Genomic DNA, 144,179 nt, shown 5'->3' with positions numbered 1-144,179 from the left:
ATGCAGATAGAAAAAATAACCTGAGTAAATACAAAGTCCCGTGTGAGTTTTACAACACATCTAACGAGACGCAGATTGACAAGAAAGTTTAATTTTTGTCTTTGGACAAGCCTTTGTGTTGCTTTTGGTCAACAGTGGTTTTCTCCTTGGATCTCTCCCATGGATGCCATTTTTTAATTCATTCAATTAAATTGTATTTGTACAGCATCCTCTTTGCTTAGGCTGCTGCCCCCGCGACCCGGCCCCGGACAAAGCGGATGAAGATGGATGGATGGATGTACAGCATCAAATCACAACAACAGTCGCCTCAAGGTGCTTTATATTGTAAGGTAGACCCTACAATAATACATACAGAGACAATCCCAACAATGATATGACTTCCTATGAGCAGCACTTTGGCGACAGTTGGAAGGAAATACTCCCTTTTAACAGGAAGAAACCTCTGGCAGAATCAGTCTCAGGGAGGGGCGGAGCCATCTGCTGCGACCAGTTGGGGAAAGAGAAGGAAGACATTTTTGCCTGGTATCTTTCTTACTGTTGAATCATGAACTCTGACCTTACTGAGACAAGTGAGGCCTGCAGTTTTTTAAATGCTGTTCTGCATTCTTTTGTGATCTCCTGGATCCATTGTCTGTGTGCTCTTGGAGTACTTTTTGGTATGTTCACTTTTCCTGGGAAGATTCACCATTGTTCCAGGTTTTTTCAATTTGTGGGTAATTTTAAGACAGATACCTAATACCAATATTTGGTCATTTTTAAATCCAGTATTCCAATATAATATTCCAATCCAGTCGATATTTTTTTCTTTCCAACACATAAAACATGAAGTGATTTCTTTCAAATTTGCTCTGTTCAATTATTTATTTATTAGTGTACTGCACAGTAAGCAAGCATTTGGCATCCTGGTCAACAACAAAAAGGACAGGTTTAGCACCCCCCCCCCCCCCCCCCCAAAAAAAACCCATAACAATCGTCAAATGTCAAAATAAAAATGACAGAAGAGTGCACATGCTAAAAACAGTCAGCTGCCAAGAGACTGAAATACACACAGATCCTCAGAAGTACTGCTGCATCCCACACACAACACGTGTACGGAAACATAAAAATACACACAGAAAATATGTTCATTCTTCTCTCCTAGGCAAACATCAAAGTAAAAAGTACTTGCGCTGTAGTTAAACTCTGGGGTCCACAGTAATGGAGACCTACTGCTGACCAAATGCAGTACTTAAGGCATAAAAAATAATTATTCTTGTATAAAAGGTTTCAGTGGCATTTTGCAAAGCTTAATGGGTTGTTTTTAATCATGATGCCAACATCATCCCCCATGACAATGTCTGTCTGTTTGACTTTTCATTCTGTTCACGTTTGTGAATTCGCATATGTCTAGTCTCAAGAAATGTGAAAAAAGATACGAGTCACACAGGTCTACGGACCCGTCAGTGACTATATACAAACATTAGCATATTCTGGAACTTTTTAAACTGGAGTAGTAGCAGGAAGTTGCTATAACTAGAATGAAATGGATGCTGCACAAAAAATCCTACTTGTCTTTGCTTTGCAGCATGTGCAGCATGTGCAGCCTGTGCAGACAGCGTTGTTTCTCTTTTTAAATAGAACTGTCCGAACAATCTGCAGTATGAAAATGAAGAAATTAGAGCTTGTATTGCAGCACATCATTTAGTGAAATGGTAAGTTCAAGCATACTTTGCTAACACATTAATACTACAGTCACACCAAAGACTGCAGCATGACAAAAGCAGTGGCGTGTCTAGAAAATTTTTTTGGGGGGGGCCAGGTAGGGGCACAGATTTGTAGAAGGGTGGCACATGTAATTGGCAGATAATGTTAAAAAAAAATTCTACCAACCGTTAACCATAATTCAATAATCCTATAAACCTAATAACCGGATGCGCTTTTAACTTTTATTAAAATGAGATTTTCACCACTATAGTGAAAAGTGTTTAGATACTGTGTTGATAAAGTACAAGAGATACAATCAGTGCTTTGTCAGTTTATTCAGCATTCAAGGACAAGTATTTTTACTGACAAATAGTGCACATATGTTTTGGGCTAAAACATTTTTGAACATTAAACTACAAACATTTTTAACATACAATTGGCAAATTAGCCAATGCAATGCAAAACTTATTTAAACTTATTAAAATATACTGAACTTTTAATAAGACTCTGTTACATGTTAAGAAGACAAGAAGTACAAAAACATTTGTGAACAGCAGCACTTGTAGTTGCAAAATATTTATTTTTTGATAGAGAACATTTACTCAAGTACCTACTCTATGCTTCATTAAATATTATCAATGACTTAGAATAGGTAGATCCGCCTGTTACAGTGACGGGTGGCGAAACGTGTTACAAAGTCATCCAGGCTTAATGATCTTGCCCTTTTCCTCTCAATACTCAAAACTCCAGTATTGCTAAGCCTCTCATCAGTCATAGTTGTTCGTAGATGATTTTTTTATAAGCTTTAGCACTGAAAAGCTACGTTCACAAGTAGCACTGCTGACAGGTAAAGCTAAAGCTATTCGACATAAACGAAAAAGCTGATGAAACACCTCTTTGTAAGACTCTAGGAAGGTAGTAAACCCCAAAATACTGGAGAGTTCATTCCCACACCCTGCTCTCCTTTGAACAACCTTTCTAGCTTGATACAGCTCATGTTTGAGGTCTTCAATATCACAGTCATACAGACCAGCCAAGCTTACAACTATTTCCTCTGACAAAAAGCTCTTACTCTTGGGGTTTAGTGCCTGTATACCCCTCATAATATCACAATTGGTCTTGTTGAAGCGCTTCTCCATCTCTGCATGTACATGGTCAAGAATGGGGTAAAATACTTCCCTCTTAAACTTGTCCTTGTCATCCTCCTTACACCTGTGTTGCCCGATTGGAGAATCTACAAAATAACCCTTTAGCCTGAGGCTCTCTCTCTGCACCCTTCTCTTAACTGTCTCAGAGGCAACAGTACACTGTTCTGCAATATCCATTGCGTCTTGCCACAGCTCATCAAAACAGGATTCACTTCTATATTGGTCCAAGGTGTCTTGAAGTGCATGAATTAGGTCTACAGCCTTTGCTAGATCAAGAGATGGAGACTGAAGTACATCAGAAAGCAACTTAATTTCCCCTAGAATTTTTCTAAATGTGGATAAATTGCCAATAAATGTGAGGTCAATTTGTGCCAACAGACCCCGTGCCTCCACTGATCTGTCACCGCTGTTCTCTAAATCTATCTCATGTAGCACTCTTAATATAGCTGGTAATCTGTCCATTACAGTTTTGCATGCACTGTAACGACATGCCCACCTGGTATCACTGAGTCTCTGAAGCTCTCTAGGAGCCTCTGGATACATGTCTTTTTGAACTGTGATCCATTTTTGGTGAACATATGAACCTGACATGTAGACATACAATTTCTGCAACAATGAAAAAAAGCAGTGTGCTTCAGGGACTGATTTCACTGCATCAACGATAACAAGGTTAAGGCAATGTGCATTGCAATGTACATAAAATGCATGTTTTGCCTCTGTTTTGATCCTGGCTGCAACACCCCTGCATTTCCCTGCCATTACTGACGCCCCATCATATCCTTGGCCTACAAGATTGGATCTATATTCAAGGCCATACCTTTCCAGACACTGTATGATATTTTGAGTGAGCCCTGCTGCATCTAGCTGACTTGCTCTCTGGAACTCTAAAAAACTCTCTTGAACAGCCCCATTGTAGTAATACCTTAGTACTAATGACAGTTGCTCTGTTTTCTTTAGGTCTTTTGTTTCATCTGCAATCACAGAGAAGTACTCACTCTCCTTTACTTCTCTGATAATGTCTTCACGTACCATCTCTGACAGACATTCGATTACTTCATTCTGAATGGTGTTACTGGTATATTTTGCATTTCCTGCAGCTTGTGGATTATGCTTAGAAAGAAGTTCCATTAACTCTAAAAAGTTCCCCTTGTTTTGTGATGTATCTGTCTCAAGATGCCCCCTTTGGGAGAGGTTTTGCATAGCTGTAAGGAGAACTACTTCAGCAACAGTTTTGATATATATGCGATTTTCCTCTACTTTTTTTTTATATGCCTTGTCCAAAGCATCACGCACAGATGAATCTGTCAAAATGTTTTTCTGATGTTCACTCCAAGCATACATGGCATTCGTATGACCTTCAGATTTCTCATGCCCCTTAAAACCTCCATCTTTATACATTGCCTTCTTCCAGTTTGAGTACCCTTCATGTGATGTAAAAGGAGTTTCAGAAGCATTTGGAATGGAAAAGTATCTACATGCAAAACAATAGACAGAGTCCCGACTTTGAGAATATTCCAGCCATTTGTGTTGTGAATACCATGTCTTGCTGAAGGCCCTCCTCTTTTCACCATGTACTGTTCGAGGAAATATCTTCAAGTGTGGCTGTCTAGGTCCCTCCGCTGGATTTTGAGATATATCTAAGTGTGGGAGGATTCAATTAAAAAAATCAATGAAGAATTGTTTTTGATCTAGAACAACATCTCTTGCAAAAGTGACAGTATCAATATTATAAAATGTTTAATGCACAATTAAAGGCTTTCAATATTAATCTATGAAGTAAGATTGGAGGTTAAATACCATGTGGATGGCCCAGTGTCGTACATGATGTTGAAGGAGAAGATGTTTCAAAAGGCACCACATCCTGGTTATCTGGTGGATCATGAACAGGTGAAAAAGTGCCTGGGATAATATAAAAATATTACATTTCATTAAATAAAAAAAACATGTTATTTAAAGCAGGATTTTGTTTTAATTTCCAATTATGTACCACAATACATATATTCACTTATTTAATTATTTATTCCCAAATATTAGGATTTGTCCCCTATGGATCGGTTGAACACTTGACAATATAAACATCCCTTCCTTGCATTTTCCTTATTCATTCTCACATACCTTCATTTGTAGAAATCACAGGTGACAATGATGACTGCTGCTCAGTCCACCTTTCCCTGACATTGCTCTCTGCTTCTGGCGTTATTTTAGCCTTCTTAAGGAAGAAATTCTCAATATTTTGAGATCTTTTCATTCTCCACTCCTATTCTTCTATCTATACTAGTTGGCCCTGAAGTAATAAAGCAAAAACTTATGTCACAAACAACAACTTTCTTGATGTATGACCTTGACTGGAAGTCAGGGATGTCAAATTCTTGCCCTTATTGACCCCTATCATGCATGTTTTAGATGTTACCTATACCAACATAGCCAATTCAAATCAAATAATCCCCAAACACCTAGTTGTGCACAAGTCTGTAAATGATTCTTTAAATCAGCTGTATTGAAGTATGGAAACATCTGAAACCAGGAGGACCAGAACTGCACATCCCTGCATTGAACATGGCACAAACTTTGGTAATATTGATGTATAAAGAACAACACTGGCTGATGATGAAGTACAGTCAGCTGGCATGGCGACACTGCCAGTATTAACCTGCAACTTGGATTATATCTTATAACTAATAACTCTTATGCTAGCTCCGCGGCCGCCCAGTAGCCTACTGAAATATTCGGCGGTTGCAATAATTCTTTAAGTGTTATTTTTTCCTTGGTATTCTAATTTCACCGAAGTTTACTAAACTCAACAAACTTAATATTACTTACCAGGACATTTATTCTCTCATCATTTTCTTTTGCCGGAAAATAGCTTTCTGTGGTGCCGTCTTTCTCCTTCCTTTGCCGATGCTGCATTCACTTACACTCGGATATCTGAGCTTCACTACGAAAACGTAATCGTACATTTGATATTTAATTGAATTTTATTGTTTTAGCTTCGGGGTGGCACCTGGGGTGGCCAGTCTGGTTTGGGGGGTGGCCTGTGCCCCCCCAGGCCACCCCGCTGGACACGCCACAGGACAAAAGTTCCTATCAATGAACTTGAGATCTTGTTGCTGTTAAAACAGTTGCTTCAGTGATGGAGATCAGCTCAACTTCAACAACTTATTTAGAGACAGGTTGCCTCCCACGAAGTCACCTGTGGATTCACCTTCAGTCAAAGTGCCTGTCCAGAGGCTGAGAGGATTGTATGCTCAATCTCAATTTCAAAAAGTTGGTTGGCACAAAAATTTTTTCATTTCACATTTGCCAAAAAAACATCTTGTGGTGCTCCTGTGCTGCTGACCACAGTGTAAGACGTGATGTCCTTCAGCCTGACGTACTGTGGCCTGTCGGTGAGGTAGTCGGAGATCCAAGCCACCAGGCAGGGGTCCACCTCCATCCTGTTCAGTTTTTCCTGAAGCATACATGGCCGGATGGTATTAAAGGCACTGGAAAAGTCAAGAAACAGGATCCTGACCGTGCCTTTTCCCCCATCCAGGTGTGAGTGGGCTCTGTGTAGGAGGTACAGGATGGCATCCTCCACTCCGACACCCACCTTGTATGCAAACTGTAGTGGGTCCTGGGCATGTTGTACCTGTGGTCGGAGGAGGTTGAGAAAGAGCCGCTCTAGAGTCTTCATAAGATGTGACGTCAGTGCCACCGGTCGGAAGTCATTCAGCTCATTGGGCCGGTTCCTTTTGGGGACCGGGACGATGCAGGATGTCGCAGACTGAGATTGAAGACTCGTTGTAGCGGCTCCCCAAGTTCAGCAGCACACGCCTTTAGCATCCTAGGACACACCTTGTCTGGGCCTGCTGCCTTTCTGGGGCGAAGCTTCCTCAGTTGTCTCCTGACCTGATCCACTGTGACACTGGGAGATGTTTGGGAGGAGGGGAGGGGGGGAGATGTCTTGCTGCTGAGAGAGGGATTGGAGGAAGGGGGTGTCATGGTGTCAGGAAGGGGGGGAAGCGAGGGAGGTAGGAGAGTGGGGAGAGGACTCTGTAGTGAAGGTGAGGGTGGGGGGGGTTACTAAAACCGTGATTTTTTGCGAGAATGCCTCATGACAGTGACGTAAGCGAGTGCGCCGTTAATGACAACAGCTGTGTGCAGATCAACAATGAATCACATATCGATTGTGGGAGAGAGTATGAGCGTGCAGCGTTTAAAGCATGGAAGTACTGACCTTACTTTGAGTTTGATTCCATAAAAAGTGACAAAAACATTAGTGTCCATCGTGCGTGGGAAGAAAACTTCTTTTTACAGCGAAAAAAACCCCTAAACTTCCAAGCAAGCACCGAGTGCGCAACGACGTAATGGGAAATTCACAGAGACACTAGCGGATTCTTCAACTGACCGCGGCACACCTGCACCAGGGTAAACCTCCGCCTACCGCAGTCCTGCTTTACAGGTGAAAATAGAGCAACAGGACCGCTGAGTCTTTGACTTTATTTATTTTCTGCTGTGTTTTACTTGCATATATTTGAAAGACTGAGTGTAAACACAAAAAATATTTTATTTTATGAGCTGGAATGTGCAGAAAATAGGTTTAAATGTTAAACTAATTTATTCAAGTCAGAGAATGTTGCATATAATTAAATTTTTGCTTGATGCATAAAGTTAAAAGATTAAAACTGATAAAACAAGTTAAAAAAAGAGACTTTTCCATTTGATTACATTTTGTATGATGGATTATGTAGAAAAAGTAGAATTGGGCTGAAAGACCTATCGCTTTATTACCTCTTCAGGTTGTAAATCGTGGTTTTAAAAAGTAACTAAGTAACTAAGTAGTTAATTACTTTTGAAAATAAATAATCAGTAAAGTAACGGGATTACTTTTTGGGGGAAGTAATCAGTAATTAGTTACTGATTACTTTTTTCAAGTAACTTGACCAACACTGCTTATGAGCCACTGAAACAATGATGTGAGCATAACCTGTATTTTTCATGGTCCTTTTTCTTCTCCTTTTCTTTTTGGTAATAGAAGGTGACCATGGCCTCCTTCGATTCTAAAGCTGTACTGCAAACTCGCATAACCATTATGCCACTGAGGATAAATGCAGAGTAAAATGCTAAGGTTTTCCTACAATGTTGTCCTTCTTTGTTCCTAATAGTCCACTAACTCATACTCTGTTCATAATCATGTTTAACTATCAGCAAACTGAAGACAACAGGTTAAAAATAAAGCTGATATTTTATTGCCTGGATTGATTCAGAAAAATCGGAAATCAAAAGTATTACCTTGAGCCACGGATCATGAGTTTAGCTGAGCCCATGTGTAACTGTTGTTCTACTTGGAAGAAGTTGTTATAAGGCAATTTGGCCCCTGTGCTGAGAATGGTGCAGACCACTATTTGCTCTGGGATTTTCTATCTTTGGTATATGCAAGCTTCACATCCATCTGTTCAGTGTTCTTAGATGTACAGAAACATACAAATGGGCACAACAAAGAAGCTTTTAAGGCGCTATATCTATATGTCATGGTCCGTGGTCCTGTGTCTGTGGAATGCGTGATGCTCGGGTAGCCACACCCCCGGGCTGGGCCATCACCAGCACACCTGCTCTCCATCATGGTGATTACACGGAGATCCACTTAATCTGGCGCTGACGGATGCGCCACGCCAGTCCGTTAGTCATCCCCACAGTGGTAACCAGACTTCCACGAAAAGTGTGCATTCTCTTCTGCTTGGAACTTTGTTTAACCTGCCTACTTCTGTCCAGGTTTCTACTCGGCGTCTGCTACCTGCCTGTCCTCCGGCTCAACTGGATCTCGCGGTGCTCACCTGGCCCACTCGCCATTCCCACGGACTTCCTGCCCCCCACGGACTGCCACACTTCCCTCCCGAGCTCCCACGGTCCCGTTCTATCGTAAGCCCCTACTCTAACTCAGTCCTGATATGTTTTCCCCGCTTCCTGGCTCCCTAGTAATCATCTCCCCTTTCTATTGCAGCCCCCCGCCGTCCCGATCCCGGCTTCCTCGTGTCATTGTTTCCCCGGGTTTTTAGTTTCTGTTTTGCTCTCTAAATTCCCCGGGTCGCCTTTCGTTGTTTCAATAAAGTGTCTTTCTGTTAGCTCGGAGTCTGCGCCTGGATCCTTTCGTGCCCGCGCACCACGGCCCATGACACTATATGTGATATGTTTCAAGAGGCTGTTGAGCTCTAGTCAGCATTCATAGAGCTCCAAAGACAGACTTCACACCACCATCTCTTCCAGCTTTACAAAAGTAATGCTGTAATAAAAACACTGCTATTTTGCTGTAGTCTTATTGTCATTTGAACTCAATTTTTAAAGCACGTTTCTAGTCTTATTGATCAAAGCACTTCACAATAAAAGCCACATCTAGACTGGATTGTTATTGTATACATAGTTTGGAACTTCAAGTATCGAAGACTCTCACATATAGACACAAACACCAAGGAGCGTTCAGGACCTCACTAAAGAAAGAGCTAAGATAGACCCACTAATCTTCTGATTAGTGGGTCTATCTTGACCTCTGATGCCTTTGCAGTAGTAAAAAAAAAAAATGCTTAGCAACTGCTAGTTGTCCATCTATATACATAGGTATACACATTCACTGGTCAATTTATTAAGTAAACCTGTTCCCCTGCTTGTTAATGCAAATAATAATAATAACAGCTCTCTGGGCTGATAAGGCCAGAGAGTGGATCTGGGAAGATAAGCCAACTGCAAACCACTGAAAAGGAATGACATTAATACTGGTGTATAAGAGAGAACTACAGTCAGGAGAGGATATGATTTACATGTGGATGTTAAACCGGCTAGGACATAAAGAAAAATTGATGCAATAGGGTCTAATGCGATGGGGATTGTAATTAGGAACAACAGGATGTTAAAGATCCAAAGATTCAGAAAATATTCTGTCTCAGTATACTTCATTAGTTTAAACTAAGCATCACAAGGAGTACGAGTTAATTCACTGTCACCTTAAAATGATTTTGAAGGTGACAAGGTTGTCACTGAGCTTCCTTTTAATGCCACACCCTCATTCCAATATAGCACCTTCAGGATGTGGTGGAGCAGAGATTTACTGCTAACAAAACTGCAGCAGATGCATGATTCATGTCAATTCAATTCAATTCAATTTTATTTATATAGCGCCAAATCACAACAAAAGTCGCCTCAAGGCGCTTTATATTATACAGTAGATACAGAGAATAGCCCAACGATCATATGACCCCCTATGAGCAAGCACTTTGGCGACAGTGGGAAGGAAAAACTCCCTTTTAACAGGAAGAAACCCACGGCAGAACCAGGCTCAGGGAGGGGCGGGGCCATCTGCTGCGACCGGTTGGGGTGAGAAAAGGAGGACAGGATAAAAGACCTGCTGTGGAAGAGAGACAGAGACTAATAACAGATATGATTCGATGCAGAGAGGTCTATTAACACATAGTGAGTGAGAAAGGTGACTGGAAAGGAAAAACTCAATGCATCATGGGAATCCCCCGGCAGCCTACGTCTATTGCAGCATAACTAAGGGAGGATTCAGGGTCACCTGGTCCAGCCCTAACTATATGCTTTAGCAAAAAGGAAAGTTTTAAGCCTAATCTTAAAAGTAGAGATAGTGTCTGTCTCCTGAATCCAAACTGGAAGCTGGTTCCACAGAAGAGGGGCCTGAAAACTGAAGGCTCTCCCTCCCATTCTACTTTTAAATACTCTAGGAACAACAAGTAGGCCTGCAGAGCGAGAGCGAAGTGCTCTAATAGGGTGATATGGTACTACAAGGTCATTAAGATAAGATGGGGCCTGATTATTTAAGACCTTGTATGTGAGGAGCAGGATTTTGAATTCAATTCTGGATTTAACAGGAAGCCAATGAAGGGAAGCCAAAACAGGAGAAATCTGCTCTCTCTTTCTAGTCCCTGTCAGGACTCTTGCTGCAGCATTTTGGATTAGCTGAAGGCTTTTCAGCGAGTTTTTTGGACATCCTGATAATAATGAATTACAGTCGTCCAGCCTGGAAGTAATAAATTCATGAACTAGTTTTTCAGCGTCACTCTAAGACAGGATATTTCTAACTTTCAGTCAATGCGCCACAAAGAATTAAGATAGTTCTGAAAGGCCAGTGTGTACCTAATAACGGGGCCTGCAAGTGCTGAGAGATGCAAATACCATCTGCAAATGAACGTGACACAAAACGAAAAAAAAAGAGCAAAATTTCTACATGAATGCTTAGAATTTTTATTAAATACAAAAAAATGATAACTTCAAAGTTTTCTTAGTTTAACATAAAGAAGAGTAGAAAAGCGCTATATAAGAACCAGTCCATTTACCATTTAATATGCTAGATTGTTATGTATTTCTGTTCTGTTGTTCTGCCTGATAAAAAAAAAAAGTATCATTGCACAGTGTTTACCCTTTTTTTCTTAGTCTTACAGATTATAAACAAATGAATTCACTTGTTTTACCCCATCCATGGTGTTCACAGCAGGCTGAATGCCAAACTGTCGGCTCAGTTGATTACTGAAGACATCAGTAATTAGTGGCTGTTATCTGAAGTAAAGCTTTATTAAAGAGAAACATGTATTGCCCTCAATAACCGACATACAGCCCAGTTATTTATTTGCAGAACCTACTAATTGCTTGTCTGTTTTTGAGCTGTATAAAAAAAAGAAAAAGAGAAAAGAAAAATACTCTCAACCCACCACAGAAAAATGAGATTCCTGCTGCAGAGGAAATGAGAGATCACAGGGCCTGATTATTAAAAATGTTTTCCCGAATTACTAAAATAATGAAGAGGGAGAAGCTAAATAAATTCAGCAGATGACACAGCATACCAAATATTGCATGCATGAACACCAGCGTTTAAATTACAGCAGAGATTTTCTGCCGTTAGCGGTTATCAAAACATAAAATCTGATTTACTTGCAGAGATGTGTTTCATTAGTTGTAAGCAACAGGAAATGGCCTTGTTACTGCTATGCATCAGAATTTCAATAAGATTTAAATGCGTCATTTCCCGGTTCAATTAACCATAAAATGCAAATACAACACAGTTTAAAAATGTGTAATAATGATACAAAGTCATTCATTTATAGTATTTGAAAAAGCAATAAGTTAGTACTGTATGTTTGCATTAACCGATATGCTAAAAGATCAACAGATGGAGAGGAAACACTATTTTTAGGCCTAATAATTCATGATTAAGAATTAGATATTTTTCTCAGCAACTTCTGGTTTACTATTAATTACAGTATCACCTTTTCACATTTGCAAATGAGCCACAATAAGGGTCCGTTTTGGTCCTAACCTCCTTTAATTAAACATGGAGCAGTTAATGAAAAACAAAGGAGTGGTATCAAACAGATGGTAAATGGTTTAGATAGACAGATGGATTTACTTCTCATCTTTACACTGGGTAAAAACAATTCTATTTTAGTTTTCAATATAGGCAAAAAAGGACCAGAACATAAAGCTCGTATGCAGCCCTGTTAGATAACAGCTGATACCTTTTTACACAACCATCTGTCAAATCTTACACTGAACATGGCATTGGCAGAATTGGTAGAGTTAATATAAATTAGTTGGTTTCCTGAACCCGGCATTTATGTGCAGACCCGGCTTTTAAGCATACAGCCCAAGTTTGGGGTCAGGGATTTGGGAAGAAGCTTAATGTTAGCCTGCTTTAACATTGCAAAACCAGTTTTAATGTGTGTTTGGGGTCACTGTCCTGTTGGTGGAACACCCAAGTCGTGTCCAGGTTTCCACCATCTAGCTGTTGATCTGAGGTGAAGTTTGAGTTTGGAAGCTGTCCTTTGACATCCACTTTGTGCAGTGTACCAGGATCAATTGCAACAAAACAACTGCAGAGCATGACGCTACCACCGCCATGCTTGACAGTTGTTACAGTTTTGCGGGCTTGAAAGCGTCAACTGTAGTCCTCCCAACATACGTCGTCATTGTGGCCAAATTGCTCAATCTCCGTCTTTTAAGTGGTAAATGGACTGGTACTTATGTAGAGCACACAAAGCACTTTAAAGCTCATCTGACTATAAAACTTTTCTCCAGGAGGAATTTGGTTTGTCCATGTGGCCAGCTGCAAATTTTAGTTCAGCTTGAAGGTGTTGATTTTGGGGCTGGCGATTCAGTCCATCACAATCGAAAACTCACTTCACTGTCGACAGTAATACTGTTGTTCCAGCACTTTCAAGTTCAAGTAAACATCAAATAGCACTTATTAGTTCCTTGGTAATATCCAAGTAACATGTTACACTGATAATCCTGAAATCAGTAGACCTTCCCAACTTGTGTAAATATCCTTCTTAGATCTTCACTTACTTACTTGGACTTTCTCATTGTTCTAAGCAGAGTTGACTAAACTACTGGCCCAACAAATCCAGTATAGTAGCATTTGAATTGAAAAAAAAACCTTTACTGCACTTTTAAAACTTTGTAACTAATCTTTCTTTCTTTGTTTTCATAAGACATTGACCATATGAGAGCACAATTGCTGCCATACACCTGTTCTTGTGCAACAACTTATGCCCCCAATTGTCATGACATGAGCACATCTCTTCAAGGTCTAATGCCGTAAGGTTTTTCTTGCCTTTCAGACAGCTTTTAAGCACTCAACATGATGGATATTGTCTCATGACAGGTTACATAAAAACACTTTTTCCTCGTTTCTTCTCTTTTCTCTTTCACTGACATCGTATTGATCCACAAACCTAACTTTTGTGGCTTTTGTTCACTCAGACTTGACCACACTGTGGTCCTGATTGCCAATCAAGTTATTCTGTGTCCAATCAAACCACAAGAGAAAGACTGATAAAAGGACAAATAGTTGAGTATTCTTGATTGTAATAAAATAAATGCATTTCAGATCTCCACTTTTCTGAAATGGCAAACTGCAGCTCCAGCTTTGAGAATGGAGAAAGAATAATCCTAATAATCTTAAATAATTAGAATCTTTACCGTTTTCTCTCTAAAAGCAGCTCACACTGCTGCAAGAAATTTAAAAGGTGTTTTAAAAAAAAAAAACAACAGCCGCACATTTTTACTGGATTTTCCAGTTGGTCGATGTATAATTCCCAGATCCAGGATTTTGTGTTAACCACATATTATTTGAAGATAAAAACAGCAGAAACAGTAATATGTTCATTTTAGATGTATCAGGATATTCTAAGGCCTTTTTTTATATGTAAAGAGGAAAATTGTTTGGTATTTATTTAACTCATTCACTGCCATTGACGTCTATAGCCGTCAATTGCAGTGCATGAGTCAATGGGTTTAACATATTCACTGCCAATGGCTGGCAGTGAATGAGTTAAGTGCCAATCCAGCCAAATAATTTCAAAGTTCTTTTGTAGTCCGTTGCCTTCTACAGTATTTACTTTTTCCCTGGGAAAGCTCTGGTAGCAATGATCTGGAACTGGCTTGCTATACTTAAAATCTTTTTATCATACATAACATAAAACATTTAAGTGATTTAAGTGAACATTTAAGTATTTATTTGCTACGTTTATATTATAATCTGCAGTTAAAAGTAATATATATATAAATATAAGCTCAGTCCAAAAGGTCCAGTTGTACAAGTTGTGAGACAGATAAAGGTGCTGCAGGGAGTATGCCAAGTACTCAAAAAAATAAAGCAAGCAATGAAAACAAAATAAAACAGAAAATCTATGTGGAACTAAGCACAAAGGCAAGTTGACAAACTGCGTAAACAGACATTCCACAAAGGAGAGACAAGAGTACATGACATATACTCAGGAGACTGATGGAAACATCGAGCAAGACATACAACTGGGAAAGTAAAGGAAAGAAACAGAAGCAGTGAAATGAAACAGGAAGTTAGCCCTATGATAGACTGGTGGACCCGTCTCCCACCCTATGACAGCCAGGTTAAGCCCCAGCCCTCCAGGATGGAATGGATGGATGCAGTGGGCATTTCAGAGTCTTTTGGGGCACTGGGCAAAAGTTCCCAAGGGACAGTCAACCAACATTCATCAGCCTTAGGTTATTAACCCAAGGCTGATGCAGACATAGGCAATGGAGCTCAAGTGGCAACTAAAAAACAACGTCTGGAAATCCAAGCTGAAGAAACGCTTTAGTGATGAACACTCACAGGGAGGTCCACAGTCAGTATAACAAAAAAAACCAAAACAAAAAACTAAAGAGAGGCAAAGGCTATAAAAACACAAGTTAACAAGAGAAATGGAAACACCAGGGAAATCAGCTGAAACTAGTCATTGCAGGCTGAGACAAGGGAAGCAAAACTAAACACAGTACACAAGAGATGATGTGTGTGGCCTTCCAAAATAAAACAGGAAGTAACTAAACATGGGAACATCTAACACATAAATGCAAGCTTAAAATACACACTGAACACAACATGGAGGAATAATGACAACTCAGGGAATTAACTAAAAACAATAACTATGATTACAAATTACAAAGGAAAAGTCAGCCAAACGGAGAATAAAATTGTGGAAAAGAAAAGAAAACAGGAACTATAAGGTAGGCTGAAACTCCAAATAACCTAAAACAGGAACAACCTAAGGAGAATATTACATTATCTAAGCATCTTCCATACAATTAATGCTAGAGTAGCAACATTTAGCTATCTAGCATTACATTGACTAAAGGCTAATTTGCAAAATGGGGCCCTACTCAAAAAAAACTGTCATAGAGTTAGCACTCTCTTGAAATTGGATTTAAAAATAAGTTGTTAAAGCTAAAGTTCTTAGAGCATGTGTAGCGGATCTTGTGGCAGTTCAGAACATGACAATACTGGGTTATTTGTTGGTTGGCTAACAGACTTACATTAGTTTGCGTTAGTTAAGTGAATTGATGATAATACATTAAATGAAATGAACTAATGATATGTCAAATGGCAAGAGGCTATTGTCTGCAGATGTGAACACAGATGTGAACTAAAACTGACCTTTGGATTATTTATGGGCACAAAACTGATTTGAAAACCACTGGTTTAGATGTTCGTAACAAATGTGTAATTGATCCTTTGAGAGTTTGCGCTTTGGGATGGATTTCAGCTTGTTCCTCTTACCTCCATTCTTGAAAAGGTCTTCATACTGAGAAGCTGAAAAAGTCTTCAGAAATGCAAGCCAAATTGTGCCAAAGGCTCCGCCACAGGTTTCAACAGATGCCGATTTCAAGTAGCACCCATCAAAGCAGAAAATCAAAAGGGACGAAATGGGCAAAAATGAGTATTATGTGTCTGGTAATTTGTGCCAGTTATTTTATAGTCCATGAAACAAATAAGCTTGTAGATGCCGGAAAATAGACATGATCACACTGACCCCTTTATCACTAGAGAAAGCACTGATTGAATTTTCCAGTTCTGATAGGAAAATAAAATTTTAGGTTTGGGATTTTCTCCATATCAAGTATTGATCTGATATCACTGGTGTCTTTCTCATTTTGAGAGGGAGACTGTGCGTAATTCCTTTATCTCAACTTAAACTAAGAAATTAATACATCTAAGAAAATTTATTACACAAATTGGCCTTATTTGGTAGATAAATTCACAGAATAAGAGCCTATCCCAGCTATCCCAGCTTGTGAAGGGTGCACACAAGCACGGGCAGGATGCCAGTCTGTCACAAGGCTAACACAAAGAGACAGGCAACCATTGATACTTACAGTCAGCTAAGGCAAATTTGAAATCACCAGTTAACCTAACCCATGCATGTCTTTTGGACTGTGGGGTGAAACCAGAGTAGCCATAGAGAGCTTGTACAAAAACATAGAAACTTCACACAGAATGGCCTTATTCAGGATTTCTTGCTGTGGGGCAAAACCCCTACGATCACCGATGTCTTTAGTGCTGGTCCTTTGTTTGGTCTCTTTTTGTTCTCCCTGTGCTCCCCTTCAGCTCTTCCCTTTTATTCATCTTCTCTTTCTCTCTCTCTCTGCATGGGTATATGTGCATTTAGCCTTTTCTCACATTTCTAATTTTTACCCCCTCATCTCCTTAAATCCCCCAAATCAATCTCAGTACACCATGGGTATGAAAAACGCCATGAACACTGTTACATTTGTGATACCCCCTTTGTCCAAAACACATTGTTTGTTTGTTTTTTAGAAGGAACTTTGCAAACCTTAGCTCTGCTGCCATGTTCTTTATAGAGAAAAAAGGCTTTATCCTTGCAACCAGTTTAAAGAAGCCATAAGTGTTTTTTATATTTGTATTGTCATAAACTTTAACATTTAACGTACTGTCAGAAATCAACACGCTTTCTGCTGGTTAAATGCTGGAGGAGATATCGGCTCACTATGAAATGTGAGTGAATTCACTCACAGGGAAGTGTACAATGCTTTATACACCCTCTGCACATCATTTAAATGCTCAACCCCCCAGTATTGAAGTGTATCAGTTTACTTTTCAAAGTACTGTCACATGCACCTCACACTGCTCAGATGTCAGCATATTACGTAGAAATGCCGCTGTCAGTGGTGGAATATTTGTGTCAATAAATCAGTAAATTGGTGAAGAGGTCAGCAACTGAATTACAATGACTGACATTGTAAATGACCACATAAGTAACCTAGAGAGTGAAAAAGTCAGCCTTAAAGCAAAGAAATTAAAGCATGATGTAGCTTCCACTCTGTGCTCTTATGACTCATTCTCAGACTATATGAGCCAGAATTAAAGGCCACTTTGCAGCCATCTTCTGTCATTGCTACAGAGGCCTCTCGTTGACAGACTCATAAAATTACTATGATCGAATTAGAAAACTGCGTTAATCTGTTTCCCTTGGAGACTGAAGAGCGCTTCCCACAGAGAGGTGACGCATGTTTCCTAGTAAGAATACAGGCGAAAACGTAGGAAGACTACTGCACTGACTTTCTGCTCATATATGATGGAAATGGGCCCTTCAGCCTCAGTCTGTAGGTGACGTATTTGTGCATCAATTAACAGTCCCACGAGCCACATTGTCATTTCCAATCAATCTACTGCTGTAGTCACGCGGCAGCCGTCTCTATCGATCCAGTGACAAGGATGACTTGTTTACATACATAGTTACATTTTGGCTCGCCTCATTTAAACTCTAATGACATGATAGAAAGTAAGGATGGCGGGAAACTGTAATGTTTATAGAGGGAAGGAAGGGCAGGGAAGGAAGAACCAATACTACAATAATTAACAACTTAAGAATAGTAACCTCTTTAACAATATCGCATGATGTACTATGGGATTATAACTGTCCGTGCATTAATGTCATATTCAGTTCCATTTTATAAATAGCACCAAATCACAACAATAAATGCTTCAAGGCACTTTATATTGTAAAGTAAAGACCCTACAATTTTACAGAGAAACCCCCAAGAATCAAACAACCCCTGTGAACAAGCACTTAGCAAAAGGCTTAAAACTTTCCTTTTTGCTAAAGCACATAGTTAGGGCTGGACCAGGTGACCCTGAATCCTCCCTTAGTTATGCTGCAATAGACGTAGGCTGCCGGGTGATTCCCATGATGCATTGAGTTTTTCCTTTTCAGTCACCTTTCTCACTCACTATGTATTAACAGACCTCTCTGCATTGAATCATATCTGTTATTAACCTCTGTCTCTCTTCCACAGCATGTCTTTTATCCTGTCTTCCTTCTCTCACCCCAACCGGTCACAGCAGATGGCCCCGCCCCTCCCTGAGCCTGGTTCTGCCGGAGGTTTCTTCCTGTTAAAAGGGAGTTTTTCCTTCCCACTGTTGCCAAAGTGCTTGCTCATAGGGGGTCATATGATTGTTGGGTTTTTCTCTGTATCTATGAAGCACCGAGAGGCGACTTATGTTGTTATTTGGTGCTATATAAATAAAATTGAATTGAATTGAATTGGATTGAACAGTGGGAAGGAAAAACTCCCTTTTAACAGGAAGAAACCTCCAGTGGAACGAGGGTGAGGGAGGGGCAGCCATCTGCCACAAACCAGTTGGGGGTGAGAGGAGGAAGACAGGACAAAGGACACACTGTGGAAGAGAGCTAGTGATTAATAATAACTAATAATATAACTTAACCATCCATCAATCCATCTTTGAGGTGTAAACTGGTCTTGGTTCTGCCCTGGAGCCTCCTCCCAGTAGAAAATGATGGAACCACCTCATCTAGGATGTGCCCATAAAACATCCTGGTCAGATGGCAGAACTACCTCTACTTGCTCTTTGAGGCTCATTCCAGTTTCAGTCATTATGCAAATGTGCTGTTTATAAGTTTGTGGAAACCTGCAGTCAGGTGAGACTGAAGAAGTCGCTTGGACGAGTGACGAAACGTTTCTCCCACAAAACGCTACGTCCAGATGAACAGAATCAACTTTCAAATTCAAATTCAAATTTTATTTGTCACGTACACAGTCATACACAGTACGATATGTAGTGAAATGCTTGGACAACTGCTCGTGACCTAAAGAAAACAAAAAAGGAAAGGCTATGAATAAGATAGGAAATAAATATGAAAAATTAAAAAGGGTAAATTTAACTAGGAAGGAATAAAATATAAATTAAGGTTAAAAATGAAATAACTGTACAACACAAATTAGAATGAAGGGTAAATTTAACTGGGAAGAATAAGATAAAATATATAAATTAAAGTTGAAAATAAAATAACTGTACAACAAAATACACAATACACAATATAGAACTATATAAGAATGTATGAAGAAATCTAAATCTAAATAAATATATACACAATAACAGCAGCTGTACAAGTATTAACTGGAAATGAAGAATATAGTGACCAGTGTTGTGCAAAAACAAAGTCCAGAAAGTCCAGTGTGTGTGTAAGAACTGTATGTGTGGGTCAGTACTGTGTGGTGGTGTGATTGAGAGACCGTATCGCCTGCGGGAAGAAGCTCCTCCTCAGTCTCTCTGTGTTGGTCTTCAGGGAGCGGAATCGCTTTCCTGACCTCAACAGAGAGAACAGTCTGTTGTTGGGATGGCTGAGGTCCTTCACGATCTTCCTGGCCTTGGTCCAGCACCGCCTGCTGTAGATTGAGTGCAGGTCAGGGAGCTCGGAGCGGATGGTGCGCTCAGCTGACCGCACAACCCTCTGTAGAGCTCGTCTGTCCTGCATGGTGCTGTTCCCGAACCAGGTTAAGATGTTTCCCGCCAGGATGCTCTCTATGGTGCACGAGTAAAAGTTCCTGAGCACCTTGGAGGGCAGTTGGAAGTCTCTCAAGCGTCTGAGGTGGTAGAGACGCTGTCGGGCCTTTTTCACCACAGTGTTGATGTGACAGGACCATGACAGGTCCTGCGTGATGTGAACTCCGAGGTATTTGAAGCTGTCCACTCTCTCCACTGGGCACTCGTTGATGACGGGGGTCTGGTAGTTCCTCTCCTGCTTAGTGCTGAAGTCCACTATCAGCTCCTTTGTCTTAGAAGGAGGTTGTTCCTCTGGCACCAGTTCTCCAGATTCCTAATCTCCTTCACGTAGGCCGTCTCGTTGTTATCAGAGATCAGGCCCACCACGACGGTGTCGTCAGCAAACTTGATGATGGTGGTGGAGCTGGTAGTGGCCACACAGTCATATGTGTACAAAGTACTTTTGGAGATTTACTTACCTGGATGATTGAGCATACATCAAGACCTCATTCCAGTACATTTAGCTTTTTACTCAGTGTTTGTGAGCATATAAGGCAGCTTAACTGTTGAATAGATGGCTTTGATAAGCCCTTTCATTGTGATGACTGACCAGTATAGTGCTGGCATCACTGCAGACACTGCACCAGTCTCCTGCTCCTTTCTCCCCTAACTCCTAAACAGTGTTGCAGTACATAAAAACTGTGCCCAAAAAAGGGGGATCTACGCATCCTTAATGTTCTAGAAGGTCTTAAATTTAAATGTTGTTTTATAAAACTGCTGGCTAATGCAAGCCCTTGATGAAATATTCAGTTTGATTTCCACTAACGAATCTACTACTTAAGTAAATTTGCACAACTGCTTTTCACTTCTGACTGTCAGTGTCACAGATGTCGTACTAGTTTTAGTCTTTGGTTTTTGATGCAAGCCAAGCTATATGTACCTGTTGCGTGTAGCTGCAAAGGGATTCAGTAGCTCTTTTTTCAGTGGTACTGCCATGGCTCTCCCATAGAACTCTCCAGTGTTGTCCAGCTACATTCAAGCAGCAAGATTAAGCTTAAAAATCGTACATATGTTTTATTCTCATGGGTAGAAATAAAAACAAACAAAGACAAAGTCTGAGATATCCTTTTACTGTATTTTCACATACACAAAGTAAAGGAGTTGGGGAGGGGACCAAACTAAAGGGGATTCTGTTTTTTTGAAGTGTGAAATATGACATGAAAAAATAAGAGAAAAGATTCTACCACTTAAGATATTCGACGACTGTTTGTTTCTTGTGAGCAAATTACCCTGCATCAAATCAAATAAAGCATGGTCCCAAATTCTGCTTACCTGAAAACACAAGCGTGTGCACACACACACTGTAGTGGCGGCACTCCGTCTCTATTTCACTCTTCTGTACCACCTTTAGGAGTCAGTCCGGCAACATGTATTTGAAACGCGAGCAAGTCCAGGTACTTTTCTTGCAAAAAAGATGTTTATTGAAACTTTTAATTTACATGGCAATACTCGGTCAAAAAACTGTGTTGCTTCCAGCTTATCCGACTCCCCAACTACGTAATTACAGTGTGCCGGAAGCCCAAAATACTAAAAAGCGCATTAGAATGTCGGACTTCTATATTCTATACCTTTAATAAAACAGTATTTTGAAATCAACTAGAAATTATATCCTTAACATCAAACATGTATATTTCTCCTCTAATCATTTTACCAGTACCAATAAAATTAACCTTTAATTGGCTCTTACACACACCAAAACAGATCTTCTAATCAATCCTAACCCTCTATTTGGCATCTTTGGTTTGGAAGAAACTATTTTGCATGTCTATCAGTTTTGGTCTTAGAATTACAGCATCTGCACAAATATTTGCTATACAGGAGACAAATTTGTTATCAGTGCTCTCTTTTTATGCTTGAAGTACATATTGCCCATTTTAACTGCACTTGACAAATTGCTTTGTGCTGCGCAACTTTCTGGTAGAGGCCATTCATTTTCCAGGGCTCCCTGCACACCATGTGCAACTGAATGTTCTGACATGTCATTGCCGGATCATTCTGACCGTCTCACCTGACTCAGCTGTAAAACATCATGCTCGCTTCTACCACAGGGACTACTTGAAGTTCCCCAACAAAAGCATACAAGCGTCCTGTCTGTCAGTTCAATTCAATTCAATTCAATTTTATTTATATAGCGCCAAATCACAACAAAAGTCGCCTCAAGGCGCTTCATTATACAGTATCAGACACAACACATTCATTTATCGATTGCTCTTTGATTAAAAACATTAGAGTACTGAGTTGCTAAGTTTCTGTGTAAATGTGGACTTGCTCAGGGCTAAAGCAAAGGTTTTTCTTAGAATAAACCAAGTATGATGATATTTGCAGAGGAAACATCGAGTACTTCTCGCTTCATAAAGCGATATAGAAGATGGATGGAATGTGACAATCTAAATGAAAGCTTTGCCCTGGAGTATATTATGCTTCTTTCCAATTTCACAGTAACTGTGTCATGGTTTCCAGACCCTACAGGGAGGCGGTTTTAGCATAAAACTCACTTTTAATGATGGAAAAAAACAACACCCCAAATATTCAGAGAAACAGAATACACAACAGACTCCAAATTGAGTGAACACATAGGAATGAAAAACACGTAAATGTGGACTTGCTCAGGACAGAGGGGAGTTCGAAGAGTTTGGTGCACATTGGTGGAAAGAAACATGGAGATAAGTAGACATTGGAAGAAAGACTAAAGGGCTCTGAAGGTATAAATACACAAAGGCCTCATTTGGAGGGTAGGGGACAGCTGGAAATACATGTGGAATAATGTATGGAGACACAAAGAGCAAAAGACTACCAATAACAGGAATTGTATGGTGTTAATTACCTTAGGGTTAGGGTTAAGGTTAGGCTAACCCTAACCCTGGCTCTGCATACAAAACACTTGTGGTTCAAATGTTTTATGTAGAGTAAGCCATTATAGAATCAAATAGTGTTGGGACTTTTGGAAGCCAGCAGTTTTTCGATTTCTTTGTATATTCCCTCATATCCATTCTGAAAGCTTTGGCAGTCTCCATTCAGGAATTTGCTGACATGTGTGATTCTGTACTGTATATTCAGGCTATGATTCTTATTCCTGACATTGGGGTGATACTTAATATTCTCTCATGAAAACTAAAGATAAAGTAAAAGTAAACATAAAGTAGCAGGACCAACATAGGAAGAATCAGTGGTACTGAACATGCCAATGACAATACGTTATTGGACTAGTTACGCTTCCGGAGAGGTGCACGTCAGGTTATGACCTACAGAATTTTAGCAGGTTTTGTGGTTTTGACGTACCTATGGTATACATTTAACAGCATAAAGCCCTTTACCCAGCCTTCTGCAGTCGTGTTTTATTTAGACCAGTAGTGAGGTGCTGCTTGGACTCTTGGACTTCCTGGACTTGGAAAACAAAGGGCAAACTTCATCACTTCAAGCCAATGATTCAAGATTCAAAGCGGTATAAAGAAAAGCATTTCTCTGTGCAATGAAATTCTTTCTCTGCTGTCCACACACAGATGCCGGTTAATATGTACAATAGAACTAGAACAGATAAAATACTAAGAGGATAAATAAATGGAGACAAGAAATTGAAGGATTAAATAGATTTGTGTGTAAAAGAGCTATGAGCTTAATATGCTGGTTTGATATGTAAGATAACCTGATGTGCAAAAATTCTGATTTATGTTAAAGTAGGTCAGCTGTTGAAGAGTCTGAAAGCAGTGGGGAAGAAGGAGTTGGTGAGTTGGGATGTTCTGGACTTCACACTTGTAAACCTTCGTCCTGAGGACAGAAGTGTGAACAGTCTATGTTGGGGATGTGTGGACGCAGCTCTCCTCTGGACTCTGTGATGGTAGATGCTCTGCAGAGAGGGCAGCGGGTCCTGGTGATCTTCTCTGCGGTTGTTATCACTCTCTGCAGGCGTTTGCGGTTCATAGCTGTAGCACTGCCGTACCATGCAGCGATGCAGCTGGTCAGTGTGCTCACCACAATGTAGCTGCAGAATCTGCTGTATACATAATTTCCTCAGCCTCCTCAGGAAATACAGCCGCTCAGCTGTATTACAGCCGGGGTTCAGTGTGCAGGTGAGGTCTTCAGTGATGTCGCCCAGGTACCTAAAGCTGCTCACCCTCCCCACTTCAAGACCCCAGATAAACACTATCATCATGATTCCTACAAAGCAGTAGAAAAAATTCATCGTACTTGATCACTGACCATCAGACTTATTATTATCACTCTTACTGCAGGTGCACAGTCAAACCATTTTTGTGGGAGTTGGAGGATTTTCTGTTTTCCACTAAGGGACTTCACTCTTTAAAGATTTTTGCAATGTGTGAAGGACACAGCACAGCCCATCAAATTCCCAATTATCACTTGGCATGTCTACTGAGAGAGAGCAGGGCACTCAGGCGTACAGTAGCTCCTTTGTGCCTAGTTGACATAGAGAGAATTTAACTGCAAACATGTACACCACTTTCCTGTGTGTCAGGCAATTTTGCAGGAATTTCAGGTGGTTCTTGTTACTGTACGAGAACTTGTCCAAGCACAAACCCACATTAGATACAGTACATGGCCTATTTATACATGGACAGCATACAGTACACATGGACAGCTTCCCACAGGAAAGCGAATGATTCAGTGCAGGTAAACACTATTTATCAAAACAGCCGCTGGGTGACATCATTTTCTTCCAGCTTTCTCTCGTGTTTACGGTCAAAGGTCGACGGAACGACAACAAGCGGAAGGCTCTGCATTTATTTTCCCACAATTCCCTCACCCAAAGTGAAAGCACTGAAACACCAAAGAAAAATAAGTAAATCTGACGTTATTCCAAATCACAAATGGAGGCAACAGAAAGTGGTTACAACACACTCCTTTAGAGCGTTTCCAGACACACATTTAGCACCGAATGTAATTTTTTACATGCAAATTGTCAGTGACAGTTATATACTTTATTTGGTTTAATGTTGGTGTAATTTCAGTAGAATCTCCTGTTGAATCCTGTTCATTAATGAATAATCTCCTTAATGGTTCTAATGTAATGATTTTTTTCCCCCATGGCTATTACAAGCTTTAGCCTGCTGAGTTTTAGCCGGCAGTCCATTGCACAGTGTTAGATCACCAGAATAATAGATGTCAATAGTAAGGGATCAGATAGCACAAGACAGGAAATTGATAAGAATTACAAATCTGCTAAAGGAAACAGTGGCAGTCCATCCTGCTGTTTATGTTTCGGGCTCTCCTCCTAATGCTTTTAGCAGCTTTACTGAATTAATAGAGTACGTAATGCTGAAAGTCATCAGCAGTTCAGTTTAGTACCGAACACCTCATCTCTGATTTGTAACAACCATGAGTTATTACGCTAATTTCGACTTACGCAAAAGAGCTCACTTATGCAAAGAACATATCGATCCCTATGAAATGCAACTTACAGTAACATTCGCAAACAAGATGTACTGATAGCACGAGGGTTCAGCAGTTTCTTGTAATCCAGAAGGAAGTGCATCTTCCATTTAAGGATATCAGACTCATCGTGTATAGTAACGGATGTTGTTGTTTGAGTGCAGGAGGTGTATTCATTCTCTACACACTTTTCCTCTTTCCTGTTGGCAAGCAAACAAACAGAGAAAGTTTTATTAGACTCAAGTTGCTACCCGCTGCTGTGCGGTGACAATTTATTAATTTATTTATTTATACAGTGATTAATCAGCTCTAAGACGCACCTCTTCCCATAAAACAAAGAGCAAATACATATGGAAACTAGCGCAGGACATTTCCAGGAGAGTCATGACAACAAAGCAATCATTTACATATACAACATGTTAGTGGGCCAGTGAAAAAACTAACAACAATATCATAAAAAGGAAATAATTAATCAGGTAAAGCATGTCGGCCCATGCAGCCATTCACCTCAGCAATAGTTAATAATAATAATAATAATAAATTTTATTTATGAGCGCCTTACAAGTCACCCAAGGACACTTTACAATAGGATAAAACACTTAGTAAAACAATGGCAGAATAAGAACAATAAAATAAAGCACAAGATAAAATGAACAAACAGTGGATTCACAGTGAATATGCAGATTTGAACAGATGAGTTTTGAGTTGGGATTTAAACTGGGGGAAAGAACCAATATTTCTTATTTCAGGGGGCAGAGAATTCCACAGCCTGGGAGCAGAGCAGCTGAAAGCTCTGCTTCCCATGGTGGTGAGGCAGAAGGAAGGTACAGTAAGCTGGACAGAAGAAGAAGAACGAAGTGAACGGGCAGAACAAGTGGTGGTTAACAGGTCAGAAAGGTAAGAAGGAGCGAGGTTATGAAGGGCCTTGAAGGTGAGCAGAAGAAGTTTGAAAATTATCCGGAATTTCACAGGGAGCCAGTGAAGTTCCTGAAGAACAGGGGTGATGTGCTGGTAGGAGGGGGTTCTGGTGATAATGCGAGCAGCAGAGTTCTGAACCAGTTGAAGCTTATGGAGGGATTTTTGGGGGAGACCATGCAGAAGAGAATTGCAGTAGTCAATACGGGAGGTAACAAGACTATGTACAAGAATGGACGTAGACTGGGTGGAAAGAGAAGGAAGCAATCTGTTAATGTTACGTAGATGGAAGTAGGCAGAACGGGTGAGGTTATTGATGTGTGATTTATAAGAAAGTGTACTGTCTAGGATGACACCAAGGCTCTTAACCTGAGGAGAAGGGAAAACTGTTTGCCTTCAAAAGGTTGGATTTGGTGCCAATAAGGAGGATCTCAGTTTTATCCTCATTGAGCTTTAGAAAATTAGAGGTAAACCAGGATTTTAACTCGGATAGACATTCTGTAAGGGAAGAAGGTGGGAGGGAGGAATCAGGTTTGAAAGAGAGATATAACTGGGTGTCATCAGCAAAACAGTGAAACTGAAGATCAAATTTGCGGAAGATGGTACCTAGAGGGAGGATGTATATTATAAAGAGAAGAGGGCCTAAAACTGAGCCTGAGTTAAACAAAGATTAAACAAATTAACTGCATGATTTTTACTGCTTTAATGGGAGGGTGTGTGTCAAACATATATATTCTTCAATGAATGAATGAATAGGTAGTAGAAATATGAAAAGGAACAAATAAAGGGAAAGGTGTTGTTATCATTACCTAGTATTCTATTCATGAATATAATGTAGCCAATAAATTGGGTTAATGCCATGACCTAAGGGCCAGAACTGGCTCAAACGGTCCAATCTCTCCACTGGATGACTTTGCAAGTGTCAAATTTGAAAAATAAAATAATATCTTGCTGTGGAAAGCAACAGTATTTTTAGTGCTGGAATCGTAAAATATGAACTGAAAAGTGTAACGTTGTGAAAGTTTTGTACCTTTGTAGATCCACTGTGTAGTCACGGTGCTGAATTTTTATTTTAAAGATATCTAATAGGCTAATATGTGTCATAAATGGATGCTTCACCATTTGTAAACATTTACCAATTAACTATATAATACATAATGTGGTTGATTAATCTCACGGGTGCCGTAAAATGATTTGTAACTTTCAAAAAATATAATTAAATACAATTACAAAATATAAATAATCATTAATAATATGAATTAACAACATTCATTTGTTAACTTGGGCGATAAAAGTGTCAGTTTAATTGCTTATTTTATTTATTTTCATAGTGCAAACTGCTCAGACTGTTATTGAATGACCTGTGGAAGGTCTAGATTGAATGCTGGAGTTTTATATTGGGCAGTACAAGGAAGAGAAACCAGTGAATGCAAGGAAACTTTAAAATGGAAGCAATTTTATATGTATGGGAGTGAAAAAAATGAGCAAGCTGATGCCAGAAACAGGTGGGCAATATATATCAGCCAGTAGGCGTGAACCATGTCAGGCCCTGGTGCTGTCCAACTCTTCATACTGGAGACCCTTTCTTGGATGGATATATATATATATATATATATATATATATATATATATATATATATGTATGTATACACATACACCCAGCACGCCCCTGCGAGCGGTTTATCCTTCAAGCTCGGGTCCTCCACCAGAGGCCTGGGAGCTTGAGGGGGTCCTGTGCAGTATCTTAGCTGTTCCCAGGACTGCGCTCTTCTGGACAGAGATCTCCGATGTTGTTCCCGGGATCTGCTGGAGCCACTCGCCTAGCTTGGGAGTCACCGCACCTAGTGCTCCGATTACCACGGGGACCACCGTTACCTTCACCCTCCACATCCTCTCGAGCTCTTCTCTGAGCCCTTGGTATTTCTCCAGCTTCTCGTGTTCCTTCTTCCTGATATTGCTGTCATTCGGAACCGCTACATCGATCACTACGGCCGTCTTCTTCTGTTTGTCTACCACCACTATGTCCGGTTGGTTAGCCACCACCATTTTGTCCGTCTGTATCTGGAAGTCCCACAGGATCTTAGCTCGGTCATTCTCCACCACCCTTGGGGGCATCTCCCATTTTGACCTCGGGACTTCCAGGTTATACTCGGCACAGATGTTCCTGTACACTATGCCGGCCACTTGGTTATGGCGTTCCATGTATGCCTTGCCTGCTAGCATCTTGCACCCTGCTGTTATGTGCTGGATTGTCTCTGGGGCATCTTTACACAGCCTGCACCTGGGGTCTTGCCTGGTGTGATAGACCCCAGCCTCTATGGATCTTGTGCTCAGAGCTTGTTCTTGTGCTACCATGATTAGTGCCTCTGTGCTGTCTTTCAGTCCAGCTTTGTCCAGCCACTGGTAGGATTTCTGGATATCAGCCACCTCCTCTATCTGCCGGTGGTACATACCGTGCAGGGGCCTGTCCTTCCATGATGGTTCCTCGTCTCCCTCCTCTTTCTTGGGTTTCTGCTGCCTGAGGTATTCACTGAGCACTCGGTCAGTTGGGGCCATCTTCCCAATGTATTCTTGGATGTTCCTTGTCTCATCCTGGACTGTGGTGCTGACACTCACCAGTCCCCGGCCCCCTTCCTTCCGCTTAGCGTACAGCCTCAGGGTGCTGGACTTGGGGTGAAACCCTCCATGCATGGTAAGGAGCTTTCTTGTCTTTATGTCAGTGGCTTCTATCTCCTCCTTTGGCCAGCCTATTACCCCAGCAGGGTACCTGATCACGGGCAGGGCGTACGTGTTGATGGCCCGGATCTTGTTCTTACCATTCAGCTGACTCCTCAGGACTTGCCTGACCCTCTGCAGGTACTTGGTGGTTGCAGCCTTTCTAGCGGCCTCTTCATGGTTCCCATTCGCCTGTGGGATCCCCAAGTACTTGTAACTGTCCTCTATGTCTGCAATGTTGCCTTCTGGTAGTTCAATCCCCTCAGTTCTGACTACCTTCCCTCTCTTTGTTACCATCCGACTACACTTCTCCAGTCCGAACGACATTCCAATGTCATTGCTGTATAGCCTGGTAGTGTGGATCAGTGAATCGATGTCTCGTTCACTCTTGGCATACAGCTTGATGTCATCCATGTACAGGAGGTGGCTGACAACTGCTCCGTTCCGTAGTCGGTATCCGTAGCCAGTCTTGTTAATGATCTCACTGAGGGGGTTCAGGCCTATGCAGAACAGCAGTGGGGACAGAGCATCTCCTTGGTAGATCCCGCACTTGATGGTGACTTGTGCTATGGGCTTGGAGTTGGCCTCTAGTGTTGTACGCCACATCCCCATTGAGTTCCTGATGAAGGCTCTTAGGGTCCCATTGATCTTGTACAATTCTAGGCATTCCAGTATCCAGCTGTGGGGCATTGAGTCATAGGCCTTCTTGTAATCAATCCAGGCAGCGCACAGGTTGGTCAGTCTGGTCTTGCAGTCTCGGCTGATTGTTCTGTCTACCAGTAGCTGGTGTTTTGCGCCTCTGGTATTCTTGCCAATTCCTTTCTGTGTCCCGCTCATGTATTGACCCATGTGCCTGTTCATCTTAGCCGATATGATGCCTGACAGGAGCTTCCATGTAGTACTGAGGCAGGTTATTGGTCGGTAGTTGGAGGGGACCGGTCCCTTCTTGGGGTCCTTGGGGATCAGGACCGTCCGGCCTTCAGTTAGCCATTCCGGGTGTCTCTCGTTAACTAGCAGCTGGTTCATTTGTGCTGCTAGACGCTCGTGGAGTGCAGTCAGCTTCTTCAGCCAGTAGGCGTGAACCATGTCAGGCCCTGGTGCTGTCCAACTCTTCATACTGGAGACCCTTTCTTGGATATATTGGATATATTCTTGGATGAGACAAGGAACATCCAAGAATACATTGGGAAGATGGCCCCAACTGACCGAGTGCTCAGTGAATACCTCAGGCAGCAGAAACCCAAGAAAGAGGAGGGAGACGAGGAACCATCATGGAAGGACAGGCCCCTGCACGGTATGTACCACCGGCAGATAGAGGAGGTGGCTGATATCCAGAAATCCTACCAGTGGCTGGACAAAGCTGGACTGAAAGACAGCACAGAGGCACTAATCATGGCAGCACAAGAACAAGCTCTGAGTACAAGATCCATAGAGGCTGGGGTCTATCACACCAGGCAAGACCCCAGGTGCAGGCTGTGTAAAGATGCCCCAGAGACAATCCAGCACATAACAGCAGGGTGCAAGATGCTAGCAGGCAAGGCATACATGGAACGCCATAACCAAGTGGCCGGCATAGTGTACAGGAACATCTGTGCCGAGTATAACCTAGAAGTCCCGAGGTCAAAATGGGAGATGCCCCCAAGGGTGGTGGAGAATGACCGAGCTAAGATCCTGTGGGACTTCCAGATACAGACGGACAAAATGGTGGTGGCTAACCAACCGGACATAGTGGTGGTAGACAAACAGAAGAAGACGGCCGTAGTGATCGATGTAGCGGTTCCGAATGACAGCAATATCAGGAAGAAGGAACACGAGAAGCTGGAGAAATACCAAGGGCTCAGAGAAGAGCTCGAGAGGATGTGGAGGGTGAAGGTAACGGTGGTCCCCGTGGTAATCGGAGCACTAGGTGCGGTGACTCCCAAGCTAGGCGAGTGGCTCCAGCAGATCCCGGGAATAACATCGGAGATCTCTGTCCAGAAGAGCGCAGTCCTGGGAACAGCTAAGATACTGCGCAGGACCCTCAAGCTCCCAGGCCTCTGGTAGAGGACCCGAGCTTGAAGGATAAACCGCCTGCAGGGGCGTGCTGGGTGTTTTTTTTTAAATATATATATATATATGTATACACATACACCCAGCACGCCCCTGCGAGCGGTTTATCCTTCAAGCTCGGGTCCTCCACCAGAGGCCTGGGAGCTTGAGGGGGTCCTGTGCAGTATCTTAGCTGTTCCCAGGACTGCGCTCTTCTGGACAGAGATCTCCGATGTTGTTCCCGGGATCTGCTGGAGCCACTCGCTTAGCTTGGGTGTCACCGCACCTAGTGCTCCGATTACCACGGGGACCACTGTTACCTTCATATATATACATATATATATATTTATATGTATGTATTGCTGTAGTGAGAAAGACTGCCCTTTGATACCAAAGTTGTAGCTAGTTTTTATATTTGTGGATATTTCAAGAAAAGACTGACTATCTTACCTTTTTTTCTGTAGGTACTCTTTCAAATGTTCACTTGTCTAAATGCATCAAAGGTCCAACAACTTGCCACGGCCCCTTCAGCTATGAAAGGAACAGTTAATATATGCATGGTTTTACCTGCACTTACTCTTGTATAGACTGTATAAATGCACTTGAATACTGATTTACTCACCTACATACATACTTCAGTGAATTTGAATGGTGGTGTATCTCCTTAGCGTAGGATAAAAGCTACGACTGATTAATGCGCACGAACAGTAACACTGCAAGCAGGAAGAACCACATCTCACTGATACAGTTATCCAATGATTTGCAGATCCTTTCATGTGGAAACAAATATATAATACAAACATGTTCCACTGAGTAACTGATGTTGACATAGCATTTTGACAGCTTTACTCTGTATGCACCTTCTGCCTGAGGGACCTGGGTCTTGAGCAATGAATGCAGTCAATTAAACCTCATAGCAACATGTGTTAATAGATATATCAGTGAGAGAAGAAGGTGAAGGAAATAAAGAGTTCCTGCAGGCTGTAAGACTGAAGCATGAGATAGAGAAACAGCATAAGAAGGGAAGACCCGCAAAATGTGTTTTTTTTTCTTTTAGTGATATTTCAGTGGTACTTGACCCTCTTGTATGTGTATGTATATTGCATGTGAATTTACAAGAAGTGGTTTTTATGTGAATAGCTGGATTAATGTTTAACTATACATGGAAATAGCTACAATTATTTGTCCTGCAAACCGAACAGGCCTTTCAAAACTTTGACCAGATGTGTCTATGCCATTATTCAGCCAGCTATGTAATCAAAGGTGCACCGTCGTTTTTTGACAGGTGTGTGTAATAAATGCAGCCGAAATAAAGCCAACAAACTCTCCTCAGCTGTGCAGTGAGGACCTCGTGGTGGATAAATGGGTCAAAAAACACAGGGGGGATGGCGTAACGGCCTGTTACCATACTCATTGAAGTCATCTATTTTTTCTCAAGCTAAACCCCCCAAAATTGTTTTTGTGCATTTACATAAGCAAAAAGTACTGCACAAATTTTATGAGCAATCCCTCATTTCTTTTCATTCTGCTTCCGAGGACCAAGATCTTTTCTTATGGTATTGTTGCTTTTTCACTCATTTTCAGTAGAGTGCTTGTATACAACCATTTGCAGGGGAATATGTTAAGCCATTTAACAATGACCTAAGGCTTATTCAAACATATTAAAGTCACCTAAATCTACCTGTAACAGACAACTTAGAAAACATTTACATTTTGCATTTCTTTAGATATCACAGTTTGATAATCATAATGTCGTATTTTTGCAGCAATAAGGTGATTGGCATAGAGCTATTAACTGAAAAAAGTGGCCTATCTTGGCAAAATGTAACTGGACAAGAGGAAATAAAAGAAGTTGCAGTCATAAAACTGTCCACAGCAAATAAGAAGTATCTGGAAGTCAGGTCCATAAGAAATAGAAATACAAGACCTGACAGGACCTGACAGATGCATCTAGCCATTCAGCTGATCGATCTATTGTTTGCCAAACCCTCATCAGAAAGTCTCAGCTGAAAGGTGGCTATCAAGAAGCCATTCTTATGAAAGAGGGAGAAAAGGTATACCAAATTGAATCCATCTATCCATCCATCCATTCGCTTCCACTTATTATTTTCAGGGTCGAGGGGGGCGCTGGAGCCTATCCCAGCTGTCTTAGGGTGAGAGGCGGGGTACACCTTGGACAGGTTGCCAGTCTGTCGCAGGGCCAAATTGAGTCCAATGAATCCATAGATCAAAATTTGAAATCTTTGGATCAAATTGTTGTCGATGTGTGCTAAGGAGAGAGGTGTTAAAGTGTCAAAGCCAAATGTAAAACAGTAAATATGGTAGAGGAATTGTCCTAATTTTGTTTTGAAGCACACACCGAAATATGGTTCTGAGAAGAACTATATTAAAACATACATCATGTTCGTGAGCAGAGAAATAGAGACATGTGATATTGTTACTTTTTCATGATCCTTAGCAATGAAGGAGGAAAGTTAGAATCAAACATTTGCTATGCAAGTCACTCTCTTTGGGGAAAAAACCATCATTTGTACAGTCACAGTGATGCAAGCAGCTACTGCCATTGCTTAAGAACACATGACTTAAATCTCTGCTGGTCCTGCATACTCAATTTCAATAACCACAGCAGCAATTTTGTCCAATAAGAATGAGTAAATAAGGTAACAGATTATATTATTGAAAAAGACAGTTTAGTCGTGTAGGAAATTCAGCTGCAAAATGTAAGATTTGTTATTGGAATGAATAATTAATTATTTATTTTATGAACTGAATGAGTTTATCATTTTATCATCTCAATTGCTATAAAGTATCTTCAACACAGCATGATGTTTATTTTGTAAATGATGTTGCTACTTAGAGCATAAAAGATAAAGCAGGGCATTAAAGTGACGAAGAAAATGTATTATTATCCTACGATTGACAAGTCGCTTAGGAATAGTGTTGTTATCTTTAGTCACTTTAGTGTCTCTCAATCAGTTCCACATATTGCTTATTCACAGATGCTTGCAATAAAAGACTATTCATAGAGCCATATTTACGCACTTGAGCATATTTTGCACCAGGTAAAATATTTCAGTTAATGTCAGTGTGAATGGCTGATTAATTTGATCATCTCCCACTCTTACTTACAGTGTTACTTCAGTTCATTGAAATTTGCAGGCATACCTTTATGCGCAGCTATCTTAAAGTCCCAGCACAGCATCTTAATCCAACTGAGGTCTTGAATGTGACTGGGTCATTGTTGCACCTCAGTTCTTTTCTTCTTCGGCCATTCTGTTGTAGATTTGCTGTTTTACTTGGAATATTTGTCCCACTGGAAAACTCAGTCTGGACCAAGCTTTAGCTGTTGGACAGATGGCCTCATATTTGAATCTAGAATACAGAAGAGCTCACGGTCAGCTTAATGGCTGCAGGGTGCCCAGATCCTGTGGCTTCATCACTTCTTCATGTCAGTGTTTGATATTTGACATGAGGTGTTTCTGTTAATATGCTGTGCCAAACGTGCACTATGGGCAATCATCTCTATCTGAAGGACATTGTCCCAGAATGGCCTGGCCCTAAGGGTGTAATTAAATGGAATTTAACTGTATTTTAGCTGAAATTCTCTTTCACATTGTACGTATGCTGTACTTTTTGGGGCGTGGGCTGTATTATGGAGTGGCTCCATCTTGTCTAATTTCCAGCTATACTTTAAGTATACTGTAAAAGCCTGAAAAGCCCCTGTATCTAAGATGGGGAAATATTGTCTGTTTTTCTGCTAAATTACCAGGATATTATGCAGTAGGTTACTTTAAAATTAATTACGCACTACTTAAATTTACTTACATTTAGGGATGTCAAAGAAAACCGATACTCAGATATTGTTTGACACTAAAGTTATTTTCGAATTTGATATTAATTTGCAAGAATATCAATATAAACAGTGTCCTTGTCACCTCCTCCACCTGGCACAGTACTTCAGAGTGCACCATTGCATACAAACAGGCACACAGCTCTTCTCCCCGCTAACACTTGAAGAAATTAACATTCATAACACTGAAGAAAACTTTAAAATAATTTTAAAGAGGTCACCACGGCTCTCATTTCAATGACACTGAAGTATTAGACAGTCATTATAAATGTCACCTTGAAGTCGCACACGTTAACGTTAGGCGTTCAACTGTTAGCAGCTACCCGATAGCCACATTAACCACCTGTTATCATTAACTTAGCGGCTAGCAGACTGCAAATCAAGGATAGAATATTGAGTCATTCCTTCTGTTGTTGCAGGATGAGGTCAAAATCGTCCCAATGGTATCAAAAATGTTATTGGGTATGGAGTATTTTCCTGGGTTCTTTTTGTAGTAGTTTGAAATTCTAGTATCATTATAACCTTACTTACAGTTGTAACTATAATTACATTGTAATTTCAAATAAAATACACTGATATTCAATTTAATTACAGCTGTATTATCGAGTGTTACTTTCTTGTGATTTTTTTCAGATGCACTTCCTCTATTTCTCCCTCTACATGGGGTGTCTTCTGCTTAATGACTGACTCCAAACAAACACTGGCAGTTGGAGGAGGAGAGGAGGAAGAGTAAAGGAAAAGGTGCAGAAAAATAGAGAGGACAAAGTATGGACATAGATTAAATGAGAATAAATGAGAATGAGGAAGGAAGGGAAATAAGATTATGATGTTGAACAGGAACAGGAAAAAAGATGATAAAGGGATGCAAATGAAGAGGTCATGGGAAGACAATACAACAAGGAAGTATGTAAAATGTAAGGGGACAAAAAGCAGAGAATAGGATGATAAAAGCAAGGTGGAAGGATGAGTAAGAAGAAAGCAGAAAGGAAAGAAGAAGAGCTGTAGGAACTTTTTTTAAAAAGATTAGAAAATGACGAGGTTAAAAGGAATCAGGGATGGAAGTAGGTCGGGAGGAAGAGGTCAATGAAAAGACAGTGAGTCAGGAAAAGAGAACTGTAAATACACAAAGGAGTTGGAAACAGTGGAAGAGGAAAAAATGATAGAAGGAGAGAAGATGCTTACAGAAATGAGGCAAAAGCAGAACGAAACTCAGTGCAAGAAAGGACATAAAAGTTAAAGAAGAAAAAGACAACAAGAGAAGTGAGGGAAGAAACGAAAGAGGAATTATTAACTTCAGCCAACTGGGAAACAAAGCTGAATAGGTCTGCTTCAGTTGTTATTACCCTTTAATTTAGACTTCTAAAAAAAGGAAAAAACACTTACAAAAAAATCTGTTTCAATCTTCATCTTGCATTTAAACTGATATGTTTTACAACTGAACGGTTTATAGAGGTTATAGCTGGGAGGGAGTCCTACAGGTTATTTTTTTCAAGCCAGCAGATGTCACTCTAGAGCGACAGGCGATCCTTTTTACTACAGAAGAGGAAAAAAAAGGACATAAAAAAATCAAATATTAAATGTTCAGGTGTATTTTACAGAACATATTCAAATAAATATTAAAACATTATTTTGTTATTATTTTCTTCATCTGCAAAATTAAAATAAAATAAAATAAATAAATTGAACCGCATTTCCCACAATGCACTGCAAGGTTGGAGGTTATCTGGACATGTGTAGATACCCACAACTGCCGCCTCTTTTTAGTGATAAATTAGAACTTTGCTCTGTTTATTGTGCAACACTTATCTTCCGCGCCGGTGTGTGAGTGCTGCGTGTCCGTTAGCGTCCACTCTGCGTGTATATGAGTGACAGCAACGCAGACGCTGAGCGGAACGACAGTCCTGCTACAGACAACCACCCCGCGCTGCTCGACTGCTGCGGAGGGCTCAACAACGTCGATTATTCCAAGGTAAAAGTGAAGCCGTGTCACAGGAAGTTGTTCCGCGTAACGTAGCTCTGCTTCCCTGAGAAGCTACATTTGTCTCTTGACAGACCGACTGAACTATTGAGCGCTGACCGCCGGAAAACACAGTCGGTACAGTTGGTAATTTCAAAATAAATGCACGACTTTCTTCATTCGGAGAACACGTGTTTACTATGACCAGTACAATGCAGTTTCAGCATAAAACACAGACGTAACAATTCTTGTCTGTTTAATTGAGCCATAACATGTATATTTTGTGACATGCAGGGTATTGTTATGCTCTTATTTTGATTAAAACAGAAGAGGTTATGTAACCGGCGCAGGTTGAAAAATGGAGCAGGGAAAGTGCCATGTTTGCTAGCTATTAAATTGTGCATTTCAAAGATAAGTTCATTATTATTGAAGTAATAATACAAATACCAAGCAGAACATTTTAACATTACATTTTCCATATCCATAAACGAAATATGTCTTAGTAAATTAAAAAAATGATTAAAGGTTAGGTGTTATTTATTTATATATTATATTTATCTAACTCAGCCCATCATATTTTTATTTACATTTTTAAATGTAATTTTTTTTTAAATTTATTTTCATATTTTAATTTGTGTATGTATCTGTTGATGGCTGGCAACTTTGTGCAGACGTTTAGCTTCATTTCCACACATGACAAATATAAATATATGTAAAGACGAAAAATGCAAAAATGTAATTGTGTAAGCTGTTAGCCTACAGAATCTTGTGAGCATGTAATATCTTATCTGCTGCATATATCTCAACAAAGTAATGCTAACCTGTTCAATTTCCCTTTTCACTTTTCTTATCCTTCCAGATAAAAGATTAGCTGTGATTAGCCTTTTTAATGAAAACACACGGTAGTGTTAAGTGTTTTTGCCACCCTTTTGTCCTGCTCCATTAAATCTTGGCAGATATTTACTTACCATTTGCCAGTTTTATTCAGTTTTACCCCTGTAATGTAAGAACCCCTCTTCAAGAGAGGGGTTTGCAAACCCCTCCAAGCTCTTGTAATCCAGACCATTCCTTTAGCAAAGCCTTCAGGCTGAAAAGAAGTAAATTTTATGTAGTCACGATGCTGTCATGAAGTCTGCAGATCTTTCCTGTTGACTAACTGCAAAATGGCTCACAGTACTTTTGGCTATAATTCCCTTTTGGTGCTGACACTGTGAAGAACACAGAAGACACCCAAAGTAAACAGAGGGCATTAGCCTAAGGACGGATTTTATTGCTTTCCATCACTGGCGCCAGTGGATATAAAGTGGAAAACCACACAGAGGAGCCTACTGTTTTTGAAAGAAATCTTATCGCTGTTGCTGCACTTCATAAAAATTAATTAAGTAATCTTTACACCCTTCAGCGTGTTTCACTGTGTGATCTGTGATTATTTTGCTCCTGCTTATTCAATATCAAAGCGCTGTACGAAAGCTTTTGATATAGCATGACTACGCGGTAACTGGCCAGTTCAAACCATAAGTCAAGGACACTTTGGTCAGATTAGGGAAGATGGTTGTATAATGTGTAATAGACTGTATATGAAAGATGAGCTGAAAATTGTTTTGTAGACTTTGCTTGGAATTGGCCGGTAGAGCCAGGGCCTTGTCATCTAATGCTAGTTCTGGCTAGTTAGCTTGGTTAACAAGGTGCATCTGCTATTTATTGTCATGTTATATGGAATGGATGTGACCTTAATTGACAAGTCAATTTTTTGTTTCTCTTATTTTCCCGTGGTTATTTCTTTCAGATGGACTTGACGCTGTTGGAAGCCTTCCTAAAACACATTCATGTTTACGACTCCCGCTTGTGTATTGCTGTGATTGCCATCCTTTTTAACCCTTTATTTTGGAATGTGGTAAGTGCTGCTCTAGATTGTATTAGAGCTTTTTTTTTTAGCTACTAAAAAAGAGTGTATATTAGTTTTAATGTGTGTACTTCTCATCCTGTGCAAATTTTTGTTAGACTTTTCGATTTGAAACCTGTGACGGTTACCTTCAAACAGCAAAAGTCAATACTTAAAAAAAATAAAATAAAAATCGAACCAAACAGTTGGATTGGAGGCCTGTTATTGCAAATAGGATTTGTAGCTTCCAAGATGGCTTCAGTGTTAATTCTGCGTTTTTTAGCATAACAAATGTAGGTCATCAGCATACGAGTTATCAGGTTGAGATCTGAACTTTAACAGGGTCATTAACACTGCCTCAAACCATGACACAGCCTCCATTGTTTTACAGATACCTTTAGACACTCACTGTTGTCTCTCTTTTTTGTCTTCTTCCAAGTCAAAAGAAGCCACAGATTTTGTTTTGTAATTTGGCGTACTTCAGCCTTTTCTCCATGTTTCCCTTTCTTAAAAATGGTTCCTTAACAGCCACTCTGATGACCATTTCTGATGAGCCTTTAGTGAACAGTAGGTGGAGGGGCAGATGCAGCCCTCAGGTCTTGTGTCATATCTTTGCTGTTTATTTTCCTATTTGTTAATGATAGGACTTTTATGTATTATTAATCTGCTGTAAATGGTTTTCTTTTGCCCTCCCTGTTCTTCCTTTGCCCTCCACATGTCCACTTTCTTCACGTTTTTAAGGACTAACTGCACAGCATGCTGAGATATGTCATGTTTTTGGCTAATAGCAGTATGGGAGTCAACGTGTTGGAGATTAGTAACTAAGGAAGAGTCTGCATTCATATTTTTAGTCCTTTACATCATCAGAGGGTAAAGACTCATTACATAAACTTTTACGTGACGCTCCACAGATGCTCCAGGTATCAAGTGCAGGCATAAGTGCGCACGTATTTCCCACTGATGGTAGTTATTGAGACAATTAAGTCAACACTGTGGTCTAATTATATCTGCAAGTCTACATAATACTGTAAATACAACATTATGTTACATAAAGCCAACTCAACATATTAATATCTAAAGTACGTAAGCATTAGTTAGATTAAAAAACATGCATATATATCTATACATCTTTAATTAAAACTTCACAAGAGGTCAAACAGATATATTGCATTTTCATATGTCTCATTGGCTCCAGCAGCCTTCATTTACTCTATGATGCTGCTGCTTAACTTTCATAATAACAATAATAATAATAAATTACTCTGCAGTGGAATTATTCTCTGAAATTGGCCTAATTTAACTAGAGTTTCACTGCTCCAACTGGTTCATGTGTCGGGTTTCGAAATTCATTTAATTAACCTTTTAATGATGACTCACTTGGCCATTTAATCTATCCACCATAACACCTGCACAGCCCAGCAAGAAGCCCCAGCATGTTTGTCTTATGGAAGGAGAAGCCAATTATCTGCATTTAAGTAAATGTCACTGAGGTACTCATTTCAAATCATCCTGTTTCAGCGTTATGATGCAATAGAAGCTTTAAGTGGCTATAATGTGAGACAAACAGCGTTAGGATTTGCTCATATAGAAAGGTTATCAAACTTTTCACTTTTTTATTATCTCCTCTGTTTGAGCTACAGCGCGGTAATTGTCAAAGTTGTGACTACTCTGGATGGAGGTTTAATTAGATTTTATTGGAATATTATCTTGTTAAAGAGTGACTCAACACATTTGGGATGGATGGTGTTATTCTCTACCCCAACATCAGGCTAAAGGAACTGCCAGTGGGATTTTAAGAAGAAATGACAATCCCTTTGTTGTCACCTAAAGAATAAGGAAGATGATTGTACAGACTGATTTGATAGAAGGTAGTGGAAAAGTAAATGTTACACTCCCAGTTCACTTTTTCTTTTTGTGAATTAATATAATAGATGAGTTATGGAGGTATTTTGCAGCTAATAATGCTAGAGGATGTTTGGATTAGATAAGTTTCCTCTTGCTAACTGATCCAATAGATGCATTTCCAAGAAATATTTGACTGTTAAATTGATTGACAATTTTACAGGTTTTTTTTCTTGTTTTGTTTTTGTTACCAACTAGCTGCTAACTTTGAATTTAATTTAGCTGTTAGGAAAAAGTTTGCTACAATGAGAACAGCATGAATAATAATTAAAGAGGTGAAATGTGATGTAACACCAGTTTGAGAATTTCTACTTTGAAGGTAGTTTATTGTATTTTATCCATTATTATCTATGTGCCAGAAGTGGCCATTTCTAGATGGGATGTTTCTGCTTTGGGTTAGCCGTCTTATGAATGTATAAAGACACAAATATGTATAATGATACAGTGAAGTAATATTATACATATAAACATGCCAGAATTTATTTTTTGTGTTGTTTTGGTAGCTGCCTTTTTTTTTTTAAGTGTATTTGCATCTACACGTTTAATTCAGTTTCTGACAAGTTTTATTAAAGCAGGCTACCTGATGAAAGCGTCAAAAAGTCAAAAACTGCAGTTCCACTAGTGGCAACCTAAGGCTGGTTAACAAAGGCACCAGTGCATCAGCATTGCACCCTAACCCTTGATAAGGAGCGTGGCCACTTTGACTGACATAGCCTAGACAGCATCTATTACTTCAAATTATCAAGCTAGACCTCAATGGTTAGTTTTTGTGCCGTTGGTGCCTTTGGGGGCATTTTAAATAGATTCTCTGACAACATAATGGCCTTCTGTGTTGTAAACACCAGCACTACATACAGTCCAATAACTTTAACCAACCTTTAAAGTTGCAATCTGGCACGTGTGATATTATTTATATGCTATTAGCATATAATATTTTTAGACTACTTAATTTATTTTAACACAGTCAAAGTAAAAATGTACCCTAGAGATGTTGTAGCCTGAATTATCTCTAAGAAGGATGAGCATTTAATTGGAAAGCTTCCAACACTCTCATACTTCAAAGTTGCCAGTCTACTTTATTATTAGTGAGCAAGGACATGAAGCTACTTTTGCTTTAACAGCTGCAGTGTGAGGTACACGGTGCCCTGTTAGTTGTTTAACACAACAGGAGATGGTTGAATTGACAGGAGAGTCTGTAAAAGCAAAAGCGTCTGAGCTGAAGATGTTTTGCAGTTTGGAACGACCCAGTAATTATCCTGTGGTCTGTCTACTGTCTGCAGATTTTTTTAGGTGACAGAATTTACAGTAGGTCACAGTCACACTGCATTGTGACAAAAGAAATACTTATAAGAACGCAAATTGTTTCCTGCTGCACATTCAGAGGGAGCCTAAATGTCCGGGTAAGACTAAAGGCAACTGAAGAACAGTTTGGAAGACATTCCCAGCCCTCTTTTGGCTTTGGGACCAAATTCTTTAGATGTGATCTCCTAAGAAGACATTTCTATTCTGTTTGAGTATGTCAGGAAAATAAGGACAGTCCTTCTTTCTGCACACTTACATTTTATTACCAAACTGACTGACAAAAATGCTGATGGTTATTTAAAATTTCATTTTTTATGTGTAGGTTTTTTTAATAAGTCTAGTTTGGACCAGACATTTCAAAATACTTCAGAAATCACTGTCTGTGAACACAGTTCATGCAGATAACATGATCTAGAAACCTGCCATCTTCTCTGGGCTGAAGCTCATTTAAGACGGACTGAGGCAAAGTGGAAAACTGTTCTTTGGTCAGATTAATTGAAATTGTCTTTTGGGAAACATGAAAGAGGGGAGCGGCTAGTCCGCTTGTTATCAGCAATTTGTTTACAGACTACATCTCTGATGGTGCATAAATGCTTATAGAATAACCAGATTGCTCATCTAGAAAGGAATCATCAATGCTTAAAGGTATGAAAACCTTTTAGGTGAACCCCAACTATTTACCTGTTTTTCATATTCAAGTGTGAAAATTGTGTAAAGTATTTCCTCCCATTATCTGGTTTTATTTTCACTTCTGAAAAGCACCAAATGCACAAATATCATTCATATCAACCACTTAATTTCACAGGAAAAATTTGCACGGCTAATTTTATTCTTTTTTCTTCACATGTAAATTAACAGATCACTGTGTCTGACAGCAAGTGCTCAAAGTGTGCACCAGTACAGGAAATACAATAGTAGCATTTTACCTCAGACACACAATTAAACGCTGGTCCAACAATGTGGGTGTCCTTCTTTTTCAGCATGTGAAGATATAAACTAATCTGAACTAAGTTATAAATAACTTTATTTAAAAAGTACTGCCATATTTTTAGATTTGTCTTAGGGAAAGGTATCATAAATAGTTAAATGAACTGGGAGAAAATCACCTTTCTATATATAAAGCAACATGTAACTGAAATGTTCTATCAGGAGGTGAGAGACATTCTGTAGAAGTTGTTATAGAGTGCTAAAAAAATCAGTATTTCCTGGTCACACAGCTTTTTATTAGAAAACTCCAGGTACCTATTAAAAGTCTCAGCATAGAGGTATAAGTCTGCAGTGAGGTACTACTGAATACGTGCACCCACACGTGGTTCGACCTGTAAAAAAGCAATCGCAGCTTGGCAGGTACCAGTCAGGAAGCTTTATCCCATTTGCACTCAAACTTTACACAAATAAAGAAAAGCTGTTTTTTATCACCATATGAGGCCACGCTATGCTAGTGTTTCCAAATCGTGTTTCTTATGCAACAAAATATCCCTGAACTGTTCCAACGTTTATACTGAATCGGATGATGTAACTAAAATGAGATGAAGCACAGAGCAGCTGCCCTGTTACAACGTGAAGTCGAGGCGCGCTTCAGTTAATCTTCAAATTAAACATCGTAATGGTGTTTAAAATGCAAGGTTGGTTAACTGCTCTACATCAGGAGGTAAAACACAAACATATCAGGATGTCCAACCTTCTACCTTTGGTCAAACACAAATCGGAGGCTGTTGCTAACACATGCTCAACAAACATGATAAAAACAGACTTGATTTTTGCAGAAACCAGCAAATAATACTAGAGTTGCCATCTTCTAATGGCTACTATTGATAAAACTTCATATTGGAATGTAGAAGTTGTCCCACGCATGTCAGAGAGAAACCCCCCTACCGTATGTCAAACCAGTGATTTATAACCATGATAAATATCATAAAACTATGATATTTTACAACTCTGTAACAATCAATAATCATATGATCAAAAAAAATGATCATCAATCTAAACCAAACCGTGAAGATAGCTGTAGAAACTGACTGTTATAACTCTCAACATTTGAACCAAAAATGTCACATTTGTATTCATCAGTCTATTAGACCCGTTGCCACTGATTGGGTGTAATTTGACATACTTCAGCCTTTTCTCCCAAGTACCTTTGCTGTAACAACCTTTCCCCTGAACCGTCTCTGCTGATGCTTCAGCGAACAGTAGATGGATTTTTTTCTTTCTCATTTCCTAAGACATGACTTTCAGATACTGTTCACCTGATACTTTTTCTTTTTATGCCTCCACTTGTCCAGTTTTCTCACATTTTTAAAATCACACTGCATACCATGCTGACATACGCCAAGTTTTTGGCTAATTGCTCTATAGCATTAACCTTACTAGCTAAAAAAAAAATAACACTATTTTAGGCTTGTTGAATTGTTATCTCATTATCTTTGGCATTTTTCATAGATTCAGATAGTGTTTTTGTGATAGGCTGTTACTAACAAAGTACCCAAAGATACAATCTAAAATGGGTTGTCAGTTAGGTGCAGGTTTATAACCTTGAATGATTAACCCTTTAGAGCCGGTCGGAGCGGGCACGCTCTGTTTTGCGTAACTATTTTTAAATCCCGGTAGCTCTGCAACCACGTAAGCTAGCGCAATAATTTTTTTTTGCATATGAAACCGGAGGAGTTGTACTTACATCTTATGCCATGAGCTTGTCCTAGGTCACAGTTTCCTTCCACATATAGCTTTGCAAAAACTGCATAAAAAGCACTTGCAGCAACAAAAACACAATATTCCAGAAACACGCTTCGCCGATCCGATCAGCTGTTCATAACACTTCCTACGTCCATCAGCGTGAACTGTCGCATGTCCACCATGAGCTGCCCGAAACCGGAAGTGACGTCATTTTGCGGAAATGTAGTTTTTTACGATCGGGGCCTTATGAGCCCATACTTGTGTTTTTAAAAGTTATGTTTGAGTTTATGACTTTCTGTGTCGTTTCTGGGATGCTTAGGACTCATATTGCACTGCTGGAAATAGTTTATTTTGATGCATATGCTGTTATTTTGCAAATTTGCATTATAATATTTATTTTTGTTTTTCCTGCAGTATATGAAAATTGGTGTATTTCAAAAATAAAACTATGAAGACACTCAAAATAAATTTCCTGTGGTGGGAAACTAGTTTGTGCAACTTTTTTGTATTTACAGTTTTGAGGGATAAGCCTCTTAAATTTCTCTAACTCGAAATATATGTTAAAAAAAACAAAAACGATTTTCAATTTTTTTTGTAGTTTATTGCACTTTTTTGCAATTTATGTAATTACTATGCACCTAATGCAGATATATTATTAAAATTTGGGCTATAATGGTTGTATTGATGTATAGCAACTTGAAATACTCCCAAAAATGGCACCACAGCATGTAAAAATGTAATATAAGCTCTGGCGGACTTGGTTCTGTGGTAGGTCTTAAAGGGTTAATAAGTCAGTGTTAAGTGGCTTGAAAAACTAGAGGATGTCTTTGAAAATGGTCAAGTACAAGAGCTGTACTAAAAATGAATGAAAAAGCAACCAGTATCCAAAGAAAACCTATAAAAGACCCCCGGAAAGCCTGGAGGATTGCTGTTCAAAGCCACTTTTAAAAATTACAAAAATTTTCTGGATCCTTGGAAGCAAAATGCGAACAGATTACTTTTTCACAGTACTATATTATTGTACTGAATGCTAAAACGAAGTACCACATATCTCTTTTCATGGTAAAGGTTGCTATCCTTGCTGTAAACCATAATCAGTAAGTCTGCGACTGCAGGAATGACAGTGTAAAGTTTCACCTGAACAAGTGCGTGTGTCAGAGTGCTGTGAGTAATTCTACCAGGATGACTCATACTTGAGGTGAAATCACAAAAGAAGGGGTGCAAATGAAAGGAGAAAAAAAATACTGGTAAAGCAGCAAAAACAATCCTCCTACTTCTTAAAGTAATTCTTCATAATGTCTATTATATAACCTGTAAAGTAATAGAGCATTAAATCCATAAAAAGGATCATGACGCTCACGTGATAGTTGAACTTGAAATACTCTGCCGATCACAACCGATTCCTCCCTCGAGAATGCTGCAGCCACGGTCAGACATCATCTTTTTAAGACATTTAATGTTTTGATTGAAGAAACCCAATCAAAACAGAGTTTTTCCAGAGTTGAAATTGCTGTAATGAATGTTGCTTCAGCAACCACTTTGAAGCATTGAAATATTCAGGATCATGCCCAAATGTTAACAATTTTATCTGTCTCTAAAACAGACCCCGCTGCAGCCATGTTTTCTCTTTCTTTAGTCCCGTGTGTTTAATTCATGACACATCCAGTGCCAGGAAATTGACTTAAAGAAAGAACTCAGCAGGGCCAGGAGGGCAGTGTGCCAGAGTGAGGCTGTGACACATTGACCTTGTTATGAAAGGAGGATAATCCTGAGCTTTAGGCCCCAGAAATCAGCCTGTGGTTGCACCGATTCTGGGCATGGTACACTTTGTGTGTAGGGAATGAATCTCTGCAGGCATTACTGACCTCAGCAACACCTGCACAGTGTGGGCTTTGAGCCTGTGTGTGTATGTAGGTGGTCTATATACTGACTCAGGTACCCTGTCTGAGAGCCGGAAGACGGCAATATATCTCTGCCAGTCCAGATATTGCACCTGCAGTTTGTATAGAAAACTTGAATATGCTCTTAACTGCAGTGCAACACTGACTGTGATGATTGCTAATTAGCATTACATTGGAATTTTTTAATTACTCATGATTTTTACATGTGAATCATCTCTTATAATCAAGTTGTATTGATTGCATAGACATGCATGGTGTAATTTCTGAAAGCCTTGGATGTAGTGTTAAATGATGGGTGTGCTTTTTAGGAGCTAGAATGGGCTTAATTGTCCTGTGTGTAAGCTTTATAATCTGTGACATTTTTACAGTCATACCACTTCAATCAAAAGTGTTAATTTTGTTGACCAATAATTTTCATCATAGTTTTTTTTTTTTGATGAAAACAAGATGAAAACAAAATAAAACCTAATGCACGAGGAGTATGATGAAATGTATTGACACTTTCATCAATCTCTTTGTGCAGTAAAGCCAGACTACTATAATCTGATGATGATTAGCCGACTAAAACTGAAAGAATTCAGATTCTTGAATTATAACTGAAACTAAATGACATTTCAGTCAAAAGACTATGAATAAAACTAAATCAAAATTAACTTTCAAAATTACACTGGTTTGAAGAAATTTGTACAAAAAATAGTAATTGTTTTGTGTTGGGTAGCACCACTTAAAGTACTAGATTTTTACTTTTTTTTTTTAAGAGAGATCCAGATCAGATGATTTGTTTTTGTTCTCTTACATCTCTCAGTAGATTCGTCATCAACCACCATTCCACATAGTGTTATATCTCTGCTTTTCTGCTCTACTCTTACTTTTTGCTCTCTCATCCACACTGCCCCATCTGCATAACCACTAAGGCATTGATGACGGAAAGACTCAAGTAATTCATATTAGCCTGTCATTCCTGTACCTCAAAGTTTTTAGTTGAAACTAGAGATGGCACGATACCACTTTTTTATGTCCAATACTGATATCATAAATTTGGATATCGGCCGATACCGATATGAATCCGATATAGTGTTTTTTTAATCAATAAAACTGTTTTTTAATATCTTGCTGCATTTTGTATAAGTTCATACTCAAATTCAAACAAAAAAAAAAAAAACCCACTAAAGCTATTCTGTTATACCTGTATGCAAAAAATACACTACACCCAAAATATTTCATAGTTCAGCAATACTGATCAATCTAATAAACTTAAACCTACTCTATCCTCCCTATTCTGGTATTTTACAGAGTAAGCAACCTAACTAATAGGGTTGCAAACTCCCAGCAAAAAAAAAAAAAAGGGAACCACCCTCCACCTCATGATGTCTTATCGACGTAATCAACTTTAATTTGATGCAGTGTGAAAAAAATGCACAGAAATAAATTATTTTTCAAGAATAATTAAATAGATTCAACATCTTTCTTCAACAGAACTGCAGACTGCACAGATGGTACCTTCCCAAAGGAAAAAGTACTATAGCTTACTAGGGTATATTAGACTTAATAGTTACTATATACAGTAATGGACTTCTATACATTTTACATCAGATTAAAACTTTGGGTGTAAGATTCAGATAATTATTTATTAAAAGCTAGACATTTTAAATGAGAATAAGAAAGAAAAGTATGTCTCTGTGCCTCTTTTCCCTGTTAATGCCCTATCGGCCCCCCTGGCTAAATTTTGCTACATCCGCCCCTGCACAGTTACCAGCCGTCAGCTAGAAAAGGATCCTGGTGTAGAAAGTAATAATAAATTAATTCTAACAACAGCTTATCAAGCTTAAACGTGCTGCTGTTGTTCACCCGCTGGTTTCCTCTTTCTGGCGCAAAGTGGGCGATAAACAAACAAGAGAGACGGACTTGCGACGGAAAAGCCGAACAGCTGATCATTAATCAGTTTCATGATTGAAGTAGCAGCAGGAGAGGGAGAGAGAGAGAAGAGGCAGTCGCTCCATATATCGGTTGTTAAGCTTAACGCTGGAATGCTTTACAAACATTCAGAGATGAACTTACACACTTGCTTTACTTCTCTCTGGGATAACTTCCTCGGAGATGAAATGGTAGCGAGGCTCCGAATGCTCAACCAGACAACAGGCCTTGCACGCTACAGCCGCTCTATCACGTGATGCATACTGCTCCGATGTGCTATGAGCGGTTATGAGCAGAGTTAAGCCATGTCACAAGTTTTGTGAGGTGCTTTTTTTTTTTTAATATTTAATGGATCGGATTACATTTTTTTTCCCTCTCCGATATCCCATCCAGTAATTTAGGTCAGTATCGGACCGATACCGATACGTAATATCGGATCGGTCCATCTCTAGCTGAAACCTTATACAAACTTTATTATTTCAAAAGAATCGCAGGCAAAGCAGTCAAGTCACGGTTATGCAGTCATGGACAGGTTTGTGTGCCACACTCCTCTTTCTGCTCTCTGCTTACATCCTCTCTTTCTAAAACTAGCACCTAGGTGAAAGAAAAGGGTTGTTGACACGGATATCTTTAAAGCATTATTTTTGTGCCATTTACATTTGCATCTATCATCACTGAAACCCTTGAATGAGTTTCCATGGCAACAGCCATGTACATTATACCATGTGTTTGTGTAGATGACATTTCTGCTCATATTGTAAAACAAATGCTTCATTCGCATTTTGTTTTCACAGAAATCTTTTTTAGGTAGCGTTACATGCATGTTTTCGAGCTATGTATCTAATTCATTGGTAGGAAAGTGGTCAGCTTGTCTTTTCTTGGTTTATCTACCTTGAGCTCACATTCCAGCTAGAATTCACACTTGACTTCAGGCTCTAGGTAAAGAAGGTTTTTATGCAAAGCATGTTCTGATGACCTTAAAAATGTTTGTCTGCAAAACAGTTTGCTTATATTTAGTGGAAAAGGGCCTGACAAAGTCTACTTGAACCTGGACAGGGCTCATATAAATGATGTAACACATTGTCTTTGCTGTAAATAACTGATTGCCAGGAGATAGACTGTAAGATTCTGAAGTTTGAAAAAGGAAATATAGATAATGAGGTAACAGAATAAAAAAGCTCTTATTATTAAATTACATTATACGGACAAAGGTTTTGGTCAACACCTCACAATCTCTACAGTCAGGTATCGGTCCCATTGCCATGAGACTCCCACAAAACTTAAGTACCTACCTTGACCCACCTTCACAACTGTTTGTGACACGTACCGCAAACAGTTGGGAAAGAATGGTTCACTCCAAAAAGCTCAAAATAGTGCAGTACTGTAATAGGATGCCACCATTGCACACCAGTGTGTGAAACCTCTTCCCTCCGAGATAATCCAGGATTAACTCTAAGTTTAATTGTTGCAAATGGAAGCATTTAAGAGCAATTCAGTGATGAAACAGCAGACTATGTAAACTTACAGTGTGGAGTCATCAAGTGCCAAGGTAATGCAGTGTAATGTTCTACAGACTCAATAACTACAGAATTCAAAACAGACCACTGCTGGACTCTGGAGCAGGAGAACTGTGTTCTGTAGAGTGATGAATCCTGCTACCTTACCTGCCTGACTCCACTGTAACATTTGCTGGAGGACAGGTAATGCTATGGGATTGTTTTACTGGGGTGGCCCCGCAGAGCCAATGAAGATAAAGCTTAGTCCTTCACCATTAGAGAATTCTGTGCTCCCGACATTATGGGAGTAATGACCTGTACCAAATGCAGTGAGTGCTCACACTTAGCATTATTATTATTATTATTATTATTATTATTATTATTATTATTATTATTATTATTATTATTCGTTTATTGTTATTGTCACCACAAGTACCTGCTGTACTGATTCTACCTACCTACCAGTGTTTTAGCTTCTATTTGTGACTGACCTGCTCTATGACTACCACATATTTTTTAGTCCTCCATCTGTCCTTTTGTTCTCACTTTCCATTTCCTTTGGCACTTGAATGATATCAAAAGAGGAGCAGATACACGTGCCCTATTGAGAGACCTTAAAAGAAAGTAAATCCTCTTTTAGTTCTAAGGTTTTATAAATCAGAACATAATAAAATAATTTCTGGTCCATAGCAGAATGAACAATAACACCAAAAGGTCATACCAATGTTCAGACAATTTGCAAAAAACCCAAGAACTACATACAATACAATTTTCTTTATATAGCACATTTAAAAACCAAAGGTATACCAAAGAAGTAATTAAGAGCAATAACAGATACAAATAGATACAAATATAGTGACAGGTGGGAGACATAACTAACCAGTAATACACCAGGTACAGTAGGCACAAGCCAAAAGGCTTAAGGTTAAATCATTATAAACATTAATCAGAGCAAAAAGATCAATTACAGTACACTTACAAATGCAGGCTCTAGGAAGCAGGGAAGGCTAGGCTAAATAAACAAGTTTTTAATCAAGATTTAAAAGATTGAATTGAATCAGATGTGCAAATAGCTTGAGGCAGACTATTCCACAGTTAGGGTGCAATGAAGGCGAATGTGCGGTCACCTCTGGTCTTAAGCCGAGATCTAGGTCACACCAGGAGCATTTGACCTGCTGATATAAGCGCTCTCCTGGGGGTATAAAAGCTGAGATCAGTAAGATAGATGAGCGCGGTATTATTTATGATTAGGGATGGGTATCGTTTAGGTTTTATCCGATACTGGTGCCAAACCGGTACTTTTGAAACGGTGCTTAAAGAATGGAGAACACAAAATTGGTCCAAAAACCTCTCATGTTCAGCTGTTTTTTTGTAAAAAGATAACAATGTTAGCCTTTTCTGCAGCTATAGGGGATTTATGGCATCACTCTTGGCTGGAAGCAGTGCTTAAACAATGGAAAAAACACAAACTTTGTCCAAAAACCTCTCATGTTTAACTGTTTAACTGCAAACAAGAAGACAGCCGCATGTAGCTATGATGATATTTGCTAGTTCACCTTACATGCATTAATTTAATAACGTGGTTAGCCTACTCAACGTAAATTACATACGAACAACATTAAGCTACTCACGCAGAGAAGAACGGCTGCTGCTGCATCATCATCCTCATCATTTCTGCTACACTGGCAGGGCTAGGGGCCAGGACTCTCCTCTTCGTGTTTTTGGGGATGTTGCTAACTCCGGGTCTGATAACAGGCAACACACCCGCAGTAGATGTGCTCGGTGTGAGGTCTCGCAGCAAGCTATCAAATACGGCACATTTCTCGGCTTTTAAAAAAAACGCTATGCGTCGCCAGGTGTTTCATCGGATTTGAGGTGTTACCTCCTTTGACAGTATCACAGTATCAGCTTAAAGCACTTGTTGCAGGCTGCGGAGTTTGCATATTTTGCTGTGAAGTACAGCCAGACTTTTGACCGCTTCGCCTTGGACATTTTTAATCTGTAGCTCTGCTCTAAAAGAACGTACGTACCTGGCCCCGCCTACTATCCTCGGAAACGTAAAATGATTGGCTAGAATCTAAAGTGTATGACATCTCAGGAAAAAAAAGCACTGAAATAAAGCACCGAAATGTGCGCTGCTTTTCGGTCTGGTTACTACCGTTTATGTCAGAACCGATACCGTTACCCATCCCTATTTATGATTTTAAAAGTGAGCAATACGATTTTAAAATCAATGCGATATTTAATGGGGAGCCAGTGCAGGTCGGAAAGAACTTGAGTAATAGACTCAAACCTACCACTCCCAGTTAAGAGATGCGCAGCAGCATTTTGAACTAGCTGCAGTTAGTTAGTTAGAATTACAGTAATCAAATCTGGATGTAACAAAGGCATGGATACGTTTTTTTAAGATCCATAAGTGGTATATAGGGCTTGGCCTTAGAGATTAGACATAATTGATAGAATCTAGATTTAACTACATATCAGACTCTACAAGCTTCAGTCAATGTGTTAAATGCTGAAGTTTGTGACAGTACAATTAGGAAAAGACTGAGTAGGTATGGCATGTTGGAAGAGTTTCTGGGCAAATGTCTCTTCTCTCAAAAAGAACATGGCATGTCAACACAAACGCCTCATACCAACTGTGAAGCATGGTGGTGGAGGGGTGATAATTTGGGCTTCGAGTCAACCATTAACTCCTCTGTACACCAGAGAGTCAAATGTGAGGCCATCTGGATGATGGCTAAAGCCTGGCTGACATAACTGAAACCTTCAGACATCCACCTGGTTGAATTTTGTGTCATGACCTTAGGAGAGCTGTGTATAAACAAATGGGCTATAATTTCTATGCAACAATGTGAGAGACTGGTAAGTGATTAACAATTAATCACTTATCAGGCATTAATAATTATATCTCCATTAGTACCCTTTACATTATTGTTGCTAATTTTTCTACGTTAAAATGAAATGAACACGTCCGATACAACTCACCATTTAGTTCAATGAAACAAGGACAAAGAAAAAGGAATACCCCCCTGTTTGTAATCAATCACCTGACTGCACTGAGTGTTATCAGCGTGAATATGGATATTTTCTTTTTCAGAATCAGAATACTTTATTAATCCTTAAAGAAGTTATGTGGGTTACAGTTGCTCCAAGACAGTAACAGTAACAGACTAAACTAATTAAATAATACAATATGTTAGAGTAAGAAATAGCACTAATATATAAAAATCACGCAATCATAAATCTCAAGAATATTACAGACTTCACGTGAGTGGGCATTTATCTGAGAGAAAAATTTAGATTACAAATGACATTTGAGACTGACCAAGAATCTGAATCTGAAAGCTGAGATTTGAAGTAATGTGGATGTAGTAGCAAAATCCTGGGACGAATACATCAAGTATAGTACATACAGTTTTGTTTATTTCAAAGCCAGTCACTGAAAGTGATCCTAAGATAGAAGCTATTACATGGTGTTTCAGCCTCCAGTTTTGACTGCCCCACTCTGTGGCTGCCACTTATTTTTCTGTATTAAGCTACATCTTTGAGCCTTTCCCTCTTTAGTCCTCCTGCACCTGACCTTTTCTTCTTCGTTTCTAAGGTCCTTGAATATTATCAGCAGAGAAACGGATACAGACATGTACGTGTGTTTTAGGAGTTCATACCCATACGTCAGTGCACTGAACTGTGACAAGAGTCTGGTAGGACATGAAGTCCAAAGTGGGACCAAGAGAGTTGCTGTTGTGCGGATTTTGAGAGGTTCTTGCTATTTTATTAACAGTCAAGTTGAGGAGGCCGAAACAAACCTCAGACATTTCCCAGATAAACTCACGCTCACCAACAAAAGTAACAGCATTCATATCAGCTTGTTTAAAGATGACATTGGTAGGATTGACATTTTGTTTAGCTAATCTCAAACTCTTTGCTATCTTTAGTAACTATATACTATCACTAGTATAAAACCCTGAACTGATACCATATCAGTTTTGTCCCGTCATTAGTTATGTCAAAGCCAGTGCACAATTGTTCCATTCTGAAAGGACACCATAGTAGTTATAGTAGTAATAAATTCAAAATAGGTTTTAAATATGGGTACTAAGCATTAGTATGGTGTAATATGGTAAAAATATGTTACAAGTAATGTTTTTTTAAGGTAATTGAAATGGAATGGTAGTTCTTGAACAACAGTTCAAATGTAATTTATGACTCTTTATGGCAGGACTGTACACCCCATCACAATAAATGGGGAAATCTAAAACTTATTTGGCCACCTATGGCACTATTTAGCAGATTATTGGATAAGAAATCAGTAAATATAATAAAGTTATAAAGTAAATAACTTTTGGTTTAGTTTTAGTAAATGTTGATTTTGATGAATAAATATGTATTGTTTTGTATTTTAAAAAAGTAATGGCACAAACATATCGAGTACAGTTCTCCCCTCAAAAATAGAGGTTGGTCTTAGTGGAAAAAATAATTATGCCACTAGCACATGCATTATTAATCCCACCGTATGTGAAGATAAAACTGCTAGAGCAAACAGCATATTAATAGTCATGTGAGCTTCTCTCTACATATTAAGATGACCCAGTGACCTACATTTGAGGAAACAAAGGGCTTATCAGCTAATGCTGTCAGCAGAGGTCGGGGGGGAAACAAAAATGATGACAACTAGAGACTCTCTCGAGTTTGGGACCACACCCTTTTCAGCAATATTCTGTGAATTCGCTTAGACCAACTTGGGTTTGGTACTCTCTGATATTATAGCAATGACTTAGTAGAGTGTTACTGCTAAAAGAGATGGCTGGATCCATGAGCGTAACCAGAGATTTGACAATCATCATCTTTGTCTTCTAGTCAGAAAGTTCACATGGGCATTTTGACCTCAAGTGACTGAAGTCAATAACAGCAGATGCATTTGTTTCAGCGATGCAAGAGATACTCGTGTATTTATCGCTAGAGTGAAGAACTGAAGTTACAGTTCATTGCTTTTACGATTTTATTCACTAGACTTTTTTTTTTACTTGCAATCAATTACACTGATTGCAAGGTTGACGTGACCTCAGATGTACCTACACAGCGTAGGCTAATGTCTGCATGTTTTGGTGAGTCACACCAGTGGGCACAATGGAAACAGTTTCGAGATTGTTGATGTTTTCTTCTGGTTGTCACATTAAAAGTCTGATATGCTGTTTGATTTGCTATAGTTAAAAGAAACTGATGCTGGCATTTCAAATAGGCCTAAAAAATCAGCCCCAAGCATCATAGTTTTTGAACAAAGTCTTTAAGATATAGTCATGTTTTGTTTTCACAGAAATTTGACAACTTTCTTTTTCAAATAAGTACAAACTTGCTGGAATTAAGAGGGGTGGGGGGGACAAACAAACAGAAAAAGCATGGCACAGTGTCTGAGTTTGCAAAGTTGCATTTAAACAAATTACACAAATTCTGGAATTTGATGTCCACTGGACAGCAAGTCCAAAGTGGAGATGTTTGGCCATAATGCATAGTGCCATGTTTGGCAAAAAACAATCACAGCATATCAGCATAAACATCTCATACCAACTGACAGGGCTTGGACAACTTGCAGTTACTTAGTTGACCATGAATTTCTCTGTATACCAAATTATTTCAGAGTAAAATGCACGGTAATCTGTCCAACGGCTAAGGCTTGTCACAAATGGTGTTTGTTAAGTTAATGGTGCTAAATGTGGTTCAACAAGTCACTGAATCACGGGCGTCCATATACTTAGTTTTTTACACAGAAGGACTGGAGCGAAGTTTCCTGCTTAGAGTTAAATTTTTGTCATTATGGGATTTTTCTCCCACAGAAGACCAGGAGTATTTAATCAGTACCATTTGTCTGTCTGTCTGTTTATTAGCAGTTTCCTCGAGCTCGAGGTGAAAATCATTTTAGTGAAAATCGGGTCAAAGTCACACCAAATGTGACAATCAGTTAAAACTTTATATTGTCTGCAAGGTCTTTAAACTTCACAAAAATATACTAGGCCTTTAAGACTACCTAGGTTGGCTAATCCTTTGAAGTTGATCTTCATTGTTAGGGCCCAAGGTAAAAGTTGACCTTAACATAAATTTGAAGGAAACCATATCGGGTAAAATATAATGTAAAAAGGCATGGGCTTAGCTGTATGCCACACTTGTTATTTTTTTAATCCATCATCCTGTGATGTCACATTAAAGACATAACGTTTCCAAAATCACACACTGAATTGAATAGAATAGAATAGAATTCAACTTTATTGTCATTGCACATGCACAGGTACAGGGCAACGAAATGCAATTTGCATCCATCCAGAAGTGCTTTAGTGATATAGATATATTACAATATATATTAGCAATAATATAGATATGTGAGTATATTACAGAAATGGGTCTATTATGGTATGTTATAATGTACACGGTATGAAGTATGTTGTGAATATTCTATAACTATAGGTATGTACAGGCTGTAGTGAGTACAAGCTATGTACAGGCTATGAACAGGATATAAATATGAAAAACTATACAGAATATGAAATAAATAACTTTACAGAAATCTGAGATATACAGCTATACAGAAATGGGAACTATGCAAGTTGTAAACAGTTGTAGGATTAAAAATTATCGAATGTACAGAATGATTATTTACACAGAGCTATACAGGGAGTGCAGAATTATTAGGCAAATGAGTATTTTGTCCACATCATCCTCTTCATGCATGTTGTCGTACTCCAAGCTGTATAGGCTCGAAAGCCTACTACCAATTAAGCATATTAGGTGATGTGCATCTCTGTAATGAGAAGGGGTGTGGTCTAATGACATCAACACCCTATATCAGGTGTGCATAATTATTAGGCAACGTCCTTTCCTTTGGCAAAATGGGTCAAAAGAAGGACTTGACAGGCTCAGAAAAGTCAAAAATAGTGAGATATCTTGCAGAGGGATGCAGCAGTCTCAAAATTGCAAAGCTTCTGAAGCGTGATCATCGAACAATCAAGCGTTTCATTCAAAATAGTCAACAGGGTCGCAAGAAGCGTGTGGAAAAACCAAGGCGCAAAATAACTGCCCATGAACTGAGAAAAGTCAAGCGTGCAGCTGCCAAGATGCCACTTGCCACCAGTTTGGCCATATTTCAGAGCTGCAACATCACTGGAGTGCCCAAAAGCACAAGGTGTGCAATACTCAGAGACATGGCCAAGGTAAGAAAGGCTGAAAGACGACCACCACTGAACAAGACACACAAGCTGAAACGTCAAGACTGGGCCAAGAAATATCTCAAGACTGATTTTTCTAAGGTTTTATGGACTGATGAAATGAGAGTGAGTCTTGATGGGCCAGATGGATGGGCCCGTGGCTGGATTCGTTGTCACTGATGAGGCCAATCACTGCACGAATATATCTTAAAATCTCAAGTTTTTATAGCTTATAGAAGCCAAAGATTTCAGCCAATCCTCCTCCAATCATATGGATAAACATAATAACATTTTAGTTATGTAATGCTTCGAGGTCAGGGTCACACAAATTAGGAAAAAAACTTTAGTTTCCATTGGATCATCTCCGAACATTAAAGGAATATATTAGTGATTGGGAGACATAGGCACTTTCTTTCTTTGAACTCTTTAAAACATCAATAGAACAGAACATTGACACAAAATCATTAATATACTACACTAGACTTCTGTGTTAATAATGCTGATGTCAGCACAAATCATCTGTGAAAATAATGCATATGCCATTATTTGGGATTTTCATATTATCAATGCTGATATTACCTTAAAACATCATCAGGTTTTCGAATACCCCTGTTAAACTTCATCCTAACCAGTGTAGTTTTTTTTTTCTTTCTTTGGTGTATACCTTTCAATTTTTAATGGAAAATCCATTTTATTGCCTTGCAATTGGCATTGTGGTATTTAAGTTATAGCTGTAAAACCGTATAGGACGAACAGTTTAGTAATGGAATGGTTACTAAAAAGTCTACATAAAAATGTAGAAAAATGATGTGTGAATTATATCAGGCAACTATTCTCCAAATGTGTTTTTGTTGTTGTTGTTGTTGTTCATTTAATAAGCAAAAAAAAAAGTTATATAACAATACATTTTCGGGATAATACTGATGAAAGGACTGTCAGAAAAGTTCCTGTTCTGATTTCATAGGTCATTAATTGTAAAAAACAAAAGTCTTTGTCGATCACATTGCGTTATTTGTGTGTCCTGAACTTAACAAACACCAACAAAAATGGATAAAGACGGAGTATTAAAGGTCACGGTGTAAAATGTTTTTGCACCTGGAGGGCAGTGTGATGTAACTGTGACCACAACAAACTGGGTACACCATCAGCTTTGAAGCAGCAAACAGTTTTTACGTCTTTTTGTTCTCTTATTTTAATCTTTATGACCTGGATCTAAGTAATACAAGGAGAGCATTTAGGCCTTTAGTCTTCTCATCTGCGTGCATTCAAGTCTGTGTTTACAAAGCCTTTAAGCATATCAGCTGAATCCTTTTTGGTGACATTATTGGGGTGATATAATAGTCGTCCTCTTGCGCCTATGGCGTGATCTCATTAGACTTTAAACTAGTACAAAAAGTATCCTTCATTGTTACTGTTACTATTTTCTATCCTGTAAAATAAATAGAATAATTAGCCACGAATTAATAGTCTCAACTACTAAAAGATTAGAGCAACATATAGTTACTGTAGAGGTGTTTGAACCTACTTAGATAGACAGTGGGGGAAAAGTATTTGACCCCTGGTGAATTTATGATTTTTACCATTTACAAAGCGGTCTGTAATTTTTAATAGACGTTTTGTTTGTTTGTTTGTTTGTTACCTAAATAATGTAGATTCTTGTGACAGAAATAAGTCTTTGATTTACAGCTTGGTGGAATAAGCACATCTGTCAGACATTTCTTGTAGCTGGTCACCAAGTTTCCATACTTCTCAATGGGAATTTTTACAGATATCTGAAGTTTCAGCTCTCTCAGTAGATTTTCTGTTGACTTAAAGTCCAGAGACAAGCTAGGCCAACTGCATGAACTTAATCTGGATGGACAACCTACCTGTGATTAATTTTTAATGTCCTAACTGAGTGAAGAAGGTTTTCTTTCAAGACTTTTCAATATCTTCCTCAGTGCATTCATACTCAGTGTTGGTCAAGTTACTTGAAAAAAGTAATCAGTAACTAATTACTGATTACTTCCCCCAAAAAGTAATCCCGTTACTTTAATGATTACTTATTTTCAAAAGTCATTAATTACTTAGTTACTTAGTTACTTTTTAAAAACACGATTTACAACCTGAATAGGTGATAAAGCGATAGATCTGTCAGCCCAATTCTACTTTTTCTGCATAATCCATCATACAAAATGTAATCAAATGGAAAAGTCTCTTTTTAAAACTTGTTTTATTAGTTTTAATCTTTTAACTTTATGCATCAAGCAAAAATTTAATTATATGCAACATGCTCTGACTGGAAGAAATTAGTTTAACACTTAAACCTATTTTCTGCACATTCCAGCACATGAAATAAAATATTTTTTGTTTTTACACTGTCTTTCAAATAGATGCAAGTAAAACACAGCAGAAAATAAATAAAATCAAAGACTCAGCAGTCCTGTTGTTCTATTTTCACCTGTATAGCAGTAGTGGCGTAGGCGGAGGTGTGCTCTGGCACAGGTGTGCCGCAGCGGTCAGTTGAAGAATCCGCGAGTTTCTCTGTGAATTTCCCATTACGTCATTGCGCACTCGGAGCTTGTTTAGGGGGGAGGTTTCGGTGTAAAAAGAAGTTTTCTTCCCACGCACAACGGACACTTATGTTTTTGTCACTTTTTATGGAATCAAACTCAAAGTAAGGTCAGTACTTCCACGCTTTAAACGCTGCACGCTCATACTCTCTCCCACAATCGATATGTTATCCATTGTTGCTCTGCACACAGCTGTTGTCACGAACGTCACACTCGCTTACGTCACTGTCATGAGACATTCTCGCAAAAATTTCACGATTTTAGTAACGCAGCGTTCCTACGGGAAAGTAACGGTAATCTAATTACCGTTTTTGCAATAGTAATCCCTTACTTTACTCGTTACTGTAATCTGATTACTTTTTTCAAGTAACGCGTAACGCGTTACTGCCCATCTCTGTTCATACTTAACCAAAGTAGCATTGTATCTAACCACTAATCAGAGACTGGGTTTTTAAAGTGTATCTTTGATCAATTTGTTGCTAGCAGCCTGCAAAAAGGCATCATTTGTTTGCATTGTTTTTTTTGTTATTCATCTGCTGGGGGCAATAAATGATCACACACAATAACATTATAAGTGATTCAAACTATGTTCAGTCTTATCTCAATCTTACAGGACTCCAGAAATCTATCCGTATGTGTAAGTTTAGTTTGCTCCATGTGTTCTGTCCTGGCAGACAATTAATCAAATATTCACCAGTTTGTGTGTATCCATGTGTCCTGTCCATGTTCTTGTTCTCTTTCTCCTCATTACTCCAGGACGGCACACATCCACGCATTAATGTACTTGGCTGAGTCTGTGTGCAGGTTGTTCTCCATTACATGTCTTTTAATACAGTGTACAACACACACAGACACACAAATGCAAAAAACTTTCAGCTTCTTATGAGGCTAAAGTTCAAGGTGACATTCTGTCATTATAACCTCCATGCATGCCGTAGATTCTGCTTGGAGTTCTGTTGCTAGTATGTTGCAGAGGGTGTCTTGAGATAATATTCAGTTGGGGCTACTTTTAACTATGTTTTCCCATTTCAGCTCCTTAGACATGGTTCCATCTATCTGTTGTCCTGACTTGAAGTCCAATCAAGTGCCTGTATCTCAGATTTAAGTGGGCTGATGGGGATGCAGGTGTAGCCTGTTACCTAAGCCTTGATTGAATTTGTGCTGAAGAGCTGCTAGTTCTCCCAATGTGGCGCCACTGCCTGTACTCTCCTCATCTGTGCCTGCTGTTAGTTTCAGCGCTTGATTGATGATTTGATAGCAACATCAGTAGTCTGCATACAGAACACCTGAATATTTTTAGCATACGCCATCACCCAGTGAATGGTTGCAAATCAGGCTGAACGAGGCTTAGAGGCCCACTGCCTGATCAGAAGAGAGTGTACTAACATAAATGGCCTGCTAATATGGATGATGGAGGTGTGTTTGTTGGGTTTGAGATTACTAAGACTAGCTAAGCTAATCTTTTTTTTTTCATGATAGTTACAGTAGATAGAATAATTTATAGTCCTAACCTAAATCTAAAATAACCAAATAATTTTAAATAAAGACCTATTATTTATTAAATTAAATTACTAAAACTTAAATAATACATATGAAGTATATAATCCGTGTGTCTAGCAAAAGGATTTGCTCTACTGTCAATCCCTCTAAGCCACAAATGTAGAAATTTTAGCCCTTTATAGTGATAGATTTTTATGTACATCGACGTGAATCGTATCAATGAAAACTTGCACAAACTGCCATGAGACTGTGGGTTTTTTTTTTTTTTTTTTTTTTTTTTTTATACAAAGTCGTCATTTTAATTTTTTTCCAGTGAAAGTCATGATTATTCTCTTTTGGCATGGACATGGACAGCGAGAGAAACCGTGGTCAATTAGTTACTGCTGTTACTTGTTTGAAGTCTGCTCCCTGGGGAGCATGTGTAGTTGGTGCATTGTAACATCCAAACAGCAGTGCATTCAGTGCAATTTCATCTATAGTGTTTTATCGTCCTTGTGCCAGTAGTTACTTTTTCCTTGTTAAAGTTTACTTTGGATTTTTTAGGTCAATGTAGAGGGAAAGACACAGTAGAACTCAACCCCAAAAAACCCAACATGTCTTTATAAGATTGTTTAACCTCGACCCGAACTCTTCCACGACATGCATTTTTAATTTCTCTTTGATATTTGGGCATATTGGGGCCCGATGAATGTAAAAATAAAGAATTGCCAGATTTTTTTTTTTTTCTTACCTTATTTTTGTTTTTAAGAAAAATAAGAGCCATATATGAGGATATTCGTTTAAAGTTTTGATAGAACAGCAGCAGTATAATGTCCTCGTAAGTGGATATCAGGCCCATGTAGAGCACTGGTCACTCTTCTGTATAAAGTTGCTTCAGTTCATTGAGGTTCGCAGGCATTTGTTTATGCCACACCATCTGATTTGGGTTTTGCAACACATCGCTCTTTTTGTGAGCTATTTAGACCTTTCTTTGATAATGTGCATGGATCATTGTTGCTTTACCTATTGGACAGATGGCTTCACATTGGACTGCACAGTGTTTTTAGGTATACAAAGGAGTTCATGTTACTGTGGCTGCAAAATAAGTCCAAATTATTATACCTCCACCAACGTGCTTGACAGTTGGTTTGAGGTGTTTGTGCTGATATGCTGTATTGTGTATTATGTGTATTATGGGCAGTCATGACCACTTTGGTCTTATCTGTCCAAAAGACATTGTTTGTGAAGTTTTTTTGTCCTCCTGACAAACAAGCCATACTTGTTCAGTCTTTTTCTAATTGTACTGTCATGAATTTAATCTTTCCTATTGAATAAGCTTTTGATCATTTTTTTTAAAAAAGTGATGCCCAAGTATATAAAACCTCAATATTTAAAGAGGGTATCCATTCTTTTTCACATTAATGTATAAAGTATAATAACTTGGATTAGCCTGAGTCATCTGGTATATTTAGCAGAAAGTAATAAAACTCTTAATATCAATGACTAAGAATTTCATTGGTCACAAAATGTCCTCCTCTCTTAGGTGAGTACACTCTCTACCTCTTTTGAACCCATCTCTGTACTTATGCATTTTATTTATATTCAGTTGGAGCTTAAACTGTAGTTTTATCAGGGACACTTGAATGGTTACATAATGTTTCCTCTCTTATTTTTGACATTACCAGGTTGTCATGACTTTTTCCTATGATTTTCTGTCAACTCTGGAAAAACCTATGATAGAGATATAATGGACACATGTAGGGAGGCAGATGTGCTTACGTAACATTAGATGTACATGGAAACCTGCCTGAATGACTTGCTGAAAGACTAGATTCAGGAGAATGAGTGCTAGCACAGAAGCTAATTTATTATTAATTGACCAAATAGTTATTAGCAATTTTATCAACAGGTGTAATTACTTCTCGTTTATATCTGTATATTCGACTTTTTTGGCATACACACATTGTTAAATGCATTTTCAACATCCAAAGTTGGAGCAACATCATGTTAAGCTTTATTAGTTAGCTACATTTAGCTGGAATCTTTTAGGATCTGTCCATATAGCGCAGCATTTTCTGTTTGTGTTTCCATTGATAGTTTAGCACAGTCTAGCAGGGGCAGTAGTCTGGTGTAGTGGTGTAGGTGGGGTTGCCAACAACTAACAAATAAGAGACCCTCTGGCATGCCAGAAGCACAATGCACAGAAAACTGGGCATAGTGTAAATAAGTGCTGTATGTTCATGCAGCCCATGAGTGACCCTAGAAAATTTGCAAGTAGGTGTTTTTTGCCAACTGGTCAGGAAATTTTTTCTCCAGTGACCAAATCAGGATGACATTTGAGCAAGTATATGACACTGGCAGTAAAGCAGAAGTTGACCTCTTTTATAGGTTATTCATCCCAAAATTGAGGTGCTAGAATGAGTCAGTTTATTATGTGATACAAGGAATTGTGAAGCTGATGGGGCGCTCTCACCAGCATATAAAAGAATGTTTTCTTATTTTTGTATTGAGCACACATCCTGTCTTTATTTTTTATGTTTTTAGATCAGTGCCACTTACTTTGAGTCTCAAAAAGAACCATTTTGAATTGGTAAAATAATATGTTGATGTGTTTGTAAAATGCATTGTGTCATCATTTCAACACAAACCTGCTATCTGCAGACCTAATCATTATTTATTCCCCCACTGTTGCTATGATTGTTCAGTTTCATTCCAGCTCGCTGTGTGCTAATGTCCATGTGGAGCAGACTGCAATGCAAACTGTGGATGTAACCATACATCTTAGTCAAAGTACATCAGCTGCTGGCCCTTAATTACATAGCAGTTGAACTCTGTTAGGAGGCAGAAGAAAAACGAAAGAAAGGAAAAGGAAATGTCAGCATACGGCTTGCTGAAGGCTGGGATTTAAAAAACAAAACAGACGACATGAGCTTCAGAAAAAGGAGAAGGGGATTAATTCTTGATTTAAGCTTTTCATCTATTCTAAAAATGCAAAGAGAGCTGCCAAGTTTTCTCAGCATGCTTAAGCATGCTTTCTCAGCTGCTTCTGATCGGTCTTGAGCAGGTAGCGCTAACCCATTAACAATGCAATTTATACCTGGGGATTGCTGCACTCCATAAAGGACTCTTTACCACTTCTTAACATTTGTTTCACCTCACCTTTATATTTATATTCCTCCTCTTTTTTCCTACCTTGCCGCTGCTGAACATAGAAAAGCTGTTGCCATGGTAACATTTGTGCCTGTGGGATTCATTTTTGTTGTTTTTGGTTTGTTTTTGTTTTTTTACAGTCATCTATGCATTTCCTTAGCCCACTGTCAGGTGGTAATTTTAAGTTTTTCAGTCATTTCACAAACAGCACTTTGAGTTGCTAATGCCACTGAAAGGTTCACCGTATGGACAGATGGGTTAAATGCCTTTTGTGCTGCATAAATGGGCAGGATGTGACTATTTTCCATTCTCTTTTTTTGGGAGAGAAGTGTGTTTTGGAAAATGCAACTGTGACCAGTTAGATAAGATTCTATGGCGTCACTCCCTGCTGGATATGCACGGTACTATATAAAGAGCTTAAAAAAAATAAACACTTATCAATAGCCAGCAAGAGAATACAGCTGTGTGGAAATGCACCAGCTGTTTCAGAGGTGAACAAATAAACTTGAACAAATAATCGCTTCAGGGCAGAACAACATAAGCAAACAAACAGCACTCTTCTGTCTCTATCATGGGCACAATATTTCAAAACTGTAGACAAAAGTCATGATATTTAGCTATTTAAGGCTCAAAGCCAGATACCAAAAGCAAACAAGATCTCTCTGTCTCTATACGAGAAACTGCTGTGGTAGCCAAAGAATCCTGTTTTATTCTTTTTCTTTTGCCTTCTTTTGGCTGCTCTTTAGCGATTGACACAGCAGTGTATCTGCCTCTGTCTCGTCCATCCCTTGCATCCTCTTATGTCACACCAACCGTCTACATGTCCTCTTTCACAACATCAATGAACCCTCTCTGTGGCCTTCTTTTCCTCCTGCCTGACTGCTCCATCTCCAGCATCCTTTGTCTAGTATAGCCGCTATTCTTCCTCTCTACATGTCCAGACTGTCTCAGCTTCACCTCTCTAACTTTGTCTCCAAACAGCTCAACCTGAACTGTCCGTCTGATATTCTTATCCTGTCCATCCTTGACACTTCCAGTGAAAATCGTATTCATTTTTGAAAACTTCATTAAAATGCAGATAAAGGCAGCACTTTTGAGACTTCACAAAAGTATATGCAAATTGACCAGGAGACCATTTTCAGTATTTTGTCAAGAGCATTCTGATTTTTCATGGCCAGTAAAGCCAATGTTTTCATGTGCACGTATTGTTGTTGCATACATAATACTGTAAAAAAACAAACAAACAAAAAAAAACTGTTGTGATAATGACCTAGATGTTTCGGGCATATAATGAACAGGATTTTGCATGGAGCTTATTTTCTTGGTTGAATGTTGCTTGTAGATGGACTATAAAGTATGCTTGCTTGGTAAAACTGGTGTAACCCATTCCCTCACTGACCTGGGACTGCAAAAAACTGGCTTCAGTGGCTTCAGGACCTCCTGTTCGATCTACTCATGAATACAGATGAATCCTTCAGGTGGCTTTTAGTAAACTCCAAATGGGCTGTCATGTGTCTTTTATTGAGGAATAGCTTCTCTCTGGCCACTCTACCATACAGGCCTGATTGGTGGAGTGCTGCAGAAATGATTTTCTTTCTGTAAGGTTGTCCTTGGTCCACATAGCAATGCTGGAGCTCTGCCAAACTTGAGTTTAAAAAGTTGAGCTTTGAGGGTTTTTTAGACTGACATAGTGTGACAAACAATCATTAACTTTCAGTTTTTTAATGCAGTTTAATTGGATATTTATGGTAAACACCGTTGTCATTGTCTTCCTGTTGTCAGGTGGCGAGATGGGAGCATCGTACACGAAGACTCTCGGGGCTCTTTGGTAGCCCCTACCTGGCCTGTTGCTGCTTGGGCTTCGTCATTATACTGCTAAACATTTACCGCAGCCACAGGTGAGGAACACACTTTTAACCATAACAAAATATGGTTTGTTATCCCCCTCATCCAGTCCAACAATTTTAAATTTGTACGTCACCTTTGATTGAAAGAAAGCCTTGGTTCTCATAACATTGGATGGCAGGCCTTCACCAGTCCAGTGGTCACTTGGACATCATTGGACATATAAGCCTGTATGAATTTGTCCCCTTTTACACTCTTTGTTTCGGTTTCTTCTTCTGTTTCGTCCCACCTCTGTGCCTTCTTTTTCTGCTTTCTCCACAGCTCCTTTTTCCTTCCTCCTTGCTCTTTATCTGTGCCCACGGTTCTGTATGTGGCAGTATCACCCCACGCTTTACCACTTCCTATATGGTGTCCATACACCCACACCTCCCCCTGTGGGTCAAAATGATGACAAAGGATTCTCAACAAAGCCACACACAGACTGTATGTCAATGCAACAACAAGCCTTTTTTCCCCTCTCTCAAAGGATCTGTGTGATGTCTGTTGCTGGGCAACAAACATTTTGGGAACAGGCTGGTCCAAAGAGATAAATTGTCTTGCCAGTTTTCTCTTGTGCTCAGGAAGAGAATTTTTATCAACTCACCATGCATTCTGAGTAGCTAAATATAGCTGTGGGACAAAGCGATTTATTCACTCACTCATTCATTCACAAGAACTGAAAATGTGAATTAGGTGATTAAATGCTGTAATAAACTTGGATGTAGTCATATAAGGCTGCAAACAAGGATACTGAATAGGAAGCTGTGGTTCCATGTCTTGTCAGAGGAAAAAAGGCAAGACTTCTGGATGTCCTTTGGAGAGACGAGTTAAAGTGAAAATGTTTGGGAAAATCCATGTTTGATGAAAACCAAACAAAGCAAACCCAAACATTATGGCTAATGGGTAAATTTTCTCATTTCAGTGCAGCTAGCCAACAGTGTTTTAGTTTTAGTGACCTTGTTTTTCACTGAGTCAGCAGATCTGTCACTGCTTAGCTAACATAACTTAAGTCTATTAGCAGCAACCGACGAGCCAGCCAGTGACTCTAACTTTAAAGACTTATATCTTAGATCCTGCTTCACAGACAGCTGTGACAGTTTCAGCATAGGGCTCCATGGTGTAAATTGGCCTTAATACATGTACTGTTTCATGTCCACTTTAAGAGGGTTGTGCTTAAATAAACACTTGCAAACTGCAATTAACTGAAGCAACACATAATGAAGAAATATAGAATCCTATGAATACTTTTCTCTTCACAACTATATACACTGATAGTACCGTAAGTTTGCGGGCCATGAAGTTAAATGTTAGCATGTTCACTTCTTAATAGTACAATTAGAAAGGACCCTTGGGTTTAGCCCACACAGTCTGTAAATTTAGCTAATTATATTTAAAACCAAATGTATCCCTGACAAAGCAATTATTAGAGCGCATTTATTTAGAAATCTTTATCATGAGGTTCGTGTAAATTCGTGCAGCAAACCTAGATACAACAAAGCCTGTCAGCTTTTTCAGTCAAACACCTTGAACTTCACTGCATCATGTACATGTAGCTGTGTAAAGGTGCAGGTTTCATATCCCTCCATGTGTCACTGCTGCTGCTTGCTTCAACTCCTACACGCCCCAACATCCACCTGTTATCTGAATGGATAATTACTCATCAACTATTTTCTTTGTTAGGAATAAACTTGACATTGTAAGGGAAACAAGCTATCCAAATCTACCTGATCCTGTGTACAAAATGCATCATTCATGTATCATGAATTAAAGGTGATTGGCCAGATTCTTTGGAAAGCTAAGTTCAGTTTCACTAGTCACACCCGTGCCTGATTACTGCTAAACGTGAATCAAGAAATCGCTTGCATAGAAACTGTCTGACAAAGTGAATTGGGCTAATAGATCTAAAAAAGTAACACATTACACTGTGATATAAAGACATAGCCAAGAAACAAAGTCTTTTACATCTATCAGTGCAGAGTTACAAAGCTATCACTAAGATTTTCTGACTCCAGTGAATCACAGTGATTGCCATTATCGACAAACAGAGAAACCTTCAAACACCTTCCCAGAAATGGCCGACCTACCAACATTACACAAATAGCGCATCAATCACTCATCCAGGAGTAGGGATGGGTATCGTTTAGGTTTTATCCGATACCGGTGCCAAATCGGTACTTTTGAAATGGTGCCGGTGCTCAAACGGTGCTCAAACCGGTGCTTGAAGAATGGAGAACACAAAATTGGTCCAAAAACCTCTCATGTTCAGCTGGTTTTTTGTAAAAAGATAACAATGTTAGCCTTTTCTGCAGCTATAGGGCATATATGGTATCACTCTTGGCTGGAAGCAGTGCTTAATCAATGGAAAAAACACAAACTTTATCCAAAACCTCTCATGTTTAACTGTTTTCCACTTTTTCTTTGGTCATTTTAGCCTTTTTGGCCAGGGTGAAGGGAGTATCTGCCATCAAACAAGAAGACAGCCGCATATAGCTATGATGATGTTTGCTAGTTCACCTTACATGCATTAATGTAATAACGTGGTTAGCCTACTCAACGTAAATTACACACGAACATTAAGCTACTCACGCAGAGAAGAACGGCTGCTGCTGCATCATCATCCTCATCATTTCTGATACACTGGCAGGGCTAGGGGCCAGGACTCTCCTCTTCGGGGTTTTTGGGGGATATTGCTAACTCCGGGTCAGATAACAGGCAACCCACGCACAGTAGATGCGCTCGGTGTGAGGTCTCGCAGCAAGCTATCATACGGCGCATTTCTGGGCTTTTAAAAAAAAACGCTATGCGTCGCCAGGTGTTTCATCGGATTTGAGGTGTTGCCTCCTTTGACAGTATCACAGTATCAGCTTAAAGCACTTGTTGCAGGCTGCTGAGTTTGCATATTTTGCTGTGAAGTACAGCCAGACTTTTCGTCTTGGGCATTTTAATCTGTAGCTCTGCTCTAAAAGAACGTACGTACCTGGCCCCGCCTACTATCCTCGGAAACGTAAAATTATTGGCTAGAAGTGTATCACAGCTCAGGAAAAAAAAGCACCGAAATAAAGCACCGAAATGTGCGCTGCTTTTCGGTCTGGTTACTACCGTTTATGTCAGAACCGGTGCCATCATGGCACCGGACACCGGTACCCATCCCTATCCAGGAGGTCTCAGAATAACCCCGAAAAACATCTAAAGAACTCCAGACCTCACTTGCCTCCATTAAGGTCAGAGTTCATGATTCACCAATAAGACGGAGGCTGGGCAAAAGTGGGATCCGTGGGAGAGTCCAAGGAGAAAACCACTGGTGATCAAAAAGAGTACACATTTGCCAAAAAAGCTCCCCAAACATCTTGATGATCCCCAAAACCTTTAGGAAAATATTCTATGGACTGACGAGAGCAAAGTTGAACTTTTTGGAACGTTTGAGTTCCGTTACATTTATCATAAATATGAACACATCGTTTCATTTAAAAAAAAAAAAAAGCATCATACCAACAATTGTGGCACCAGCATAGTACTGGTAGTGTGATGATCTGGAACTGCTTTGCTGTTTTGGGACGACCTGCCATAATTGATGGAACTATGAATTCTGCTCTCCACCAGAAAATCCTGGTGAAAGTCTGTCCAGTAGTTTCTGCACAGAAGCTGAAGCACAAAGTGTGAACTTTTAAATGCAATTAAGATTCTTTAGAATTACCTTAAACAGGCCGTTCATGATTGCAAAAATCTCCAATGTAGCTGAAGTGCCAGTTATCTCAAACACTTGATTGCAATTTTTTCGCCAAGGGTGGCACAACCAGTTATTAGGTTGAAGGGCAATCGGTTTTTCATATAGAACGTTGGTAGGTTTGGACAACCTTTTCCATTCCCTTAATAAATGATTTTAAAACTGCATTTTGTATTTACTCAGGTTATCTCTGTATAATATCAAATTTCTTTGATGATCCGAAACAGTTTGACAGATATTCAAAAAAATAGATTTTTGTGCGCGTTTAGAGGGCAGCACACAGAGGGCTCTGCTGTAAACATTTGAAAATAAATAAAGGTGAAGTGGTAGCTTTATATATGCATCCTGAACCAGAACTATTTATCAAAACAAATTTGTTCAATTCAAAAATTAATTCGATGAAGTCGCTGGTTGGACTTAAGTGAGTCAGTTGTTGGGCTTGCAGGCAGCACTTCTGATGAGCGCTGCACATGTGAAAGTCAACAAAATATATTTGAGCAGGAATGCTTTTAGTGTCTGTCCTGTAAGGTAATGACTAAGTGAAACACTGAATCCTTGGAAAGTGGAAAATGTTTTTTTTATTTAGTATTTTTTGCTGACAAATTATTTATCCTCTTTTTGTACTTGCTTGCAAATTCTGAAGCACGGTTTTCTTGATTATTGAAATAAACCTTCCTTGAAGGTCACATTTCTAATAATTGGGTATATACAGTCTATTGCATAATGTTTTCTGCAGTTTCAACAAAAACCTTTTAGAGTCTTATGCTAGGTTGGATTTGGGAATTACAAATCTCTAGACAACATGCAGCAGATCTGGGGGATATAACAGTTAGGGAGTCAACTTGCATAGCCCCATACAAATTATTGCACTTTTTATTGAAACTGCATGGTTGCAGCTACCAGCATAAAAGTCTTTAACTTTTAATCAGTGTAACCTGATTATAAAAATGAGGCAAACAAGTTTAGCTGCTCTACTTATTACAAATAGCTGTGCCAACCAACTGGACCACTTTCAATTGCATGGCGATTGCACAGGTAGCCTTCTTGGAGGCAACCTGTCTCCAAACAGTCGTAATCTCCCTCACATTAACGGTCTCCGTTAGACACTCTCATTCTCAGACAGATTGGCAAAGGTTTGCATTTAATTACTGTCTAATCTATAAACCCAGACGGATTGTGAACACATTGCAATCAGTCCAAGTCAGTCTGTAGGTCTGTGATGTGTCTCTCTGCAATATGGGACTTGAGTCAACCTTTGCTTTTATATTGGAGTATAACCAAAGTACAACCAGGTGGCAAAGGTTCCCAAGCACCAATCTCATTTTGTGTCTATGTCACTAGATGTAGATGAATTTCTGATTAAAAATCTTTAAGCTTCTGGCCGGACTCTGAGTGTAAGTAGTTAATATGTGCGTCTGTTAAATTATGAATGTCTATGCATGCAGACAGTAACAGACTTTGTGGATTTGTCACAGTTAATCGCTGTATTATCATAAACAGATTGCATGTAATTGCCAACTTGGTGGAATTTCTTAACAAACTGATGATCCACTAAAGGTGGTTTGACTTTGAGTGATCACTGACCTTGTTCCCATCTTCAAACCAACCACTTCAGTCGCAACAACAGTGGAGTCCAAGTTAACTGCACAGTTTCATTAATTTTGGCCATAGCAAAGTCTCTAACCATTACTTTCGTAGTGTGAATGTAGTATTAAGGTCCTCAGTTAAATAAAGGTGTTGTTTGTTACATCTGGGGTTTTTTGCTGTTCTGTTTTTTCTTTTTCTAGTGAGGACTCTTTAATATTATTAAACACAAAAATAAAGACCTATTCTGGTATTTATATAATGGCAGTTAAACCAGTAAAATCATTTTAAAAATCATTAAAAACCATCTGTTTTGTAGAAGAGTTTATTATTTGACCGATGATGAAACCACAACAGTGTCACGCCGGTGCTCCAAAATGAACTTTGCTGCAGAAATGTGTAGAATAGCAAAACACCACAAGTAAAATAGATGAGGTTGAATGACGTATTCACCCGGTGAAAAACTTGATTTAGCGCTAATTACCATAGTAACAAAGACAGAGTAAAGCTGTTAGTGAGCAGACATGAACATTAATGAATGTTGGGTTTGGGTTTTTTTGTTTATCAATCAAAGTGACTCATTACCCACGTATTTGGCACGTGGGCATTGTTCTGGTCAATTCAAGCCCACTAAGTCAGATAATATACTATTCATTGTTTATGACAAAATAATCTTTCCTTGAGTGAGAGCACGATGGCATGACCTGTAGAAAAGGTCTAGCTGCCTGGTAGTTGAAACAGGACATTTTAATCTTTGTGGTATGTGTTCTAACCATGCATCCATTTGTTCACCTTGAATGCACCGTTTCTATTTTTAGAGTTGAAGACATCAGTGCCCTGCTTGCTTTTTCTACCAATGCTACAGCCTCATTTCTCAACTAAAAGCTTACATTTGCTAGTTCTGCTGCTGTTCATATAAAAACTTTATCTTACCAAAAAACATTTGTATTCATATTGTCTCTCAGCATGCCATGAAGAGTGATGAAGTCAAAGTACTATACAAGACACATCTCCTGGATGCACTGGTACGCATCTTCAGTGATGTATCCTGTGGTCATCAGGTGTTTCGGGTCTCACAACATCATACACCCTCACCCAGGCTCACAGCCTCGATGGCCCTCTTCTTGGCTGCCCCAGCCACACCCAGCCGGCCTAGGACTCTGCAGAGTGATCGTCCTGCAAAGCCCCTACAACCCACTTCTATGGGCTCATAGAAAGTCTCTCAGCCCCTTCCCCTGCACTCCTGCACTAGTTCCTGGTACTTTGCACGTTTCCTTTCATTGGCCTCCTCGATCCGCTCCTCCCAGGGCACTGTGAGTTCCAGCATGATCAGCTGTTTTGAGGCCTCAGAAATAATGATCATACTCAATATAGTAGTACACATTTTTTTAGTTTTCAGCAGAATCACTGTGCTTATTGGTTGTTTATGACAGCGGTCCCAAACCCCCAGGCCACAGACCGGTACTTGTCCGTGAGTTGTTTGGTAGCGGGCCGCAAGAGTTGAGGCTTGGGTGTGAAAGTTATGGTTTTCTTGGTTTTACTTGTTTTTTATTGTTTTTGGGTTTTTTTATAATTTTTAGCGTTAACTTGGTTTCCCTGGGTGTTTTCCTGTGTGTTATGAATAAATCTTCTTTTTTTGGTACTAGTACTGGTTTTATTTTGTTGTATTTATCCGTGAGGCCAGTCCGTGACAATATTGTCGGACATAAACCGGTCTGTAGGGCAAAAAAGGCTGGGGACCGCTGGTTTGTGAGACTACCATGGCTGTGTTCTGATCTGCTGCTCGGCCAGTTCAGCAGATTTGTCCTCTGCAGGAAAGCGCAAATAGAAACATGCAATTCTGCTCTGCTCACCACAGCAGATACAATGGTCCTCTGTGGAAAAACAACAAAAAACCCACCTAAAACATTATTACTGTTTTCAGTCCCAGCTAACAGACACACTGACCAATTGACCTTAAAGCCTCTTTGTTGTGCTGCTAAATTGTCCGCCTAAATGACTTGCTTACAGTGCTAATGACCTGATTGCCAGCTACGCCTTTTTATAGCTCTGTCAGACCAAAATATAACTATTTGACAGGCATGCAGGATATCAAGGGAGTTTATTTTTATCTGCCAACCATACAGCACTGATGCTCTCCACTGATTAGGTTTAATGATAAACCTTTAGGGAAAGCTCTCTGAGCTTTAATAAGTCAATTTTGTAATTAACTGTCTATGTTTATCTTTCCTGCTATTAACACAGAGTCGAGAGCAAATGACAGATTTAGAAGTACTAAATATAAAAGGGTTACACATTCAGTCGTACAAATTGCTCTGAATTTGTAACATGAATATATCAAAAATCCATGTATATAAATATGATTAATGTTTGGAAAAGGTTGGCAGCAGGTATTGAATTGGTTGTCTGTACAGCTCCGTTTGCTGATGAATGAGAGACAGCCTGTACTGAACATGCCTGAGAAGACAAACTTTGGAGTGGCCAAACATGAGCTACCTTGAACTGTGAGTCAGGGTTCCTAGGAGCAGCCCTGAGTCATGTTACTAAAGCTTTCAAAATTTTGTCCTTTACTAAATGACGTACTTTTAGTAAGTGTACATGTACCTTTGGTTTTACTTCTGCAAGTACAAACTGGCTACAGAGGCTTGTGTTAAAAGCACTGTTGCTCCCTGTGCCTCGAGTTGAATGGGTAGTTTTGTAAGGGAGAAAATCCACAGACACTTACCCATTTGAGAGTTGTTGTTTTTTCTTGGGTGGGGGTAAAGAATCTTTTTGTTTTTAATTTAGGCATTGTAATGTGATTATTTTTGGGTGATGCAATATTAAAACCAGGCATTAACAGTCTACATTGATCATCATTACACAATGCAAGTTACCAAAGTTGTTCCTTAAAGTTGTCTGCAAAGAACTCTTTTAAATGTTGGACAATTATTTGCCCAACATCATCCTGAACTCTGAATCAAGATGCATAAGTATCTCCGCAGAGCGTCACAGAGTTGCTGTCCACATTTTTGACTGTTTCAGTGTAAACACAGAGCAGCTGAGACTAGCAGGAGTAGTAAAAAGATGGAGGGCAGTAGCTCCTCTTTTCTGTTGCATTTACAGTTGAGAGTAATACAAGTTGCTGCAACAGCTGCCTGTGTGATCATGGCAACAACAGAAATCAAAGCGAGAGAAATGCTACACAAGCAGATTTTATCTGTGATGCGTGCAGTGGACACACAGCAGAGAACAGATAGATGAAGGGGGATAGAGCAGGGGTGGGCAATCTCAGTCCACGAGGGCCGGTGTCCCTGCAGGTTTTAGATGTGTCCTCGAACCAACACAGCTGATTTAAATGGCTAAATTAGCTCCTCAACATGTCCTGAAGTTCTCCAGAGGCCTGGTAACGAACTAATCATGTGATTCAGGTGTGTTGACCCAAGGTGAGATCTAAAACCTGCAGGGACACCGGCCCTCGTGGACTGAGATTGCCCCCCTCCTGGGCTAGAGGATCATCAGCTTCAAACTTAGTAGACAGTTATCAGTGTTTACAATTTTGGTAGAACAAGGTAATATATGTTGCTTTAACAGAATGTGAGTGTTAAAGTAAAAACACATAAAAGGAACAGCCTTGATGGAAAATGTTTGTAGAGACATTTGCCACAGAAAACATCAGCTTCAATAATCCTGCTTTTTCTGTAAAAACATTGGAGCTCTGTTAAGTATCCCCTAAGGGAAGATGCACAATTAAAGCAATGTGCACAGAGCAAACAGGATCCTGCAGAGCATTTCAGGCTTGTTGACACATTCCTTAAAGAGTCAGAGTAGGCCTCCAGGCTCGAAAGAAGAACTCATTTAAGCCCATAACCGATGGACCAGAGGTGTCTGTCAGTCAAGACTGCTAATCTGCAAGAGGTGGCCTCCATTGAATACAATATGTTGGCCCCCATCTGTAACTAAGTCTATCAATTTTTTCTGACTTGAACTAAATGTGGTACATATATGATACATGTAGGAGCCAAAAGTAAGAGTTCGTATTATGCACAAGGTATCTTTTTCTTTTCTTTTTGTCAATTTAGTTCTCTTGTCTAAATGGACATCTCTATCTGAAGTTCTTATTAATCATCTTAAAAGACAACATTTACTTTTCACAGTCTCAAAGTTCTTAAGTTGTCTGGCACATTTTCAAGGATGTATTTGGAGATCCAAAGAGATCTTCATCTTAGACAGATTAAAAAAGACTAGTTGCTGTTTTCTGGCTAAATGAAGTCAACAACTAGTTGACCAGAGTAGACCAGACAGCAGCATTTCCTCGTGAAAGTTGTGAACTGATCTGTGCAGTATTTCTATTTGCTACTGGCTTGTAGTCCTGCCAATAGTAAGCAAAACTAGCAAACATCTCATCACTGCAGGAGCAGGAAAGGGGAAAAAAAGCAAGAAAAAATCACTCTGGAGGTAGTTGTGCTGCAGTGTGAAGGGGAAATCTAGGAAATAAGGGGAAGATGGTGCACCCATTGTTGCTGTAACTGAGGATCCTAATGGAAGCATGAGCTACCTAAAATATATGATCACTGAGTGATCAGAGAGGATTTCAAGCATTTTCAATTAGACTATAGGTCAAACTCCAAGGTTTAAATCTTAAATTGATGTGAAATAACCAGCCTTGTTTTTTGTGTTTCATTTACTTCTAAACTTTTAAACTAAGCAGCTCACTTTGAAAGACCCTTTATGTGACTCCCACACGGAAGCTTCTTATCTGACCTCCAAATATTTCCTCTTCATTCTGTGGTGTTTCTGTCTTGTCAAACATTCTGTTTCACATTTTGAAGGCTTTAATGGAGATGCTGTATGGCTTTGACCCGTAAGGCTAATTTACGTTATTGTGATGAAACAATTATATTACCATGAATAGACACTTTGCTGTGCTATAGCATAAAATGGTACAGGAAAACTTGATTTTAATGAGAGTTTTTCTGTATTTCTTGGACCAGCGGTGATTCGTCACCATTCATTACAAAACATTCAGTGGTCAGTCCCTGAGACCCACTAACCCCCTGCTCACATGCCCGTCCCCCTGACCCCTTTTCCTGCCTCCTTTCCAATCCAAATCTCAGCAGTATGCTCTGCCAGACAACCTTCCTTAACAGACATCCCAGCAGTTGCTCTTTGTGTCTGACGTGGCAAAATGCCACATCACATTACACTTCCTGCTTCCTTTTGCAAAAGGAGGAACGGCATAAGATTCACAGCACGGACCCCGTAACCTAGTTTTTTTCTTATTAACCGCAAACCTAGTTTGATTTGGGAGCCATTTTCCTCGGCAAGAAGCACACTACATTCAGACCAAAAGCTACAGGTGTGTTAAAGCTTACGCACATATAGACACACTCAAACGCACACATGTACATGTATGTCATCAGCCCCAACACCTGTGTGGATGTTGCCTTTGAAATTCTGGAAAGATATTACTTTTGAATCCCGTGGCCAGGTAACAATTCAGATCAGCTGGCTGTGAGAGTCCTCATAAAATTCAGAGAACTGTAGAATGTAAAAAGATCCCAAAACATAAAAGTCAGATAATAAATCGGCAGTCACTTCTCCCAGGTTGCTGTAATGTAGACTTTACAAACCTAATCCATGACTTGTTCTTTTTAGAAAGAAGAGGGTTTGCAGAACATTTCCTTTTGGAGAAACGAGCCATAATTGTATAGTCTTTTTCGGATTGTCCCATCGTGAACTTTAACATGTCTTAAAATGGACTAAAATTGTTTCAAAATGGTCTTACAGCAAATATTAGTTATTAAAGATCATTTTGTTGTCTTTCCTTTCAGTAGCAGCACCTGCCTGGTACTTACCAATTTAATTCACTTAAACATTAAGGATCTAATTAGGTTTTCACACATGGTGGCTTGGTGTTGTTAAATGACTAATCAGACAGGGTAATATGTTAAACGACGCCATGTGTTGTTGTTCAACTGAGGTTGTATTTACCTAATAAAACAGGTTTACCTTCTTTTTTATGACTACGGTATATGAGCCAAATGCTTGGTTTCAGACAAAACTGTGAATCATGCGACCCTACAGCCCTTGTATGTTCCAAGAATAAAACCAGACAGCTTAAAATGAGAATAACAGCTCCGCTATAAGTATTTGATACTTTGTTACATGATGTATAAATGTTGCATTAGTGATTCTCAGTGAATTAAGTAAGGAGTGGTTTAGTCAGTATCCCTACCTTAGTCTCATGAACTTGCCTTTACCCTTTAGAATGGTGTTCATATATAAATATGAATTGTCCACATATGTTTATGGAAGTTGTGCTTCTAATAAATCATAGAGCAAGCAGTGTCTGAACAGTTATTCAGGTGGCACTTAAAGTGGTAATGGTCTGTGGACAAAGTCTCACTGTGAATGCTTTACAATTGAAATCGATAATTGCATTCGTAGTCAGAACTCTGCTAGTATCATCTTTTCATAAAGGCAACACAAAAACCCAGTGGAGCATCTTTTAGAGACCCTTTCATCCTTTTAGAAACTCTTCATTCAAACATTGTATGAAAGCACAAAATGCAAAATAATTTTTTTTTTCAACGAGCACACTTGCCCGACACACAACCCTCACATCATCTGCCAGTCCTGCAGTTGGTGACTAGCTCGATAAATGATCAAATTTATTTTGGGGACATTAAGAAGCAAAATGAAAATGTGTTTTCAAGTATTATTAGAGATAATTAGGTAGAACAGTTTGCAAATCATAGACCTTTAATGGATTACTCTTGTTCTGGATGTATTTCTGTTCAAAGATATCAGAGTAAGGACAGCATGATGGCGTGTTGGTCAGCACTTTTGCCTCACTGGATCCTGGGTTTGAAACCACTATCTAGCCACCGTTGTACTGTCAGGCTATCTTATAAAGTCAGGTCAAAGCTTTACAGTATAATTCTGAGAAACCTAGTTTCCACTCGAGAAAACACCTGATGACAACAGCTTTGAACCGTTAGATTGTTCGGACAGATGCAGATTAAGGCTGGGCCACTGGAGATAGAAAAGAGTGGAAAGAGGAAACAGATTCTACCCACTTCAGCAGCTTACTAAGCTGCTGTATGGCTAAGGTACTTTACATGTGCTACTAAATTTGAAGCCAGATATGCTAATGTTATGTACAAGAGCAAAATCTTATTTTTTAGCATGGAAAAATGCTGCAAGACATTAGTTCTCCATTATTATGTGTTCAGTTACAATACCTGGAGCATCACACAGCATGCCACATCCAGTATGATGTGTGCTGCATGGATGTTACACACTTGTTGTATAAGATAACAACAAATTTGTTATGAACAAAGTCACGACAAGTGGGGGGGTGACAGCTGTATCTAAACCTGTCCTTATACTCTATTTTTGTGACATTACAGGTGACAGCTGCACCTGTGTTACAACTGCATGCTTCCAACCCTCCAATTTGTGCTGCCCTTACGCTGGCCTTTATTGTACTGGCTGTGTCTGTGTTCTTGAAGTGGTGCATTGTTAGGAGATAAGCTTCAAACCTTTCCACTCCAAAACTTTTCTGTTTTGCAATTGCAGCAGCATGCTAATCTCCCTGTTGTTTCATACAGTATAGTACCACTGTATATTCAGGATGTAAGTTTAGGATATTATGGTAGTATTATACAGGCCTTAAATAAAGCAATTGCTCTACTTTTCTGCTTTTGCTGTACTGTGTATATAACCACTATATTCACCATAATGGGACCTGGTCACTTGTGATTTCTTTTTTTTTTCCTGTAGTATGACAGTGGCAATGAAGGCCCAGGCCAGGTGGGAGGTGATGGAGAGGACGGAGGTTTTCTACGCTGGGATAGGTCTTATGGTGTTTGGTACCCTTCTCGTAGTGAGCAGCTTCCTCGCTCTGGGATTCACCGGAACCTTCCTAGGTGAGTCCCAGACACAGTGTCAGATATTAAATGGACACAAAATAATTTTAGTCTAAATATAACTTCCTATTAAAGAATACTGTACACATCACTGAAGAACAAAGATTTAAACTGTAAGCATCTATCCAGACTGGCATATATCAGCAGACGCTTGATTGCCATTGTTCCCAGAGGGTGAATCCCATGTTGTGGTGATTCCTCTTGTGACACTAAATGGTTTACATATGTAGTTTTTAATACAATTCTTTAACAGGTACTGAATAGATTCTTGCAGGCTGTTAACACACTAACCCAACCTTCAGATGCTAACGATCAGAATTTTATCAAATCAAGCCAGGTGGCTTTATTGTGCATGTGCAGTGATACAGTACACAGTGACACGAGACAGCGTTCCTCCAAGACCATGGTGCTACATATAACAGACAATCAACACATGACTACATAGTACAAGTGCAAGGAAGGACGTAGAGACACTGTTGGGCCTTCTTAGTTAAGGAGCAGGTGCTGAGGGACCAGGAAAGGTTCTCCGTCAAGTCAACGCCAAGGAATCTGGTGCTCTTGACGACCTCCACAGAGGATCCATTGATGTTAGGTGGACAGTGATCTCTCCGTGCTCTCCTGAAGTCAAAATTATCTCTTTTGTTTTGTCCGTGTTCAGAGGCAGGTTGTTGACTCTACACCAAGCATTAGCTGTTGCACCTCCCGTCTGTATGCTGACTCATCGCTCTTGCTGATGAGACCCACCACAGCCGTGTCATCGGCAAACTTGATGATGTGGTTCGAACTGTGCATTGCTGCACAGTCAGCAGAGTGAACAGCAGTGGGCTGAGCACACAGCCCTGAGGGGCTCCAGTGCTCAGTGTGGTGCTGTTGGAGATGCTATTACCGATCCGGACTGACTGATGTCTCTCCGTCAGAATGTCTGGGATCCAGTTGCTCAGGAATGATTGTGTTGAATGCAGTTTGGCCCTCGCTGTTCTGAGGGCTGCCTTTTCGCCTGCTCTGAAGGCGGACTCTCAAGTCTTTAGCAGCTCACACACCTCTGCAGTCATCCACAGTTTCTGGTTGGAGCGTATTGTGATAGTCTTGGACACAGTGACATCATTGATGCACTTGCTGATGTAACTGATCATAGATGATGTTTACTCCTCCAAGTTGGTGCGGTTGCCATTTGTTGCAGCCTCCCTGAACATGTCCCAGTCAGTGTGCTCAAAACAGAGATGGCACCTCACCTTTCTCAGAACCGGTTTGCAGCATCAGTGAGATTGTGGCTACAATAGCATGTAGATGTTAGCATTTACCATAAATTATAATTTTGCTCAGGGTTAAGCATTACAAAACCCCAAGCATGGCCTTAAACACTTGTTTTGTGTTCACTTAACTGCATTAATTATAATAAAATCATATTTTTTCACAAACTATAAAACTATAAACTTTACAAACTATGAGCAAACAAAGCACCACATTGTGCTCTTGTACATGAAAGCTACAATAAAACAGCCTTTAGTAACATTAAGGGATCACATGAGACACAGGAAAATGCAAAAGAGGACATGTAGTTCATGTCTCTACATAAGTAAAGACACATGAACTCTGACACATTTGAACAATTCATGCGCCCCAACATATTTCTCTGAATATAGTCGTTTTCATAATCATGATATGGCGTGTCCCAATATCTTCTTGTTTCCTTCTGAGACAAACACCTTTTCTTTTGTTCAATGTACTCCTGAACACATGCAGGCATTGTTTCAAATGAACATGAGCTCAAGATTGCCAGGACCATTTGGCATGCAGTAGCTTCTGTTTTTTTAGGTCAGTCGACTAAATGAGTCATCTTCAAGAACCAGGCAGATTGTCTGAGCTTCTTCAGCATATTTGTCCATCGGTGCACTGAAATGCCCTCAGTCCATCACTCCGCTTCAAACTAATCACTATCTGTGACAACAGAAGGGAGGCAGGAGGAACAGCAGGACGTGCCAGGAATGTGCATGTGTGATAACAGGAGTCTACTTTGTATTCGGAGTGGACAAGCCGGTCGCAAAACGCTGTTTGCAGGTTTCACTCTCCAACCATTTGGAACAATAAATTTTGCAGTTATAAAACAGGAACAATTCAACTTTCAGTATACCTTCAAATAAAAAGCAGTAGTAAAAGCCACATGTCTGGCTGCTGTTACATTTGATGTTTGTGCATACAGTCCTCTGAAAAACTATGGACATGCTGGCTCCTTCCATAGGATAGGGCAGGGGTCACCAACACGGTGCCCACGGGCACCAGGTCGCCCGCAAGGACCACATGAGTCGCCCGCGGGCCTGTTCTAAAAATAGCTCACCATAACAACTTACCAGTAAGCTGCATCTATTTTTATTTTTTCTTGCTATTTTTTTTAATCACAATTGCATTGGCGTTAATTTGTTAGAGATAATATATAAAAAAAATGTTTATTATTAAATATTAGTTGCCGTGAAGACCAGCAAAGGCAAAGGTGAGGAGATGAGGAAAACATGGCGGAAAAAAGGAAGAAAACATATAATTTTCACAGTGAATGGGAGGAAGAGTTTTTTTTTACCACTGTGAAAGATTCATGCGTGTGTCTCATTTGCGGGGCAACTGTGGCAACGGCAAAGCGGCACAACGTGGAGAGACATTTCCGAACGTGTCACACAAGCTACCATGCTAACTACCCAAAGGGCAGCACACTGCGAGCGGAAAAGGCCCGCGAATTAAAGGCAGGTTTGAGCAAACAGCAGTCTTTTTTCACGAGACCGGTGAAAAACTCTCAAAAAGCAACCGAAGCCTCATTTAGAGCTACACATTTCATGATTAAGAAAAAGAAGGCATTTTTAGACGGGGAGTATTTCAAAGAAGCAATGATGATAATTGCAAAAACTGTGCTTAAAGACGAGAAATATGGAAACGATGTAATCTCCACTCTCTCTGATGTCCAGCTGGGGGCAACTACAATTGTTAGAAGAGTGTCGGCTATGTCCGGGAACTTGGCCGATCAGTTGGATCAGGATCTGGCAAAGTGCAGTTGGTTTAGCATCCAGTGTGACGAGTCCGTCGACAGCAGCAGTACAGCACAGCTGATGGTCTTTATCCGGATGGTATTTGATGGTTTCTCCACAAAAGAAGAACTTCTGACACTACTGCCGCTAAAGACAACAACGAAGGGAGTTGACATCTATAACGCGGTGAAGGAGTTTTTCGCGAAGAAAAAGGTACCGTTGGAAAAGCTGGTATCAGTGACTACCGACGGGGCTCCTGCTATGATCGGCCGACATACGGGATTCATCGCTCACTGTAAAGGTGACACAGAGTTCCCAAACTTCATGCATTACCACTGCATCATTCACCAGCAGGCGTTATGCGCAAAGGTGATCGGCTTCGAGCACGTCATGACTCCCGTCGTGAAGATCATAAACAGCATCCGCTCCAGAGCTAAACAGCACAGAACATTCAAGGTGCTATTGGAGGAGCTGTCAGCTGAATATGGTGACCTGCTACTACATACGGAAATCCGATGGCTCAGCAGGGGACGGATTTTGCTTCGTTTTTTGTCACTTTTGGGTGAAATCAAGGAGTTCATGCAATCCAAAGGGGAAGACACATCTCTGCTGGAGGACACTGAGTGGACACTTGACCTTGCGTTTTTAACAGACATTACTGGGAAACTGAACCATTTGAACTGTGAGCTGCAAGGCAAAGGTAAGACTGTTGCTGACATGATAAGTGCTTTAAATGGATTTAAAGCCCAGATGAACATTTTCTCTGTGCATTTACAGAGAAAAAAGGTGCTGCACTTTCCCTCTGTGCAGATGGTGCTGAAAGACAATGCTTCTGCATCTGAGACTTTTGACAAAGTTGCAGAAAAGTACACTCAAGTCATAAACCGACTTGGTCAAGAGTTTGAGAACAGGTTTTGTGACCTTGATCAGCTTGAGCCATGTGTCTCATTTGTTTCCAATCCTTTCATGAATGTGGACACAACATGCATTGCTGAGCAACTAAGTTCAATGTTCAGCTTGGATGCTGGACAGGTGGAAATCGAAATTGTAACATTGCAAAATGATGTCCACCTCAAAGCCTATCTGGGTGCACCAAACTTTTGGTGCCTTGTTGACACAGAAAAGTACAGTGGTGTGTGCACAGCAGCTATGAAGGTTGCCAGCCTGTTTGGTTCAACCTATCTTTGTGAATCAGCCTTTTCTGACATGAACTTCATCAAGAACAAACACAGAACACGCCTCTCCGATGCACATCTGCAAGACTCACTCAGAGTTGCAGTGTCAAGTTATACCCCAGATTACAACACACTGGTGAACAGCATGCAATGCCAGGTTTCCCACTAACAGACAAAGAAAGCCATATTAGATGTTCTCAGTGGCAACATTACAGTGTCATGTCAAAGTTGAATTTAATTATTGAAAAACAAATGTGTTTGTTAAGTGTAACATGTGACAATTTGCTTTAAAATGCTGCCAATTTGGTGAAAAGTTCTGTAAAATTTGAAAGTTGATTTTTTGTATGTTACATACATACAAAAATAATGTATGTAACAGTGCATGATTTGTTAAAATTTGTTAGTGGTAAGTGAAAATGTTGTAGAAGTGATCACTTCAAAATGTAAATACTTGCAGAGATATATAGAAATAAAGCGTTGCATATTGATATTTATGTTTCCTACCTTGTTTCCTAATTGCATTCTTTATAATTATGGTGAAAAATAATTAACATAATTAGTGTCCGTACATAGATGAATATCATTAATTATTAATGATAACACATAATTAAGTTAAACTGAGGAAATTTGTTATTTGAGAAGTGTGTGTCAAACTGGTAGCCCTTCACATTAATCGGTACCCAAGAAGTAGCTCTCACTTTCAAAAAGGTTGGTGACCCCTGGGATAGGGGGTAAGTAGCAGCCAGGCATTACTAATCAAATGCACATGAATAAATAATAATAAGTGTAAACTCCCTGTTGATAACCAGTTAATCAAATGCAATTAATTAGCAGGGAAAATTGATTGATGATATGCCAAAATGTCTATAAAATCAGAGGTTTTGGCAGTTTGGTGACGTGTAGAAATGTTTTTCTTTTCCCTAAATTTAACAATTTTATCTCATCTTGCGTGTTACTGTGTTCTCTGCACTTTCATTGTACTGCCTGTCTGCTTGTCTAGTAACAATAAAGTGAATTGAATAGAATATTTATCTGTTCCTCCGTAACCATGTCATAGACTGATAAAGTCATAAAGAGAAACAATTACTTGAAGCTCTTGAATCATGGGATGTAATTCATTTTTCACAAGACTGCATAGAGAGCTGTGAAAACTCTTTTTAAATTGTATGTTTAATCGAACATTCAATTTTTTTTCTACTTTGAATACAAAAAATCTGAATGAACTGAAATGTTTTAACCATTTTTTTAACGATCGGTTGCACAAAACTGAGAAGTTTTCGACAAATGACAATAGCGTCACAGTAAGTCTCTTTCTGTGGTCAACACTAGACCTTTAGAAAACAAAAGATCGCAGCAACAAAATAGGACATCAAGCAAGAATTAATGAGATAAAATAAAACAACTAAAAATTAAAAAGGTGCTTTTTGTGTTTATAATGTATAAAAATTGTAAAATAAAAAAATGTGATGACCTCAAATTACAGAAACAAAAGTGTAGATGGTGACAATTAAAAAAACAAAAAACAAAAGCTACTGACCAGTCATAGGAGTCACTACTGGTTTATTTAACATTTTCTTTGGTGTGTGGGGAGACGTTGACATGCAGAATTTTAAACAGTGTTATTATGGCAGTGGATGACCTTTCAGCTGGTGGAATAAATATGTGGTATTGCTACCCTTAGCAGCAATAGTTTTACGGCATGTTTTGCAAATTTCTGCAATTTGTTCTGCATCCTCCTTGTGAAATCAACACACATGCTCAGCGCAGTGCGCCAGGTAGAAACTTTTCCGGGTGGGAAGGGGGGATTACATGCAGACAGCTTAATATTCGCAATTTATACTCGATGATTACAAAAAATCGAAGTGCAAGACAAGAGTGACAAGGAAAATGTGGTGGCTACTCTATGATTGCCTTGATGTTTTTCGCGTTCAGAGACTAGTTGCAGGTTAGTTGCAGTGACCAACGGTTCACCAGGAGGTTATGCTTGCAACATCCTCAAACTTTGAATGACCACTTTCCATTTGCTTTGTAAGCACTGTCAAACAGAGAGGTGAAGGTTTTCAAATAATTGCTGTCTACTTCATAAGTGCCGACAGATTGACAACATTTTGCAGTCAACCTCAGTCGATTTGGGGGCCCATTTTACACAAGTTGCATTCATCAGCACAAACTAACTGTATGCTGGTTCTGTTCCTATTGAGGCTTTACAGCCACTACCCACATGATGCTAACTTGTCCACCATTTTGCATGTGTGATAATTACGATGACAATGTAGAATCAGATAAATAAGGCCCCAGACACAGAGGCCTACAAACAAGTCTGCATCCATCTGACAACCACTGGGGCATGAGGGTAAAATGTATACGCCCTGACCAATTCTGAGTGGGTAATGGTAATTGATGGCACTTGCTGGGAAAATCAAATGATTGCACACAGGTCTACAGTCCAGTCAGTGACACCCTGACAACCACCTGTCATTAGTGAAAAACATGTGGTTTGCAACTGGTTGGCAAAAACCTCCTTGCTTTGGTTGGTAGAATACTTTGAAGACAGCAGCTGACTGCAAGTAGTCTCAGACCTAGTTCCCATCTTTTAATCAACCATTTCCAAGGCAACAAGATTGCAGGTTCATTGCACACTGTCAATAATTTTGGTCATGGAGTGGTCTCAAACCACCATTTGTCTAGTGTGACTAGGGCTGAACGATTATGGAAAATAATCTAATTGCGATTTTTTGCCCCAATATTGCGATTGCGATGCGATATGCGATTATTTTTTAAGGTATTTGTCTTCTGTATTATTAAACAAAGACAAGCAATACATCATATAGTATGGCCAATACTATATTACATTAATTTTAAACTGTTCTTTCCTGGAAGACAGACCTCTGTTATGATGACATGAGGTGATGCATGAATTGATGACTGACATTTTTATTTAACTTCTTCAATCACAACAGTATATTTGAACATACACAATAGTTTATTTTTAGCTTACAAACATCTGAGCATAAAGTGCTGACAAGGAACCCTGGTGTAAACATTAAAATGAAAGTCAGTACAATGTGCAGATTGCAGAAATATACATAAACAAAATCAGTGGCTTTACCACACTCAGTTTTTCGACATCTGTGAACTACTAGACAGTCATTCAATTAAAAAATAATATTAAATAAATAAAACTAATAAATAAAAAATACACACATCTTACTGATCTCTGCAGTCAGTAACATTACACACAAAGTGCAAACATAATAGCAATTGTATAAACACACACACAAACACGCCTTTAAAGTTTAAAGGCGTGAAATTGGACGGTCTAGCCTTCTGATTAGCTAATCAGAAGGCTAGTTCTGATTAGCGTCACCGCTGTCTCGGTGGAGTTTAATAAACTCGGCCGTCTGCTTCTTGCTATCTAAAATATAACCAGACACTGGTGTAAATTCTCGACTGTCTCATACTTCTGTTTAATAAGTTTTCTGTTTGACGTTTAGTCAGCTGTGTGAAAACCAAGGAGGAACCCACCCGGGGGATTAATAAAGTTTTATTTTATCTAATCTAATAACTTTAATCTCAGCCAAACCGATTTACTCACGAACAAACAAAACACTGAAAAAAGCCCAACAATAACATTTTTAGGTTGTCTAAGTGACTTATATATTACGTTTAACCCGAGCAGCGAAACTCCGCGGTGATCTGAAAATGATGTGCCGGGAGTTGTGCCGGGAGTTGTGCCGTTCTCGGCCGCATCAGTAACCCTCGAGCTCCCGGCTAGCTGTCGAGCTGGTGGGTAGCAGACGCCTCTGAAAACGTCGAAGCACTTTTGCAAATATGGGATATCTTGATAAACCGAGCAGATATTTGATGTTTACACAACTACTTTCTCGCCTGAAAATATGTTAAAAGTTTATTTTGTGACCCAGAAAGATTAGTATGAGTAATTTTAAAACTTAGTAGCGGCCGCCATTGCTGGAAACTGGAGTTTGGCTGGGCCGCGCTATGAATTCTGGGATATGGTAGTAATTTGGACAGCCTTCGGCGCGTCGCTGTGACGTAATCGGTCTACAAATGCGGCCTCAGGAGGATGCAGCCCATGAATTGTATAATATAATCGCAGTATAATCGCAGCCTTTGCGGTTAGAAAATTGCACTTGATCATGTCGCGATATTATCGCAAATGCGATATATCGTTCAGCCCTAAGTGTGACTGCAGCATGAGATATACAGGGCAAAAACTATGAGGAGTTTTAAATGTTAATCAAATAATAAAGATCTTTGTATTCCTCCCAACTGTTTCCCAACTGATTAATCTGAATTAATTTGAAAATTTCTGTCTGTGTAAGATTACATATATGTGTTTCACTCTTGAGATGATTTTAATTGTGTCGGTATGATCTCTATGTTCCACCATGTTCCCTTTGCCCTTCCACCCACATAAACAAACACATACTGAAGGACATAGCCTGTGGGTGTATGTTGTGTTTCAATGTCTTATATGCTCTATATTAATCCCCTTGAGTCACGGTGACCTGATGATTCAAATTGATGGCACAAGGTTAGAAACAAAGATCCAAACAAAATCAAATTACGCTCGGTGTTAACCTGTTGATTCTGATCACAGACCCACATCTTTAACCTCTAGACTACCACAGTTATTGCAGCTGCTTGTCCACCAAATCCAAATTGCCTAATTTCATAACCGTATTGAAACGACAGTGACGCAGGAGCTCTTAAATCTAAACGGGTTAACAGTAGTCACTTTGAAAGTCAAAAATTGAGGTTAGCATATTGTTCCGTCAGCCAGTTACAGCTGGTTTTCTATTCAAAACCAAGAAATTTGTTTATATAATCAAATTTATATAATTTTTTTTTTTTATCCAACTCTACCTGTGGCGTTTAAATGAGCATACATTATGAAAATCGTTATATAACTTGGACACTTGGACACAATTCAGCAGGTCAGTGTTACCTACTGGAGTCTGCATGTAAGTGTATGTGTAAATATTTGTGTGTGTGGGTGTATGAGGAGGGTATAAGGGAAATATTAGAATTTTCATGCCCTGTTACATTTAATTCCCAAAATGGGTCAGAAAAAGTTCATGTGTGTGCAGTACTTCTTACGTAGTAGACCTTAAAGGGCTAACGTTACTTTGAGTGGTGACCTAGTTTAGCTGCTCTCACTAACATTTTACTCGCAGACATGCATTTGTTTAACAGACACCTCTATTTTATGGCAAAAGTATCAGAAAGACATGTCAAAATGGCTTTGACATTTAAACCTCTGAGGTCTAAGTGATTTTCAGTTTCTCCTGGTCATGAAACACTAAACCAGCTTCTTATCCTCTTATGAGATTTAAGCGTGCGAGGGAGTTTACTCAACCAGCCTAGATGTGTCTTGAGGACCTGGAGAGGGCATTCAACAGTCTTCTTTATACAGTCTTATTCACAAATGCCTTTGTGAATAAGATGTATTGGGCCTGTTGTTGGAGCTATGCAGTACAAATGTAGTGAGATCTTGATTCACATTTTAAGCAATAAGTCTTGGACTTCAAGCTGAGGGGCGGTAGGTGTCAGATTTGGTTGACAATGACTTCTAGCTTGTAAAGGACACAAAGTCTGAGGCCATGTCTCTCAGAATAGGCAGAGTGCCCACTCCGGGATAGGGACAGGTTTCTCTGTGTAATGTCTTCTCAGTTTCTTTAAATGAACAAACAGGATCAGGTCAATTTTATAGCAACAACTCCTTTTATTCAGCATCTGCATTTATGACAAAGGGCAACAAAGTGGGATGGCTAATTCTCGTGGACAGCCAGCGTGAGCCCTGTGTGAAAAGGCTCCAGAGTGTCTTTACTGGTAAAGTGGTCTTGTCAGGGTTCCTGGGTCGTTGACCCAGTGATTTCAGTTTGTTCATGTTCAGTTTGGTTCGCCACATTAATGTTCTCACTTCCTGTTTTTTCCCGTGTCAGCTTGTCTCCCGTGTCATTAGTCAGATTATGTTCAGCCCTGTACTCACCTGTTTCCAATCATTGTCATCATTCACCTGTGTATTTAAGTTCCTCGGTTTCACCAGTTCTCTGTCGTGTCATTGATGTTGATGTTCATGTGATGTCTGTTGTCGTTTCCGCCTGCGTTCAGCCAGCCAGCCATTCAGCCTTCCAGTCAGTTGTCCAGCCAGCCAGCCATTTTCCCCCTTTGTTCTGTTCATCCACTCCTCATAATAAATCTGCACCTACCTGCGAGTCCTGCGTTTGGGTTCCTTCTTCCTCGCCTCCACACGACGCCTGACAGAATGACACGACCCGTGCCACGAAGACACGATTGGAACCCAGCAGACTCGGACCTCTACGAGCGGCAGGAGGCAGCGCTTTCCCGTTGGGCAAAGGAGCTCAGGGGAAAACAGCGGCTCTTCGCGGAGCGAGAGCACGTCTTCGAGGGCACTCGCTTGGCTCTGGGCGGGCCTCGGAGACGCCGCGTTCCCCCACCTGCTGCCTCACCTGTACCGGAGCATTTGCCGTGGAGAGTGGACGTTCCACGCCGCGCTTCGGCCACTCCCTCTCTCGCCACTCCGCTCCTCGCTCCCACACCCGCCGCCTCATCCGCCGGACCTCCACCATCGCCGCGGCACAACGGCTACGCCTCCCACCTCAGCCCGACGGAGGCTACCGCGCCAGAGGCTCAGCTGTTTATCCCGGCCGCTTCCTCTTCCCGGAGAAAGCGGCGCACACGCTGCCATAAAATGGACTATTTTCAGCAATTCCCGGTGGTGAGTTCCAGCGACTGTTTTCCACCCTCGTTTGACTCTCCACTTCAACCCAATAATAAACCCGTCTTTGATTCATGGGACGTTTCCCTCCTAGAGGAGGAAGTGGACTGGGAAGAGTTTTTCTGCTCTGCTCCTCCAAAGACTGTAGATAGTGGTGGCAGGAAAACCCGAACATTCTCCCATACACCTGCCAGTAACACACACACCGTCACTATTTCCACACCCATTATTGAGCCATTGCCCACCAGCATGGGGGCCCAGTCTACGCCCACACCAGTGCCAGCTCCCAGGAGGAGGGCAGCTGCAACCCGGTCTAACTCCACACCCGCTTCTGTTTCTCAGGTGGGGGTGACTGGTGTCCAGCCGCCTTCCGTGCCCGTCCCAGCGCCCAGGCTGAGGGCAGCCAGAACCCAGCCTGACCTCCCTAGAGACTTGGAAGAGCTAACCGGTTCACCTGCTACGTCACCACTTCATCCACCTCCTGACCCAGCCTTTCACGCCCTCGCACTATCCCTAGTTAGGTTAGCTGAACTGTCCCCTGCCCAGGCACCAGCCTTACTAGCCCAAGCCGTAATTTTATCTCCGTCACTAGCTCAATCTGTAGCTCAGCCAGCAGCCTCACCTACCCCTGTTCATCCCTTAGCATCTCCACTCCAGTCAGTTCCCTCACCTGCTGTTCAGCCTCCACTCCAGTCAGTTCCCTCACCTGCTGTTCAGCTTTCCCTCCAGTCAGTTCCCTCACCTGCTGTTCAGCTTTCCCTCCAGTCAGTTCACTCTCCTGCTGTCCAGTCTCCTGCTGTCCTCCAGTCAGTTCACTCTCCTGCTGTCCAGTCTCCACCTGTCCTCCAGTCACCTCCTGTAGCTCAGTCTCCACCTGTCCTCCAGTCACCTCCTGTAGTCCAGTCTCCACCTGTCCTCCACTCTTCTGTAGTCCAGTCTGCCGCCCAGTGCCCTGTAGTCCAGTCGCCTCCTGTTTCCCAGTCACCTGTCCACCATCCCGTCCAGTTCCCGGACCTGCAGCCACAGCACCCAGAGCCAGCTGTGAGCCGTCCTGCTTCTCAGCCAGGGGTCTCCGCACCCGCTGGCCCGGCCGCCCCTCAGCCAGGGGTCTCCGCACCCGCTGGCCCGGCCGCTCCTCAGCCAGGGGTCTCCGCACCCGCTGGCCCGGCCGCTCCTCAGCCAGGGGCCTCCGCGCCTACTGGCCCTGCCTGTCTCCGGCCAGAGGCCTCCGCGCCTGCATCGCCTGGTCAGGCCTCTGCCTCAGCTGCACCCACGCCCGGCCCGGCCTCTGCCTCAGCTGCACCCACGCCCGGCCCGGCCTCTGCCTCAGCTGCACCCACGCCCGGCCCGGCCTCTGCCTCAGAGCCTTCGTCTGCTGCACCCACGCCCGGCCCGGCCTCTGCCTCAGAGCCTTCGTCTGCTGCAGCCTCAGAGCCTTCGTCTGCTGCAGCCTCAGAGCCTTCGTCTGCTGCAGCCTCGCCTGGCCCAGCCTCGTTTGGGTCTGGAGCTAAACGGCCATTTTCTAGACCGCTGGCTAGGCCACTGGCCGGGCGCCATCGCCGTCGTGGGCGGCCCACAGACCCTCTTCGCCTGAGTGGCCGCCGTCGCCTTCCGCGCGGCCGGCCCCCGGACAGCCTTCGCCTGAGTGGCCGCCGTCGCCTTCCGCGCGGTCGGCCCCCGGACCAGTGCTGTCGCCGTTGCCGTCCGCACGGTCGGCCCCCTGAACTGTCTCGTCTCGGCCACGGGCCGCGTGGACGCCCACCTGAACTGTCTCGTCTCGGCCACGGGCCACGGGGACGCCCACCTGAACTGTCTTGGTGTGGACTCCGTCCCTCCGTCCTGGGCCCCCTCCGCCCGCCCTGTTCTGGTTTTTTTTCTTTCTCTTTTGGCCGTCGGGTGCCGGCCTTTGGAGGGGGGGGTACTGTCAGGGTTCCTGGGTCGTTGACCCAGTGATTTCAGTTTGTTCATGTTCAGTTTGGTTCGCCACATTAATGTTCTCACTTCCTGTTTTTTCCCGTGTCAGCTTGTCTCCCGTGTCATTAGTCAGATTATGTTCAGCCCTGTACTCACCTGTTTCCAATCATTGTCATCATTCACCTGTGTATTTAAGTTCCTCGGTTTCACCAGTTCTCTGTCGTGTCATTGATGTTGATGTTCATGTGATGTCTGTTGTCGTTTCCGCCTGCGTTCAGCCAGCCAGCCATTCAGCCTTCCAGTCAGTTGTCCAGCCAGCCAGCCATTTTCCCCCTTTGTTCTGTTCATCCACTCCTCATAATAAATCTGCACCTACCTGCGAGTCCTGCGTTTGGGTTCCTTCTTCCTCGCCTCCACACGACGCCTGACAGGTCTCACAGAAAATTAACATCTAACTCAACATAAGGATGACATGTTACACTAGCTGTCAGATTTTTGTTAGAAACAGACTTGACAGGATATTTTCCTAATACTTGCATAAAGTACAAACAATATATGTTGCCATATTTACAATACTGTGTACAATATAATAGTATTACAAGTTCTAAGTTTGATAGCCACTCTTAAATGTACATATATACATATATATTAGGGGTGCAACGATACACAAAATTTACGGTTTGGTTCGATACTTTGGTGTCACAGTTCGATATTTTTTCGATACAAAAAAATGTTCATGCCTTTTTAATTTGTCATTTATTAAAATGATAATATATATTTTAACTCAAAAGTACAGTTTTTAAATTTAATGTTGCTGAAACAACAAAATAAATAAAATAAATCTATCTGATCGAGAAATCACTCATCGTTGGAAAAAGAGAGTTTATTACAGAGAAATGGCTCTTTCCAAAATAAAAGCTATACTATACGCTTCTTCTGGGCTATATTCTCAGCAGCATATTAAACATATCAGGTCCCCATAAGGAGAATCATGTGCTAACAGCTGTCTAAATGACTCGGCTAAAGTTTGTAGCATGCGTGCTTGTTGTTTTTGTCTGCTTCCACTTGTTTTTGCACTAGGATGATGTCCGCGTAAATGTGCAGTCATATTCGTTGTGTTCCCGCTAGTGCTGTCAGCGTAAATCTCGTTGAAATGACGTTAACGCCACAACACGGCAAATCTCCATTAACGAGCTACCGCGGATCGCCCCGTGCATGGGGCTGGATGGCCAACACGTTAACGAGCTAACTGCGCTAACACACTAGCTCCCACCCATGTAATTGAGCATTGCGTGGCACATCCAACATACTGTTTTACTTTAGTCCATGAAGCGCTTACCTTCAGGGTCATACGTCACATGAAAACCAAAATAGTTCCAAACACTAGATGTGAATGAGGGTGGGGGAGGTTCAATTTGCCATGTTGCAAGGAGAGCTTAACTTCTGTCTCGCTAGCTTGCCCTGCGCTCTTCCTTCTGACGATGCTGTCTGTGTTGAGCGCTCAGTGGATCTGCGCTCGACAGTGCAGCCTAGGCGGAGTAGTCGAACGCAGATTCACTGAGCGCTCAACACAGACAGCATCGTCAGAAGGAAAGTTGATAAAATAAATTACAAATGTTGTATTGTTCGATACATATGCGTACCGAACCGAAAGCACTGTATCGAACGGTTCAATATCGATATGAATATCGTTGCACCCCTAATATATATTTAAATATATATATATATATATATTAGGGGTGCAACGATACACAAAATTCACGGTTCGGTTCGGTTCGATACTTTGGTGTCACGGTTCAATATTTTTTCGATACAAAAAAAATGTTCATGCCTTTTTAATTTTTAATTTATTAAAATTATAAATTTATATTTTAACTCAAAAGTACAGTTTTTAAATTTAACCCTAACCCTTGTGCGTGTTTTTTATTTTGACAGCGAATGCGCACCTGCGGACCACTTATGTGCAGCCCTGGTTATATAGTTCGTCATATTGCAGCCACAGAAATTATTTTGTCCATGAAACCATAAAGCTGCACTTTCTTTTTGCCTTATAGTCTGATTTGTCATAACTTCTCCGTTTTGTGGTAAGCTTTTCTTTGGCTGTCACTTCTTCACCCTGACCTGTCTTATTTGGCTCAGCAGAACTAAAATATATATCCTGCTGCTTTTACACACGCACTCACATAAGCTCAGCGATTCTCTGCGCAATCAACCTCTCACATGTTTAAGCTTGCTGTGGGAGATTTCACTTGTCATGTTTGCATAGTAAGCTAACGATTAATAAGACGATGTCAGAGGAATTGGTGCGCAAATTATCATCACTCAGATCAGTGCTGTCGCTCTCTATACACAGTTCGCACGATTGCAAAGTGAAAGCAAAAAAACAAGCGCAAATTCAAACGCGATTTCAATATGTCATATATTGACAGTGGCTCACAGATGCCAATGACATAATTACCCAGCTACATTTCTGAAAGAATGCAAAAGCATTGACATATATTTTTCCTTCCTACAATAGCCCGACGGGCAGGGCAGAGATAGATTTTGGTAGCCCGACTGAAAAAAATCGCTAGCTCCAGGACGTCGGGCTAGCGATATTGCAAGCCCTGTATCTGATTGAGGAATCACTCATCTTTGGAAAAGAGAGTTTATTACAGAGAAATGTCTCTTTCCAAAATAAAAGCTATACTATCCGCTTCTTCTGGGCTATATTCTCAGCAGCATAAGGAGAATCATGTGCTAACAGCTGTCTAAATGACTCGGCTAAAGTTAGTAGCATGCTTGTTGTTTTGGTCTTTGCACTAGGATGATGTCGGCGTAAATGTGCAGTCATATTCGTTGTGTTCCCACTAGTGCTTTCAGGTTAATCTCGTTGAAATGACCTTAACGCCACAACACGGCAAATCTCCGTTAACGAGCTACCGCCGATCGCCCCGTGTGTGGGGCTAGACAGCCAACACGTTAACGAGCTAACTGCGCTAACACACTAGTTCACACCAATGTAATTGAGCATTACATGGCACATCCAACATACTGTTTTACTTTAGTCCATGACTCGCTTACCTTCAGGGTCATACGTCACATGAAAACCAGAATAATTCCAAATGCCAGATCTGAATGAGGGTGGGGGAGGTCCATGTGTCTTGCTAGCTTGCCCTGCGCTCTTCCTTCTGACTATGCTGTCTGTGTTGAGCGCTCAGTGGATCTGCGCTCGAAAGTGCAGCCTAGGTGGAGTAGTCGAACGCAGATTCACTGAGCGCTCAACACAGACAGCATCGTCGGAAGGAAAGTTGATAAAATAAATTACAAATGTTGTATTGTTCGATACATATGCGTACCGAACCGAAAGCACTGTATCGAACGGTTCAATATCGATATTCGTTGCACCCCTAATATATATATATATATATATATATATATATGTGTAACACTTCCAGCTCTTCAAGAATCACAGACGCTCAGAAGGGTTGGCTTTTCACAGTTTACTTCTGCAGAAGACATAAAACACATTCAACAGGTGTCTTCTGGTGGTACCGGCAATTGTAGCTCCCTCACAGTGCAAGCGCGCGCTGTCTTAACAGACTTACAATTAACTTTTTAATAAAGAAAAGGTGGAAAATAATAATTTCTCCCATTTTACAGTCTGTCATACTGAGCTTGTATACAAAAGAAATCTTATGACTAATAAAATACATTCCACAATCGTATAAAACAAAATAACAGGATAAACATAAATACCACCGACTAAACATTTCCCTCTAGTGGACAAATTAACAATAGCGCATTACATCTTCACTTGCTTGTGCTTTACAGACAAAATGGCTGTTAACAAGCTCACATACCTGCAGAAGACATAAAACACATTCAACAGGTGTCTTCTGGTGGTACCGGCAATTGTAGCTCCTACAATGTAAAGCAACATCACAAAAAGCACAGAAAAACGGTAAATCCAAACACATTTCCTGCTATGCGCAGCAACCACTAGGGGGCTGACAAAGACTAACTGCCAAAGAGCATAAATACGGCAGAAACACTATTTAACAGCAACCCGCCTTTGTTTCAGTTACACAGAAACTTTCTAATATCAATATGAACCTATATACATCGACATATATAACTTATGTAACAACATTCACACCAGAAACCATAAAAATGCCAGAGCCTTTCATTACCGGACTTACCCTCACAGTGCAAGCGCGCGCTGTGAGGAGCGGAAGCCTTAGCAGCTTCTAAACGTTAGGGTGAGATCCGGTTTCTGGGTTTTCAAAATAAAATACAATTTTAAAAAAATGATAAAATTCACACTTAAAATGATAATTAAGAACAGGTAAGTGCATGTCTTTCATATGTATTATTAACTCTGTTACATATATATATATATATATATATATATATATATATATATATACAGTGGGACAAAAAAGTATTTAGTCAGCCACCGATTGTGCAAGTTCCCCCACCTAAAATGATGACAGAGGTCAGTAATTTGCACCAGAGGTACACTTCAACTGTGAGAGACAGAATGTGAAAAAAAAATCCATGAATCCACATGGTAGGATTTGTAAAGAATTTATTCGTAAATTAGGGTGGAAAATAAGTATTTGGTCACCTCAAACAAGGAAAATCTCTGGCTCTCACAGACCTGTAACGTCTTCTGTAAGAAGCTTTTCTGTCCCCCACTCGTTACCTGTATGAATGGCACCTGTTTGAACTCATCATCTGTATAAAAGACACCTGTCCACAGCCTCAAACAGTCAGACTCCAAACTCTGCCATGGCCAAGACCAAAGAGCTTTCGAAGGACACCAGGAAAAGTATTGTAGACCTGCACCAGACTGGGAAGAGTGAATCTACAATAGGCAAGCAGCTTGGTGTGAAAAAATCAACTGTGGGAGCAATCATCAGAAAATGGAAGACATACAAGACCACTGATAATCTCCCTCGAGCTGGGGCTCCACGCAAGATCTCATCCCGTGGGGTCAAAATGATCATGAGAACGGTGAGCAAAGATCCCAGAACCACACGGGGGGACCTGGTGAATGACCTGCAGAGAGCTGGGACCAAAGTAACAAAGGTCACCATCAGTAACACACTACAACGGCAGGGAATCAAATCCCGCAGTGCCAGACATGTTCCGCTGCTGAAGCCAGTGCATGTCCAGGCCCGTCTGAAGTTTGCCAGAGAGCACATGGATGATACAGCAGAGGATTGGGAGAATGTCATGTGGTCAGATGAAACCAAAGTAGAACTTTTTGGTATAAACTCAACTCGTCGTGTTTGGAGGAAAAAGAATACTGAGTTGCATCCCAAGAACACCATACCTACTGTGAAGCATGGGGGTGGAAACATCATGCTATGGGGCTGTTTTTCTGCCAAGGGGACAGGACGACTGATCCGTGTTAAGGACAGAATGAATGGGGCCATGTATCGTGAGATTTTGAGCCAAAACCTCCTTCCATCAGTGAGAACTTTGAAGGTGAAACGAGGCTGGGTCTTCCAACATGACAATGATCCAAAACACACCGCCCGGGCAACAAAGGAGTGACTCCGTAAGAAGCATTTGAAAGTCCTGGAGTGGCCTAGCCAGTCTCCAGACCTCAACCCCATAGAAAATCTGTGGCGGGAGTTGAAAGTCCGTGTTGCTCGGCGACAGCCCCAAAACATCACTGCTCTCGAGAAGATCTGCATGGAGGAATGGGCCAAAATACCAGCTACTGTGTGTGCAAACCTGGTAAAGACCTATAGTAAACGTTTGACCTCTGTTATTGCCAACAAAGGTTATGTTACAAAGTATTGAGTTGTATTTTTGTTATTGACCAAATACTTATTTTCCACCCTGATTTACGAATAAATTCTTTACAAGTCCTACCATGTGGATTCATGGATTTTTTTTTTTCACATTCTGTCTCTCACAGTTGAAGTGTACCTCTGGTGCAAATTACTGACCTCTGTCATCATTTTAGGTGGGGGAACTTGCACAATCGGTGGCTGACTAAATACTTTTTTGCCCCACTGTATATATATATATATATATATATATATATATATATATATATATATATATATATATATATATATATATATATATATATATATATATATATATATATGAGTCATCGACTCATGTTGCACCAGTAAATACAAAGCAGTGGCGCCAACCAGAAAATAGTCCCATTTGCAGTAACACATCTTTGTGAGGCCAGCTTTTAGGCACTAGTGTACTAGGAGGGAAGAAAAAAAACAAAATCACTGAGTGCCCATCAGTGGGTCTCATCTCTGACTAAGGCACTATGCTGCCATACACTTTGCCATTCCTAAGAGTGGGGTTGTCAGAAAAAGTCCCATTACTAAAAGTTAAGGACATATTTCTGCTAAAACAGGTCACCAAAAGAGGTTGTCAGAGGTTCTAAAAAGTTTCTTTTGTAATATTTTGCTATGAAACAAAGTTCAAAGATTACACATGAAGTCATGCCCATAGAGTTGTATTGTTGACACCAGTAACAGCCAGGTGACGCACAGCACCCAGACACTGCAGCATTAACACAGCTGTGTCATGTTCCCGGCAGTGTATCCTCAGTCTGACTTTAGTGTTGTGTTGTTTTGTCAGGTACATGTCAAAAATCATCGTAGACTTGATAAGCAGGTCCAAAATCTGTCTGGTAGGATTGTGAAAACAAGACATCAGTTGATGGCATAGCAGAAACCATGGTAGCGCTGTGCAAGTCCAAAGGGCTTTGCTGACTGAATCCATGTCTACTAGGGACTAGTTGATAAGATGATGTAGAACTGAAATTTGGACAGTTTAGAAATGTTTTCTGCTTCTTGCCAAGTGCTACTGGGATGCACTCCAGTTTCCTGAATCACTGAAAAGAAAAAGAAACTGTCAGACTGAAGTTATGAAACACAGGTTTTGTCCTTTTATGTATTTTCCAGGTGACTACTTTGGCATTCTGATGGATGAGAAGGTAACAGGCTTTCCTTTCAACATCACAGAGAACCCAATGTACTGGGGCAGCACAGCTAACTACCTCGGCTTGGCACTCATGTAAGTGTGTGTGTGTGTGTGTGTGTGTGTGTGTGTGTGTGTGTGTGTGTGTGTGTGTGTGTGTGTGTGTGTGTGTGTGTGTTGGAGACTCTGTGTGTGACAGTAGAGGTCACTTTTATGGAAGTGATTAGCACAAGATGGAGAAAGGAAGAGATTTTGCTTAATAAGTTAGCAATATCTTTGTTTCAAATATAACCAGAGGAGTTTGTAGCGTGTTAATAAATGAGTCCCCTGATGTACGTCAAAAGTCGTTCTAAATAAAGCGAGAGCAGATAATAACCTGGAACCTAAAAATTGTAAATGTTTCTCAAGTTGCAAACTGCTCTTTGTAAATACAGTAAAAACTTTTACGTGTGCTTGTTTCTATGACAACTGTGACCAGGCTGCTGCTACGAGCTCAGCGTGTGCAGTTGCTAGGCAGGCACTCTCTTATTGAAGACCCAGCTGCCGAAAAGCTATTAGCCTCCCATTCTTCCTCTCATGGAGCTATACGGACTCCATTCCGAGTGTTGCCTCATCTTCACTCCATTTTCTGTTATGACAAATTTTAGCCCCATTTTCTCTTTGCTTTGGATTTAATTTGCACTCTATCCTCTATTCTCAGCTCTCGTCTCACTCCCACCTCTTTTCTCTATATCTCTCTCACTTGTGTTCATACAGTTGCTTTAACTCTATCTTTGATGCAACTTTATTATATATGCCGAAATATCATAGCATGCTCTGCCTCAGCCTGCTCTGTTCTGTTCAGAATACATAATATCACATTGCCTGTCGATGGTCAGCAGGAAGCTATCTTTAGCAGTCATGTTCTTCAAGACTTCTCATCCAAAATAAGTTATTTTTGTTTTCATGTGAAGGGATCATTTGTAGTAATAAGCCCTAGAGAATGATCTGCTAACTTTGGCGGCGAGCGGATATGACAAAGGTATTGTAAAACTGCTACAGTGTCTACAAAAATGCGTCAACCGAAATGGCGATTATTTAGAAAAATAAATAAGTCTTCAAGCCTTAAAATGATGTCAATATTATGGAAAATAAATGGTTGTTTGTATTTCTAAAATGATAGGAGACCTTACTTTTGGGATTGCCCTCGTATTTTCCTTCAGGTTTATGACCGTGACTGTCTGCAATGATGATGCTGCTACAGCACTGGTACCAGAGGTTTGCAATGGAATGTTACAGTAACAGAAATTTGATTTTCAAGTGAAATGCAGTTGAATTTTTACATTTCTAATCATACAGTTCAGCTTAATTTAGACATGCGTGATGACTGTATTTAGAACCTACAAGTCCACGCTACTTTCTTACTCCATTGCCAGCATTTGTATCTGTGTGGGCTGTGTTCACAACACATGTAATTACATTTATGCGGTCATGGCATGGGTTTTTCCAAAAACAGCTAAAGTGCAGCTACAGTGTATTTAGTAAAAAAGTTACTAATGTTTATAAGTTTTAATTATTTGGTAGGGGGTTGGTGTCCTGATTGCCCTCATGACTTGGAAGAACAATTTTCAAAAGTTGTTACATTCTGATGGCATAGCGTTGGAGTTGCAGTCTGTATCATCATCATCATCATCTGTCACGACTTAGTCCACATTAGTTCACCGTACACAGAACACCAGCTGCTTAAAGAGCACTGAATATCAGATAGTACCCCTCTGTGACTCCCTCTTTTTCCTCACATTTTATAAGAACTAAGTAAATATAATTTGTTTTATTACAATTGTAAAATCCAGCTGATTAAAAAGTGTGGTGAATGCTGCTCTTTAGCTGCATCATTGACTGCAGTCATGTGTTATGCTTGTGAGATGGATTATTATTTCTTACTAAGAGAGAACAACAACACTGACTTTCAGAAGGTCACTCTCTGCTTCTGGCAAAATCACACAACTGTGCACTAGCCTGTTGCTTTATACAGCTGTGGTGCCTACTTTGGTGTGTATGTGGAGAGTGTCCCAGCAGAGGCAGTGTGTAATCATAAATCTCTGAAATGCAGCGTGAAGCAGTTTCACTGCTCCTACGTTTGTTTTCTCGTTTTGTCTTCATTATATTTTTGATCTTTGGTTAATAGTTTTTAGTTTTGTCATATTAGTCTGGTACTTGTTGAATTGATTTCTTGTTTCATATTCTAGTATATTGGAAGTTTTAGTTCTTATGATATTGATTCTAATGGTTATTCTACCATTTAACGTTTTGTGATCTCTTGTGTTCTGTTTAACACCTTGACTATTTTTAGTAGCAGTTTGTCTGCCTGTGCCTCCTTGTGTTTTGTTGTCACATTGGTCCTCTTGACATTGTTAACCATGTCTGTGTCAGTCTGTTTTGGTTATTTATTGTTTTACTTAGAATATCTGATGTATTTTGTGCCCTGATAGTTTTGCTTCCTCTCTTTGTCTTTCTCAGATTCTCCATATTGTTTTCACCTGTTGTTAAGTACTTTCATATGTGCTGCCCACCTGTTTGTCAATAAGCCCTCAAATATATATACCCTATATGGACAAAAATACCAGGCCACTAACAGACTAGACCTACAGGAGCTGCTAGTCTATGGAAACCAAGGTCATGAAGCTCCCATCCCACAGTGTTTCTGTTGAAGGTAATATCAGCAAAGGTCTGAGTCTGGAGAGCATTAGCAACTTTTCCACATTATCTGCCTCAGCACTGTGCGACCCCGATCTGTAGCTTTACTTTGTGGCTGAGTTGATGATAATTATTAAATAATTATTCACTGATCGCTTGAGAGTGTTTACTGGAGATTGTTGCCTGTCGCCAGGTGATATTGGTTACAAAAAGGTGTATGGGGTCGCACCAAAAACCTTCTCGTGATTGGTTTGCTTGCTAGCAGATCGCCGTGATTGCACATAGTTTCTTTGGAAAACACTGGCTTGTCTGCAAATACTTGCGAGCTTTTGATCAGGTAGTTGTGAAACTGTGAAGACTGTGACACAAAAGTAAATGTAACACTTTTTGAAATAAGTTGGCTTCAGTAGTGAAGCACAAGTTTTACTTGGAAAGCAAATGGTTTCCATTTCCATTTTCTGCTCCGTGGTAAGATAGTGAGCGCTCGTAGACCTTTCGGCAACTTCCATGTAGACTACAGGTAACTGGCAATCTGTTAGCAACCACAGCGATCAGGACATTGTCAGTTTGCACTTTCTTTGTGACCCATTTCATCCCAGGACAGCCTGCAACCTCCTGCAGTTTGGACAAAAGACATTTTTTCCAACCAGTTGTTAGCTACCACTGTGTGTCATTTCAATCATAGTTCATGCCATTCAGAATAAGAGGGAGTTGGGTTTTTTTTGTTTTTAAAATATGAGACATAAACTGAGCATTGAAGCATTGGTGAAGAATATAAAAATGAGGCTTAGAAAGAAAGAACGGAATCTATTGGCAATAACTTGTGAATCATCCACTGTTTGACAAAAAGAAAGATCAATAAATGTGAACAGAGAGTGCAGGTGGTTCAACAAATGGCTCGATCAGACATACAGACTTTCATCTAAAAATTAGGGTGCTGAGCAGCATTCAACAAGTGGGGCACTCAGTACAGAAGACTATCCAGCATAAATCAATACAATGGAACAGCCTAGATCTATGCTTGTATTCCTCAGACTACTCAAATAGTGTTGGAAAGGGTTATTGCAGCTGATTTATCAAGTTACAATGTGAAGATAAAGAAAGGGAGATAAAATACGCAGATGGCTGATGGTTTTATCTTTCTATCTCAGTGATAATGTACAGTGCATCCAGACAGTATTCACAGCACTATCACAGAATCTTATTCCACAATGGATTACATTTATTTTCACCTAAAAATTCTGCACACTCCATACTCCATGAAGTGAAATACTTTTGCTTTAAATTCTTGCAAATTTATAAAAAAAATAAAACAAAAATATAACACATTAATAAGTATTGACAGAATTGAACAATCGTTTTTTGAAGCACCTTTGGCAGCAATTACAGCCTCTATGAGTATGATGCTTGGTGCACCCGTTTCTAGGTATTTTCTCTCATTTTTCTTTGAACTGCTTTAAGCTCCATTAGATTAGATGGGCAACATTTGTGTGCAGCCATTTTTAGATTTCTCACAAGATATTTAATTGGGTTTCCACTCTGGACTCTGCCTGGATTACTCAAGGGTCTTCAGCAGAGTGGTCCCAAATCCACTCCTTTGTTATCTTGGCTGTGTGCTTAGGGTTTGTGGTTCAGAGTGCTCTGGGCCAGGTTGTCATCAAGGATGTCTCTGTACATTGCTGAATTCCTCTTTCCTGCAGCTGTGACTAGTCTCCCAGTTTGTACTGCCTAAAAACATCCCCACAGCATGATACTTCCACCACCATGCTTCACTGTAGGAACAGGTGACGAGTGGTGTCTGGTTTCCTCCAGACATGCCACTTGGCATTCAGGCCAAAGATGTTTGTTTCATCAGAGCAGAGAAATTTGTTTCTCATGGTCTTGGAGTCCTTTAGGTATCTTCTGGCAAAATCCAGGTGAGCTTCCATGTGCCTTTTACTGAGGAATTGCTTCCATCTGGCCACTTTGCCATTGTCTGATCAGTAGAGTTCTGCAGAAATGGTTGTCCCTTTGAAAGGTGGTCCTCTCTACACAGAGCAATTCTGGAGCTTTGTCAGAGTGACCATCAGGTTCTTGGTCACATCTCTGCCTGTGGCTCCTGATCACTCAGATTGGCTGAGCAGCCAGCTTTGGGAAAAGTTCTGATGATTCCAAACTTCTTCCTTCTACAGATGATAGAGGCCACTTTGACCACTGGGGGACCTTCAGTGCTGTATTAAGTTTTCTATACCCTTACCCACACCTGTGCCTCGATATAATCTTTCAGGGGTCAACAGTCCATTCCTTGGATTTGATGGCTTGGTTTGCACTTTGACATGCTCTGTCAGCTATGGCACCTTATATAGACGAGTCTTTTTTTGCTAAAGCATATAGTTAGGGCTGGACCAGGTGATCCTGAATCCTCCCTTAGTTATGCTGCAATAGACTTAGGCTGCCGGGGGATTCCCATGATGCATTGAGTTTTTCCTTTCCAGTCACCTTTCTCACTCACTATGTATTAATAGACCTCTCTGCATTGAATCATATCTGTTATTAACCTCTGTCTCTCTTCCACAGCATGTCTTTTATCCTGTCTTCCTTCTCTCACCCCAACCGGTCGCAGCAGATGGCCGCCCCTCCCTGAGCCTGGTTCTGCCGGAGGTTTCTTCCTGTTAAAAGGGAGTTTTTCCTTCCCACTGTTGCCAAAGTGCTTGCTCATAGGGGGTCATATGATTGTTGGGTTTTTCTCTGTATCTATGAAGCGCCTTGAGGCGACTTTTGTTGTGATTTGGCGCTATATAAATAAAATTGAATTGAATTGAATTGAATTGAGCATTTTCAAATCATGTCCAATCAACTGAATTTGCCACAGACGGACTCACATGCACATCAAGCACTTGAGCTCAGTTTTGAGTGTCATGTTATAAAGACTGTCAATGGCTATCTACTTGTTATATTGTTGTTTTTTATTTTTGATAAATTTGTAAGGAAACCAATACTAGCTTTTTTCACTTTGGTGATGGGGTATTGGGCATAGAATTTAAGGTGAAAAATGAATTTACCGTAATTGTCGGGCTATAAGCCGCTACTTTTTGCACAAGCTTTGAACCCTGCGGCTTTTCTATGGATTTTCCATGATTTTTGTGATATCGTAAGACGATTTGTTTTGTTTGTTCCGCTGTTGTACGGCACTACGTTGCCTGGCGGAAGGATCGGGGTTCAAGAGTGGTATGTTAGTCACATGTCCGTCCGCCAGGCAACGTAGTGCCGTACGAAGTAGCGCGAAAAACAAACTTCAAATTAACGCTACGCATTCAGCGGGAGGCGTGGATGACGAGCGGCGATAAACTTGCGAAAAGCAAGTTATGCCCAACTCCACCGGTGGATTCTGACAGCGTGGAAAAGTGCGAAAACATCCACGATCACCAACGGATTTTGAAGGGCTGGACTGCTGCATGATGGAGAGGAGGACACCGCCACGGCCCTTCTGAGGGTGTTCGACTCTGACACTGACAACGAGGATTTCTTTGGTTTTGAAAGTGACAACGAAGGAGAGAAGCGGAGAGTGGATAACGAAGCCATCCTGAGCCTGTTCGTTTCCGACATTGGAGAAGAGGACTTTGGTGGTTTTAGAGCGCAGGAAGAAGAGAAAGATGGTGGTGAATGACTGACTTTTCTTCTTGTTAAAGCCGTGTCACTGCACCTGAGCCTAAAAGGTAGTCCGAATCTATTTTTCTGGTGTGCTGTAGGTTACTGTTATGTACTACATGTGCAAATATGTACCCATAACTTGTTTTTCAAAATATTAATAAAAGGGGTGTGTCTCCAAACAGCCATCTCTTTCCTGACAATTCCCTTTGTGCATATTCTCTTACATATGATAAGTCAACATTGAAACACCTGCGGCTTTTAGTCAGGTGCGGCTAATGTATATACAAAACAGGATTTTCCCCTGATTTTAGCTTGTGCGGCTAATATTCAGGTGCGCTTTGTAGTCCGGGAAATACGGTAATCCATTTTGGAAGAAGACTGTAACATAACAAAATGTGGAACAAATGAAGCACTGTGAATACTGTCCAGAAGCACTGTATTATATTTCTAAAGGTATTGTTGATCCACTAAAAGCCATTTCCACATGATATAAAATTCTTGAAGAATTTATGATGTGAAGTGACACCTTTGTCACTTTCATTTGCTTTAATAAATTTTTCATCTACATATGCGTCATATCTGCTTCAAAGAAATGACCTGATAAAGACTTATCAGAGATGATACTCATGCAAGTGCAATATCCCATTAAGAATGCTTCTCTTTCTTATTATGTAGAGAGGAGAATGTGCCAAATAAACATTTCTGTTATCTCCCACCTCCACATGAGCTGTCAATCATAGGTAAGATAATTGCACTATTTTAAAGTGCTGTTCAATTAAAATGGTGATATTGTGTGACTGTCTGACTCACTAGATTTTTGCTTAGGCTGTAACCTCTGTGAATCTTTCCTTTAAACCCACATATCGTCATCAACCGGCTAACCTGAGACCGGAGAATGTTTTCTGTTCTCCTCATTTCTTCAAAGGTTATACCAATTACTGCTTGGGTGTATTTTACAGAATTCCAGCCCAACATGGTACTTGATTTTGATGTCCTCCGGTGATCTGTAATAAGGCTATGAAGTATATAAGTGGATGGTCAGTGCTAAGCTTTTTTTAAATGGCTATTTTAGGTCAGATTATAGTATAAATTGGACCCAGAGAGACACACAGACTCTGACATTCACTTTTTTCTCCTCATCTCGAAATTTTTGCTCAGACATCTAAAGTGTATTTTTAATTCTATGAGTTGCTCAAATATGCTGTGAATTGTTAAAACTCATGTTTACCATTGTTTTTTTAGTTCATTTGTTTGTTTGTTTTCAGAGACCTGATTTGGCTGAGAGGTTATAATGCTAAGATATCAGTTAAGCTGATTTAGCTTAGTTTACCGAGTCCATCCACAGACTGGAGTTTGGAACTGTAGCCTCTGGTTTATAGATTTAACTGGTAATTGTGTGACAGTAGGTTTCATGTAATTTTACAGAGTGACAAGAAAGTAATGTAACGAGTAAATTTACTTTCTCCAGAGAGTAATTAAGTAAGTAATTAGTAATGTGTAATACATTACCCAGTAGTGACCACACTTGAATGCAGAGATTTTAGCATGTTTGCTAACTGGAGTGTTCATGTGCACACAAGCACGATGCCACAGACGTCCCAGCAGTCTGCCTTCATCAGGATGAAATAGGATGAAATGTTAATATTAATATTCTTGTTAATACTTGAGATCTTGATTTAAAGCCAGATAGCAAAACAATGCTAATTAGCAAATATTATCGTGCTACATACTTAAGCTAAGGTAGCAATGTGCTGAAAGTAAACATGATAGCTTCGTCATTCACAGCATGTTAGAACACCTGTTCTTCAAAGGTCACCACCACAATAAACTGCTCTCGTACATCTGTTGTGACATGATGGAGGTACTGTAGAGTACTGGATCCCATTTCAGATTTCTATTTAGAGGAGTCCAACCCAAGGTTTTTTGACAGTCATCACTGGCTTTGTAAGACTCTCGTGTTTGTATGGGACCACCAAATATCACCACATTACAAATCTTTTTTCAGTCATATGCCTGTTAGTTAGCACATTCTTTTTCTGTTGTTTAACAGTGGTCAGCAAAAAAATCAAGTTATGAAATGTTCTCTTTGTATAACTTGACTATGAAGGAGCTTCACAAAGCTGCTAACCTGAATGTAATATAGTTTATTTGTTATAGTAACCCATATTTCAAAAATAAAATCAGCCTTTCTTGACTTGATATCTTGACGTCGATTGCAGCCACATCACTCAGGGACTAGCTAAGTAGCCTATTCCTAGATCAATACTCATTAACCCATATTTTCCCAGGCTGAGGTCTATCCAGGAACAGTGTCTGCCAATGAAAATCAATGAGAGCCAGAGAGATGAGTGTGTGACCTAAATATTCCTGCAGACTGAAGGTTTCATGTTCAGTGTGCAAACTGTATAATACACATGCAGTCTGTCAGTTACATCTTATTCATGTTACAATTTTTATAGCAAAGTACTAATACTTTTACTTCTTCCTCAACTGTGAGCTGAGGAGCAAGTTGTTGTTGTTTTTCTTTTACATTTAAATTTATTCTTTTTTTAAAAGAAACGCTAACTTTTAGGACGACGCAGGGTTGTCCAAGCTTATGCCAAAGAAGGATTAGCACATCTGCAGCCTGCTTCATACACAGAGCACATATGGAATCGCTCACACAGACTGTGCACATTCATATTCATAAACAATACTTCCAATGAGATTTCGCTAACAGCATGTCGAGCGAGACTTACAGATGGACTGAATATAATATGCTGCGATTATTCAAATATAGCATTCATTTATTCAGACATTTAACTCACAGCAAACTGACAACTGCTGTCTCATTGAATCGTATGCTTCAGAGATCACCATTGTTTCATATAAATCATCTAACATTCTGTCTCAGAATAGGAAGCCAGACAGCTAAAAGGTCATGAACTACTAATAAGAAATATCCTGCTTCTTTTTCTAGAGCAGTTTCAATCACAAAAATGGGATGAATATAACACTGCGTCATACCAATAAATGGCGATGATGTTCCGGTGTGGCATAAGGAATTTTGGGGGGGGGGGGTTTTTGTAATTATGACAGTTTGTTATATGGGTCAGTGTTAAATAGAAATTTACACAAGGTCTACTGACTCACCCTGTCAGATTGGTCTGTCGCAATCAGTGGGCCTCACAGAAGCCAGTGTCGTGTGTCAAATTTGAAGCTGGGGAAAGATGTGAATCAAATGTAATCCCAGTTATTACTAAACTGACACAGAAATTTAAAGTCACGGGAGAGCTGTTGTTGCTCTCATCTTCTTGCATTAAGCATACAACATAAACCTTACTGGGTTACTACTATTAATGACTAACATACAACACAAGTAATGTGGCTATGCCCCACATCCATATTTTCCCTTATAGGACTTTATGACTTAAATTTGTATTTTCAACTCCTGCTTGTTTCAGGTTTTGAGAAGGACTAAAATGTGATGCCTAGAAAACTGGATCAGAGTAGTGATGGTAAATTCGATTCTTTTTACTGAATCGAGTTTGAATGAGTCACTCACCAAAGTGAATTGTTTTTTTTGAGTCATTTGAGTCACTGAGTCATTTGCCCAGAGAGTGCAAAAAATTTACATTTTCACTCAAACTTAATTTGTTTCTCTTTTCATGTAAATCCTACTGCTAAGATGAGTGATTGAAAAAGAAAAACAACTATTTTTATAGAGCAAAAAAATTAAGATTTCTAAAGGGAACATTTATTTTATTTTATTTTATGTTATTAGTATTTTCCTCAAATGTGTCAAATATATATTGTGAGTGATTCGTTCATGATTTGCACATTACTGGATCACTAAAGTGTCTGTTTGTGCTGCCAACCTAACTAAACAATTTTTCTGCCTTCATCTTCATCTTTTTGTGATAAACATGTTTTCTGATGGTGTTGGCCTCTTTCAGCAGTCTTATCACTTCAGACGTGCTTCTCCAGTCCCAGTATTAATTGGGGTTTGCTATTAGACCACACTTTGATATGCAGACTGGAGATGCTAGGAATCTGGCTGACTTAATGATTAGTGAATAACCGACTCTACCTGGGGCGATCGTGGCTCAAGAGTTCGGAGTTCGCCTTGTAATCGGAAGGTTGCCGGTTCGGCCCCGGCTCCGACAGTCTTGGTCGTTGTGTCCTTGGGCAAGACACTTCACCTGTTGCCCTACTGGTGGTGGTCAGAGGGCCCGGTGGCGCCAGTGTCCGGCAACCTCGCCTCTGTCAGTGCGCCCCAGGGTGGCTGTGGCTACAATGTAGCTTGCCATCACTAGTGTGTGTTTGAATGGGTGGATGACTGGTTGTGTAAAGCGCTTTGGGGTCCTTAGGGACTAATAAAGCGCTATACAAATACAGGCCATTTACCATTTACCTACGCTTATATTTTGGAGAAAGGCAAAACAGCTTTTTTGGGAAAAATTTTAATAATTTTTGCTGCATGTTTGATGTCTGATTACTGTTTCTGATTGCCAAGACTTGAAATCAATTTAATAGCAACAGAAATTACATATTCTGATTGCACAGGGTTAGAATTGGGGTTAAGGTTATATTGGCACTGACAGCCAAGACTGCACCCAGCAACTCACTAGTGAAACATGTGTGTCTCCCAACTAGGTTAGTGGTTGCTGGAGGTTGCTGGCAGTTGCTGTCAAACTGATTACTAAAACCTTTGTCAAGTAGACCTAAAGACTGGTTATTGACCCTACCACCCTGAGGGAAAAGTGTGTCTTCTGTGGACTCTGAGGTTGCTGGAAGTGTCACGAGTGTAAAGTTGGTTACAGAGATTTTAATCGTGCTGCATCAAAACCTTCCCTGCCGATAGCTAGCAGTTTTCAGCATTTGTCAGCAGTGTTGGTCAAGTTACTTGAAAAAAGTAATCAGTAACTAATTACTGATTACTTCCCCAAAAAGTAATCCCGTTACTTTACTGATTACTTATTTTCAAAAGTAATTAATTACTTAGTTACTTAGTTACTTTTTAAAAACACGATTTACAACCTGAAGAGGTGATAAAGTGATAGATCTTTCAGCCCAATTCTACTTTTTCTGCATAATCCATCATACAAAATGTAATCAAATGGAAAAGTCTCTTTTTTTAACTTGTTTTATCAGTTTTAATCTTTTAACTTTATGCATCAAGCAAAAATTTAATTATATGCAACATTCTCTGACTTGAAGAAATTAGTTTAACATTTAAACCTATTTTCGACACATTCCAGCACATAAAATAAAATATTTTTTGTGTTTACACTCACTCTTTCAAATAGATGCAAGTAAAGTAAAGTCAAAGACTCAGTAGTCCTGTTGCTCTATTTTCACCTGTAAAGCAGGAGTAGGGCAGGCGGAGGTTTACCCTGGTGCAGGTGTGCCGCGGTCAGTTGAAGAATCCGCGAGTTTCTCTGTGAGTTTCCCATTACGTCATGGCGCACTCGGTACTTGCTTGGAAGTTTAGGGGGGGGGGTTTCGCTGTAAAAAGTTTTCTTCCCACGCACAACGGACGCTAATGTTTTTGTCACTTTTTATGGAATCAAACTCAAGATAAGGTCAGTACTTCCACGCTTTAAACGCTGCACGCTCATACTCTCTCTCACAATCGATATATGATTCATTGTTGATCTGCACACAGCTGTTGTCACCAACGGCGCACTCGCTTACGTCACTGTCATGAGACATTCTCGCAAAAAAATCACGGTTTTAGTAACGCAGTAACGCAGCGTTCCTACGGGAAAGTAACGGTAATCTATTTACCGTTTTTGCAATAGTAATCCCTTACTTTACTCGTTACTTGAAAAAAGTAACCAGATTACACTAACGCGTTACAAGTAACTCGTTACTGCCCATCTCTGTTTGTCAGAAGTTTGCAAGAAAGATGCCAACTTGTCTTCAAGTACAAACTTCTCACCAAGCGGTGGGGGAATTGTAAAAAGTGCAACACATTCAAGAAACCTTTCACCTTCAAAGTAAAAGTTGTGCATTTTAAAATGTTGGCTACAGAAGTAAGGCACAACTTTTACTCAAAAATCATTTTACATGAACATTCTTCATTTTCTGTTTGGGTTGCACTTTTTCAAGTTTCACTACAGCTCACATAGCAAGTGGTGAGTGTTTGCAGACAAGTTGGCATCTTCCATGCAAACTATGGGCGACCAAACTAATCTTTTAGCAATCAAAGCAATTACAGGGAGCTTTTTGGTGTGTACCTTCTCACTGATCTCACATTTGGACTGCCAGCAACTACTAAAAAAACATTTGGGAAATAAACATTTTACCTTAGTAGCTGGAGATTGCCAGAGGTCACAAACCGGTCTAGGTTTGTGTGACTGAGACTCTAAACTTCAGAGGCTCAGGGTGTTAGTTCCACCCTGTTCCTTGGTCTCTGCAGCTCAACGTGGCAAAGACCAAGGAACTGATCGTGGACTTCAGGAAGACCAGGAAACACTTGACCCCTGTTTCAATCCAGGGGGTCAGTGTTGACATTGTGGAGGACTATAAATACCTTGGAGTACACATTGACAACAAACTGGACTGGGCTAAAAACACCACAGCACTTTACAGGAAGGGCCAGAGTCGTCTCTATTTTTTGAGGCGACTGAGGTCCTTCAACATCTGCCAGAAAATGCTCAGGATTTTCTATGAGTCTGTTGTGGCCAGTGCGATCCTCTATGCTGTTGCATGCTGGGGGAGCAGGCTGAGGGTCGCAGATGCCAACAGACTTAATAAACTAATCCGTAAGGCCAGCAATGTTGTGGGGATGGAGCTGGACTCCCTCAAGGTGGTGTCGGAGAGGCGGATGCTGTCCAAGATAAAGACAATGTTGGATAACACCTCCCACCCACTCCATGACATGCTGGTCAGTCACAGGAGCTCGTTCAGTGAGAGACTGAGATTACCGAAAAGCACCACTGAACGACACAGGAAATCATTCCTGCCTGTGGCCATCTCCCTGTACAACGCATCCACTTAACACACTGTTTGCTGCTATAACTACACATGTTTCTTGTTCAGCTATTTATTTATGAGTGACTTATGTATGTATGTATGCATATATATGTATATATTGTACTATTCTTAGTTAGTGTATTGTCTGATTCTGATTCTGATTAACTTGTAATCCAAGTTACACCCCCCCCCCCCCAAGTACCACAGACACAAACCTATTCAGATATCTTGTCAACGTCATGTCTCCTCATTGTGGCACCTCACCTCATCCTCCTCACCACGTCAAACACATTCACACGGTTCCCAGATGTGATAGATTAAGTGTGTCTCAAACTGGTATATGTAAAACAGTAATGCCCCCCCTTAGATAACTTGTATAAGTGTTATTACCTGCAAAATGTAAAAAGCTTACAATACTGACATTAAAAAGGCGACAGGTTACTGAGTACTGAATGGCTGTATGATTTAAAATGAGTTAAAGTTCAAATGTGGCATATTGAAGCTGAAGGACAAATTTCCTCTTCTTTCATTTTGAGTTTTTTAGATAGAGCTACAGAGCCAGTGCAGTGTCCTTTGTCATGGTCTTGCATTTGAATAAGTCTGGAAAAGCACTGAATTTATTACTGCCCATTTATCTAGGTCAGGGTGGATAGTTTCATAAGCCTGTTCAGCAAGTCAAGTTCAGCTCCCCCCGTGTCCTGCTCTGATTGATTCTGATTAACCTTTTTTCTTTATCCTAATGGCAAACAAGTCTTTGAATGGTAAGCTTCAATAGACGGTGTGGCAAAAATGTAAATCAATTGTGTGAAGTGTCAAATTCAAAGAACAAAAATGCTCTGCAACACACACTAACAGTGAATATAATGGCAGCGCTCTAGCTTGTCACTAGCTTTTTCTTATTCAGATTGCTGTGCCTCATGAGAGGTGTTTTACATCAGCACTCAGGTTTTTGCTTAAATATGCCCGCTGCTTTTCCTCCTCTTATGCAAGACTGCATGTGCTACTGTGCAAAAGCACACTTTAACATACAATGAATGTGTGTCACTGTGCCACTTCCTGATCAGATATATGTAGGTCAGTGTGTCGAGTGAGTGTAAGATTGCTGTTTCTGATGCCCACCCACAGATGGCTTGTGAGTAAGGTGTAGCTCCTGAGACACATACAGGTGCTTTCTGAGTTATTAGCGTAAAAAAAGACTAATAGAAAGTAGAGTGCTACAATAAAAAGTAAAATACATGTCACTCATTAATTTAAGTTGTCTATATTTTAATTCCTCCACTCTTGTTTTCCACCTGTATAAATAGGATACGATGGTTGGCGTTTTTCCAGCTCCACAGTGTAATGTGGAGTCAATGCAAGACACCCTACGAGACCACCCATCTCCCATGCTACAGTTAGCAAACTGCTTGCCAAGTTTCGTGAAACTGGTTCAGTGTTGGATTTGCCAAAATGTGGACACAATAAAACTGTCACTAATGAAGAAACATCAGTGGCTGTCCTAGCTTCATTCAGCAAGAGCCCACAGCGTAGCACTCGCCGCATGTCACTGGAGAGTGGACTTAGTCGAACATCCCTTTGGCAGATATTAGCTACTCACAAATGGCACCCTTACAAACTCCAGCTACTGCAGCATCTCAACGAGGATGACCCAGATCGGCGCACAGAATTTGCAGAATGGGCAAAACAAAAATTGGAACAGGACCCTCAGTTCACGCAGAAGATTTTGTTCAGTGATGAGGCAAACTTTTATGTGAATGGTGAAGTTAACAAACAAAACCACCGCTATTGGTCTGACACTAACCCACATTGGATGGATCCCTCCAAGACTGTTGGCACAACAAAAGTGATGGTTTGGTGTGGTATATGGGGTACAACGATAGTGGGTCCATTCTTCATCAATGGAAACCTCAAGGCCACTGGATATTTGAAATTGCTACATGATGATGTGTTTCCCTCTTTATGCACTGAAGCTGGCACGTTCCCTGAGTTTTTCCAGCAAGATGATGCACCACCACATTATGGGTGCCAGGACCGAGCATTCCTAGATGAACAGTTTCCTGGAAAGTGGATTGGTCGTCGTGGGCCAGTTTAATGGCTCCCAAAGTCTCCCGATCTGACCCCCTTAGACTTTTATCTTTGGGGTCATCTGAAGGCAATTGTCTATGGTGTGAAGATATGAGATGTGCAGCACCTGAAACTACGGATACTGGATGCCTGTGCTGGCATTTCTCCTGCGGTGTTGCTATCAGTGTGTGAAGAGTGGGAGAAGAGGGTTGCATTGAAAATCCAACACAATGGGCAGCACATTGAAGACATTTTATAAGTGGTCAGAAACTTGTAAATAACTCATGAAAGAATAAAGTTATGTTGAAACCAAGCACACCATTGTTTTTCTTGTGACATTACCAATAAGTTTGATGTGTCACATGGCCCTCTTCCTATTGAAAAAACAAAAGTTGTATCCAAGATGGCCAACTTCTAAATGGCCACCATGGTCACCACCCATCTTGAGGAGTTTGCCCCCTCACATATACTAATGTGCCACAAACAGGACTTTAATATCACCAACCATTCCCATTTTATTACGTTGTATCCATATAAATGGCCCACCCTGTACATCTTTTTTGTGGGAAATGTTTATTTGGTGAAATCAGTCATATATGCCTAGAGAGCAGTCTGCTAACCTAGTATTTACCTGGTGACCAGTATTCCCCAACTAGTTTGCAAGTGGTTGCTGGAGTTTGTTGAACGTTAGTGTTTATGTGACACCAAAAACCTCTTTGTAATTGCTTGGGTAGCTAGCATATTGCTGCTGTCACTGTAATTTGCATAGATTAATCCATGGGCCTTTAGTAACTGAGTTCACAGTGACTGCCAGCAACCTACCACTTACCATCCAGTTGTGGAATACATGTTTCTCTGGCGATCAGTGGTTTCCAGATAGTCCCCAACCAGTGCCTCGACCTGTGTGGCTCTTTCTTTCTTTCTTTTTTTAAAGCATAAGGATAGCATAGTGGTTAGAACTGTTGCCTCACAGCAAGAAGGTCCTGAGTTTCCACTTCCACCATCAGGCCAGGGCCATGCATGGGGTTTGCATGTTCTCCCCGTGTTTGCATGGGTTCTCTCCGGGTACTCCTGCTTCCTCCCACAGTCCAAAGACATGCAGGTAGTGGGGATAGGTTAATTGGTAACTCAAAATGGTCCATGGTCCATGGTCTGTAGACGACGCCATCAACATGGCCCTACACTTCATCCTGCAGCATCTGGACCCCCCAGGAACCTACGCCAGGATCCTGTTTGTGGACTTCAGCTCTGCCTTCAACACCATCCTTCCAGACCATCTCCGAGACAAGCTTTCCCAGATGAATGTGCCTGACCCCATCTGCCGGTGGATCACTGACTTCCTGACGGACAGGAAGCAGCATGTGAGGCTGGGAAAGAATGTCTCGGACTCCCGGACCATCAGCACCGGCTCCCCTCAGGGCTGTGTTCTTTCTCCTCTGCTCTTCTCCCTGTACACCAACTGCTGCACCTCCACCCACCAGTCTGTCAAGCTAATCAAGTTTGCAGATGACACCACCGTTATTGGACTCATCTCGGACGGGGATGAGTCTGCCTACAGGAGGGAGGTTGAACGTCTGGTGTCCTGGTGCAGCCACAACAACCTGGTGCTGAATGCCCAGAAGACAGTGGAGATTATTGTGGACTTCAGGAAGCACACAGCCCCACTCCCCCCCATCATCCTGACTGACACCCCCATCACCTCTGTGGACTCATTCCGCCTCCTGGGTACCACCATCACCCAGGACCTGAAGTGGGAGCCCACCATCACCTCCGTCATTAAGAAAGCCCAGCAGAGGATGTACTTCCTGAGGCAGCTGAAGAAATTCAACCTGCCAACACGGACGATGATGCAGTTCTACACTGCAATCATCGAGTCCATCCTCACCTCCTCCATCACCGTGTGGTACGCTGGAGCCACTATCAGGGACAAACAGAGACTGCAGCGTGTTGTGCGCTCTGCTGAGAAGGTGATTGGCTGCAGACTCCCATCTTTGCAGGACCTGTACACCTCCAGGACATTGCGGCGTGCAGCTCGGATCTCAGCTGACCCTTCTCACCCTGGACACAGTCTGTTTGACCTGCTCCCCTCAGGCAGGAGGCTCCGGTCCATTCGCACCAGAACCTCTCGCCATAAGAACAGTTTCTTCCCCTCTGCTGCTGGACACATGAACAATAACCATATGACTGTTCCTGCTACTAACACATGACCCTACGCTGTGTTCACTGCATCATTCCATGATTGGCACTGATCACCACCTGCACTCATGTATATATCTTTCAACGTAGCACTCTTAATTCTTATTCTCATGTATATATCTCATGTATAGCTCATGCACATATCTTTCTACGTAGCACTTTTAACTCTTATCCCTACTTTTATTTTTTTCATGTCTATTTAAGTGCTATTTATGACACTATGTTTGCACTGAAGCACCGCAGCAATTTCCTAATGTTGTAAACCTGCTCAACATTTGGCAATAAACCCCTTTCTGATTCTGATTTTGGTTGTCTGTCTCTGTATGTTGGTCCTATGATAGACTGGCAACCTGTCCAGGTTGTACCTACTAAGACAACTTGGATAGGCTTCAGACCCCCATCACGACCCTGACAAGGATAAGTGGAAGAGAATGAATGGTTTTTTTTTTTGGGGGGGGGGGGGGGGGTTAGGTAACGAATGACATTACATTACATGTAATGGATACTTTGCTGAGAAATGGTCTAGTGTATATAGCATATGTAACTAGACCCTTCTAACTAAGTCATTTTCCCCCTCTGTCTGCAGTGGTGCCAGTCCTGTCGGTCTAGTTCTTACTGCCATAGTGGCCTTGGCATACAAGGTGGCAATAAGCTTTGAAGGGTAAGTCTTTCTAAATCTCTCATTTGTCATTAAATCACATTTGTTGTTAAAATCCTTTATATATGGGTTTAGTGAGGGCAACATGTGACAACTGAAAATAACCTTAAATAATAACTGTAGGTTACAGCCCCCAGAAATGCTCGCTACAAATGCGGTCTTATAAAATCAAAAAAACCAACAAGAGTCAAAGAGATCCAAGAGCCCTAACATTTAGCAACATCTAAAAAACCTGTAACAGTAATTTACTGACCATACAAAAGAAATAAGAAAATAAAGATGTGCAAATACACTGACTTGATTCATCAGTTATAAAACAAAAACAAAAACTGCAGCTGTAGTGGCTAGAAGGTGGAGGAGGGAAGAAAACAACTTCCTGCTCCCTTTTTTTATTGGTTTCCAGCTCATTAAACCAAACTAGAGACACCTGGAGGAAAAAAGCAGAGACTTATGAGTCATGGGCCCTAGACTTTAATATGCAGATAACCAGAAGGAGGAGAGGACATGGATCAAAAAACCTTTCTGGTCAAAAAATGAAGGCTGAATGATAATGTGAAAAATATGCAAATAAACTTAAGTATTGTTTCAGCACAGACTTATTCAGCAGTCAACCTGCATCTGCTGAGTCACACAGATTATAACACAGGATCCTGAAGGTCTGGTGTTATTACTCATGACACGTGTCACATCAGCAGCTTTTAGAAAAGACTGAAAATTACATTTGTTGATTAAAAACAAGAATCAGCAACATATGGGATCAGTGTTGGTCAAGTTACTTGAAAAAAGTAATCAGTAACTAATTACTGATTACTTCCCCAAAAAAGTAATCCTGTTACTTTACTGATTACTTATTTTCAAAAGTAATTAATTACTTAGTTACTTAGTTACTTTTTAAAAACACGATTTACAACCTGAAGAGGTGATAAAGTGATAGATCTTTCAGCCCAATTCTACTTTTTCTACATAATCCATCATACAAAATGTAATCAAATGGAAAAGTCTCTTTTTTTAACTTGTTTTATCAGTTTTAATCTTTTAACTTTATGCATCAAGCAAAAATTTAATTATATGCAACATTCTCTGACTTGAATAAATTAGTTTAACATTTAAACCTATTTTCTGCACATTCCAGCACATAAAATAAAATATTTTTTGTGTTTTCACTCACTCTTTCAAATAGATGCAAGTAAAACACAGCAGAAAATAAATAAAGGCAAAGACTCAGCGGTCCTGTTGCTCTATTTTCACCTGTAAAGCAGGAGTAGGGCAGGCGGAGGTTTACCCTGGTGCAGGTGTGCCGCGGTCAGTTCAAGAATCCGCGAGTTTCTCTGTGAGTTTCCCATTACGTCGTTGCGCACTCGGTACTTGCTTGGAAGTTTAGGGGGGGTTTTTTCGCTGTAAAAAGAAGTTTTCTTCCCACGCACGATGGACGCTAATGTTTTTGTCACTTTTTATGGAATCAAACTTAAAGTAAGGTCAGTACTTCCACGCTTTAAACGCTGCACGCTCATACTCTCTCCCACAATCGATATGTGATTCATTGTTGATCTGCACACAGCTGTTGTCACTAACGGCGCACTCGCTTACGTCACTGTCATGAGACATTCTCGCAAAAAAATCACGGTTTTAGTAACGCAGTAACGCAGCGTTCCTACGGGAAAGTAACGGTAATCTAATTACTGTTTTTGCAATAGTAATCCCTTACTTTACTCGTTACTTGAAAAAAGTAACGCGTTACTGCCCATCTCTGTATGGGATACAGCAACATAACTGGAAAGCCTCCACTTACAAAAAATGCAATCATGTTCTGAGGATGTAGATGGTAACAGTGTTACTTTTTCTGGCATCAGAAATTCTGGAATATCAGAATATTCCATGTAGCTGTTCAATCCATACAGTTAAATCCACACAGAAGTATTAATTACAGAGTTCCTGTTTATTTATCAGTATACTATAGAAATGTCTGTTTTTTTACAATGTATCAATAGTTTTATAAATAAATAATTTTAATGTATTATTGAAATATTAATATATCCCTGGGATTAAATATGCAGTTAAACTTATTTACATTAAACAGAAAGGAGATTTTTCACTGGCCGGCCCACTTAATGTATGTATGTGGCCCATGATGTGAAAAGAGTTTGACATCCCTGCTCTATCTCACCAGTCCAACAAAACTTGGCTTGGTTTATAACTTTTTTCCTTCACTGCTTCTCATGGACAATTTCTTCTGCAGCACGACTCACCCAGCGATTGCAAGAAATGATTCTGCTATCCTTGTCTAGCTGAGCGTTTCTGAGTAGCCTCAATAGACCAAATAAATCTCCACCCGAGTAAAATGAAAGTCTAAAAAGAGATTTTTAACCCTGGCTGAGTCGGAGGCATGCTTTTCCGAAAGTGTCAGGCATTAAACACAAGCTGTGCATGAGCGCACAGATTTACATCCGGCAACACTGATCCATCGTTGTCTCACTTAGCTTGAACCTGTGAATTGAAGGATAGGCAGGTGCCAGATTTTACCACACACTGCCACTGGGATTCATGTGCTATATTTGTGTTTCGCTGCTGGAAGAGATTCAGGATGATCTCATTTGTTTAAACTATACGTGGAGAGTAGGGTGTCTGCTTGGATTCTACCTCACACGGTGACTGGAATTGGTAAAAGTGGCGGTGGGATTGATGCGGGAGCCATGCAGGGAATAGAAACTGGTGTCAAGTGAGTTCAGAGAGCGTCTTGGATTTGTTTTAGCTCGTAATCGCCATCTTCATGATACAAATAGTGCAGCGATGAAAGCTCACACCAGGATGAAACGGCACTGTTTCATCTATTCTTACGCACAGTTTATTAGATTACTATGACTTTCCTGAAAAGCGAGAAACTGATGACTGGCCATGGTGGTAGATCCACAGGCTGGGTGCTCTGAGAGTCAGCAGGATAACAAAAAATTACTTAACAGTGTGAAGTGTAAGCATTTAAATGTTTAATAAAGATGCTGTGACATCCAGTACTGCAGGAGCTCTGTAGAGTACTCCTAAAAAGCTGCGCTGTGCATTTAGTTTTTTCACTTTTATCATACTTCAGTTCCTTATTTCCTCGCTTTAATGATATACTCAGTAGTCACCATGTTAGAGACACAGTTTAACTAACCATTAACTAATATCTCAGCCAGTCACATGACAGCATGGTTCCAAATGCGTCCCGAGGTTCATAACGGGGATGAAATGTGATTTCAATGGTGCTGACTCTGCCATGGTTGTTGGTGCTAGTAGATTAGCACGAACCACTGATCTGCTGGGGTTTTCCCACACAACCATCAGTAGGGTTTACAGAGAATGGTCTAGAAGAGCACAGAAAATATCCAGTGAGCAGCAGTTCTCTGACCTGTTGATGCCAGAGGTCAGAGGAGAATGGCCAGACTGCTTTGCGTATGCTCAAATAACCACCTGTTACTACCAAGAGATACAGAAGAACATCTCTGAATGGACAGCGTGTTGAACCATGAAGGAGATGGGCTATAGGAGCATGTTGGATGACACTCCGGTTAGCTCAGAGCAGGAAAGTAAGTCTGCATTGCATGACTTCACCAAAGGGCCAGGGTTTAGGGTAAACTATATGTAAGCATGGATCCATCCTGCCTTGCATAAACAGTTGGTGCATTGGGAGATTTGCATCATTGGTGTGCAGTCCTTGTAGGAGCTATACAATGAAGAATGAAGGTAAAACAGGTCTAACCCAGTACTAGCAAGGTGTGCCTAATTAATGGGATGGATATGATTCCTTTTGGCAGTAAACTTGATTGCAACGATACATTGAGACCAAGAGGCAGTGTCCCAATATGTTACATCATGTTGTAAAATTTTCACGATACATAAATTCTTTAAGCGTGTCCACTGATTCTGATTCTTGTGTTAGCCATTAGTACCACAGAAAAGCTTCAAACTCTGTTTTGCTCTTGGACTCCAAAGTTTTGATCTGCATCCATCTGCAGCAGAGTGGTGGAGCACGTGGAGAGACGAGGGCATCTTGCTATCGTTCACTCATATACTCAGGCTCCCTCACGGTTCAACACACAGGCGCGCTCCTGGCACAGAGTGGTACAGCCTTCCAAGCTCATTTATTGTCCCATTACATGTTTGTTTTTCTGTATTTGCAGACCATTCACCGAACAGATCTATCGAGAGAGGAGTCTGCGCCACAAGCATGAATAATTTCCCCCGGACACGTCCTATTTCGGGTTCAGATGAGGATTCCCTCCGGTGTGAACAGACTGAGAGCCTTGGTCATTATTTGACCTCCTCCATGGATACGAAGGAAACATCCCCACTACTGATCCGTGTGTTTTTCTGTTAGTTCAAAGTGATTTTGTGAAAGGGGAATCTACATGCAGGCTTTTTTCTGATCCTGTCACATGTCAGTCCTTTTGAGATCGAGAATCCAAATATCGATAGTATCGATTCAAACGCTGGTTTAGTATCGGATTAATAATTTGCTTCTATCCCCACAGTTCAGTGTGTAACCCACTTAATTGTGTTAAATAATTATTTTTTTTGTAAATTAAAAATATACCTCAAACATGCACTGTGAAACATGTCTGAACCTTTTTGTGTTGACTGTCATGTCTGTTTAATTTAGGACCTACAGCGCATTTAAACAACAGAAGTGGTTCAGAGACGACACGTTTACCTTCCAGCTCTCCAAAAAAACTCAGTCTGAAAATACATGAAAATCTGAAAGGTGTCTTTTGTTGTGTTACTGTGGAAAGTAAAAATCACAGTGACTTTAGTGGTCATTAAAATGTGTTCAGAATTTGCAAAATGATGATTATTCATCTCCTAAGTCATGACGCACTGCTCCACCCTACATAAGCTGCCTTTATAAGTTAAAGGTATCGGTATAAGCAATACTGGCTCTGTATTTACTTGGAATCAGATCAATACTAAACCTTGCAGTATTGCACAGCACTGCCAGAGGGCAAATCTGCTTGACCTATCAACATGTTTAACACTCAGCTGTATCATATTTATCTGTATGTGTATTAAAGATCAGCAGCAGAAAACAGGCCATAATATTCTTCAAGGCAGGTGGAGCGCAGAAATCTTTTCACAGATAAGATGTTACAGATGCATAGTGCCGGACAAACATGCAAACTTGCAACATGCATAACTGCCTGACAAAGAATTCAATGTTTTTTTATAATCTACATCTATCAAAACAGCAAACAGAGGGGGCAGTCCTGCAGGGATATCAGAGGGCTTTGCTCAGTTGAGATGTGCTAGTGAATTATGCAGGTGAGTCAGAATGTATAATTCAAATGCATTTGAAGTGACTGGAGAAATTCATGAATAACCTTTTTAATTATATCTGTGTTTAAGATCTCCAACTGTATATTATTATTAAAAGTCCCAGTGACCCCTGTTGTTTTATAACTCTCCAAGTGTATCGTCCTTCAGAGGTGTGTCTGTGCGCTTTCCTGGCTGAATGACTGAATTTTACCTGTAGGAAGTTTACTGTTCTAGATATTACATGATGTAAATTGCTTATTTTTAAAGTGTTAGCCAAGACTGAAACCACAGTGTAACAAGGTCCCAGTTTAATCCGAGTTCACTCAAAAGCCAACATGATAACTACCTTGTTTTTAAAAAAAATATTTCTGAAACCGCTACTGAGACGAACATTTTCAATGTCTGTTAAAGTAAAACAGAAATTTTAAGGCCACTGATCCGTACTTTATAGTAAAAATATACATGTATATGCATTTGCTGTTGCTTCACACACTGTGACGGTTTCAGTGTTAAGATGCATGGTACTGTATTTACTCTATTATGTTAATCATTTCAAATTTCAGAGAAGCTGTTTCACTGCTGGCTTAACAGTGCAACTATGCAAATCATTCCAAAGTGAACAATGCACACTGCCTGCTACTTTATGCTAATGAAGTGATTTATGTAATAAAGGAATGAGTCAGGGTGCAAAGCATTGGTCTCCTTGTGTTTCAAGAAATACAGACTACTAATGGAAGCACTTAAGGCAAGACTTTGCATATCTGTCTCCAACAGGGCAGATGAGAATGTGGGAATATGTATAACAATGCCTTAAAATGTTTAGCTCCTAAACAATGCAATGATTTTACTAAACCCCAAGAATTAGATTGGCTGAAGATTACTGGATTTAAATTTCACTGTGCTGGTATACAGCTGCAAACTACAGGGAAAAGTGTCCAATCCAAGTCTGCTTTCACTGCTCAGATCTTGAAGATTGAACATTCAGTGATGTGGTTCTCATGTTCTCCCCATGTACATGCATGGGATTCAGTTAACTGCGAATGAGTTATCCCTGTGACAGGCTGGCATCCATTCCTGGGTGTACTCCACCTCTCAGACAATGACAGATGGTATAGTCTCCAGCCACACAGCAAACCTGAATTGAATAAGCAGAAGAATTTGAAAGGATGGAAGTTTCTGCACTTACTGAGTTTTGGACTCTGTGCTATTCCAAAACATGGGTGACCTAAAGCTCTAGACCAGGGGTCCCCAACTCCAGGCCTCAAGGGCTGGTGTCCTGCAGCTTTTAGATGTGTCCGTGATCCAACACAGCTGATTTAAATTGGCTACATTACCTCTTCAACATGTCTTGCAGTTCTCAAGAGGCCTGGTAATGAACTAATCATTTGATTCAGGTGTGTAGACCCAGGGTGAGATGCAAAACCTGCAGAACACCGGCCCTCAAGGCCTGGAGTTGGGGACCCCTGCTCTAGACAGACAGCAAGCCTGATTACTTTTAAGAGTAGGCTTCAAACTTTACTTCCTGACAAAGCATATAGTTAGGGTTTGATCAGGTTACCCTGAAACACTCATTTTGACCACAGACAAAAAAAAAAAGTGAATTTTTAAAAAGTTGAAAAATCACTAATGAGCACGTGTGGAAAGAAAAGCCAAACAGACTGGTGATAATGTAGGTACAATACACTCAATTTCACTTCTATTCACTTAAGCTGAAATCTGTGCTACAAATAAATTTGGAAACCTATTAAAGTGTTGAACAAATTAGCATCTTTCCTTTTCTTTATTTCTTACATCAGGACGGTGACATCATTTTGCAGTCAGTACTGTGGAGTGCAGCTTTGTTGGACACTGGCCTAATGTGACTGTACTGAAGGAAGAGAGAAATATCGTGGGCATTATCAAAGAAAATACTAATAAAAAAAAAAATCTCATAGCCGCTATGCAACACAGTTTTTCTTTTTTAAGGCTAAGAGATGTCACTGCCAAACAATCGGCACCTTGAGGGTGCGCTCAGCAGCAGCCCCAATGACAGAGAAAAAGAAAAATATTTTCATCATTTACTTTCTGCCACATTAAAAATGTGTTTTCATCCAAATCCTACGACTATTTAAATGGACAGTTTCATTCTTTTATAATCCATTATTTTAACTTGTGACAAGTATTGTGAGCATTTATCCTCTTACTATCCACCAGGTCACCATTATGGTGCTGGGTTTTGGCTAAGCTACGTAGTACAAATAATCAAATGATCATAAACTAGATGTCACAATTTTATTTAATGAATTAAGACGCATCACAGTTTTTCTTGTATGTAGATATGGTCAAGATGACCTGCTTAAGTTCAAACTGAGCATCAGAATGAAGAAGAAAGGTGATCTAAGTGAATGTGCAGAAACTGCTGATCTGCTGGGACTTTCCCACACAGCCGTCTCTACAATATACAGATGAGGGTTTGAAAAAGAGAAAACATCCAGTGAACGTCAGTTCTCTGGGTGAAAAATCGTTAAATGCCAGAAATGAGTAGAGTATGACCAGACTGTTTTAAGCTGAGAATATGACAGGAGTAAGTCAAGTGACTAATTACAAGTTACAATCAAGGGCTGCAGAAGAGCATCTCTGAATCAGAGAAGCTAAAGCAGCTGAAGACCACACTGGGTTTCACTCCTGTCAGCTAAGACGAAGAAACGAAGGCTACAGTTTAAAAAACTATTGTTTGGTTTGATGACTCTCAGTATCTGCTGCAACATTTAGATGGCACAGTCAGCATGAAAGCATGGATCCACCCTGAGTGATGGTGCGGGGGATATTTTCTCAGCCCATTTTGGACCCAACTGAGGATCATTTAAATCCCACAGCATACCTGAGTATTTCTGCTGACCATATTCATCCCTTTATGACCACAGCGTTGTCATCTACTGATGGATGCTTCCATCAGGATAACACCAGATCACCTGTGTACTTAGATAGATCCCACAGTCATCACGTCAGTCCAACAGATCACTTTTAAGATGTGATGGAAGGAGAGATTTGCATCATGTGTGATGCTGTCATGTCAATATGGACCAAAATTTCAAAAGGAATCTGTGCCACAAAGAGTTAAGAAAGGCACAAAAGGGGTTCAACCCAGTAGTAGCAAGGTGTACCTAACAAGGCGGCTGAGGAGTCTAAATCTTTCTTTGCATTTCATGAACTAAGCAAGAAGAGTAGCAGTTTTAAGGTGTCGATATAGAAGCTGTTTACATGTTTTTCATCTGGATGTGAAAATTAGATTTATGTATTTTTCTTGCAGAAAGGAGTTTGCTACATCAAAATAAGAGAATAATAATGAAGGACCACCAGGATCTAGTGAGTATGAATGCAATATGAACAACAAACTCTGTAGTATTCATTAAGATTGAGATTAAATGGAGAACACATGCATGCACTTTAACACTCAACATAAAATCATGGGACTTTAGCTCGTTTTGGTTGTTATTCTAATATTCAAGTGCATCACAACAATAAAAGTTTCTTTCAGTGCTTCAAAACTCTGAATAACTATACACAAATGTGCTTACAGTCTGCATCCTGGTAAGTAGGTCAGAATGATGGTAAAACTCAAATGTAATTACATTTTATTATCCTTGCTTTACATTTAGGCAGCCATTATCACATCAATTTGTTTTGTTCTTCAGAAAACATCTGGACTGCTTGGTGGTCTGTCCTTGTACCTGCCTGAAAGAAAAAGCCCTCTTTTTTTCCCAAACAACTTGAGACTTATGTCTATTGTTTGGTGTTTTTCTTATGCAATGTCTTCAGGGTAAAAAAAAAACATTCTCCAACTGTTCTGCTGTTGCCCTCCTCAAGGTCAAATGTCTTCCATTCCATTTTCTATTTTCCAAATACACTATTGTGCCGAAATCTTTTTAATCATGATTTCAATGACTTAAGTCAACTGGAACATTTGAATTCATCATTCCAGTCACTTACATGGCCTCAGGTGTATAAAATCAAGCACCTTGCCATGCACAGTGCTTCTGTGACCATTTGTGAAAGAGTCAGTCGCTCTCAGGAGTGAATTCCAGCATAGTACCATGACAACATGCCACCTGTGAAACCGATTGGGAACGACAGCAGCATATAAAGACATTTTAGTCAATTTTATGCTCCTAACTTTGTGGGAACAGTTTGGGCGTCCTGTTCCCACATGACTGCACCAGTGCACAAAGCAAGGCCTATAAAGATATGGATGAGCAAGTTTGGTGTGGAAGAACTTGACTGGCCTGCACAGAGTCCTGACCCCAACCTGACAGAACCAATTTGGGATGAATTGGAGAGGAGACTGTGAGCCAGGACTTCTTATCCAACATGAGTGTCTGACCTCACAAATGTGCTTCTGGAAGAATGATTAAAAATTCCCATAAACTAGGGGTGGGTGATACAGTAAACGATATACGATAGAAACGATATAGATTTGGTCAATGATAGAGATTTTGACTATACCGCTCTATCGCGATAGCGCATGTTGATGATGTCATCAAGCTGCGCCTGTTTTGGTCGAAAGCATCGCAGCGGCTACAACCAATATCATCTGCAAATTATGCCGGTCGACAGTCATAGTAAAGAGATGAAGCACTTTTGAAATAAGGGGAAAGCCAAAAACTGCGCTTCCTCCTCTTCCATAACATTGATTCATTAATATTGAATTCTCTTGCAGCTGTTCTATTCCCATGTTGTTGCAGTATATTAATAATTAACCTCGTATTGTGGATGAATAATCTCAGTTGTTCTCCTGACTGAAGTTTGGCCCGTGTATAGCATCCTGCTATGTGATTGCATTTGTCCCTAACCACCAGAATCCCTCAAGTTAACTATTAATGAGTGGAAAAAAGTTGGCGTTCATCCTCCAGCTTCACTGTGCTAATGTTATGCTAACATACCTGTGTCGCTAGCAATCACGTAGTACAACATGTTTAGGTGGAATCTAGCGAGCTAACGAGCTAACTTCCTGTTAACTTCTAACTCCGTTAAATGTAATAAATTCTGTTTTCATGGATGTTAAACTTAATTGTTACATCTGGTAAAGCAACAACGCTGATGATTTAATTAAAGATGAAAGAATTTAGACAGTTTTTAACTCTCAGTATTCGTTTGACTTTGGGACCTGAAGAGACGGAGTTTTGGACCCAGATTACCCCACGAAGCTCCTCACTACGGCAGCCGTAATGCTCTGACAATCCATCAAGCAGTGCCGCTTACCAAAGTTGTACTAAAACATTTTTTAACAGATTTCTGCACACCCAAATCGGTTCGAGGTCAGTAAGCACAACCAGAATTCATACATAAGGCACACTCTCGATTTTTGAGAAAATTAAAGGATTTTAAGTGTGCCTTATAGTGTGGAAAATACGTTATACAGAAGAAAAGAATATATCGTGATATATATCGTTACCGCACATGCTTCAAATTATATCGCGATATGAATTTTAGGCCATATCGCCCAGCCCTACCATAAACACTCCTAAACATTATGGAAAACCTTCTCCTCATTATAACACCAACCCTCTGTATGCCTTCACTCCATGAACCCTCTCTGTAGTCTTTCTCGTTTTCTCCAGCCTGTAAGCTCCTTATTTCAAGCTCTTAACAGAATGCTCTAACAATAATAAAAAATCACAATCACATTTTCCCCAAAAGGCTGGAGAATGAATTCTTATTTCCTAATTTTTATCAGCAGCTGAAAGAAAATACAAAAGCACCCACTGCAGATTTTAGAGCTTTAACAACAAAAACAGGCATGACGAACATATTAAGATGCTTCAAGCATTTGTTTGCAGCTTACATCACAAAGTGCATTTCCATTATATCTGATTATGTGAGGCAGAGGCACATTTCTGTAGTGTGTTTGTGTGCGTGTCTGTGTGTGTGTGTGTGTGTGACCACGTGTACAGGTGACTTTCTGCATTTTGAAAGCAACACCTGTGTGAGTGTTGCTTTGAGGCTTTTTTTTCTCTCTCAGATGAAAAATGGAAATGTGGTCTATGATTTGTTGTTACCATCATCAGCTAAAATCTTTCCACGCAGCGTGCATCTTTCGCTGTCTTTTACGAGCCGCCTGGCAGACGACCCCGCTCGCCGTCTGCCCCGTTTTTTTTCCACTGCCTCTCTGCGTTTCCCTTCCCACGGCTGGTCGTCCTCGGAGTGGCATTATCTGTCTGCCGTTCACTGCTCTCACGTGCCACCTCTTATCATTACCGGAGCGCACATGTAGGAGAGAAAGAAATTATTTTGGTTAATTTTCTCTTTGCTTTGATGTTAATGCAGCTGTGATGGAACCAAATACCATAATTGTGTTTGTTTAGTGTGTAAGCTGCATGTTTTTCCTCTTTTTGCTGCTCCTCTTGTGTGCCTGTGTGCTGTTGTTTGTCTTCCCAGCGATGTGGAAGCTTGAGAAGCAGATCGCAGTCCGTGGGCATCTGTTTCCATGGTACTTTTCCCACTTTTCTATTTTGATTGCACAGATTTTCCAGTTTAACTGGCCTTGTTAGCCCTCTTTTCTTTAAATGTATTGCATATCTGTTTGTTTTCCACAAAGCAGATAGACAGGAGCCACTTAATGTTAGTCACATGAGCCTATAACACTGACCTTTCGGTTCCTCGATTACGGTCTTTGTAGCAGACGTTACCACAGGAGTGCACTCCTGAGCGTTCCTCCTTTACACATCCAGCAGCAGGAGGATCCCACTCTTTCTCAGTCATTCATCATCTACCCTTGGACCAATTAAATTCCTCTGTGTCACATATGTGTTATCAGACTCCCATACATGTAAGCAGAAGCTCAATCATAGAAGTCATTATTTAGATTGGCCCTTTCAGAATCAGCTGCATTACATTACTTGATCGTAATTATCAATTCATTAATGAGGCGGGCCCCCCTGTGCCCACACACTGGTGATGTGCCTGCTGGTCAGATGCCTTTAACTGTGGCGGAGCAAACAGTCAGACGTGCTGCCTAATGACCCACTTCCTCACTCCGTCTCTAAGACTGAGGCCAGACATCCCATCAAAGGAGGCCCATTTCCACTCCTTATACCCATAATCTCATTCTTTAAGTCTATACAGCCTCTGGCCATAGATGAGGGTGAAAGCACACACAGATCAGTAAATCAACAGCTTTGCCTTCTCCTTCACCACAACAGAATGGCTCTGCACAACATAACTGCAGACGCTGAGCCAGTTTTCTTCACCGTGCACAGGAAAAATCTGACAGCAAAATCCAGCATTTGTTATTATGTAGAGAAAAGCATTTGGTGGAAAGATCTACTTCGGTTGCACCGTCACTGTTTCGTAAATCTGACCACAAAATTAGCTAAAACTAAAAGGGGTGGATGAGCTTTTACTTACTTGGAAAGTTCACAGATACTTGTCCCTGGAACTAAAAGTCCAGGCTCCCTCTGCTTCCAGCCGGACATCCCTCACGCCTGTGATGAGTCAGCTGTTATTTCCTTCCATCGAGGATGAAGTTGGGAAATCACTGTTCATCAGTGGTGCACTGACTTACTTTGATAGAGCACACTACTCCTGATGGAACCCTGCTGCTCATTTTGACATTAGCTGAGGATGCACTGCTTCATTTTTAAAACATTTTTTTAAAGAGGCAAGACTGAGATTTGAACATGTTGGACATGTGCAGAGGAGGGATAGTGGATATAGTGGACAGATGACGTTGGAGATGGAGCTGCTGCACAAAGAGGAGGTTCATGGACACGCAGAGGGACAGACTTAGGCGCAGGCAAGATCATCTGTTGTTGTGACCCCCAAACGGAGCAGCTGAAAAAGAAGAAGAATCTCATATCTGTGCAAGCAGATGTTCTCACATTTCCACATCTGTGTCACCGAGTCAGGGCGTTACTCCCCACACCTGAAGGGATGAGACACAATGAAGCAGTGAGCTAATATTAAAATCAACTGCTGTCTCCTGTTTTGCCCAATAAAACCCCACCTCCCAACATAGATACACACTTTCCACTTTGCGACTATTTACTACTAATTTTATGAACCGCTGAAGAAATCTTTGTTGCCACCTCGACTGCACACTTTCACAGTGACAGGTGAGTGAGTGTGGTCATCGAAGGTTTGATGAATTCCTTTTTTTGCATTTGCTGTGAAACTAAACGGAGACTGCGTTTACGCTGACACATGCGCACAGACACGCAAAGTCACTCCACGCTGAGTTTTGTCCCCCTTCTCCCTTTTAGGTAAGTCGTGGCAGACGCCTTGATGAAAGTCGTGCCCTGAGTGCCCCCTTTCGGTCTCCATAGTAACTGCAGCATCTCGATCAGCCGTTCAAGCTGCTGCTGCATGGTGATTATGAATCAGCAGCTGCTGGACTTGCTGAAGATGTGAATGAATAAATCAATGAAAGTGACCTTGTTTGTAAATGACAGCGGTGGGTAAACAGCTGTGGAGACTTTAGATTATTGCTCAGCATGTTTTTCTTTTTTCCCTTTTCTCCTTAGATGATGATGTTCCAGTCAACATGACCTGCTCTGCTCAGTCTAGAGGAACCTGTATCCGCTGTCTGCTTTAATGGTGTCTAAGGTCCAGCCTGTTTATTAACACAGTGTGCCAAAGTGGGTTTTAAACGCCGGAAAAAAGCGTCAATTATTAACTCGGTAATAGTGCTGGAAGTTTTTTTTTTAGTTTGGCTGTTACGCACAGACCCCGCCGCCCTGCCCCGCACTGTTACAAATGTTCTGTTTTTCGGACGGTCTGTTTGGTTCTGTTTCCCGGCGCTCTCTCCCCATCTTAATTAGAAGTGACAGACTGACGCACCGGTGGGAGTTTGCTCCGCTTTTCGTTGCACTCAACTGGGCACCGAGTACTCACCGAGCTGTGACGCGGACAAGAGGCGGGGTCAGCCTCGCGCATAAATATGGCTCAGCCTCTAGACAGAAACACACTAGAGCGCAAGTGAGAGCACCGAGACACAGAAGGCTGCTCACCTGCCTTTTACGCACAGACGAACGGTGCACATCCAACCCCGGGTTTAAACATGATCAAAAAAATGTCGCCCCCCGAAAGCGATTTTGACATCCCAGCAAAGAACTGCTACAGGATGGTGATTCTTGGATCCACCAAAGTTGGCAAAAGTGCAATCGTGTCCCGATTCCTGAACGGGAGATTCGACGAGCAGTACACGCCGACTATCGAGGACTTTCACAGGAAAGTGTACAGCATCAAGGGGGACGTTTACCAGCTGGACATACTGGATACGTCCGGAAACCATCCTTTCCCTGCTATGAGGAGGCTTTCAATACTGACAGGTACTTATCCACATTCCTATCAGTCTCCTTTTTTTATACCAGAGAATCCTTATGTAAACTAAGAAAGCAAATGCGGGCTTTCTAAATTCTGCACGGACTCGGTCAGAGCGCACACCGTGCGCTTTAGCGCGTGGCTGCAGGGTGCAGCAGAGCCTCCTGTGCTTTATTGTAACTGTGCATACACACAGGGAGAAAATGAAAACACTTTAAACAAAAGCAAAGGCGGTTAAACAAAATAATATTCTCTGCTTTCAGGTGACGTGTTCCTCCTCGTCTTCAGCTTGGACAACCGAGACTCCTTCCAGGAGGTGCAGCGGCTCAAGCGGCAGATCTACGAGACCAAAATGTGCCTGAAAAACAAGATCAAAGAGAACATCGACGTCCCTCTCGTGATCTGCGGGAACAAGGGTGACAGAGAGTTTCACCGGGAGGTTCAGCAGGAGGAAATCGAGCAGCTGGTGGCCGGGGACGAGAAGTGCGCGTACTTCGAGATCTCCGCAAAGCGCAACGAGAACGTGGATAAGATGTTTCAGACTCTGTTTACCCTGGCCAAGCTACCTCACGAAATGAGCCCCGACCTTCACAGGAAAGTGTCGGTGCAGTACTGTGACATGCTGCACAGAAAGTCTCTGAAAAACAAGAAGCTGAAGGACATCGGGGAAGCGTACGGCGTGGTGACCCCGTGCGCCCGGAGACCCAGCGTGCACAGCGACCTCATGTACATTAAAGAAAAGGCCATCGGAGGCGGCCACGGCAAAGACAAAGAGAGGTGCGTGATCAGTTAAGCGGACACTGAAGCTCAGACTCTAATGACACGTTTGAAGGAGAAGAGCCCGGCCTTTGGTCAGAGCAGCCGGCAGCGCTCAAACTGACTCCGGAGGTTTTGGAGACGCCGAGACCGCCGCGCGCTCCGGTGAAGCTCCGTTTGTAAAGGACACAGACTGGACACGAGTCCGCTAAAACTACCAAAAAAAGAAAAAAAAGGTTTCCCACCAGACATTCGAGAATGTTAGCTTGCTCCGTCAATCAGAGCCCGATGTGTGACGTGGCTTCATACTCTGTGAGACTCGCGCATAGATGCGTAAATGTGTTTTGTTGACGTTATACCTTTACAGACGGGAGAAAGAGAGAGAGAGACTCTTTGGGTGAGGAGGTGCAGTGTTTCGGGGAGGTCATGTTTACATCTTCTAGATTTTCTAAAGGCTAAGTACACTTGAATGTTTCGTTGCAATCTAGAGTATTTTTTATTGTGAATGTATATTTATTGTCACTGTCATTTTTCTCTTTTGCAGTGAAAAATATAAAATGTAATAAAACACAAATCAACACAAATATTTATCTCTGTTTCTTCTATTTTATAATGTTAATATTTCTGTAGGCACCTTATAAATAGATGTATTCAAACAAGGGGGATAAAAAGCACAGCCCAAAATAATATCCTTCACATCTCCCATTTGATCTTGTCATTCTGAGATGTCATGCTCTCTGGGACTGGGACGCTTCAGTATAACTGATGCAAATATCTACATTTTGCACTTATCCTGCAGAACCAAGCAGGATCTGTTACTTGTGCCCCTAATTCCAATCAAATAAAGACAATATAGTGCAGAAAAACAGGCTTTATTACCCAGAGGAAATCAATGCTTTCATGTTTATTTAAACTGGGGACAAGTCATGTGTTAGCACCTCACTAACTGCAGGAAGACTGAAACAGACCAAATTAAGGGGATCTAAAATGTGAAAATCACTCTACCCCACCTGCAAAATAATTTGAGGTCTATCCAGGAATTGTAAATACTATTAAAAACATGCTTCAAAAGCATTTTAGTGAGCTGTTTTGCGTCACAAGGTGGACGCTTGTGGTACAAATATGCAAATCATGTCCCTTTAATGTCCAGATTCTTCTGTCCTTGAGTGCTCTCGAACATTTTTGTCATGGTCTCCGTGCCTGCCCGGTCGGCCCCACAAGGCTACAATTGCTGTTTCTGTTCTCTCCCTCTCTGCCTGGGCGGAGCTCACTGTGGGCTCCTGCCCTTGGCCCACACACACACCTGACAACACTCACCCATCATCACCGGGAGCATATTTTGAGGCTGGAACACAGATCCTCTCGTCGCTGGATGATTGTACCCCTAACGTTAGTGTTCTCACAGCTCTTGTGCTTCATATTCGTGATTAGTTGGTGACCTGCCTTCTCGTCTGCCTCAGATCTCCCCCCCCGGGACCTGCGACCTCCCTGCTGCGGGAACGTGTGTGAGTGTGAGCGAAGAAGACGTGAGCGAGTTACCCTGTGATTCCCCCGGAGTTTTGGATCCCTTCACTGTACATATATTGCACTGGAGATACCTTACCGCTCTGCGTTTGAATCCCTGTACCAGATCGTGACAATTTTAAAAACGTAATAGTAAAATTCAGGACAAAAACAGTAATAATTTGTTCTTATTATGTTTTTCTACCTTGTCACCTGCATTTAGAAGTTCCAGCCTCCGTCCCCCGAGACAAGGCAGAGACTTAATGTTCGGTACATTCTCTGTGTGTGATGTTTTAAGTGCTCGCTATCAGCAATAATTCTGCATACTGTATCTTGGCAAAGAGACAGAGAACATCTTGCGTTAACCTGAGAAAGAGGAAAAGTCTCTCAAAGGCCAAGGTCAGAGGGCTGTACTATAACACTGCCCTCTAACTGTTCAGTTACACTATGTGCTCCCAACTGCATTCATTGTGAAGATCAGCAGGCTAATGATCTTATTATCTCCACACTGATAAGACGACGGCAACACTAATTGGCCTGGTGTGACGCTCGAGTGAAAAAAACCTAAGATCACAATGTACGTTTGCACACAGCAAATCCCCTTGAACACACATTTTTCATTATTATCAACAAGCACCATCACATATGCCAAAGGCGTCAACACGCGCACTAGCATCAGAATGGGGAGGAAGGCCAGTGACACATTGTAAATAAGGACAGAATGTGCCACACAGGCCAGCAGCAGCTGCACAACGAGGAAGTGCGCAGGAATTCTGTTTCTTTCTTTTTTTCATCTCAGAATGTCTCTACAAATGCTGTTAGCTGGAAGTATTTTAATCACAGACTCTCAGGTATTGCAGACATTCCAGTGAATAAAGAGTGGTTTGGTGTTTCTTATCATGCTGAGAGCAGGTATTTAGTCTCAAGCATCTTTGCTCCATTTAATCAGTAATTACTCTCTATCAAATCAGGATGCTACATGTCTTTGTGATGAGTGCATTTATGCTCAGACACTCATCTAGTCTCTAACACCCCTGATGGTCGGTTGGCCTCAGACAATTGGCTACCAGCAGTCTGTGTTCACATCTATTTGTGCTGTTTCATAATGCAATGTACAAGAAAGTGATGCTTTCTTGTACATCAAGAAAGCATAAGAAGTGATGCTCCAAAGCATTAAAAAAAATCATAAATTGTTCATAAAAATGAATTACTGAACAGCTCCCCAGAGGTAACAGCAAATGATCAGCTGGTTTCAGCATAGGTGATAAACCCCTTCTCCTCAGGTTTCCAAGTATCTTAAGTACTTTTTTTTAAAGTTTAATTTCTCTCTTTTTCCACTAACTTTGTTTAAGTATAGTTTTAAGTATCTTTGTGCCTTGAATGTGTCAATTGTTGTTGGTCAAACAACAAAGTGAAATGTTTGTTAGTGAAAATCATCCTTTTTTAAAGTTTTGTTTTTAGGAAGCTCAATACACGATAAAGTCAATGCTAACATAATAGCTGTTAATGGCATAGCTATACATCAGCTAAAAGCAGCTAGCTGATGTGTAGCCAGCTAACTAGATGTTTATGCTAGCTAATAAGCCGATTGTTATTTTTCTTCATCTATAAAAAGCAGTGATGAGTGTTCAGTGAGCAACATAAAAGTACAGCGAAGACTGCAGCAGTTGGACTTTAGCAGGTGGATGACTGGATATGTAAAGCGCTTTGGGGTCCTTAGGGACTAGTAAGGCGCTATATAAATACAGGCCATTTACCATTTACCATTTACGAAGTTCAAGGTATGTGCTCACATTTGGGCCGGGCAGCAGGTCTCCCCAGTAGAAGATTTCAGTCCTGCATGTTTCTGCCATATTTTGGCTTTACTTCCAAGTGTTGACACATCCTTCATATTTATGTACATATAAATCTTACTATAATGATCTACGTTACTGCTATAATGATGTATGATATACATGCTATAGTGATATTTGTCTGTATGTACTCTATTTTTGCCAGGTAGATGCAATCTCAACGAAACTTTGCACGGACATCATCACACATACGGTGATTATTAACTTCATTATAACTCCCAATTCTTTGGATTTTCATTTTTATATTATGGTCATTTCATCCTCTTTGAATGTGATGACACATTCTCCGTTTGCCTTTGTTTCACGCTCAACGTACATTGCCTGTATCTAACTTAACTGTCACCAAATCTGTTTTGTTTGACTCACCACTAAATATGGAATAAAGAATTTGAAAAACGCCAGAGGCCTGCCCTGTATAATCAAACTAGAGATCTTAGGGAGCCCAGGTATGGAAAATAAACAGTAGTTTAAACATACTCACTACGTTGTCTACCAATTAAGTCTATTTTCAGCATGATTGATATTTACTGCTGCACACAGCGCATCATTTCTTTAGCACAAAACAAGTTCTAAAACTCTAAAGTGCTCCTCACAGGACAAAGTCAGACCTAAGGGTATACTTTCACACAGGTGTTGCCACCTATGTGTGTGATCAGTTTTGCAAAAGGTCGTCTAAGTCACCGATCATAGTAATAATAATTAAATTGCTGCAAATAAGACATTGTATTGAATCCCTGTTTACGAGGTATAAGCAGTCCTTGAACTTCTGCAAAATGGAATATGTGTACACGTTTCTCAGTTTATTGTGCATAATGTAAATGCAAATCTGCAAATGGTTTGTTTGGACTAATCTCAACCTTAGAGGGATGTCCAAAAAGTAAGAACCAACCAAAACATTTTTACCTTCAAGAAATGTTGATTCTTTCAAAACAAAATGCAAAACCATAAATCCTTTTAACTGTCATTCACAGTGTTATCCTTAATACACATAATCATGTCCAAACTGTTTTGAAAGAAATAGTAAGTATTTACATCAAATACAAAATAGGAATACACTCACAGGCACACACACAGTACAAGGCCTGCATAAAGTCTGCGCACATTCCAAAATTGAAAGAATCCTTGAGTTTCTTAGGCTTCTTAGAAGTTTATTGCAGAAGCGAGAGCTGTCATGATGTGATGTAACAATCAGGCCTGACATGCGTCATCAAAGGCAGACACGATGAGAGAGATGGGGCTGTAATTACTTTCTTGATGACTAATGACACAGTGGAGGTCTGTGGGATCCTGCTTATGCAACACCATGCCGTATTTACAGAGAGCTTGAGAACATTAGGTAGTTAGTGGGGGTGAAGAGGTGACTTTATGCGTGGAGGGATGTTGTCACAGGTGTTCTGGGAGATAAGCAAGAAGAGCAGTGTTGGAATGTAAACAAATAAATCTAACCAAGTGCTGAACATAAAAACACTTTATTAGATAGAGTGGAGTTTGGATTTTTACTTACACATATCGTGGACATGAATGACTGTCTATGATTTCTTTGCACCATTCTCTTTCAGAGGCAGAATTAGCATACAATATATAGATATGTAGATATTCTTGACATTAAAACAATATTTTGCTGTCCAAATTTTATGTTCAGTTAAACATTCCATTAGTAAGTTGCACCTTAACTAGACACTAGCCATCAACTAGCTTCTTGTATAACTATGGTTGCAAGAGGTCAAGAAGTATGACATATTTAAGAATGGCCAGCTTACTGCCTACTTAATTCATTCCACAATCGGCTTAAATGTGTGTTTGGGGTCACTTTCCTAAATAAATACCCCTGTTCACAAGTTTCTACCCGTCTTAGCTCTTTAAGTCCCTTTACCCCATAATCCACCGATGACCTACTGCCAGGCCTTGACTCTGGATAATATTCTCCAAAACTCCTCCAAGTGTCTCTGTTAATGCGCCATGTGTTCCTGGGCCTCCTCCTCTTCCTCTTTCACTGTGGTTTCCAGGCCAAGTCCTGGCTGGTGAAGTTACTGCTGGACTTTCTGAGGATGTGCCAGGATTGTTATCGACTCCTGACTTGTTCTTGTCCAGACTTCTCAACCAATAGTTTGAGGTTATGCAAAGAATTATAGGGTGGTCTATCTCTTTTGTTATAGTATTCACCAGTGTTGGTCAAGTTACTTGAAAACAGTAATTAGTTACTAATTACTGATTACTTCTCTAAGAAAGTGATCCTGTTTCTTTACTGATTACGTCTTTTCAAAAGTAATTAGTTACTTTATTACTTAGTTACTTTTAAAAAACATGATACACAACCTGAATACTTTATAAAGCAACAGACCTTTCAGCCCAATTCTATTTTTTCTGCATAATCCATCACGTACAATTGAATCAAATGAAAAAGTCTCTTTTTAAAACTTGTTTTTATTAGTTTTAATCTTTTAACTTCATGCACATTGTATCAAGCAAAAATAAATTATACACAACTGTCATTTAAACCTACCTGTTTTCTGCATATTCCAGCATATAAAATAAAATGTTTTGTCTTTACACTCACTCTTTCAAATAGATACAAGTAAAACACAGCAAAGAATAAATCAAATCAAACATCCAGCTGCACTAAGTTTTGTCGCTCTTAAATCTACTGTCACCTGTTTAGCAGGAGTGGAGCAGGTGGAGGTTTGCCCGGTGCAGCAGTGGTCATGTCAGTGGGGGGGATCCGGGGGTTTCTCTGTGAATGTCACATTCCTGTGGCAGTGTGCTCGTTGCTTGCTCAGATTTGAAGTTAATTTTTTTGCTGTAAAAACAAGTTTTCTTCCCACGCAGTGAACAGCGGACGCTAATGTTTTTGTCACTTTTTACGGAATCAAACTCAAAGTAATGTAAGTACGTCCACGCTTTAAATGCTGCATGGTCGTACTCTCTTCCCCACTCCATAGTATCCATTGTTGATCTGCACACGTCTGTGTGTCTGTGTATGACGTCACACGACCGTACGTCATCGTCATGAGACACTCTCACTTAGTAACGCAGTAACACAGCATGCTTACAGGAAAGTAACAGTAATCAATTACTTTTTTGCAACAGTAATCCCTTACTTTACTCGTTACTTGAAAAAGTAATCGGATTACAGTAACACATTACTGCCCATCTCTGGTATTCTCTTCATTTAATTTAGCAGTTCTGCCAACACGATGCTACCACCACCATGCTAACAGTTGGTATAATTTATTACTGCTGAATGTCTCACTTTACTTCCCAAAAATATACCTCTGGAAGCTAAAAAGTCTACTCTAAGTTACATCTATTCCCCTAAAGTATTGCGCTATCATGCAATGTACTCCTTTATTCAGGCACAAACAACATACAGGGAGTGCAGAATTATTAGGCAAATGAGTATTTTGTCCACATCATCCTCTTCATGCATGTTGTCTTACTCCAAGCTGTATAGGCTCGAAAGCCTACTACCAATTAAGCATATTAGGTGATGTGCATCTCTGTAATGAGAAGGGGTGTGGTCTAATGACATCAACACCCTATATCAGGTGTGCATAATTATTAGGCAACGTCCTTTCCTTTGGCAAAATGGGTCAAAAGAAGGACTTGACAGGCACAGAAAAGTCAAAAATAGTGAGATGTCTTGCAGAGGGATGCAGCAGTCTCAAAATTGCAAAGCTTCTGAAGCGTGATCATCGAACAATCAAGCGTTTCATTCAAAATAGTCAACAGGGTCGCAAGAAGCGTGTGGAAAAACCAAGGCGCAAAATAACTGCCCATGAACTGAGAAAAGTCAAGCGTGCAGCTGCCAAGATGCCACTTGCCACCAGTTTGGCCATATTTCAGAGCTGCAACATCACTGGAGTGCCCAAAAGCACAAGGTGTGCAATACTCAGAGACATGGCCAAGGTAAGAAAGGCTGAAAGACGACCACCACTGAACAAGACACACAAGCTGAAACGTCAAGACTGGGCCAAGAAATATCTCAAGACTGGTTTTTCTAAGGTTTTATGGACTGATGAAATGAGAGTGAGTCTTGATGGGCCAGATGGATGGGCCCGTGGCTGGATTGGTAAAGGGCAGAGAGCTCCAGTCCGACTCAGACGCCAGCAAGGTGGAGGTGGAGTACTGGTTTGGGCTGGTATCATCAAAGATGAGCTTGTGGGGCCTTTTCGGGTTGAGGATGGAGTCAAGCTCAACTCCCAGTCCTACTGCCAGTTTCTGGAAGACACCTTCTTCAAGCAGTGGTACAGGAAGAAGTCTGCATCCTTCAAGAAAACATGATTTTCATGCAGGACAATGCTCCATCACACGCGTCCAAGTACTCCACAGCGTGGCTGGCAAGAAAGGGTATAAAAGAAGAAAAACTAATGACATGGCCTCCTTGTTCACCTGATCTGAACCCCATTGAGAACCTGTGGTCCATCATCAAATGTGAGATTTACAAGGAGGGAAAACAGTACACCTCTCTGAACAGTGTCTGGGAGGCTGTGGTTGCTGCTGCACGCAAAACACTGACAGAATCCATGGATGGCAGGCTTTTGAGTGTCCTTGCAAAGAAAGGTGGCTATATTGGTCGCTGATTTGTTTTTGTTTTGTTTTTGAATGTCAGAAATGTATATTTGTGAATGTGGAGATGTTATATTGGTTTCACTGGTGAAAATAAATAATTGAAATGGGTATATATTTGTTTTTTGTTAAGTTGCCTAATAATTATGCACAGTAATAGTCACCTGCACACACAGATATCCCCCTAAAATAGCTCAAACTAAAAACAAACTAAAAACTACTTCCAAAAACATTCAGCTTTGATATTAATGAGTTTTTTGGGTTCATTGAGAACATGGTTGTTGTTCAATAATAAAATTATTCCTCAAAAATACAACTTGCCTAATAATTCTGCACTCCCTGCAGATAGACTCACCAGCCACTTTCTTAAGTACACCTTGCTAATACCATGTTGGACCTCCATTTGCCTTCAGACCTGTCTGGGTTTTTTTCATTGAATAGATTCAACATGTGATTGCATCACACGGCTGCTGCAGATTTTTCACATCCATCATATTGCAAATATTCTGTTCCACCACATCCCAAAGTTGTAGGTCGGTTTCCTGACAGAGTGCGTCAGTTAAGGTGTTGTCTGTATCCCATCTGCTTCAAGGGTCCATGTGTTGCATTCAGAGAGGCTTTTATGCATACCCTCATTTAGCAGTTCTGTGTGGAAATGCGACTAGATCGGCAGTGTCTATAAAATTTCTGAAATTTCTGTCCTTCAGCAGGTCATCCTAAACCACATCTACACGCCTGAATGTAGAGTTTTTGGCTTATTAGATATTTGTGTAAACAACGGGCTTCTGCACTAATGAAGTGAATACTTATTTTCAGATCACTTAGACGCTGTCCTGATTAAGTGAATAGATACATTGTTTCATGGAGCCTTCTTACAACGTTGCCACACAAATTTAATTTGCTGTACAAATAACAATATCACTATCTAGTAGAGGGGAACTTTGCTCCCTTGTGTTCACTGGCAACATCACCAAATTAAGTCTTCTAATAAAAGGCTGGTCAACTGGAAAACTGTGCGACTGTAATTTGTCATTTGGGCATAATTAAATCAAAGCTCGCCTGGATTCTTTAGTAACCTTAGAGCCCCTCTGAGTTATGAGCCACCTTATGTAACTGTACATAAATGCACTGCTCGACAGACTGAGTTGGCACAGAACATTTAGTGAGAAATAAGCTCATTATGTCCTTTTAAAATTTAGAGATTTTGTAGCAGAGGAAGGAGAGATGTTTTATTTGCAGCCTAAGACAACAGGCCCGTGGACTGTTATCATATAATACCAGACGGAGTGGACCAGTTGTTGAGACACCAGACTGTCCACTTGCACGAAATGATTGACTGATGCAGGGATGATGAGTAGCCCGGGCTCTGGGTGAGCTGTCTTAATCTGTAATGTATTTATGTTTCAGCAGAGCACTGCAGCTCAGACATGCCGAGATCAAACTGACAGTGTAAGTCTTGATTACAAAGTAACCGGATCAGGGCTGGATTGGGCTGGACGCCCAACAGAACTCAAGTCCTGTTCCTCAATTATCACAATGCTTCCAACTCTTACATAACTCAAACTCTACCATGCAATGAGAAAAACTATGAACACCAATTTATGAAGAATACAGTGCAGAATGTTTAGTGGAAGCACAAAACTAAGATCTGCATATTATGTGATTTTGCTCCTGTTTCGTCCCTTGCTATTCTCTTGAGGCAGTGCGACCGGATTTTGCAATCACACTCAGCAGCTACGTCTAATATCGAACATACCTTCTCTCTAAAATTTTCATTAACATTTTTGCAACTTTGCATCAATTTCCTGTGGCTCAGTGTCTCAAACGTGCTCTCCGGACCACGAATAAACTTTGAACCTCTGAAACAGCAATTTCCTCACTGGCTCAGATTTTGGTTAAAGTGTAAACAGGAAGAGGGTGTGCAAGAACTGAATGCATGCAGAAACAATGCACTCTATGAGTAATACAGGCCCGGTTACTTAATAAATCAGGTTTAACACTTTTCTGCGTGTGAGTTTTTACCGGAGCGCTGCGTGACTGTTGATTTGCGTCTGCTGAACGTGCACCTATTGATTTTTTGGTTGGTCGGCTTCCAAAAGCAGCCGTCCACATCCACATCAGTAGTACACGGTCGACTAATTATGACTAACCCACAGGAAGTCATCTGCAGTTATACAGTAACAGAGGTCTGCCTTTCATACGTGCTTCATGGTTTTTTTTTTATACTGTGAATTACACGATCACTAATGGAATAGTAGAGTTGACAGTATCAGCTTCTTGTTCCTTCAGAAAAAGCTACCTGCCATTTGTTTGCTCTTAATAAAACACCTCCACAGGGATAATAATACACAGCTCATTCCAATAGAAATGACTTTTCTTTCACATTTCATCCAATTCTTGGATCAAAGCACTTGAAATCACACTCAGAGATGATTTCATTTGACTGTCACATTTAAAGCCAAAAATGAGCATAACTGGGTTTTAGTTAATTAAGTTCATCATCTCGTTACTGTGTTTTGGTTTTTTATATATACAGTAAATGGAGCGGATTGCTTTCCAAACAATAAAGTCATTTTGTCAAGATAATCCATTTATTACATCATACTCTTGAGAAACTGACCTTTCGTTGCTCGAAGATAATTAAAGAGCTCAGATTAAAGGGTGAAGCCGCTGCTGTTCTTGGCTCCTGTTCAGCGACTTTTCTTGTTATTGTGTTTTTCTTTTTAAGCTAAAACAGCAGCCACAGCTCCAGCTCAGTGAGGTTCTAGTAGGCTGAAAAACTTGCTTTCAAGGGGAAAATGTTTTAGTGAACAGCATAAAGGATGAATCGAAAAATGCTTGGGGTATGTCTAAGCTAAGTAAAAAAACAATGTGAACTCCGATTTATGTTTTTTTCCCCTGTTTTAAGTCTCTCTCACTTGCACAGAGAAAATCTAGACAATTGAAGACACACAATAGTGCAAAGCAGACAAACACAGAGCAGAAGCAGCAGATGTATGCCAACACCCAAACACACACGTGAAAATTGCTCACACATCTAATTTTGGTGCCATCTGCAGCTGCGCTGTCTGTGTCCAGATGACTACTCCCCTCTCTTTCTGTCTTGTACTTGAGTCAATGACTGTCATCTAAGCTGGCAGCTTCGATTTAAGAAAACAAGAGAAAACTGTGTCTAGGCTCTGAACATTTAACATCTTCACAGGGCCTCGTAAAGAGGCATCTCAGCAGCCCTTGGTAGAGGAGAGTTACCTTTTTAACTGATGGTGAGTTAAATGAATAAAATAAAACTGTACAATTTTTGATTTTATATAATTGTGTGAACTTATGTAGTGACACTGTGCAGTTACTCCACAGTGTTGCTTCCTTGACTGTAATGCTGATGATGTGGTTATATTTATTATTGGTTCTTAAAGCTGGTTTGTTGGCCATGTAGTGCATGATGTTTTTTTCTGACTTTAAGTTATGAATATTTGTGGGTACTGCAGGTTGTCTCACTCAGTAAACAATTTGTATTTTTTGTGTTTTTGATTTGATGAAGAGTGAATTAGAT

General features: G+C 40.4%; 3 protein-coding genes and 2 long non-coding RNA genes across 8 annotated transcripts in view; 2 read left to right on the top strand and 3 right to left on the bottom strand.

Moving 5' to 3' along the window:
• The window catches only part of LOC113028409 (zinc finger MYM-type protein 1-like), a 10,261-nt gene extending 4,508 nt beyond the window's left edge, over positions 1–5,753 (bottom strand). The window contains exons 1-6 of the mRNA XM_026178652.1: positions 5,652–5,753; positions 4,947–5,115; positions 4,629–4,700; positions 3,483–4,468; positions 3,328–3,437; positions 2,658–2,895 (exon numbers count right to left, since the gene is read on the bottom strand). Coding sequence (XP_026034437.1) covers positions 2,658–2,895; positions 3,328–3,437; positions 3,483–4,468; positions 4,629–4,700; positions 4,947–5,079 — 1,539 coding nt within the window. The 5' untranslated portion in view covers positions 5,080–5,115; positions 5,652–5,753. The remainder of the gene's footprint in view (positions 1–2,657; positions 2,896–3,327; positions 3,438–3,482; positions 4,469–4,628; positions 4,701–4,946; positions 5,116–5,651) is intronic.
• A 19,126-nt stretch (positions 5,754–24,879) lies between these two features.
• On the bottom strand, positions 24,880–36,126 carry LOC113027656 (uncharacterized). 2 transcript variants are annotated; one of them, XR_003273112.1, is made up of 4 exons: positions 34,183–36,126; positions 31,640–31,730; positions 31,468–31,548; positions 24,880–25,559 (listed from the first exon to the last, which is right to left on the bottom strand). It is a non-coding gene; the product is annotated as an uncharacterized LOC113027656 (long non-coding RNA). The 2 variants fall into 2 exon arrangements; XR_003273111.1 differs by having other exon boundaries at positions 31,468–31,730.
• A 434-nt stretch (positions 36,127–36,560) lies between these two features.
• Positions 36,561–122,795, top strand: pemt (phosphatidylethanolamine N-methyltransferase). 2 transcript variants are annotated; one of them, XM_026177316.1, is made up of 7 exons: positions 36,563–36,836; positions 38,611–38,718; positions 66,054–66,169; positions 79,231–79,376; positions 99,172–99,283; positions 117,300–117,374; positions 121,526–122,795. In XM_026177316.1, the coding sequence occupies exons 1-7, from the start codon at positions 36,729–36,731 to the stop codon at positions 121,578–121,580; spliced, it is 720 nt and encodes a 239-aa protein (XP_026033101.1). In that variant the 5' UTR covers positions 36,563–36,728; the 3' UTR covers positions 121,581–122,795. The 2 variants fall into 2 exon arrangements, with proteins under 2 accessions (XP_026033102.1, XP_026033101.1); XM_026177317.1 differs by lacking the exons at positions 117,300–117,374; positions 121,526–122,795 and adding an exon at positions 101,687–103,104 and having other exon boundaries at positions 36,561–36,836.
• On the bottom strand, positions 95,707–96,515 carry LOC113027655 (uncharacterized). 2 transcript variants are annotated; one of them, XR_003273109.1, is made up of 2 exons: positions 96,412–96,515; positions 95,707–96,142 (listed from the first exon to the last, which is right to left on the bottom strand). It is a non-coding gene; the product is annotated as an uncharacterized LOC113027655 (long non-coding RNA). The 2 variants fall into 2 exon arrangements; XR_003273110.1 differs by having other exon boundaries at positions 96,421–96,515.
• An 8,369-nt stretch (positions 122,796–131,164) lies between the features above and the next one.
• Positions 131,165–133,242, top strand: LOC113027819 (dexamethasone-induced Ras-related protein 1-like). Its single transcript, XM_026177639.1, has 2 exons — positions 131,165–131,959; positions 132,215–133,242. Exons 1-2 carry the CDS (start codon positions 131,689–131,691, stop codon positions 132,742–132,744), a joined length of 801 nt encoding a protein of 266 aa, XP_026033424.1. The 5' UTR covers positions 131,165–131,688; the 3' UTR covers positions 132,745–133,242.
• The last annotated feature ends 10,937 nt before the right edge of the window (positions 133,243–144,179 follow it).

The sequence above is a fragment of the Astatotilapia calliptera genome, chromosome 8, assembly GCF_900246225.1.
Source record: "Astatotilapia calliptera chromosome 8, fAstCal1.2, whole genome shotgun sequence".
Lineage (NCBI taxonomy): Eukaryota > Metazoa > Chordata > Actinopteri > Cichliformes > Cichlidae > Astatotilapia > Astatotilapia calliptera.
The sequence above is the reverse complement of the archived record's forward strand: the minus strand, read 5'-3'. Positions and strand labels throughout refer to the sequence as shown.

Coding starts and splice junctions, on each gene's coding strand:
- pemt (XM_026177316.1), top strand. CDS start 36,729: ATGAGTGACAGCAACGCAGACGCTGAGCGGAACGACAGTCCTGCTACA. Junction 36,837..38,610: donor ACAACGTCGATTATTCCAAG/GTAAAAGTGAAG, acceptor TATTTCTTTCAG/ATGGACTTGACGCTGTTGGA. Junction 38,719..66,053: donor ACCCTTTATTTTGGAATGTG/GTAAGTGCTGCT, acceptor TCCTGTTGTCAG/GTGGCGAGATGGGAGCATCG.
- LOC113027819 (XM_026177639.1), top strand. CDS start 131,689: ATGATCAAAAAAATGTCGCCCCCCGAAAGCGATTTTGACATCCCAGCA. Junction 131,960..132,214: donor GAGGCTTTCAATACTGACAG/GTACTTATCCAC, acceptor CTCTGCTTTCAG/GTGACGTGTTCCTCCTCGTC.